General features: G+C 46.0%; 1 protein-coding gene across 7 annotated transcripts; it reads left to right on the top strand.

The window, feature by feature from the left end:
• The first annotated feature begins 39,895 nt into the window (after nucleotides 1-39,895).
• Nucleotides 39,896-136,370, top strand: LRRC3B (leucine rich repeat containing 3B). 7 transcript variants are annotated; one of them, XM_061134449.1, is made up of 2 exons: nucleotides 39,896-40,000; nucleotides 135,130-136,370. In XM_061134449.1, exon 2 carries the CDS (start codon nucleotides 135,294-135,296, stop codon nucleotides 136,071-136,073), a length of 780 nt encoding a protein of 259 aa, XP_060990432.1. In that variant the 5' UTR covers nucleotides 39,896-40,000; nucleotides 135,130-135,293; the 3' UTR covers nucleotides 136,074-136,370. The 7 variants fall into 7 exon arrangements, with proteins under 7 accessions (XP_060990432.1, XP_060990429.1, XP_060990430.1 ...); XM_061134446.1 differs by lacking the exon at nucleotides 39,896-40,000 and adding an exon at nucleotides 41,301-41,413; XM_061134447.1 differs by lacking the exon at nucleotides 39,896-40,000 and adding an exon at nucleotides 41,867-42,089.
• Nucleotides 136,371-144,179: the final 7,809 nt, after the last annotated feature.

Genomic DNA, 144,179 nt, shown 5'->3' with positions numbered 1-144,179 from the left:
AGTGTTCAAACTGAAGCATCACTTGACTCAACTATAAGAGATTTAACTTGTAAAATGAGGCCTCTTGCAGTATTTAAATTGCTTTCCTCTTTGCTCATACAACATGAATTTTCCCTTTCTTCTATAGCCAGAAGAGAGCTTGTCTAAGCAAGGATGAGGTTTAGGTTGAGTGAGGAGAGGGGATTGGAGGCAAGGTTGTCCCCTCCAGCCATTCCTTGGAGCTTCCTGCTCTTCTTAAGGTCTCCAGCCACAGTCGGATCAGGCCAGATGGGGTGTGAGCAGAGGCTCGGGAGCTAGCCCCTTGGATCCTGCACCAACCCAGGGCAGCCTGGCCTTTGTGCCCACTGGCTGACACACCCTAGACCTGGGTAACAGTGTATTTTTGCCTGGGGTGTGGGCTACAAGTGACCCTCTCAGCCTATGAGTTCTGAGGCAATGCATCAGATATGATGCTCATAAGAACCAACACAAGAACTCACTGACTATAATTTGTATAAAGTGAAACGTATTCTATGGCCTAGGATATCGGTATGATAGACCTGCTTTTCAGCATCTGCAGTATATACTCCTTTCTCTCAAAACTGAGGATTTAGCATTTAAACTTAATGAGTCAATGAACGATTGTGGAATTTCTACTGCGCTTCACACTGTACCAGGCACTTTAGTGGGCAGAACATCAGAACTAAACCCCCCGCCTTCAGAGAACACTTGTTTTGTGCACCTGTGTAAGCTCATGAAAAGATTGTGAGTTGAAAGAGCAGTGCTCTCTGGATCTTTGAGAGTGTGTTAGTCACTCAGTCATGTCCAACTCTTTGCGACCCAATGGACCATAGCCCGCCAGGCTCCACCATCCATGGAACTGTCCCGGCAAGAATACTGGAGTGAGTGCCATTTCCTCCTCCAGGGGATCTTCCTGACCCAGGGATCGAACCTGGGTCTCCTGCATTGCACACAGATTCTTTACCATCTGAGCCACCTGGGAAGCCCAGCCATGGGGTACATGTGTGTGTAAGCTCCTTTTTGTCTTAGGAGTCTATGATTTGACTGAAAAAAACAAGTTACATGCCAAAGAAGGTAATTCTGAGCCAGAAAAACATAACTTGGTGGGGGAAAAAAGTGTTCTTTAGCCAGTATCATTAAATAGTATTCTTCCATAGAGTGGACCATAACACAGCTATGTGGTTAAGCTACTCTCCTTCCAAAAGTTAAAGGAAGCAGGTCTACTGGTTGACCTACTGGGTTCTGAATAGCTACAGTTTTCAACACCTAATGGCCTTCCATTTCAGAGCTAAGAAGTATGTTAGACCTAATTAGAAATGCTCTGTGCAATCTTTTTAAGTAGGAAAGTTTCAAAATTGAATCAACAAGTAGGAAGTGTTCAAGCAGGAAATTTGTCAACAAGGACAAACTCAAAAGGAAATTGACATATTTTAAACCGAGAGAAAGAGAAACCACTGTTTTCTCAAAATAGTGAACTCCATAAGCCCCCTCTCATTCCTGGAAGGTTTGTCACTGTCTCCTGTTCCCTTTCGTTTTCCTATTCAGATAATATGTTTGGATTTCCATATAAAATGTCAAATTACATCACTAGTCCACTTCTGACAAAGTTACATGAAAATATTTTGCTCTTTCACAGAGCTTGTATTCATTTTTGCCACTATCTGCAGGGTGTGTTCAATGTAAACCATCACCAAATGAGAAGTTTTCTTTCTGATATGGCTGTGATCCTTCTCTGAAATAGGAGGTTTTATCTCAGAACTTAGTTGGCCCTATGGTTGGTCTTGAAAATGCACTGCCTGTGACCCTCTTGGGAGTATCTTATATAGACCACCTCTTAGCCAATCAATGGAACTTGATGCCTTGGTTTCTGTTGATTTAGAGTAGCCTTGCAGAAAGGAGGGCTTCCCAGGTGAGGCTCCTGGTAAATAACCCTCCTGCCAATGCAGGAAACATAAGAGACACAGGTTTGATCCCTGGGTCTGGAAGATCCCCTGGAGGAGGGCATGGCAACCCACCCCAGTATTCTTTCCTGGAGAATCCCATGGACAGAGGCGCCTGGAGGGCTACAGTTCTTGGGGTCGACCACGACTGAAGCGACTGAGCACACACACACACAGAAAAGAAAAAGATGTATTTTCTGTTTCAAAATAAAGTCCTGTGGATCTGAAACTCTGCATAATATATTCATTTCTTTGGATTAATTTTTTTGCTTCTGCGAGACAGCTAAACCTATTCAAAGCCATTTACACCATGGTGTGAGCTAGTTCATTAGCCACTTTCTGCTGTGGCTGCCAGCTGTGATTTTCATTTGGATCAGAGAGAGTAAGATGGATAGCATCACTTCTAGGACAGCAAATTGCTGTGAAGACCACCAACCCCTTGGGACGAGGGCAGGGATCCCTCTGTAGCAATTAAAGACTTGTGTCTGAAGCAGCAATGAAGTAGTACACCCTGAGGTCAGGGAAAATGCTCCTCCAGCAGCACTAAGAAACGACCTGAGGCTTTCCCCGATGGCTCCGTGGTAAAGAATCCGCATGCCAGCACAAGGGACATGAGTTTGATCCCTAGTCAAGGAAGATCCCACATGCCGTGGGAGCCACTAAGCCCGTGGATCACAACTTCCGAGCCTGCGCTCCAGAGCCTGGGGGCCGTAAGTACTGAAGCCTGTGCACCCTAGAGCCCATGCTCTGCAACAATGAGAAGCCCGTAAGCCATGACTAGAGAGTAGCCCCCGCTGGCCTCAGCTAGAGACAGCCCATGCACCGCAGTGAAGCCCCAGCACAGCCAAAAATAAATAAATAATTTTAGAAAGAAAGAAATTATTTGAGATGGAAAGGCATGCCCTTAGCTTCTCTGTCTACACCCTTTAGCTACCAGCTGGAAAAAGAGAATTGGTGGGCTCCTAAAAGCCCTGCCTGGATTCCTGGGATTCTCTGGATGAATTGTAAAGGTCCTTTCCTCCTGGGTCAGTTTCCCTCTGGCTGTTCAGTAGCCGTGAAGTGGGGAGAGAGCAGTCCAGTGATGGTGTGGGACCCTCCCGGGCAGGGTGAGGGTGAGGGGTTTGGATCATGGACTCTTCCCCGGGCTTGTGCGGGCATCATGAAGGTTAGAGAAACCTCAGCATCAGGGGAGGAGCCCAAGAGAGGAGGCCTAGACATGCTCAGAGGAGAGAAGTGGAAACACCCCCTGGAGATATCTGTCTCTGTGGTGCCATTGTTTTTCCTCTTACTCAAGTTGAACCTTTCTTTTTTAATGCTTTGATTTTTGACCCTGAGGTATGGCATGCAGAATCTTAGTTCCCCAACCAAGGATCAAATCCACACCGCCTGCATTGGAATGCGAGTCTAACCACAGGACCACCAGGGAAATTCCCAAGTTGAACCTTTGGAAGGCATTTTAGATTCTTTTTTGCAGTCAGTCTCAAATATGATCTGTGTTCCCTGAATATTTCATCAATGATGTCTCTCCTCCATGTCTCCACGGCGGGTCACAGTCAGACCTGCGTCACCCATCACCTGGGCTGTGTCACCCGTCACCTGGACTGTGTCACCTGTCACCTGGACTGTGTTACCCATCACCTGGGCTGTGTGACCCGTCACCTGGGCTCTGTCACCCGTCACCTGGGCTGTGTCACCTGTCACCTGGCCTGTGTCACCTGTCACCTGGGCAGTGTCACCTGTCACCTGGGCTGTGTGACCTGTCACCTGGGGTGTGTGACCTGGGCTGTCACCCGTCACCTGGGCAGTGTCACCTGGGCTGTGTCACCCGTCACCTGGGCTGTGGCAGTTTTCTTCTACCTGGTCTCCTGGCCAACAGTCCCAGTCCCCATCAATTTGCCCCTCACTACATAGCCAGAAAGATGTCCTCCAAGAGTAACTTTTCTTCCCCCAAACCTTTAAAAGCTCTTCCTCCCGCTCCTGAAGAGCTCCCCTAATGGGGGCACCCTTACCACTGGCAGCTCTGAGGACCCCTTTGGAGACCTGTGGTGACGGCCTCACTCGCAAGATTCCGCATCACCAGGCCCATTCCCTTTCCACCTTCACCTCCATCCTCCTAGGTGAGAAGTTTGCCGTATGTGCTCAAAGGCTTTCACACTCTTCAGAAACCTACTGGTTTCCCATTATAGCCCAGAGACAGTAGGCTCACAGTCTTTGCAGACAAACGTGTATTGCCATTACGGTTCATTTCTCCCTTTCCTTCACCATCACATTTTCTTAGTTCCTGAGCTGGATTATGTCCTCCATGTTATGAGAAAAACTGTACAAAATCTGATGGTGAGTCTGTGTCCAGGGAATCCGGAAAAGCAAACTCTCTATCTCTTTCTGTCTCCTGTCAAAAATGGGTGAGTGACACAAATGAACTTATTTAAAAGACAGAAACAGACTCACAGATTAAAAAAAAAAAAATTATAGTTACCAAAGGGGAAACGTGGTTGGGAGAGGAATAAGTTAGGAGTCTGAGATGAACAGATACACACCTACTGTATATAAGACAGATAATCAACAAGGACCTACTGTAAAACACAGGGAATCCAACTCAACATTCTGTAATAAACTATATGGGGAAAAATCTGAAAAAGAGTGGATATACATTCATGTATAACTGAATTGCTCTGCTATACACCTGAAACTAACACAACATTATACACCAACTATATTACAAAAATAATAAAGTAATATAGCTGGAAAGAGATTGAAAGTATTTGAGGGTCAAAAATATGCTGAGTAAAAAAAGAGTCAGGTGGGAAAGAATATACGTTACATGACTCCATCTATTGGTATGTTGCATGTGTGTTAGTCGCTCAGTCGTGTCCAAATCTTTCTGACCCCATGGGCTGTATCCCACCAGGCTCCTCTGTCCATGGGGATTCTCCAGGCAAGAACACTGGAGTGGGTTGCCATGGCCTCCTCCAGGGGATCTTCCTGACCCAAGGATCGAACTCGCAGCTCCTGTATCGCAGGTGGATTCTGAACCATCTGAGTCAGGAAAAGGCAACTCCAGCAACAGAAAGCAGGTCACCCTGGGTTGAGCGCGGGAACAGCACTGACCACAAACGGGTGCTTTTGGAGCTGGGGCGGGCATGGAATTTTCTAAAACTGAACTGTAGCGCCTGTGACAAGACTCCATAAGTGTAATGAACTGCAAAAGAAACATTGAATTATGCATGTAAATGAGTGAGTTTTATGATATGTAAATTATAACTCATCAAGGATCTCAGTAAAAAAACAAAAAAGCGTGTGTGTCCTAAGAGGAGTTAGCTGCCGTCAATGTATCACATGTTACCTGCAGCACTCTGAACGATGTTAAAAGAGAGAATTTTAGATAGCACGCCTCCTTCCCTGTTTCCTAGGACCACGGGGGCTGTCAGGTCCCTTTCAGGTGCTGACATCAAACACTGGCGGGTGATGAAGTCCCACAGGCTTCCCCATGGCTCAGTGGTAAAGAATCCCCCTGCAATGCAGGAGACAAGGTGGGAGCCTCGGGTTTGATCGCTGGGTGGGGAAGATCCCCGGAGAAAGGAAATGGCAACCCACTCCAGCATTCTTGCCTGGAAAATCCCACGGACAGAGGAGCCTGGCTGGCTACAGGAGTCGCAAAGAGTCAGACACAGCTTAGCCCAATAAGCAACAATGAAGTTCCACATCCGTGGCTTCCCATGAGCCCACAGCTGGCCCGTGTCCTCATGTTCCACAGGGGCTGATCTCTGAGGCCAATAGCATCTTAACGGAAAAGGTGCCGGTCACGTCTGAGAGTCAATCAGACACGCCCTAGAGCTTTCGTCTTGGCCAACTTCTCCCTCAGACGGTTCACTCAGAGGAGCCAGGTGTCAGCGGCCCCGCGGGCAGACCCACGTGTTGAGGCAGCGAAACTCCCACCCGTACCGAGTGAGTGGGCTGGGATCTTCTAATCCAGGGCAGGAGGGGGTGACCGCAGCCCCAGGACACCTCCTGACTGCAACCTCTAGGGAGACCCCATCCACCAGAACCACCCAGCTGAGTCTCCCTGGCTCCTAGCCCTGAGAAGGTGAATGAGATCATCAAGGTTTGGTATCTTAAGCTGCTGAGTTTGGGGGTAATGTTCATGCAGAAATAGTTAACTAGTACAGCTTTGCAGCTCGATTGGGGAGTCGAAAACCCGCACACGGGGGCTGGCGTGGCTCCTTGCTGGCTGTGTGACCTCTGTGGACTTTTTACCTCTCAGAGCCCCAGGTTTCTCCTTTAAAATACCAACTTTATCTCATAATTGTGACCTCATAGAGATATGGTTAAGTGGGGAAAAAGGTAAGCGGCACACTCAATACTGGGATTGCCTACTGTCAGGGACAGTTCAGGGCTCATTAATTCATAACTAACGTAAAGAAGCACCGGATATTAATTTAAATATTTTTTTTTAATTAAAAAAATTTAAAGACACGTCCTTAATCTACCTTTGGCATGAAAATAGTCTCTAGATTGGAGAAAACAGATCGACTAGCAAGAATCCAATGAGCAGTACAGATGAGAAGGACAGAAGGCCGGTAAAAATAGTGATTGTGTGGTGACCCAGAAGGGGCCCCCAGGGCCTGATTCATTTATGCAGGAACTATGAATCCCCACGGAGAGATTTTTAGCTCGCCAGCAGGACCTGGAAGGTTTCTTCCGCTTGATGGCCCCTGTCCCGGCGTGAGGTCCGGCCCAGGGAGACGTGAACAACGCCGTCTCCTTAAGGTTGTGGTGTCGGAAATTAAGGAGATTGCTCCTATTTTCCTCTCAAGCAGGCTGTGAGCAGCTCTCCCAGGCGACCAGGTGCACAGGTGTCAGAAGGCGGGTCCCTGCCTCCAGTCCGCCTTCTTGCCCTCCGCTGCTGTGACCTGGTGACGTTCAGATGCACCAGGGGCACCCGCTTGTGTCCTTGCCTCTTGCTCTCCTCTCGGGGCCCCCGGACGGGCAGTTGGTCCGGGTCCTCGCTCTCTCTCGGCTTCCCTTCTGTTTGGTGGAGTCGGCTCCCCGGCCCTGAGGCAGGAGAGAGATGGGCGCCAGTGTAGACAGTTACAACCAGCCTCCTGATTATACTCTGAAGTAGAAATAACAACAGGAACAGGAGTAAATCACTGGGCTTTGTCTCCTGTGGACACTTTAAGGTAACAGTAAGGGCTGGGACGGGCTTCCCTGGTGGCATAGAACTCACTTGCCAATGCAGGAGACATGAGACGTAGGTTGGATCCCTGGGTGGGGAAGATCCCCTGGAGGAGGGCATGGCAACCCACTCCAGTATCCTTGCCTGGAGAATCCCAGGGACAGAGGAACCCAGCGGGCTACGGTCTGTGGGGTCACACCCCAGGAGTCAGGCACGACGTAGTAACTAAACAACATCAACAACAATGGCAAGGACTCAGAGGGGCTAAGCTCTGTGTGGGTGAGAACTTAGAGGTCACGCATTTCCCATCCTTGGGGTCCGGGAGACCTCCACTACACCTGCACAGAAAGGCTCCTTGGGGGTCTGAAAGGGAGCAGATGCCAGATTATAAGTTTTGCCATTATTAACTTCCCAAAGGCCCTTGGACCGAAATCCATCTTGCTAAAGGATACATGTGCACATAGAGGAGGGACCTGAGTCAAAGAAAAAGTCAGATGGTTGGCCAGAGGGAAACAGAGACCACCCCGTATAAACGACTTAAACTTCCCCGAGGCACACCTGTCCGAGCTCACCCGTGCATCCGTCCACATTCTTTTTCTGATAAACACCTTACTTTCCTGTCTACTTGCTGCCTCCTTGGCAATTTTTTTTTTCCCCAAGGCAGACAAGAACTGGGGCTGAGACTCTAGACTCTGGCCCTCGTGGTCTAGTGGTTAGGATTTGGTTAGTTCTCCCTGCTGTGACCAGGCTTGATCCTTGGTCAAGGAACTAAGATTGTGCTTCAAGCTGCTGCTCACTGAAGTGAAGTAAAAGCTACTCAGTCGTGTGCAGACCCCATGGACTGTAGCCCGCCAGGCTCCTCTGTCCGTGGGATTCTCCAGGCAAGAATACTGGAGTGGGTCGCCATGCCCTCCTCCAGGGCATCTTCCTGACCCAGGTCTCCAGGACTGCAGGCGGATTCTTTACTATCTGAGCCTCCAGGGACGCTGCTCACTGGTGCTGCCCCCAAACCCCTCCTTCGTCCCACGTGGTCCCTGCATGGTGAGCTGTGCCCTCCTCTCTAAGATCCGAGAGTGTAATAAACGTCTCTCTCTTACAGCTCTTGAGTTATTTTGTGTCTGCACCTAACTGATTAGGAAAAGAACCCATTTTAAGTAACACAGTGATTACTTACAACACAAATGATTTATCCTCAAGAAGAATTTTCATCAGAGATGAGGATATGATTCCCCAGGGTACAGAGAGAAACTCTGAAGCCTTCTGGCAGGAGGTTTCTGGAGAGACCTGCGTGGGGTGAGAAGCCTGGTCCCGCTCTCATCCTGTGAGTCTCTTATCTCATCTCTGAACCCCAAGGACATACCCCAGGGCAGCTGAGGCCCTTCCAACCTCCTCTTCTTGCTTCAAAAGAAAGCTGAGCGGAGCAATGTGTGCCCAACACTTAGAGGAAAACTCAGGCTGAAGGCTTCACTTGGGACTTCTGCTCAAGACTCTGCCTCTTTTTTTTTTTTTTAAGTTACACTTTTTATTTTGTACCAGAGTATAACCGATTAACAATCTTGTGATCATTTCAGGTGAGCAGCAAAGGGACTCAGCCTTACATATACATGCACCCCTTCTCCCCCAGACTCCCCTCCCATCCAGCCTGCCACAAAACATTGGCAAGGCTCTGCTTCCTGATGTCCACGTGCAAAATGCAGCCCAGCAGAGCTCCTGCAGACGAAGGCTCTGCATCCAAGTGACCCTCAGGGGTCCCAGATGCCGTCTGGACCAGCTTCACCATTTGGGATTGCTACTGACACCCTGAGTCTCCCGTGCTGCTGGGGACACGCTGCCCATCACGCTATGATGCCGTGGGGGGCTACAGAGCTGGTCACAGTTCCAAAGCACTGGGGGCGCTGCCCACTTTCTCGTGGTCAGCAGGAGCTTGCTGGAAAGCACACGGCTTCCCTGTGCAGACAGTACTAGGGAGGGTCACCAGCTCCACGAGCCCCTCTCCTCTATGTGGTGATCTCAGCCCTAACAGAAGTTCAAGAGTCTTTGACGGTAGGCAGTCTTGCAGAAGGGGTCTCTCGGGCTGCCAGTTTCATGCCAGATTTTTCGGTAATTTTCTCAAGTTTCTCAAACTGGGGTTCCAGATACGCAAATGGCTTATGTAAGGGAGATCATTTTCCTCCCTTCTCTTAGGATCCCTGGCTGGGTCTGAAAACTAAACTCACAAAGACAGATTAGGATAAAGGCATACACATGAATGTCTGCATGTATATGGGAGCCTTCACAGGCAAGGAAGACCTGGAGGAATAACCAGAGCAGGAAGACAAAGAAGCAATAAATTTGTAAAGAACTGCAAGAAGGTTCAGGCTGGAAATAGTAAGCGAAGAGGGAACTAGGGGGAAAAGGGTGAGGTTTACGCGGTTTGTTTGTACAGACCCCTGTCTCAGAATGCCTGCCTCCTTTCCGGTTCAGGGGCACCTTCCACAGGGCAGATTTATCTCCTGCTTTCCGAGAAGAAGGGCAAGGGGTGGAGTCAGAGTGATATTTTGGCTTCTGCTGTTAAAAAAAAAAATTCTTCAGCTGAAGATACTAATATGCTGGAGATATAATATTTGGGGGAGTGGGTCCTGAACCCCAGGCTTCCCTAGTGGCTCAGCAGTAAAAAAATCCACCTGCAATGCAGGAGACCTGAGTTCGATCCCTGGGTTGGGAAGATCCCCTGGAGAAGGACATGGAAACCCACTCCAGCATTCTTGCCTGGAGAATTCCACAGACAGAGGAGCCTGGCGGGCTACAGTCCATGGGGTTACACGGAGTTGGACAGGACTAAAGTGACTTAGCATGCACATACATCCTGAACTGAAGTGAAATGAAGTTGCTCAGTCAAGCCCGCCTCTTTGCGACCCCATGGACTGTAGCCCACCAGGCTCCCCTGTCCGTGGGATTTTCCAGGCAAGAGTACTGGAGTGGGTTGCCATTTCCTTCTCCAACACACATCCTAGACCCCCATAAATTACAATAGCAGTTTCAGAATCAGGGCCAGCTGAGGCCACTTTTTTTTTCTGCTGATCCAGACTCTGTTTGTTGCCAAGGTGAGCTTGGTTTGTCACCAGTTAGCATTTACCAAAGTGTGTTTCTTGAAACCCCAGACTGCCTGACCACTTTGAGTTATTCCTTCAAGGTCTGAACTCTCATCTCCTAATTTTTACCCAAATGACACCTTCTCAGGGAGGTCTGTACTAGCCACTCTATCTAAAAATGGAACTGGCCCTCCAATACTTCTCTTCCCTTCTTTTCTTTTCCCCTCAGGACTTATCACCTCTAACAAATTAAATTTTTGCTTTTTGTCCATACCAGGACAAAATGTGTGGTGAAAAATTGTTTTACTTACTCCCTGTCGTCAGAGCCTAAAACGTTGTTTGGCACTTCATATGTACTCCCTGAATATTCGTTACATTAATATTGGTGGAACCTGGGTCTCCTGCAGCGTAGGCAGATTCTCTGCTCTCTGGGCCACTAGGGAAGCCAGAATTAAGAGAAGATACAAACAACATGCTTTGCAATGTTGCAATTCCCTAGCATCTTAGTATTTGCAACATCTTCTGTAGGTCTTGCCCCATCATGACCCCACCTTAGGCTGGCATAGCCAGCTCTGTTGTAACACAACCCCATTTGGGTCTGCTCACACACATGCAGGGAAGTCAGCCTACTAACATGGGGTGTGAAGAAGGAAAGTGCGGTGTTTACTACAGGAGTCAAGGAAGGAGTATGGGCGGCTTCTCGAGATCCCCTCTCCCACCCCATGGGTTTCAGGCAAGGTTTTTTACAGGCTGGAGGAGGGAGGAAAGTCACAGGGTATGTGATCAGTTCTCTGATTGGTTGATGGTGAGCTTGCAGGGCAGTGTCACAGGGGGCTAAATTATCATCAGCTTCAGGCGCCAGTGGGTCTTTGGGCTCTGTGCTCACAGTCCTCACGCAGTCAGCTTCTTCCATCTGGTGTGGGTTTTCATGTCTGTGAAACAGTGCAGGAGTGTGCATCAGACACTGTTATCCATGTCCTTCAGGGAGGAACTAACGATTCTGTGGCTGCTATATGTCTGATCTATAGTTTAAATTGTCATCAATTCCCCTGGCCCAAGTGTTATTTTTTATTACCACTTGATCACTCATTAATTCTTGAGCCAGGCTTTTGTGACTCAGCAGAGGCCTGGGTTACTGCAGCTTTTCTGCAAACAAGAGGCAGGCAGAGGATATGAAGGTCTCTCCTGGGAAGGCCCCATAGGGTCTGCCTCCATTTCACTATTATGACCCTCATTTTGTGAAAAGTCAGTCTCAGAGTGGTGAAGTGGTTTGCCGAAATTCCCACAGCTGAGAAGTGCCGTAACACCCCATGCCAGTGTACTGTGAGTCTCAAGGGCTTCTTACAGACGTGGTCAGTGATTTCGGGGAGACACAGAGAAGGATGCTGAAGCCCTTTGATGTTTTTCAAAGAAGGCTTTGATGTTTTCTTAAAGCCCAAACCTTACTCTGTCTCCCTGCTTTCTGAAGAACAATAAATTCATCAAACAGCATTTTTGCTGGTAGGATCAAGGATCAGAAACTTTAAAAGCAAAATCATTCCTTTTTTTCTTGTTAAGGAATTTCACATTTTGAAAAACATCCAGGTGGGAGCACAGACAGGGTTGGGCTACACGGTGGCGTACAGATTTCTCCTGTTCTACCCTATAGCAGCAGGGGATTGCACGGTGGAGTGATGTTGACCACCTCTGAATGAGGCTCCAGGTGACACGGCCAGCCTTGACCCTTCAGAGAACCAGGCTGAATGCATTCAGAGACCTCCAGGGGAATTTTGTTAATTATAGCAGGCAACGTGCAATAGCTACAGACAGACGTGGGTTCTGATCTCCGCCTTGTCGCTTACCATCTGTGTGACCTTTGGCAAGTTAATTAACTTCTCTGAACCTTGATTCCTTGTGTGAAAATTAGCACTGATTCTTGTGCCCAGGCTGTTTGCCTAGAATTCTGGTTCCTCTGTAACCAGGTGGGTGACCAAGCATAAGACAGCTTCTGTCTTGCTTTTCTCCTCTCCGATGTGATAGAGATAATAACACTCAGATCGTAGTGGTACCCTGAGAATAAGGTGAGCTCACACACATAAAACCCTAGGAAGAGTAAGTGAGCATTATCATCTCTCCATTACTGGATTCAGCTGTTCCCTGCTGGCATCCAATGAAATGCACACGTGGTCCTGTGCCGGTCTCCCCCAGGAGCAGATCCTGTGGCAAGAATTTGGATGTGGGCCGTGTGTGGTCTCAGGAGGCACTGGCAGGGGTCCAGAGGCTCCAGGGTGGGGAAGAGAAGGCAGTGTCCAGGTCTGCCCTGAGGTCAGGCGACCGCTGTACGCACAGGAGATGCGGGTCTGGGGAACCTTTGGGAAACTGGGCCAGATGAGCCTGAACGCGGTGTCTCTGAGGGGTGAAGGGTTCACTTGTCCACTGGCTACCACCCATGCGGTTGGGAATTGCTTCAGGAACATTCGGTCTGAGCAGGGCTGGAGCTGCCTCACTGCAGGGGTGGGTGCTGCCGTGCAGGCAGACCAGGCAAGCGCCACGCAGAGAACCTGCCTCCTAGGAAGACGCCAATAAATGTCTGAAACGCCCCTTCTGCCTCTTAAAAAAGTTTCCGCTGGGACCTCCCTGCTGGTCCAGTGATTAAGAATCTGTCTTCCAATGCAGGGGATGTGGGTTCGATCCCTGATATGGGAACTAAGATCCCACATGCCGGTGGGGGCAACGAGAGACCCCAAGTGCCCTGGAGCCTGTGCTCCAGACAAGAGAAGTCTGAGCTCCACAAAGGAGATGCAGCAAACCCAAAACTTAAAAAAAAAAAAAAGTTTCTGTGGCCAGATTCGATCCTTCAGCTCTGCAGAGCGAAAGAGACGGAGTTTGGGTGGTTTACTGGAGAGGTGATGGCAGGAAGCAAGGTTGGGGGGTGGGGGTGGGGAGAGGAGAGCTGTCTGCAGAGGCTGCGTCATCATCTCTGGGGGGCCTGGGCTGACTCCTGGGGCTCAGCCCCCCGGAGAATCTGGAGTACACAGCGTAGAACCATCTCAGCCAGGGCGGCGACGCTAGGTGTGTGTGCCTACAAAGCCCCTGTCTGTCCCGGGATGACAACCACATTCTGTCTCCAGCAGGAGGAGGAAATGTGGCCCAGGCCTCTCTCCCCCATCACATTTCGGGGCCTGGTTACTCATGGTCTAAGCACTGGTTTACCCCGGTTAGTAACTAGCTGTTGCTGTGTTGTTCCGTTGCTTCGCCGTATTCATGGACTGCAGCACGCCAGGCTCCTCTGTCCTCCACCATCTCTCGGAGGTTGCTCAAGTTCACATCCACCGAGTCCAGTTCCTTTAGGACCAGAGGTTAGTGACTTTCGCCAGCTCTCAGCCACATAGCTTCCGTTGAGTTGGGAAGCAGTTGTGAGCAAGTTCTGGGCGAGGACAGTGCCCTTGGGCCCTGACCACCCGTCCTTGGCCTCCACATCCTTGTTAAGGCCACTGTGGCCTGGATCCGTCCCTCGGTGGTCTGGAGACAGGATAGTCTGACCCTGCCTGACCTACGTGACCCAGAGCATCCTCCAGGTTACCGGGATAAACAGCCTGTCTTGAGTTGGTCTCTTCCACATGCTGTTTGCAAGTTACATCCGTGTGGCAAGCACATCCCAGAGACGGGAATTTCAGTTGCTGATGCCAAACGCATTTTCAGAAATGCTTTGGCGTTGAGTCAGGCTGGGAGTGATTTCAGTGAACGAAACATGGTGCTGACGTTTCTAGTGCCTCAGCTGCTCCAGGCTGGGTTTCCTTTGCTTCACGATGATGTAAGATGGGAGGACGCAGGACTGACGAGAGCCGGCTCCGCCAGCTCCAGCTCGGGCTGCTCCCAAGTGAGCACTCGGATGTGGGCAGGTAGCCCACTAGGTCAATTTAACACCATTACCCCCGGGGACTCGTTATTGCAAGGCGGTCCTGGTCGCAACTGGTCTGGAAAACATGGAACACCTCAAACCACAAGAGACATGCTAGGAGCCAGGACATGGATCGTATCTAGAGTTCTTCAAGGAGCTAGAAGTCTACCTGAGATGATAAACAACAACAGACAGATACTCAGCAATTCTCTGTAACATGCAATTGTGCCAGAAAAGACGTAAGTAATAAAAATGACCTCAGGATGCAGAGGAGAAAGAGGAGAGAGCCCATCACCTGATCCGACCAAGGTTCATCACCCACCTTATCATGGTGGGGCCCGAGCTGAGCCTTGAAATTTAGGTCCATGGGACTTAGGTAGGTCGAGAAGAAGCTGCGAAGGAAGCTGAGAAGGAAGTAGAAGGGCTTCTACTCAGAAAGCCCCCACCGTCACAGAGCAAAGCCTGGTCTTCTCAGTCAGGCATGCAGGGCCTCCCCTACCCGTCTGGCCAGCCCATCTTGATCTACAGTCGTACATCTGTTCAACCAGAACCTCTCAGCACTGAGTGTCCCCCCAGCATCCCCAGGGGGTTGGGTCCAGGACCTCCACAGGGTCTAAAATCCTTGGATGTTCAAGTCCCTTATAGTAAACTACACACACCCTCCCGGGCACTTTAAATCATCTCTGTACTACTTATAGCTGCCAACAATACGGTGCAAACCTCTGTGAATAGTTTCCTGTGTGTGGCAAATTCAAGTTATTCTTTTTTGGAACTTCCTGGAATTTTTTTTCTGAATGTTTTTGACATGTGCTTGGTTGAATCCACGGATGCAGAACTGGTGGATTTGAAGGGATGACTGTACTCTGCATGGGTGGTATCTTGGGCACCGCAGATACAACAGGCAACTGGATGGGGGGGTGGGGGGTGGGGCACATCTTGTACCCGGATGGCATAGCAAGTGATGGATCCGTGGACAGGTTAGCCAAGGTGACGTTTGAGATTGTGGTTAGGGGTGGTGTCTTTTGAATAGGTGTGTTGGGAAGAGTGTCTCTGAAAAAGAGTCATTGTGTTGAGTCTTTTTTATATACAATGTCACATATGTGTTTACTGGTTGACATGTGGTTGTGCTGGGTCTTCCGTGCGCTGTGGGTTCTTCTCTGGGTGCAGCGAGCTGGGGCTGCTCTTTGCTGCCACATGCGGGCTTCTAAGTGCGGTGCCTCTCTTGGTGTGGAGCCCAGGCCCGAGGCCCTCAGGCTTCAGTAGCTGGGGCTCCCGGGCCCTAGAGCAGAGGCCCAGGGGTTGTGGTACACGGGCTTAGTTGCCCCTTGGCATGTGGGATCTTCCTGAATCAGGAATCGAACCCATGTCTCCTGCACTGACAGGTAGATTCTTTACCATTGAGCCACCTGGGAAGCCCTGTATTGAGTCCTGAATGATGAGGAGGGAACCGTCCAAAGAAAGAGGGAAGAAACTGAGCCGGAAGAACAGGAAAGGTAAAGCCCAGTGTGTCGGTTGTTCAGTCCGCTCTGATTCTTTGTGATCCCAGAGACCGTAGCCCACCAGGCTCCTCTGTCCATGGAATCTTCCAGGCAAGAATACTGGAGTGGATTGCCATTCCCTTCTCGAGGGGATCTTCCTGAACCAGGGATTGAACCCAGGTCTCCTGCATTGTAGGCAGCTTCTTTTCTTCTGAGCCACCAGAGAAGTTCAATGTTGTCTACAGCCTGAAATAAAGCCCAGAGGAGGGGACAACCTTCTCCTGTTCCAGGGACATGGTCATAGGGCTGGGACAGGAGATGTGGTTAGGGCAGGTGTGTTACAGTGAAGGCAAGATGGAGGGAAGTTGTGCAGGCCAGAGAAAGGGGTTTAAGTTTATTATAAGAGCAGTGAGGGAAGAGATAGCATGATTTCTACTTTGACCAACACACAGAAAAGCATGTGAGCTGGGTGCTAATGGCAAAAGCAGAAGCAGGGAAGGTCCCCAGGAAACCTTTGCAGTGTTCCATGGGAGTGACGTGTCCTGGGCTGGATGGTGGATGTGGAGACAAATGAATGGATATGAACTTTCTTTTAAAGTACAGTGGACAGGACCCTAGACTGCTCAACCCTCACCAACCCATCAATAATCCAGGTCTCACCCCAACTCCTCACTCCCCTACACATGTTTCACCGCAACAGACAAAGCTCTCTTCCTTCAGCCACATCCAACCCCCACATGGCTCTAAAATAGACCTTTTCGTCATTACTGCCTCTCAAGGCATCTCCCATTCTGCAGGGACCAGTCAAATCTGACCTTCTCTCCAAAGACCTCCCAAATCCTCTGTTAGACATTTCCTTTTAAATACTCCTTTTGCACTTTATTCATAGCCATCCTGACAATCACTTTAAAGTGAAGGTATTAATGTAATATTTTGTTAGCTTCGGATGTACTACTCAGGCTTCACTGAGATCTCCCTTGATACTGCTTTGGGTGGGTGCTGTAGGCCCTCAAAGAGTGTTACATTGCATTGAATTAAGGTGAGTGACATGAAGAGTCCAAGTCCAGTGTTTCAGTGTGGGGAAACTCCCCAGCAAGGACGATGTCCTGATGAGGCTATAATGATGATGATGAAGATGCTATTGACAACTGTAATGATGACCTTGATCCGAACAACCATTTGCTGAGCACCTGCAATACGGACACTTGGCGAAGTGGACATTTGGCGAAGCACTTTAGGCATTTTCTTCTCATCACAATCCTATGACACAAGATGTATTCTCATTCCTGTTTTCTAGGTGAGGAAGCTGAGGGCTAGACAGTTTAAGTAAGTTACCCAAGTTCATACAGACAGGGGAGACAGTGCCTTCAATCTCAGAAATTCCTGCTCTAAGGAAGATCCCCATGACACAGAAGGTGAGATGTAGGGAGATGGGAACCGAGGCAGGAAAACTAGGTGGGAGACTCTGGTGAGAGTCCTGGCAGGAGGTGGTGAGCGGGCACGTGAGCTGTCCCCACAGTGAAGAGAGGGTGACTCCGAGGCCCAGCAACTGATGATTAATTCGATACAGCATGTGAGAGGAAGGAGCTGGAGATCCTCTCAAGGCTGTTGTTGAGGCAGTTGAGTAGCTGTTGGTGGCAACAACAGACTCTACGGAGAAAGCAAGACTTTGCAAAGAAAAATAGTTGGACATTCTATGCTGTGATGTGTTGACACTGCGACATCTGTGAGGTGTCAGTTCTGCTCTGACACTTATTTTGAAACTTGAGTTGTTTCCAGTGTTATCAATACATTAAGGAACAGTTTGAGCATAGCAGGAATTTTGTGTTTGTGCATGTGTGATTTCATCCACAAGAAGTGTTAAGTAGATGCTGAAAATGGCGCCTGGCTGGACCAAGTCATGCAGGAATATCAGAATTCACACACACACATACACACACGCTTCACACATGTACCAGCTGCCTCAGGTCACATGTGTTCTGAGCCACACCCATCACATCTAGTGCTGCACATTTCTTTCTTCTCCTTTTTTTTTTTCTGTTAAGCCTTTGACTATATATGCGGAGGCTACTCTCCAACACTTTGAATTTTCACCAATGCAGTGACAATTATTATTAATAATCATACAGTTTGGTGTAACTGCAAGTTCAGAAGTATTTCCCAACTTATCAGTGACAAAATGACCTGACATTTATTCATTAAAAATTCACTAGTAAATCTATTTATTGGTTTTCAAATCTTTTGAAAATGGGTATATATGAAATTAATTAATTAATTAGAATATAATTAAATGTAATAAACACATTCGGGACATGATTTTATCCCACCATATTATACAGTGAAGTGTTAGATATAAATAGAAGCAAGTACTGGGGCTAATGTTTTGTATCTACAATTTGTACCTAGTTAACTGGAAATTGCAACATAATACTCTGCTTCATGCCCTATTAATGCAGTAGATATCTGACTGTGATAGAGTCAGTTTCTCTGAATGTTCAGGGAAAATCACATCCAGCAAATCTGTCATTTATGAATGGGTGAGACCACCATGAGTGATAATGTTCTGTGTCCTATGTTAGTCGATCATTCATGTCTGACTCTTTACGACCCCATGGACTGTAACCCACCAGGCTCCTCTGTCCATGGAATTCTTCAGGCAAGAGTAGTGGATTGGGTAGCCATTCCCTCCTCCCGGGGGTGGGGGGTGGGGGTTGTGTGCTACACCTTTCTGAACGACCTCACAAAAACCGTCTTTCTACCACTTTACAGTAATTCACAAAGTATTATGATTCCCAGGCACATTTCTTCAGGCAAACCCCAGGTTTCGTTCAAGGTAAAGTGCTGCTATTTATTGTAGTCCTGTGAACTTCTTAACCATTTAAAATGTGTAAATCACTTCCCAAGTGGCTCAGTGGTAAAGAATCTGCCTGCCAACACAACGTGGGAGATGTGGGTGTGAGCCCTGGCATGAGAAGATCCTCTGGAGAAGGAAATGGCACCCCACTCTAGTATTCTCGTCTGGGAAATCCCATGAACAGAGGAGCCTGGTGGGCTACAGTCCATGGTCACAAAGAGATACAACTGAGCGTGCATAAGCTCTTAACTCAAGGAAGAACTGTGCCTTCAGGACTGGACTTCACAGGCAGGCCAATAAAAGGCTATCAATTCTTTGTGGCTGTTTCTCTTAGGGTATTTCTCTTCCCAAGCCACCAACTGTCTTCTTAGAAACTGACCTGACTCTCCTACTTTCCAATACCATAGACTGCTTCAGTGAAAATTCCAGCCCCATCACTTTCTGCTATTTTGGGGAAATCAGTTAACCACTCTCTGCTTCCGAATTGTCATCTGTACATTGAGGATAGATGATCAATAATCTGTTCTTAGAACAGTGTCTGATGTAAGTTTTAAGTGTTCAGAAAATGTTATTTTAAAAGCCTATTTAACTTTCCAACATACATTCCCCAGAGGATATTTAGTAAAAAGCCTTTTGAAAGGGGAGAAGTAAGAGTGACATCTTTTCCAATTAGAAGCCACTAGTTTTTTCTCTATCATTCTTAGATCTTTGACGTTAAATTGTGCTTCCCATCCTATTTGGCATTAAATGGTCCTTTGATCACTCCTTTACCCATAAGAATGCTTTTGGAAATACTTTAGTCCAGAAGGAAAATCAGAGTGGTGACCCATATGGATGGACATGCCAGATTCTCTACTTAAATCATTGCAACTGTTCTGTAGGAGGTGTACTATCATTACTTCACATACGATTAAGGCAAGGTTTAGAATCACTTGTTAACTCGCTCAAGATGCAGAGTTAGCCACTGGTCCTACCAGGACTCCAAAGGCCATCTGGGTTTCTTCAGCCTTATTGATGGTTCTCATCCAGGAGCAGTTTTGGCGTCTAGGGGACATTTGGCCACGTGAGGGGATGGAGGTGGTGTAAGGGTGCCACTAACCTCTAGTAGGCAGAGGGAAAGGATGCTGGGAAACATCCTACAATGCCCAGAACATTATCTGTCCTCCAGTTATCCATCCTCCAGTTATCTGTCCCAAATGTAAATGGTGCTAAGGTTGAGAATCCTGGGCAAGATCGTGTTGCTTTAGAAATATTTTTGTTTTGTTTAAAGAAAATAAGTGAAAAGAACAGACACCACCAAAGGGGTGAACAGACCACCTAAGCCTCCCCTCCAACCCAACCCTTGGACATACCCCTACCCTCCCGCCATGTGAGGAACCAGCTCCCCGCCTCAGGGCAGCAAGCAAGGAAACCTCTTTCTTGTTCTCACTCCCCCTGTGTGTAGCAGGGGCCCCAGTAAAGCTTTGCCTGAATTTCTTGCCTGGCCTCTGATCAATTTGTAGTGATTGGGCAAGGGCAAGGGCCCTCGCTGGTAGCAATAATATTTCTAAAGAACTTTCTGAGATGGTTTCAATTGATTATTATTCAAAGTTGCTGATGAAATGGGACTCTTTTTTAAATAAATCTTTAAGTTAGATGATTTAACATCTATCTTTATAACCTCTTCCACTGCTGAGACTTGTTAATATGGCTTTTGTGGAAGATGTGTGGAGCATTTCAAGGAGAGAAGGAGATGTTATTCAACATTGCAAATACCACGTGGACACTGCCCTACATCAGCAGAATAATCTGAGAAGAAACTCAAGGGACCCGACATGATTCTTAGGGCCACTGTGAATAACGCTGTGGTCAGCAGGGATGCTTAGAGAATGGCTCTGGGGAATTCTTTTAAAAGCTCTGATTCATGTCCCTCTGGGACTCAGGCAGACAAGAAGCAAACGCTGCTGGTGCCTCTTCCCAGTCCGCTCACAGGACGGCACATCCAGCTTCTGTGATCAGTGGCTGCTGGGGGTCACGTCTGACCCCACGGAGGTCATGTTCCATCTTGCTGAGCAGAGACCCAAGATAGACTGGTTACCGACCAGGGTCCTTGGTCTTCCCCAATCACTAGAAACTAGAGGCTAGCCAAGAAATGCAGACAAGGCGTTGCTGGGGTCTCTGCTGCAGCAAGACGGGGGAGCACAAGTAACAGGGGCCCTTGCTCACTCCCTGAGGGGGAGGGTTGGGAGGTTCCTATATGAGGCGTGGGTAAGGGTGGGTGACCGGTGGGTGAGGGTGGCTTAGGTGGCCTGCCCACCCCTTCGGTGGTATTGAGTGCAGGGGGCGTGTGCAGTACTCTGCCTTTGCTCCTGGCTCTTCACAACTGGCAGTTGTGGTTTTCTTTTTGTATCTTGTTTTTCATAATCTGGCCCAACTGCAGCAAGCTGGCAGTTACTTTTAGTCCCTTAGGGTTTCTTAGTATTTTGTTGCTGGAGGCGATGTCTGTGCAGTTGCAGGCCCTGCAGCAATGGGTCCCAGGTCCCAGCCTGGCTCTGACTGACAGAGGGCCATGAGAGGATGGTGCCCTTGCCTGAAGGAAGACCACCCTGGGGTGGCACTCCAGAGATCTCCCCCTGAAATCTGCCGGAGGCCGGACTCCAGCTCCGATTCCTGCCCCTGTCTCCTGAGTGCAGCCCCCAATACTCCACGTTCACAAAAGGACCCGCTGGGGCTCTGGGGCAATAGTACCTGGCCCCAAATCACGTGGGGTCACCAAATCCAAGGGATGAGGGGTGCGCCAGGGCGTCCTTCTCCGCAATACACTCTCCCCTCTCCACTACGGCCCTGAGGTTCCTCGGCCCTGGGGCCGGAAGCAGATGTGGGGCCGGAAGCAGGTGTGGGGCCGGAAGCAGGTGTGGGGGCCGGAAGTTGGTGTAGGCGGCCATTTGTAGCTCAGGCAGTGTGGCAGGAGAGGATGCCAGGCTTTACCTGGACAGCAAAGGCCTGTTGGAAGGCTGTCTCTCCAAACTCATACTTTTCCCTGAGAGAGCAGTTTGTCTCTTTGGCCTGAAACCAGGCCCAAGGCAATCAGAACTTTGCCAGACATCCAGGTCCTATCCAAGTTAAGGGGGAGGATTTTTTCTTACTTTTCCTATTCGGTTTCCTCATTTAGGATTATCCACACAAAATAGTCCATGAGACTGCATCCCTTAACAATACTAGTAGTCATATCTTACCTAAATAGATCTAACTGAATGTTATTCTTTTCTTCCATGATCCCTGAAGTTCTAGAGAAATAGAATAGAGAAATTGAGAAACAGCTTTGACTTATTAATACTACTCTGTTCACAAAGACAGGTTATGGTCACCAAATAATTAAAATAGCAATTAGGACTATTTTGTAATAATAATTCTGCAAACAGTCCTTGATGGATGAAGTTTTTGTTTTTTTTTTTTCTTTAAGCTATGTCGTGTTTTTAGCATACACAGCCATCAAGTCCAAAGGAAATTTATGCTTTTTTCCTCTTTATTCTTACCAACATCCGCTGGATCATCGAGAAAACAAGAGAGTTCCAGAAAAAACATCTATTTCTGCTTTATTGACCATGCCATAGCCTTTGACTGTGTGGATCACAACAAACTGTGGAAAATTCTGAAAGAGATGGGAATACCAGACCATCTGACCTGCCTCTTGAGAAACCTGTGTGCAGGTCAGGAAGCAACAGTTAGAATTGGACATGGAACAACAGACTGGTTCCAAAGAGGAAAAGGAGTACATCAAGGCTGTATATTGACACACTGTTTATTTAACTTATATGTAGAGTACATCATGAGAAATGCTGGGCTGGATGAAGCACAAGCTGGAATCAAGATTGTTGGGAGAAATATCAATAACCTCAGATATGCAGATGACACCACCCTTATGGCAGAAAGTGAAGAAGAACTAAAGAACCTCTTGAGGAAAGTGAAAGAAGAGAGTGAAAAAGTTGGCTTAAACCTCAACATTCAGAAAACTAAGGTCATGGCATCCGGTTCCATCACTTCATGGCAAATATATGGGGAAACAGTGGAAACAGTGGCTGACTTTATTTTTCTGGGCTCCAAAATCACTGCAGATGGTGATTGCAGCAATGAAATTAAAAGATGCTTACCCCTTGGAAGGAACGTTATGACGAACCTAGATAGCATATTAAAAAGCAGAGATATTACTTTGTCAATAAAGATCTGTCTAGTCAAGGCTATGGTTTTTCCAGTAGTCATGTATGGATGTGAGAGTTGGTCTATAAAGAAATCTGAGCGCTGAAGAATTGATGTTTTTGAACTGTGGTGCTGGAGAAAACTCTTGAGAGTCTCTTGGACTGCAAGGAGATCCAACCAGTCCATCCTAAGAGAGGTCAGTCCTGGGTGTTCATTGGAAGGACTGATTTTGAAACTGAAACTCTAATACTTTGGCCATCTGATGCAAAGAGCTGACTCATTTGAAAAGTTCCTGATGCTGGGAAAGATTGAGGGCAGGAGGAGTAGGGGATGACAGAGGATGAGATGGTTGGATGGCATCACCGACTCAATGGACATGAGTTTGGGTAGGCTCCAGGAGTTGGTAATGGACAGGAAGGCCTGGCGTGCTGAGGTTCAGGGGGTCGCAAAGAGTCAGACACGACCGAACGACAGAACTGAACTGATCCTTACCACACTCACATTTCTGGATGGATTTTTTTTCTAAGTGAACACATGCCACACATGTATTTATCTATTTCTCACCAGTCGGTGGGCCAGGCACTGTTCTAAGTACTGAAGATACAGAGGTGAGTAAAGCAGACAAAACCCTGCCCTCTGGGAGCCCAGTTTCTAGTGGGGAGACAGGAGACACCATAAACTGATAAATATGTATTTTACTGTGGTATAGATGTCGATAAAGGAAAAGGAGAAATATTTAGCAAAACAACATCTCACCTGAACAAAGGGGATGGTAATTTAGATAAGACTATGACACTGTTTCTCATCAGATGACAAATTAGCTGAAACATGGATGAAGGGAGAGAGGGAGGCTTATGGGTTTTGGGGGAAGAGCTTTGAGGCCAGGAATGACTGGTGCCAAACCCTTGAGATGCCAATAAGATCGGCAGATTCAAGGAGGATCAGTGGTGCTGACTGCAGCACAGGCGGCCAGATGGAGAGTGGGCTTGATAGGGAGGCCACTGTGTTTCACCAGAGATGATAAAGAGTCTGGGCAAGTCTGTTCTTTTTAAAAATTATTTCTATTTTATTATTTTTATCGAAGTATAGTTGATTTACAATGTTGTCTTATTACTGCTGCACTGCAAAGTGATTCAGTTATACATCCCCATATATTCTTTTTTATATTCTTTTCCACTATAGTTTATCATAGGATATGGCACATAGTTCTCCGTGTGGACCTTGTTTATCCATCCTATATCCATCCTTTATCTAACATCTGCTGACCCCAACCTCCCACTCCAATCAAGTCAATTCTTCATAATCCCTCCTATTAGAGAACATTCGGCTTCCTCTGTCCCCACTACTAAAGGCTAGCAGTGCCTCACTTGTCATGACTATCACAAATATGCCCACTCATTTCCAAAGGCACACTGGGATGTGGGATTAGTCCCTGTGGAGACTGAGCTTTCCAGCAAGCAAGTGACATGATCAGTCTCACATGATTAAGGTCACTGTGCATAGGAAAGATATTGAACAGCTGGAGAGTTGAAGAAGAGAAACCTTTAGGTGGTCATTGCAATGGTCCGGGTGGAAGACAGTGATGGCCAGGCTAGGAGGTATCAGTGGAGCTGGTGAGAAGCAGCATGTTTGGGAGCAGAATTTGAAAGGGAAGCTAGGAGGATATGATGATGTTGGGAGTGAAATGAGTGAGAGAGAAAAGCCATGGAAAGCATCAGGGTGGGCTGTTGCTATGACCATTCTTGTTTTGCTCATCATGTTAAAATTAATGCAGATGGCTATTTTATTCTCTTCTGAATGCTGTGTGTGTGTGTGTGTGTGTGTGTGTGTGTGTGTGTGCGCGCGCGCAAGCCTTTGCACTTGAATATCACGTCTATCCCTGGGTTCCTAATCTCAACCCTACCAGGTTGGAGAGCTGTTCTGTGAATTGTAGGCTGTTTGACAACATCCCCGGCGTTTACACACTAAATGCAAGAAGGCAGTGTGTGCATGGAGTACCTTCCTCCTAGCTTGACAATCAAAAATGTCTTCAGACACTGTGCAATTTTTCTTAGCAAAACGGCCACCAGTAGAGAATTACTGCTCTAAGCAAATTCTCACTGAGGCTGTGACCCTGGTTCTACCTCTAATGGGGTGACCTTGGGCAAGTCACCCCACCTTTTAGGGCTCTGCATGTTCATCATAAGTGTGAGTTAGACGTTAGCCCAGGTTGGAAACCATATACTATAGTGAACCAACTCTGTCTTTCTGAAAAATAAACTTCCACTGAATTTCAGATGCACAGTGTCTCAAAAATATCTTAGTAAAAACATAACATTAGTTTTTCTTCTGGGAGTGAACAAAATGCCCCCACCAATTATAGCACTGATTTTCTCAATGTAGGCCAAAATTTGAGCAGGCAAAATTTGCTAATAGGCATTTCCAGAGTCTGAAAAATCATCTGCAATTTCCTTGTTTGCAAAGGACAATTGAGGACTTGTAACCTCAGCTGTCCATATGTGGTTTCTTGTGATTCTTACTGGATAATTTGGTCCAACAAAGTTTAGCTTTCAGCTGACAATATTGAATTATGGCAGGTGCTGCTGGGGGTTCTTTTGCTACATCATGTCTATTTCTTTGCCCAATTAGAGCTCTAGGTAATGATTATATATTTTCCCTTATCCACCCTGAGATTTGTGGCTGAGAGGTGTTCATCATCAAAAGGATGGTACTCATTTGAATAAATTGAGACTGAGATGGGCTTGTGTCCCCCTCCAAGCAGTAAGGAGCTGGACCGCAGGCTGGCTCTCTTCCTCTGAGGTCTGGGCCTTGCTCAGCCCACCTGCAGGCTCTGCTCTTTCTCCAGATGTTGAGGAAGCAGGTCAGCACACAGGTTCACCGCAGGTTCTGAAGGTGTATTTGCAAAACCGTGGTTCCAACAGGAAGTCAAATCACCTTATTATATATTTGTGTATGTGTTGTAAGATGGAGGGCGGTTAGTTCGTATGTGTATGTGTGTGTGTGTGTTCTCTATTTGGATGACCTATATGCAGGGTTTCTACTTTATGAAATCTATGGATGCCTTTTATTAAATGAAAAAGAGAAATCAATTTTCTATATTTAATCCCTGCATTTGAGCTTCTCCCAGCTTGGCCACTGCCAGAAACTTTTAAGGAAAGCAGAGTCAGCTGAATGTGCCTGCCCTTTTTGGCTTTTCCTGAATTCTAGATGGCCAGGGATTTCCTTCCTGGCTGTAGTTGGTGGTCAAGGCTTGATGCTAAATGGTGGATTGATTTTTGGCATTGATTACTTTTGATTAAGCAGCATATGTACAGAGTGGTCCCAAGAGGACTGAATCTGGTGACTTTGATGGGGGTAACCTTGAGATGACTTTCATTATTCCAACGACTAAGCTCTGCAGAGATGGCAGTGATGCGGTCCAACATGAGGAAGACCCAATATTATTTGAGCATCTGGAACCCTGAAGAGTTCTGTCAGTCAGAGCTTTTCTACCTGGAAAAGTGGTTGCCTAAGAAAACCGAGTACATTATAGCCCAAGGCAGGTCATCAGCATACCTGAGAAGCCACTAGGTCTACTTGTTGGAGGCTCTAAAATTTTTTATTGGCTAGAGGAATTTCCAAGAAATGATTTCTTCCTTTATTCTTTCATTCAACAAATACTTGAACATTCACGGAGCTTAACACTAGGCAAAGACGAAGGTCAGTAGGACACAGGGCCTTCTGTGGAGGTGTTCATGAAGTTGTATGGATCAGACCGTCATGGATAGTTCTAAATGGATTACATACACGTGACAAAATAAAATGCATGCTGTGACAGAGGGATGAGCACATACGTAGAATAACAGAAAAAAAGTGCGATGGATTATGATTATGAAAGGAGCTGTATTTAGTATTTTAATTTAGATTCTTCAACCACAAGTAACAGAACACAGTTTGCAATTAAAAGTGACTTAAACTGGTGCTGGGCATCTTGTTAACATGCAGATTCTGATTCAGCATTTCTGGGGTATTGCCCAAGATTCTGCTGTTTTAACACATTCTGGATTTTGTTGATATGGTTGGTCCACTGGCCACCCTTTGACCTGAAAGAACTTTCAAAACAAGATTTTCTATTATCTCATATAACAAAAATTTGAAGGTAGTTAGGTGATGACAGGGCTGATTCAAAAGCTCAAACAACATCAGGGTGGACCCAGGCACTTTCCAACCTATTCTCAGCCTTCTGGCTTTGTCTTCAGGCTTCTCCCTCAAGGTCTCAAAGTGGCTGCTGGGATTCCAGGCATCACACACAGGCATGAAAAAGTGCATGAGAAGTAGAAGACAAATGTATCCCTCTTTTTATTCTTTTCATACAGAGAAAGGCTTTTACTCAAACAATTCTTGGCAACAAGCATCCACTTAGTTTCCATTGACTGAAATAATGTCTGATGTCATCCTTCACTGCAAAGCCTTCTGGGAAAGCAAGTATTCAGCCTCTACAGTGAGATGTAGGCTCTGTTAGAAGAATGGTGGAAAGGAGAATGATCATTTTGTTGGACAGCCAACCACATTCGTCAGTGGGGTTAGTTCTTTAGGCCAAGGGAATCTTGCAGGGCTAGGAACTCCCTGCTGAGTTGCACGGGGCAGGGAAATTGGAAACCATTTTGTCAAGGGTCACTCAGATGATGTCAGAGCCATCTTCCTCTCCAGCTGCACACCTCACCCCCTTCCATGGTCTGGATTCAGAGCCTAACATTTCTCACCCAGAGGATTCAACAGGGTCTTAAATGATCTCACTATCCCATCCGTCCATTTACCCCTCTCATCTGCTCTGCATAGAGAGTCAGAGACTTCTAGCCTGCAAATGTGACTGTGATATACCCTGTTCAAAAATTTTTAAAGGTTCCTCATATCATTCATGATAGATATTAATATCAAAATGTTAACTCCATAGTATCATACAGTCTTCAAATCTCATTATAATTTCCTCTCTACCACTTATCCTGTCTCCCTTCCCGACACTCCCCATTAAAAATCCATGTCTTCAGGGAGTTCCCTGGTGTCCTAATGGTTAGGATTCTGGGCTTTTACTGCCATGGCCTGGGCTCAATCCCTGGTCAGGGAACTGAGATCCTACAAGCTGTACAGGGTGGCCAGAAAAAAAAAAAAAAAAGTCAACATCTTCGATGTTAAAGAGAATACTAATTTTGCTAGAACCAACTCTGGGTATAAAATCATCTACTTAAGAATTTCTTTCAATATCTCTCCAGATCATGAAAAGTGATTACTGGGATTCCTCTGATTTGGAACATCGGCATTTTTCTGATCTACTCTGTATGTTAGATGCTTAATTATCAAGGTCATCTTCAAATGTGCCAGGAGGCTTTAAGGTCAGGACTCCAGGGCCTTTTCACTCCCCGAGGGAGTCGAAGTCATTTGGAGTGCATGGAGTATGCATGTGTGCTCAGGTGTGTCTTTGGACTGTCTCCTGCCAGGTTCCTCTGACCATGGGATTCTCCAGCAAGAATACTGGAGTGGGTTGCCATTTCCTCCTCCAGGGAGGATGTTTCCAACTCAGGCATCGAACCCACGTCTCCTGCATTGCAGGCAGATCCTTTATCTGCTGAGCCATCCTGAAAGCCTTGGAGCCAACATTCTTTAACACTCCCCTTAATATGTTCTCCGTTTCATGAGTAAGTGCTGCCCAAGACTGGAGGACTTTCCTACTTACTGACTTCTCACTAGGCATGGTTTTTCATTATTGATGTCTCTGCCCATCCTCTGATCACTCTTTTTATTCCGTCAGGTGTGGGTCATAGACTGCTTCCTCCCTTTCCTGTCCCTCACTGCCCTCCCCACTGCACCAAACCCAGTATGGAGCCGGTTACCTCTTTGGTGCCTAGCAAACGCTCTTTTCGTTTTCTTTTTCTTTTTTTTTCCCCCAAGTTCAAAGTTTAATTTAAAAACATACAATGGGAATTACTCTGTTTTCCTGTACATATACATTTTACTGAATTGTGTGTGTGTGTGTGTGTGATTTTATCCTGTTAAAATAATAAACAAACACACACCATGGTCATACTTTATCAACAGTGAAATAACATACTTACTAGACAGAACAAGGGAGGTCAGTTCTGAGTGTTCATTGGAAGGACTGATGTTGAAGCTGAAACTCCAGTATTTTGGCCACCTGATGCAAAGAGCTGACTTATTGGAAAAGACCCTGATGTTGGGAAAGATTGGAGGCAGGAGAAGAAGGAGATGACAGAGGATGAGATGGTTGGATGGCATCACTGACTCAATGGACATGACTTTGGGTGAACTCCAGGAGTTGGTGATGGACAGGGAGGCCTGGCGTGCTGCAGTCCATGGGGTCGCTAGGAGTCTAACACGATTGAGTGACTGAATTGAACTGAGACAGAACAAAGTTTACATAAAGAAAATAATACTGTAATTCAATAGTCATAAAACTTTTCTTTAGTAAGCTAATTTCCTAATAAAAGAAGCGGAGAGCTTTAATTTACCTTTTTACTAATCCCTGCCTTATTTGCATGGACACCTCTTATCTGTTTGATGCCAGGGACTTAAACATCTGACACATGGCTCCAGCCTTGAGATGATCATGTGTGTGCTCTCCATGACCATGCTGGTTTGATGATGGCCACCTTGAAAGAGTTTCCATGGAATACTGATAATGGGGAGAGGGGGGAGGTGGAAATAGCCCTTAGGTCTTCCACTGAGTTAGGAAAGACAATCTGGGAAGGGTGTTGGTGACAGAAAACCTACAAGCAAGGAGAACCTGGCTATAGAGGTGGCGATGCTGGGCAGGACCTCATTGAGGGGCACCAGCGGGTGGGGAATTTGACAGAACTAGGAGCAGCTAAGTGTGACCGAACCAGAAGAAGGGGGTGAGACTAATGACATAGGCAGCAGAAATGATAATGAACTTGGAGGCTGCACAGGGAAGTCAAGATTTTTATCCTGAACCACGGAAGAATTCTGAGCACATATGTCACATTTGCAGGTTCGAGGGTTGTTCCAGCTGCCGTACCAAGAAGAGAGGAATCCGGGAGTGAGCCTTTCAGCAGGAAGGTCAGGGTTCAGGCGAGAAATGACCATGTTCCGAAATCAAGCCAGCAGTGGAGGGGGCCTGATAGTGTGGTGGGGGCCATCGGAGAGCCATAGAGAGGTACACTTGGTTCAATCAGGTGATTCATATGCAAGAGAAGAATATGCCTTTCAGGCTCTTTCATTTTGAAAAGATCTCCCTCGCTGGAATTGCTGCCCGGCCTCTGGGGTACAAAGGTGTGTGCCAGGCATACCCCGCAGCCCGCAGCTGTAACTCAGGCTTGATTGCTGGTCAAACTCCCAAGCAAATGCCTCTCCTCGTTTGACTCTTAAGGAATTGAATACCATCGCTCATAGAAGCAGAACATTGGCCACGTGTGAATATTGCACTTTTCCTCCTGGGTATGATCTCTATTTTTATTGAACAACTGTCAGTAGACCATGCAGCATTGCCAACAACACACTGAAAATAGAATGAAGGCAATTACCTCAGCAAAGATTAACGCAGAAAGTAAAATTGCACTTATGTAACGCTCATCTTCCAGGCACGGAGACCGGCCCGCCTCTGGTTTCTCCGTGTCTGTCTCAGCATCGTAACCGAACGGCACCACCCCTGACCACACTGGGAAGACCAAGTGTCTCTGCCATTCCCTCTTCCTGTGTCCGCTAAGCCTTTTCTCAGAGCGGACAGCAGAATACTGGGCTGCTCCTGGGGATGTTCCCCTCAAGACGCCGCCGGCAGAGGAGAGAGAACATCAGCTAACACCATTTCAGCACTCTTCTGCTGCGTGGCGACTACCCCTCAGTGAACTTCAGGAAAATACTTGTATTTTGGAGGTCAGGTCGGAGAGGAACTTTGCAGATGACTTAGGCCAATCCTCTCAAGGTTCAGAGGAAAACACTGAAGCCTCGGGGATTAAGTGACTTGACGGTGACTTCCTGTGTCGCTTAAGTTTAGAAGAGAGACCTGAAACCCGAGCTGCGCTCCAACAAGGGCATTTCCCCTACGCCCTTGGCTTCTTGCAAAGAAGCAGCAGGGACAGTAGGAAAAGCTTCCTTGTCAAATCCCCAACACCCCCCAGTGGGTGGAGGAGACTTGAATACAAAAGAAGAAAATCAACCCCATAATTAGATACAGCACTGACTCCAGACCAACTAGCGGAAATATTGTGTTGGCTTCCACAAAAACTGCAGAAGGAAGAAAACAAAGCCTGCATAAGCATCTTGAGACCCACGTGTAGGTCTGACAGAATGATACCACTTTCCTCAAACCCAAATATGACAAAAATACCTCTTTTGGGATGCAAGAGAAACAAGAACAACTAATTCCTAAGGATGGCTACTTGTCAATGTCACCCTGCTTTTTCCCCCTAAATCTCTGACATTGCAGACTGAGCTGGCTCGTGGCATCTATTGAATTGTAGTCATTTTATAAAAATATTAACCTTGACTTCCCTGGTGGTCCAGCAGCTAAGACTCTGTGCTCTCAGTGCAGGGGGCCTGGGTTTGATCTTGGGTTAGGGAACTAGATCTCAAATAATGCAACTAAAAACCCTATGCACTGCAACTCAGACTTGGCACAGACAAATAAATAAATAAAATACTAAAGAAATATTAACCTCACCATTGGAACTCTGACCACATCCTGTCAGGCCAAACCTTATATCAGAAAATTAACAAGGGGCCATGGAGGATAATGGAAATCTTGGGAAGAAATGGGGTACCTGAGACACAATGGTGATTCTATCCTATGCACCCAGGTCTCTATTATTTCTCTGAGAGAGAGGCTATTTGCCAAATACATCGATGTCATATACACTGTCTCAGTTAACTCCTACAGCCACCGGATGAGATGACCATTAGAATAGTGTTGCTCCTTATAAGTAGAAAAGGCTTCCCTGGTGGTCAGCTGATAAAGAATCCGCCTGCAATGTAGGAGACCTGGGTTCGATCCCTGGGTGGGGAAGATGCCCTGGAGAAGGGAAAGGCTACCCACTCCAGTATTCTGGCCTGGAGAATTCCATGGACTGTGTAGTCCACGGGGTCGCAAAGAGGACACGACTGTGTGACTTTCACTTCACTTCACTTCATAAGTAGAAAAACTGAGTCAGAAAGGTTTTGAACCTTCTCAGGTTTGGACCTTCTCAAAGTTTGTGTGTATGCGTGCTCAATTGCCCAGTTGTGTCCAATTCTCTGTGACCTGATGGACTGTTGCCCGCCAGGCTCCTCTGTTCATGGGATTCTCCAGCTAGGAATACTGGAATAGGTTGCCATTTCCTCCTCTACGGGATCTTCCCAACCCAGGGATCAAACCCATGTCTCCTGTGTTGGCATGCAAATTCTTTACCACTGAGCCAACTGGGAAGCCCTCTTCTCAAACTTAGACCCACTTAAAAAATATTTTGCAATAGTTTCACCTTTATACAAGAGTTGCCAGTTTAGTACAGAGTATTCTCATAGACCTTTTACCAGCTTCCCCTAATCTTAGCATTTAGCATCACCAGGTAGTCCTAACTTTGACAGGTTTCTTGAGATGTGATTCACATACCATATAATTCACCTCCTTAAAGTGTACTTTCAATGATATATTAGCACATATGGGCAACCAGAGCTTCTCTGGTGGCCCAGACAGTAAAGAACCCGCCTGCAATGCAGGAGACCTGGGTTCGATCACTGGGTTGGGAAGATCCCCCGAAGGAGGGCATGGCAACCCACTCCTGTATTCTTGCTTGGAGAATACCCATGGACAGAGGAGCCTATGGGCTATATAGTCCATGGGGTCACAAAGAGTAGGACATGCCTGAGCGACTAAGCATAGCACACACATGGGCAACCAACACTCTAGTTAATTAGGACATTTTCAGGACCTCAAATAGAAACCCCATACTCTTTACCCACCACTTTCTCTTCCCCTTCTCCATCCTAAAGAATCCACCTGCAATGCGGGAGACCTGGGTTCGATCCCTGGGTTGGGAAGATCCCCTAGAGAAGGGAAAAGCTACCCACTCCAGTATTCTGGCCTGGAGAATTCCATGGACCGTATAGTCCGTGGGGTCACAAAGAGCTGGACACGACTGAGCGACTTTCACTTTTCCCCATCCTAACCTTAAGAAACCATCTATTTTATGTCTCCATAGCTCTCTTGGACATTGCATATGAATGTGATCCTATAATATGCCATCTTCTGTGACTGGATCCTTTCACTTACCATAAGTTTTTCAAGGTCCCTGCATGTTGTAGCATGTACTACTGCTTCATCTCTTTTAATGGCCAAATAATATTTCATTGCATGGATATAATATATTTGCTGTATTTTTCACCTGATGTATATTTGGGTTGCTTCCACCTTTTGGCTTTTATGAATCATGTGGACCTATTCTAGACAGAATCCAAATGTCCACTGTATTGCTAGCAAAGCTGATTGAAGCACATGATTTTAGATTTTTAAGGACCTAGAGGGTGTCCTCATCCATTACTCTTGAATTAAATTGACTGATCCATCCAGTTGCTAATTAAAGACCTTCCCTGGGGGACAAGACCTCAAACATGGCAGGAGGCAGGACAAATCCCCATCACCAAAAGAGAGGAGGTAAAGGGTAATGATCAGTTTCTTCCTTTAAATTCATGAGTCAGGTCATTTGCCCCTCTCCTTCAGGGACTTATTGTCCCAGAAGCAGTCTTGAGATAGAGATGAGAGCTCAGTTTCTCTGGAAAGTTTTATTAGAGGTCTGGGAAAGCGAAACAAGGAAGCCAGTAAAACTTTCCTTTTGAGCGAGTTAGTGCTGTCAGTAATTGGGGCACAGTGATGTTGAGGGCCTCTGGGGGATGGTGTGGGACAGGCCTTAGCGTCACATCGGCAGAGGAGTCATGTAGACTGTCTGCCCATCACCCAGCAGGAGTCACTGGGGGAGGGGCAGTCGGGTCCCAGCACTCCCAGGCTGCCCGCCACGGACCAGGCACAGAGCAGCAGGTGCTTGCAGTTGGGAGATGTGGGGCTGAGGATGCGGATGCCACCGGAAGTGGCGGAGGGCCAACGATGACCAGGGTCTGCGAATCTTCTGACATCCCCTCATGGAAAAGCAGGGGGAGGAAGGGGAGGGCTTCCGTCCTGATGATGAGCCTTTCCACGGAGACATTGATTAGTGACTATGGGAGGCAGGATCTCAGACCTGCGTTAACTGGTCTGTAGAATGAGGACTCATTCTGTGGTCACTACCCCCTTGATAATTAGGGCTGAAATCATATATGAAGCAATATTTCAGTCCAATATTCCTACCCTCTTTCAGTCTACCGCAGATGTTTCTGCCTATAGATAAGTAGGTTGATACATGATTGTGGGATGGTAGAGAGAGCATACGTTTCAGAGATTGATGCTCCTGGGTTCAGATCTTGACCCCAACACATATCATCTATGTGTAAACTGAGCAAACAATTTAATCTCTGGGCATGAGAGACCTCAGTATGACGTTGCCCCCCACCCCCACGCCAAAGCCGGGTAACAAATTATATCAGACATCTGATGACACTTAGCCCCATGGCTGGTTTATAAAGTTAAGTTCAACATGTGGTCATTTTTCTCATTTCTTCCTGGGAGCCAGGAAGAAATACAACAGAGAAATACATTGTCACTCAACAAATATTTATTAAATCCCTACATATGTGCAGAATTCTATTTTCATCACTTCGAAAAATGGCAAAGAATCCAAACCTCTGCCCTCATGAAGCCACCATTCTAATAAATCACAGACACTCGGATCCCATTTCTACATGTCAGGTCCTATCTTTATTACCTACAAAAATAGGGTTTCAATTTATGTTACTCACTGGGCTTTTAACGTCTCAAAACAGAAGCTTCATATCAAAGTATCCCCAACTGTTCGCTCTCCAACTTTAATCAAGTGTGTTTTGGGAAGCATTTCTCAGATCTCTCTTTGATGTTGCATTGTTTGGAATCCTTTTTGGTCCCAAGTGACAGAAACCAAATTTGAGCTCGTTGAAGCCAAGAGGCACATTTATTGAAGACAGGATGAATAAAAAGCTGTGGCTGGACCTCCGAACAGCTGGAACCAGGAACTCAATTGCTCTTCCTCTCAAACCTGTCCCTGGGTGGCAGCTTTATGTCACGCGGAAGTGTGACTGTCTCCACGTGGCAGACAGCATTCCCGCCCATGGCTTCTAGATTCACTAACCCAATCCTCGCAGTTTTCCTGTCCAACATTCTGACAATTCCAGCTTGGAACAGGGATTCCCTACTGGGTCACTGAGCTTTGTAGTCACATGACATTTCCCATGGTAATTGCATGGCGGGGGGGACTAAGAGGGCATGTCACTCACACGTGGAATCTCATTGTAAAGTGTGATACAAATGAACTGATTTACAAAACAGAAGCAAGTTTACAGATATTGAAAACTTATGGTTACCTAAGAGAAAAGGGGAAAGATGGGGGCGGGAAGGATAAATCAGGAGCTTGGGATAATCAAACACACACTCTACATAAGATATTGAATGGATAAATAAGGGTCTACTGTATAGCACAGTGAACTCTGCCCAACCTTCTGAGATAATATATATATATATATATGAGAAAAGATTCTGAAAAAGAATGGATGCATATATAACTGAATCACTTCATTGCACACCTGATACCCAACACTAGTTGGGTCTGTTGTATTGATCGTAAATCACTAGTTGTAGTAAATCAGCTACACTCCAAGACAACTTTTTTAAAAAGACGGCACTCCTAGAACTCCACAGGTGCCCACACTACCTGTCAAGACATAGAATCCCCAGCAGGCTGGTTCTGACATCACAGTCACCTCCCTGGCAGGAAGTATGTATAAACAGCAACTCTGAAAGCTGGAGAAATGAACAAACAACAAAGCTAGAAGAAGCCACAACTTATTCAGTCCACACAAGACGTCCATCAATAGAAGTGAACCAACAGTCCATTACCACTTGTAAATTTATCTAGTATGTTCAAAACAAACCCATTAAAAAGGGATTACTCACTATTTATGTGTCAGGGACGTAATAATAACATCTTTATTGCAGATATTAGTATTCTTGAGTGCTTCCAAAGTGTTGTGGAACTTGAAAACATTTTTCAGTTTCAGAGAATTAATTAGCCCCTCTGTGGAGCAACTCACGAGCAGTACTGCCATGCTGGAGATAGACTGATTGAATCAGAAAGGGGAGCGATACTGAATTATTCATCTTTGCAATAAGTGTACATCAAGCATCTACACCATGTGTGGCTCTGGGCTGAGGGCTGTGAGCACATAAATGGATTGAAATAAAGTCCTTACTCTCAATGAACTTGCAGCCTAGTTGGTGGGTGGGGGCGAGTGGGGGGGGAAGGGTAGTGAATTCATCAACAGCTGGCTCTAATCAAAACAAAGGGCCCAGATAAGAAGGATAAACATTGAGATGCTAGAGGAGGCTATGAAATAGTATGTAAGATAGGTTTGGGAAGAAAGTTAAATTGCAGAGGCTTATGAAAACCATGATCAGGAATTTGGTCTTTTACTATATGGAGCCATTATTAATGATTATGTATACATAATTACATATATATTTGTTGTTTTTCAGTCACCAAGTCATGTCTGACTCTTTGCAACCCCATGGACTGCAGCACTTCAGACTTCCCTATCCTTCACTATCTCCCAGAGTTTGCTCAAACTCATGTTCATTGAGTCGGTGATGCCATCCAACCATCTCATCCTCTGTCATCCCCTTCTCCTCCCGCCTTCAATCTTTCCCAGCATCAAGGTCTTTTCCAATGAGTCAGCTCTTTGCATCAGGTGGCCAAATTATCAGAGCTTCAGCTGTAGCCTCAGTCCTTCCAATAAATATTCAGGATTGATTTCCTTTAGGATTGACTGGCTTGATCTCCTTGCTATCTAAGGGACTCTCAAGAGTGTGTGTGTGTGTGTGTGTGTGTGTGTGTGTGTGTGTGTATATGTATATAATTACTTTGAATTCATTTAAATGGATAATCTTAAAATTATTGCTATTTTTTTTGGTGTGAAACAATAAACTCATTTCTCCCACCCATCAACCCCTACCTTTGGCAAGCACCAATCTCTTCTCTGTATCTATGAGTCTTGTTTGGTTTTGTGGATTCCACAAACATTGAACTCATACAGTGTTTGTCCTTAACTTATTTCACTTAGCATAATACTCTCAAGATACTCCATGTGGTCACAAATGGCAGGATTTTTTCTTTTTCATGGCTGAGTACTATTCCATTACACATATATACTCTACGTTTACTTTATCCTTCTATCTGTTGATTAACACAGGTTGTTTCCATATCCTGGCTATTGCAAATAATGTTGCAATGAACATGGGGGTATATATCTTTCCAAGAGAGTGATTTTTGTTTCCTTCAAATAAAACACCCAGAAGTGGGACTTCTGGGTCATATGGGAGTTCTCTTTTGAATTTTTTTGAGAAACCTCCATACTGTTTTCCATAGTGGCTGCACCAGTTTACATTCCTAGCTTGTCCTCCAATTCTTAATGAAAAATCTCCATGCATGGAAGGAAATTCGATCCACTTGCCTGAATTATTCAAATGATTATCTTTTTAAATAGCTTGCCTGGTGAGTTTCGGATCAAAATGTATAATATTGTGTGAAGACAGGATTGTTTGTAGAATGGGCAATACTTAGTTTAGATTTTCCACATTCACAGAAGATCTGATTTCTATTGACGTTCCTTTCTTTGTGAATCAGACTGCCACGAAATGAGGAAATCTGTGAGAAGCTGTGGAGAGGTACACACGGAGAGGTGAACGTGGAAGGAGAGTGAGGACCCCGCCCTCAGCTCCTGGTGACGGCTGAGAGCCTGTGGCCTTCCAGGCAGGGGGGGTGAGCCATCCCGGAGGCAGAGAAAGTGTCTGTTCTGAGTGCAGAGGCCCTGAGTTCACACAGTGCAGGCTAGGACTCAGCCTTCCTCCCTCAGCCTTGTCCAGATTTCAGATTCAGCACGAGGAAGGATTGTTATTTTAAGCCAAGAAGTTCTAGGGTGGTTCATTATCAAGAGCAGAACCAGCACTCCTTCCACAAAGAATTTGTGACAGTAACATCTTTTCGCCTTGGTTCCTTTCATTCCTTAGACACCAGAGTTTTAGACACCCCAACTCTTCAGGTTTCAGAAATTCAACTCAAGGGCTCACAGAAATGCATTTCTCTTTCTTGTTGAGAGTTTCAAAGGGAGACAATTCAAAATTCAAAGAATTTCCTTTACATGCAAAATTACTGAAATACATTCCTTTTAAAACAATTGACCCCTATTTTTAAAAAAAAGTTGCATGAAGAACACCAGTAAATATTGTTGGCCTTCACATTTCTGTAACATTTGTAATATACTCAGACAAGTTTTACAAAAGCTTTACCTCCAACCCATAGGGACCACCACTGTACATGTGAAGGTCCCAGACACTCATGGCCCTTCAATGCCAGGCATTCTTCCCCAATTCACTAATCAAAAGTTACAAATATAACTTCTCTCTCTTCTTTCTTTTTTGTGTTGGCTCTTAAGACAAGGCGGGAACAGCAACCAGTCAGCTCTTCATGTTAAGAACGCAGCATATTTTGCTGAGCTGGACTTGACTCCTCGTTGCTACAAAACAAATCCAAGTTTATATGGAAGGTGACAAACTCCATGTCCTGTCATTCATCCTTTTTATAGCCTGGGTGACACCAACAGTCGGCAAGTCTTGTTGATTATGTGAATCGACTAGAGGAGAAAGCATCCTAGTCTAGAGATTTCCTGCGTCGGCAGTTAGAAACTGTTTGTTTTAATTAAGAGAAACTAATTCCACTGCTTTTGGTTACTACATAAATTTTTAAAAAGAAACCCATAATCCCAGTATTAAGAGGGATAAACAATGCGTATCGTTTAAATTGCATGTTTATTGTCTAGAGTGCATATTACTCTACACAGGAGTCTAAATGCATATATATATGCAACAAAACATGTATTAAACTCATCTTTAACAGTTAATGATGGCCAAAAGGAAAACATATTGAGATTTTACTATGCCTTAGGCATTGCACTGTTTTTCATAAATCCTATTTAATTTAAAGCACAAAAACTCTATGAAGTAAATAACATCAATCCAATCATACAACCAAGGTATTAGAGAGGATCAGCACAGCTAGCAAGTAAAAATGTCTGACTCCAAACCGAGATCTGTCTGTTTCATATTTTAATTTTCACTATTTTCTCATCTTCTGCCATCTGATTTTTTCAACTAAAGTGGTACTATAACCATCATTCCTGACCATATTCATCTATCCACAACAGTTTAATGTCTGACTGATAATTGAAATAGTTTTTCAAACTATTTCACCATTTCTTTCTTGTGAGATACGAGTTTGGTTTTGATTTTCTACTAGTAAAAGCATCACAGCAATAAACATCCCTGTAAATAAATCTTGTTGTACATCCTCAATTATTTCCTGAGGATGAATTTCTAGAAATAGAGTCATCAGGACAATGACATGCAAATACTTTATGTTTTCAATAGTAATGCCAAATTTCCCTTCAGAAAAAAAAAAACTATACCAAATTACACACCTGCCATCCATATTTACCTGTGACTTTATCTAAACAACAAAATAAAATAAATAAACAAAACTTCAAACTACAACTTTCCAATCACAGTATCATCTTAGAAAATATCTTAGGAGTCATTTTTTTTCCCCCAATCTCCTACACATTTATGGACCCTTTTCATAGTGCAGCCCTGATCTGGGGTATCTGTCCTATAGTTGATAGAAAGTGAGGACAGAAGATAAAGGATTATTTAATAGATCCCTAAGCCACAAGGCACAAACTCTGTTGGCAATGAAATACTGCTCAAACAGTTTGAAAATGCATCCAGAATAAGACAGCCACACTGGAAAGGAGGGAATCTTGGCAGGCTTCCAACAGACCTGACCCGGGTCATGAAATGATAAAAATGGTCTGGTCCTTCTCACCTGGAATGGGTTTGCTTCAGGAGTTAGCGATGGCTATGTACTTTTCACCCTATGCAGTTGCGCAACAGTTTGGTTTTCTTTGCCTTTGGGAATTCTGCAGACAGAGGTGGGGTGGTCAGTGAGAGATTGTTTAGAAACAAGAATGAAGTACACAGTTTTATGTTTCTAGCTCACAGAGGTGTGAGTGTAACTGTCTGTGTCTTCTGTTCCACCCAAACTCTTACAGATTTCTTCCCTGGGTCCTTGTGATTCTAGAGACACTGGGATTTGGCTGCTTGAAGGAGAAATCGACCTTCCACTGGTTAAGCTTTCCTTGAGAACCCTACCGCTTAGATACAACACATTGCTGGATGTTGCAGTGGAGAAAAAAAAATTAACAATACTCACAGGTGAGTGAAGCAATAGAAATCTATAAACAAATCTATAAATATGTAAATCCTGCAAGTGACTGGCAAATACAACCGTGACAGCAAAGAGAAGGGAAGATTAATTCTGCCTGGGGTGAGAGAGAGGATGGGCTATAAAAGAAGGTGGTATCTGTAGACCCTGGGGAGGCCAGGTCCTCTGGCCCAATTTTTAATTTTTTCCTTTTGGTATAGATCTGATAAATAATTTACATCATGAAACAATACCATGATGAAAACCAGTAATTTGCTTTAATCTTACACACACTTTCTTAAGGGACTTAAAGACTCCATTTCGGCTGCACATACATGCACAGTCCTCCCCGGGAGAGGAGGGAAAAAATTAATTTTCTAACACCTTCTGCTTTGGGAAACTGATTGGACTGGCTGGGGGAGCGGGGGGAAGAGGGCTCTGAGCCCAAAACTTTGGGCTTCAGGAGCTGCAGGGGGCTTTTCCAGGGTCTGATCTTGGAGTCTTGGGTAGGGGGCGAGGGTGGTATCCCACTTAATCATCCTCGGGCAAAATAGCCGAGCGCTATACTGGGCACCCAGTGGACCATCGTCTGTCGAAAGGATTTCAAGCATCCTCCTTCCTTCAAATTTAGAGGGTCATCCACCCATATCCCCACGTTGTGCTGCTCCGGCCAGCTAAATTCGGTTCCGATCTCGAGAGTTAGGAAAAACAGAGGAGAAAGGGTCGGGCCGTAGCATGCCGAGAGTGGAGCTAAGCCAGGAGGTGTGAGCGAGGGGGCGAGGGCGGCGCGCCGAGCGAGCGCTCGCGCCCCAGCTCCGCGGCTCCTGCGGCGATCGCTCAGCCCCCGCCCCCTCGCTCCCTCGCGGACCCCCGCCCGGGAGGCGGCAGGGCAGCGCCCGCGCCGCCGAGGCTGGGCTCGGGCTGTCGCGCTCGTCCCCTGCCGCTCTTGCCGTCCCCAGCCGCCTCCTCCTCCTCCTCCCTCCTCCCCGGCCCGGCTTTGGAGGCGATTCTCCTCTAGCGACCCAGCCGATCGCTTCTGGGCGGGCGGCGCTTTGTCTGCTCCCTCCAGCGAGGCTCCGGGCCCGGCGCCGGGTCTGCAGCGGCCGCCGCTGCAGCGGGAGCCCGGCGGCGCCTCCTCGCGCCCCCGGGGGCCGCGCCCTCTCCCCGCCGAGGCGCCGGGGGACGGCGGCCCAGCCACTCACCGCCCGCGTCCCGCGCACCAACGCCGCCGCCGCCGCCGCCACCGCGGGAGAACCGGCCCACCCGGCCGGCCCGGTCCGAGGCAGGCAGCCCGGCGGGCAGTCGGGCGGGGACGGCGGCTGCTGCGGGTCTGGCAGCGCGCACGCCGCCCCGCAGACGCACCCAACGCCTCCTCCGTGCGCTGCGAGGATGGAGCAGCCGCCCCGGCCGCGGACTGGCGCAAGGTAAGGTGCAGCCGCCTGTTGCTTTTCGCCCAGCGCCGCGTTGGCCCCTCTGCCCGGGTACCTAGGCCGTCCCTCCCCGGAACCCGTAGAGAAGAACCATCACCCCATTTCTGAGCCTTGTCCAACCCCCAGGCTCCCTGGCGCAGATCCTTGGAGGGACCCCCTCCTGGCGAGTGGCGGGAGAGGTGGTGCTGGGTGGGGGCCGGGGGGGGGGTTGTCGACCCTCTTTGCTTGCCTGCCGCCGACTGCAGTGCCACAGTCTGCAAACTTTTGTGCCCCCTCACTGCGCGGCGCTCAGCCGGTGCGTGCAAGTTGCACGTCTAGTTCTCGCTTGCGCCCTTCCCCCCATCCTCCCCCCCCCGCCCCCCTCCCCGCCTCGCCGGAGGCATCTGTCTATTTCTCTGTGTTCTTGCCAGTCGACTTTTCGCTCCCTGCGGAGGGACGAGGGTCTGGGACCCGGCGGTGCTCATCCCGCCTGTAGGGGTTGAGTAGGAGCCAAGAGGGTGAAACAGAACTGGTGGGACGCGGGGGGAGGCTGCCCCCTCCCCCCCGCTCCGGGGCTCCGTCCGGCGCGGCGGGAGTCGGTCGGTTCTCCCGTGTGCCACCCCCAACTCGGTCATGAAACCCTCGGAGTGGTTTGCGGCTGTGCGCCGTGGGAAGGCAAGTGCAGATCCGGGTGGGTGAAGTAAGTGGTTTGGGGTGGGCAAAGGTGGCCGGCGGGGTGTTGGGGGGTGGGGGTGGGAGGAAGCTGAAGGTGGAGACGGATAGGGTGGAGGGGAGACCCAAAAGCTCGGTTCAAGTGGACGAGAGGCCGGCTCCCCAAGCCGTCTTCTGGGAATCCGAGTGTGGAGGGCACCGACCGGGTGTGTAAATACGGCTGGGGGAGGAGGCGGGTACGCGGGGAAAGCGCCGTGGGACCGACCCCAGCCGCCGAATGCCGGGCCCGGGGGTGGGGGGCGTGGGAAGGCCGGCTTCTGATGCCTGGACTGGGGCTATCTCCGTCTCCGGATGGAACAGACCGTGTCCGTTGGCGTCTTGGGCGGTGGCTGAGTGGTCTGGGGGCGCTTTCCCAGCTCCAGGAGGACCCCGCGTCCCCTTCCCCAGCGCCCGCGGCTGTACCTTTCCCCTTCCGCAGCCCGGCCGGCCGGCCCACGCCCACCCTCCCAGCCCGGCGCCTAGGAGTTCGGGGTGTTTCCGCAGCCGCGGGGTGGGAAGGGGATTCCGGGATTCGGGGGGAGGCTGTGTGCTGCTTGGGGAGTGTCCCCGGCGCCTGGGCGTGGAGACCCGGGTCCCAGGCGGTGGGAGGACGGCGCAGGGGCCGCGGCTGCAGCGCCAGCCCCCTCCCCCGCCTCCCGCGCCTACCCCCTGGGCGGAGCGAGCGACCCGGGGAGCCCCGAGCCCCCCGGCGGCTCCGGAGCGCTGATCCGGGAGGGGATGCGGCGAAAGGCGGGGCGCGGGGCGCGGGGGTGCGGGCCTCGGGGGAGGGGAGGCCTGGCTCCCAGATCCGGGGCCCGGGGCAGAGGGGACTCGGTCCACCTCTCAGCCCCCAGGTAGACCCTCTGGGCTGTTCCAGGCGTCTTGGCGGATGCGGGAAGGCCAGCCCCTTTCCTCCTTGGCACCCCAGCAGTCTGGTGGGGAAGGCCATTGGGAGGGGGGTCCCTAGAGTGCTGTGGAGAAGAAAAGGGAGCCCCCCTTGCCCCGCGGAGGCCGGCGGGGAACTCGCTAGGCTCTCAAAGGCCTGGCAGCTCCGGGTTTAACCCTTCCTCTCTCTGAGGAGGTGCACGCCCCTCTCAAAGTGGCGCCTTCGGCTGAGACTCCGTTCCCGGGTCGCTTCCTCCCGGCTTCAGAGAAGAGGGGTTTGAAAGTTGCCTGGGTCTGGAGCGCCCTAAACCCTCGGGTGGTCCCTGCACAACTCTTCCACGTGCAGGCGCGGAGGGGGACCCCCCGTTTCGTCCCTGCGGTTCCCCTGCAGACATCTCCGGATCCGAGCTGGGAGAAAGCAGAACTCCGCGTAGACCCCTCTGTTGGACCCCAGGCTTGGGCCAGACCCTTCTGGAAGAGACTTCGACTGGCCCGGACTCAGGGAGGGGTCCTGAGTTGGGTCATTCCCCTCCATCCAGGGTCCCCCCTGCGGCCGCGCGCGCCCTGCCTCCCGAAGGCAAGCTCCAGAGCCCCAAGCAGCTGTTGGGGGTGCCCTGGGACGAGGCTGGGGTGCAGCTTCTGAGCGCCAAGGCCACACCCCACAGGCCAGCTTTGGCCTCTTCCGAATTTCCTGGCTCTTGAGGTAGGATCCTAGAATTAAGTCCCTCGCTCAAGCTCACCATTGAGATTTTGACGCCCAGGACCTGCTTCTCTCTTATGGCCTGCTTGTGTTCTGCCCACTTGCTTTGCTTGCAGAAAGAGACGGAACGTGTCCTTTGGCAACTCTTTGAAAATCATTTGTTTGGTTCCGCTGGTCTTGCCGCGGGCAGGCTTTTTCTAGTTGCGGGAGAGTGGGGCTACCCTCCCTAGGAGAGTGGGGCTACCCTCCCTAGGTGCCTGGGCTCTAGAACCCTCAGGCTTCAGTAGCTGTGACATCGGGCTCAGTTGTTCCCTGGCATGTGGAATCCTCCCGGACCAGGGAGAGAACCGGTGTCCCCTACGTTGGCAGCCAGATTGTCAACCCCTGGACCACCAAGAAAGTCCCCTTGGCAGCTGCTGAAGGAGGACTTAACATCCGCACCAAGGTGCTTGTGCAGGTTGCTGGGGAGATCTTCTGAGGGGCCAGGTAGCAGGGACGATTGTCCCCACTGGCCTTTACCCTGTGCCAGTCTCTGATGGTTTCCTGGGCACAACCCTCCTCACAACCCAGGAGGAGAGTTATTCTGAAAACTAAGCCGTGGAGGAAGTAATCGGTTTGCTTGTTGTTGCCCAGCCTGTAAGTGGCGGGACGGGTTAGTCTTGGGTGGAGGACAGCTCGTCTGTCCCTGCTTTGAAGCCCACTTGCTCCCACAGACCCTTTGACCACAGGAGGTGGGGGAGGCCCTAGTCTTCTGCTCCAACCCGGGGCCGTGTTGGCAGCGCCAGGCTGGCCTGTGAGGCTTCTGGGGCTGACACTGATAGGTCCCTTGGGGCGCACCTCGGGAGGGTGGGATCCTGGCTCTGGAAGCAGATTTAGGCAATTGGCTGCCGGCACTGGACTTCTTTTCTGATTCTTTTGGAGAGTGTGCATGGTAAGTCATTTCAGTCATGTGTGACTCTGTGCGACCCCATGGACTGTTATAGCCCGCCAGGCTCCTCTGCCCATGGGATTCTCCAGGCAAGCATACTGGAGTGGGTGGCCATGCCCTCCTCCAGGGATCTTCTAGACCCAGGAATCGAACCCGTGTCTCTTAGGGTCTTTACCACTAGCGCCACCTGGGATGCCCCTTTGTAAAAGTGATGAGATATGTAAGGAGGATATGAGTGTGATCAGGGTCCGCTCCAGAGATACAAATTATAGACACTGGATTCTGCAAGAGTCTATTTATCGTGACTGAATCCCAGAATATCAGAGCGAGGGACTTCTCAGATCTGTCCCTCCCAGCCCAGAGGCGGGAAGGAGATTCCCTGATGAAGGTCATTTTTGTGTGTTCCTAGCACCACTAGTACTAGGACCACTGTCTTCTGACCCTTGGTTGAAGTAGCCCATGTTGATGCACACAGGCATTGCGTTCACTGCGGTGGTTTTTCAGCTTCTTAATATTAATCTGTGAAAAATGGATTAGGGAAAAACTTTATTAAAAAAGGAGAGCTCTTTGCTAATTTGGCATAAATGCCTCCATCTGCATAACCAGAAAAAAGCCACAATCGTAGAATGGTTAAACCACCACAAATATATGTGTTTTGCCAAAAACTGCAGTAGACCATTTGTAAGTCTTCTGATAAAAGACTAACTGTGCAGCCTTTTCCATAATTCTAAAGAAAATTAAAGGCATGCTCAGCCATTTTAGCCTCATCCTTCTGTCCAGTGGAATGGCTCTGTCTTCCCCCACCTGCAGGTGTTTGTGAAAATAAGAGAAAATGTGGGACCTCAGAGGGAAAAATCCTTTTGTGTCCAGTGAAGTGATTTGGTGTTATTTCTCCTGGATTTCTGACCATTGGTTTCTGATTTCTGATCCTAAACTTTAGGCTGCTGTCAACTTGAGGCAAAACCACATCTTTCTGCTGGACATACTTGGGACTCAGAAACAGACATACTTGAGGCTCAGAAACGGGGAAATTATTCTTTGCCGCGTCTCACTCACTGAGCCCCTTTAACAAAGGGGACTTTCCCTAGTAGTTTGGGCATTCCGTATGCCCCTGGGCGTTCCTGTAGGACAGAATTCCGATTCCTAAGAACATCCCCTGTCTTCTCCCCTGCAGCTACAGTATCAAGATGCTCTTCCCCTGGAGCTGAATCAACAAAAAGTAAACAGAGAGGAAATTGGGAAAGCCTGTTTCTCAGTCACACTGAGGCGGGGGAGGTAAGAGTTGCAGGCAGATGGTGGAGATTTGGTGCCTTTTATGTCCCCAGGAACAAGCTTTTCACCCCTGTTGCTGTGACAAGCCAGGATGGAGGCCTTTAGGCAGCAAGGACACCTGTGTGGGGGTGAGGCAGCGGTGCGGGGAGATGGAAGGAGGCTTGGGTGACAGAGGGCTTTGGTGTGCCCTGCGGGATGCTGGCCTTCCCGCCTCCCCTCCTGCCCACCTCCTCAGGGCTGACTGATCTTGGTTATCTCAAGGGAAGCATTCGGTTTCTAGAGAGTTCATTAGAAAAGCATGTTGTTTTTACTATAAGGAGGGAAAAGTATGTACCGATGCCCCAGTCCGCAGGGAGAGCCCTGAACCTCAAATCATCCTAGAAGGGTGATCGTCTGAAGGAAGGCTTGCTGCTTTAGCTGGATTCCCGCAGAGTTGGAGCAGAAACCACGTGGCATTGAAATCAGGCATGACAGTCTCACAGAGAAGGGGTCCCTCTCTTAGGAACCACAGGAGGAAGACTCTGTTCGCCCCTGGGCCGACATCCTGGTTTCCAGTTCCGAGCTTTATCAGGGGTGCCAGGGGCGTTCCTTGTCTCCGTGTCCCGTGAGTGTGGCCCACATCCCTTCTGCCAACTCGCGCACTCACTGCCTGCGGCCCACACAGCGCTCCTACGGGGACAATTCGTTGGGGGTATATTTATCTTAAACCATATAAGCACAAGTTTGTTGACAGAATAACAATTATTATCGAGCAACATGTGCTGGGAAAAGGTTATGAAACACATAAAACCTTTTTATTCAGAACACAGTGAATAACTAGTTTTATACAATACATAGTAAGAATTAAAATTCTCAGTTTTGGTGAGATAGCTAAAAATAAGAGAATCAAGAACCAGAGCATCTGAATTTGACCTGTTTTTATTAACAAGAGAATCCGAATAATAAGGATATGTGGGATTTGAAGGTGATGACGGGGGGAAGATAAGGAAAAGAAAATATAGCCAGGTAGAACCTGAGAAGCTATTTCTTCATTGGCTTTATTTTAAATAAAAACATAATACCTTAATCTAGATTTGAATAATCCACAGGATTTGTCTTCAGATTGTGGGTATGGTGAGCTTTATTCTACAAGTGGTTGGGAACCATAATGGCAGCTCTTAGATCTGACATACTGGTATATACCTATCTGTGCTTTGTAAAAACTTGGTGAATTAATACATCACAACATGACGTATGAAATAGCCATTTGAGGCAAGAATGAAGTCTGCAACCTTCTCAAGACCTGACAAGTTTGGACCATATTTTCCCAAAGTGAGTAAGTTAAGAGTAAGGACTGTATAATATTTAAAATTTTTTTAAAAAATCTGAATTAAGTATTGAAAAGGGCTTCCCGGGTGGTGCCAGTGTTAAAGAACCCGCCTGCCAATGCAGGAGACTTAAGAGATGCAGGTTCAATCCCTGGGTTGGGAAGATCCCCTGGAGGAGGGCATGGCAGCCCACTCCAGTATTCTTGCCTGGAGAATCCCATGGACAGAAGAGCCTGGTGGGCTACAGTCCATGGGGTCACACAGACTTGGACACAACTGAAGTGACTTAGCATGCATGCACGCATGTACTGAAAAAGAACCACTCAGATAAAGACTTTTTTCTTTTGGAGGATAAATTAACAGATATTATAAAATTTATGGTTTCAATTTCTCCTACACTCTCTGAGCTGCTTTTTATGTTAATACTTGTCCAGGGACAGGTTTTGAAAAAAGGATTTGAGACAGTGTTTGAAAAAGAATTTGTGCCTTTTAGTGGAAGTAAAATGGGAACAAATATAAAAAATAAAAAAATATAATATTGTGAGTCACTCTTAAGCATGGAGTAACACAAATTTAGATTGGTTCCTTCTTTCTTTCTTTCTTTTTTCCTGCCTTCTTTCCCTCTTCTTCTTTTCTTTAGACCATTGATAGACTTTTCAGTCTGCATATAAGTAATCAGTCCCTTGCTGGGGGAGATGGCTGTTTCAGGACACAAATTTTCCCCTGGTGGGAGGAGGGAGAAGGCACAGTCTGCTTTGTCCACAGCTAAAGCACAGAGGTCCTTAAGTCCCACTGACTTCTCCTCGAGGCTGCCCTCGATTCTGATCTAGACAAGCAGTGCTTGTGGAGGCCTGCATACAGAGGGCTCACCTGGCAGCAGTGACTAAGCAGGATCCTTTCCTTGGCTACACTGGGAAGTGATGCTCGGCGAGGAATCCTGGCCCCAGCTAGCTGACCTTCCCTAGACATCTGGTCATGAGGGATTATCAAGCAGGAATGCTTGCCATCCTTTCTACAGATTACATTTAAGCTTGGGTTGTCAGAATTATAGCATCTCCTGCCGTGGAGTGTTTCGGAGTCATTTATTTGGGTGGGCAGTCTGTTTTTTTAGTTGCTTCTCAAAAACACTTCCTATCAACATAATGAATATCCTGCTCCAATGAAAGATAGTATGCAGACCCTTGGTGCGCGAAGCCCTTGCTACAAAACCTATGAAAAAAGGATGGATGAGAGCCCGCCGGGTCAGGAGGCCCAGGAGAGAGGTCCCAGAGAAGCAGTGGAGGCGGGAGTAGGAGAAAAAGGGGGTGGGAGGAGGCAAGCATCAGGGGAAATGGACCACCCAAAGGAAGAGGGCCCAGCGATCAGCAGAGGAAGACGAACAGACACTTGGTTTAAGCCAAACCCGAAGGATAAAGAAAGGCATAAAAATAAGATGAAGAAAGCTAATGGGAATGATAGAGGCCTGGAGAAGAGGTGCACGCACTGTCAGTGCCCCTGCATAATTCCTCAAGGTCGGGATCAACTCAGGGGCAGGCTGAGACCTCACCCAGAGGGCAGGATTTCTTTCCCACGTCCTCTGTCCTTGGCGAAGGTGGCTTCTGCAACACCAGGCCAAAGCCTCTTAATCTTATTTATGCCATGGTACCTTTTGGTGGTCTGACAAGTTTAGGGACCCTAGAACGATGTGTTTCAATGTACTCCTTGCAGCATGTAAGATTATAACACAAATCTTATTGAGAGCATTTTACATGCTACATAAACCACTGTGACCTACTAGCGTCAGTGTAACAAGATCGGATGTAGACCAATAATTGGATGAGTGTGATGCCGCCTTGGGTAACTGCAGGCCTGAACCACGATAGGAAAGCATCCCATTTGTGTGTTTGGGTGACAGCGTCACTGGTACGCGTACTCCGTCTGAAGTTCGTGGCCTGCGTTTATAATAGAATGAGACGCTAAATTGTAGCTCATTGTCGGGAAGCACATTCGTGACTATTGTCACATTCAAGTTCATGGATTCCTGGAATTCTGTTGATAGACGCCTTGGAGAGGACTGTGGCTAGGGTGACCACAGATGATCGGGGTACTTTTGAGAAGGAAAGGGGGCCTAGTTGTTGCTGTACAAAGTGGGTGTGAATTGGGATGGGCCTGGACAAATGGTAACATAAGGTCCCTCCTCTGCTATCCACCACTTCCCTGGTGGCTCAGATGGTAAAGCACGTGCCTGCAATGCGGGAGACCCGGGTTCAATCCCTGGGTCGGGAAGATCCCCTGGAGAAGGAAATGGTAACCCACTCCAGTGTTCTTGCCTGGAAAATCACATGAACGGAGGAGCCTGGAGGACTACAGTCCATGGGGTCACAAAGAACCGGACACGGCTGAGCGACTTCACTTTCTTTCTTTTCTTTCTTTCAGCTGCTATCATCTCCCCAGGGGTCTCTCTCCCCAGATCAGTTTTCACTTCTCTGGCCCAAGGGATTGTCATTATCTGCCCTGTTCCCAGGGGTCATGGTGGTGGCCACTGATGGGCGTTGGGAAGTGGAGAACGAGTCTAGCTGAAAGAAGCCACATGGCAGGTCACAGCCAGGCCAGAGGAAGCCTCTGTAAGGACTGGACAATGGGCTTCCTTGGAATAGCTGCAGCCTCTGGGTCCTGGCGGGGTGGACGCTGGCCCGCATTCCAGTTCCCGATTGCTGCCTTGGCCAGCTGTCCTGACGCCTCGGCCAATTTCACCTGAAGCGAGGCTGAATTATTAGACTACGGTGCATTTCAGCTGGAAGTTTCACCTTCTGCAACAATCTTTTTTTTTTTTTCCAAAGCAGAGCTGCCACAATGGTTTTGCAAGTTTTACTTCCTGTCCCTGCCCATCCTACTTACCAGGAAATGGCCTCAGTGCAGGCAGATGGAGGGAGGCCCCATGGGAAGAGGCCAGGACCTGGAGAGTTCTTAGACTGGATCATAAGACCTCGAGTGAGGGAGGTGGACCGAGGTCACAGCGTGTTCCCTGAGCAGATGGCTCGTGTTGTCCTGTGCTGGGGGAAATGACAGCAGGATCCTGCTTCTGGAGATTGCCTTGTGTCTGTCTGTTCCAGCTGGTGAAGTGGAACCAGCTCGGTAGAAAAAATAAAGACTCTTCTAAGAAAGCCTTTGGCTCTGCAGGGGGTACACAGCATCTCAGAAACATAGTCTTTATGTGCGTGTAGAGTATTCGACCAGGAGCCGGACAGCCTGGTTCTCAGTCCAGCTTTGGACCTTACCAGCTCGGGGTCTTTGGGCTGGCTAAGACGATTGCCTTCTGCTCTCCTTCCTCGGTGACAGGGTGTTTGGAAGCCAGCTGGTTTCCAAAGCCCCTTCCAGCGCTGTGGTCTGCGGTGGCGTTGTTTCGTTTATACTCCTGAGACGGGGCTCCCTCTGTAAGATGGTTCCGGCTCACTGCTTTGCACCGCCTTCCTTGGGCAGCACAGATCCAACGTCGACAGGTGGAGACTCCCCACCACCCCGAGGGGCTGCGACTCGAGTGAGGGGATGGAGGAGAGGATGCCGGCAGGCACAGGGATGGAGTCGGGAAGGAGTGGGACGGTTGATAACTTTCCCCGAAACAGGAGTCATCGCTCAGGAGAGACAGAGGAGGAGCTCCTGAAGTGTGGACTGAGTGCGCATCTGTGTCTAACCCTTCATAACCGTGGAGTCGTGTCCCTCCCTGCTGAAAACGGCTCAGGTACTCCTGGTCACCTCTGGAAGTGGATCTTTATGATGCTTCAGTAGGTCTTTCCTCACCTGCCTGTGTCTTCAGCTGGCATTTTCCTTGGTGCATCTGCATCCCGAGGCATTAAAGCTGGCGTGCTCGTACTAGTTAGTATGGACAAGTCTTCACACCTCTCAAACTCTGCACTGGGTGGGGTCATACGGTAGCTTGACATCAGCTGTGGTGGGCCATCTACACCCCAGAAACTGACTGACGTTCTAAAGCAGAGCAGTCTTCCCGGAGAGTCTGCTATTAAAAATGACTAGTCCACACCAGAGCCCCTGCCCGCCCCCCACCCAAGATTGCAGTTCCTGCCACAAAACCGCCTCCATCTGCTGTTACCAGCTCCCAACAGCTCATCTGTCTCTCTTTCCTTCTCACTTGCTTTCCCTTCTTCTCTCCCTCCCTTCCTTCTGTCTAAGTGTCCATCCAATCCGCCTTCTCATCCAGAGGTCGCCAGACCCCATTCCGATGCCTCTTCTGCCACTTAACAGTTGGATCAGGGAATCTGGGAGGCTGTCCTAGCTTTTAACATTTAACATGCCTCAATTTTCTCTACATCAAATGGGTATGATAACCGGTCGTTGTGAGGCTGACGTGAGTTAGTATGCATAAGGCACTTCGAATAGTCTCCGATGCATGGTAAGTCTTTGATTTTAGGATTGAGCACCACATTGGGGATTGCTTACTCTGTACCCAGGACTGAATAGCACATGTATGGTCCAATAAAACAAGCACAAGAGAATGTCGAAGAGACTTAAACAAAGCCTGGTTAGCTCTTCCAGGCATGTCAGAATGGACTTTATGGAGCCAGGGGCATTTGAAGCGAATCCAAAAAAGACTGGTGATAAAAGCCCGTGTAACTGGCAAGACAGGTGGCAGCCTCTCAGGAGAAGGAGGGTCCCATGACCAGAGGCATTGAAGAGAAGAACAGCACGGAGTGTGAAGGCGTTGTGCGGCCGAGTGTGAGCCGGTGGAGGGAGTGGGGCTTTGATCACATCTGGGTTGTGGGCGAAGGGCCCCGCGGTCTCCTCTTCACCCTGCCTTCCTGTTGCCCGCAGCAGCACAGGTCTAAGCTTTGGATTTTCAAAAAAAAAAAAAAAATAGACATCTGGATTCACATGCAAAAGCTCCTGATGTTTAATGGTAGAACTAATTCAATTTAAAAAATAAGCAAAATAAACAAAGCAAAGCATATCCAGAGGTTGTATCCAATCTCCTGTAAGAGACGGGGACTCCAGACCCCCAAACTGTGTCCCCACAAGGTTGCAGTTGAACACTGGACCCAGTTTTGAATGTGGTTCTGACACTCTCATCCCTGGTGGCTCAGATGATAAAGAGACTGCCATCAATGCAGGAGACCCGGGTTCGATCCCTGGGTCGGGAACATCCCCTGGAGAAGGGAATGGCGATTCACTCCAGTTTTCACGTCTGGAAAGTTCCAGGGACAGAGGACCCTGGAGGGCTACAGTCCATGGGGTCGCAAGGAGTCTGACACGACTGAGTGGCTAACACGCTGTGTGGCTACAGGTGAGATTCCCTCAAGGTCTCGGAGCTCTAGTTTTCTGCCACGTGGCTCTGCTGTTTCTTGTCCTACCGGCCTTGCAGTGAGGAACCTTTTGGACTACGGAGATAAAAGCCCTTGCAAAGTACCAGACACGGGTTAGAATTGTGCCCAGGGCCCAGCGTGCTATGGGCAGAGCCCTGCGCCCAGAGCAGCCCAAGCCTGGTCTCATCTCATTCATCCAGAGCTTCCTGGGTATCCTCACCTGCCTTTTTAATTTTAACGATCGATGGGGGAAGAGAAATGTAGGAGTGTTTTTTCTCCTTCATTCTGTTAAAAACATTGCAAGGAGCTTGACATGCCATTTTGAAAGGCTGGATGTCACAGATCCAGCTGAGAGCTATTCATTGCTTTTGCTTGGATTCGAGATTGTGGGGAAGAGGGGGCAAGCTGCCTCCACGCCGTGTGTGGTGACTGTTCCTTCGAGGTACAGTCAGCCCTGTGAGGTGTTAGTTGGGGTCATGTCAGGATCTGCACTTAGATTTGTGCAGTTTCCCCTCTTTTGAGTCCTTTCCATTCCAGGTTGGCTTTGATCACATAGGCTTTTATGGAAATGATCATACCTTAAGAGGAGAGTAGAATTATTTCTAGCTGAGGGAGCTTGGTGGATGCTGGCTTCAGTACAGTAGAGAGGTGGACAGGCCCCCAGCCTACTTCATCACGCCTGGCGAAACGTTCTCTGTCATTGCAGCTTTGTGACAACTGGCTTCCCTGGTGGTCCCAGATGGTAAAGAATCTGCCCGCAATGCAGAAGCCCCAGGTTTGATTCCTGGGTCAGGAAAATCCCCTGGAGAAGGGAATGGCAGCCCACTCCAGTATTCTTGCCTGGAGAATTCCATGGACAGAGGAGCCTGGAGGGCTACAGTCCGTGGGGTTGCAAAGAGTCGGACACGACTGAGCGACTAACACTTTCTTTTCAGGCTGATTATAATGCCTTGAATCCTGTTGTTACTCTGATTTTGTGTTATCTGTGTTCATTTTTTGGTATTTCCTAATTGAACGTGATCAGGAGACGCTTCTAGTTGCAGGTGGGCCTTGAAGTCAGAACAGCTGTCTTTGAAAATCGCATCAGAGCTAGATTCTGGCCCCACTGCAGAACACTGCCGCCTCTGCTCCAGGAGCTGACCCGAGCCTTGGTCTGCCTCAGTCTGCTCCAAGATCTAAGCCACCTGGGCCCTCAGGACTGAGGTGTCTGATGCTACTGTGGCTCTCACCCCCGTCAGTGAGAGGTTTCCTCACCAACCTCTGCGGGAGCCAAACTGCAGAGAAGCCAAGGGCTTACTCTTTTGAGGTGGATGTGAAACACTTGCATGCTAAGTCGTTTCAGTGTGTCTGACTCTCTGTGACCCCATGGACTGCAGCCTGCCAGGCTCCTCTGTCCATGGGATTTTCCAGGCAGGAATATTGGAGTGGGTTGTCATTTCTTCCTCCAGGGTATCTTCCTCACCCAGGGGTCACACCTGCATCTCTTACATCTCCTGCATTGGCAAGCAGGTTGTTTACCACTAGCACCACCTGGGAAGCCCTATGAAACACTTCAGTACAGTCACTCAGTCGTCTCCAACTCTTTGTGACCCCATGAATTGCAGCACGCCAGTCCTCCCTGTCCATCACCAACTCCTGGAGTTTACTCAAACTCATGTCCATCGAGTTGGTGATGCCATCCAGCCATCTCATCCTCTGTCGTCCCCTTCTCCTCCTGACCCCAATCCCTCCCAGCATCAGGGTCTTTTCCAATGAGTCAGCTCTTCCCATGAGGTGGCCAAAGTATTGGAGTTTCAGCTTCAGCATCAGTCCTTCCAATGAACACCTAGGACCGATCTCCTTTAGGATGGACTGGTTGGATCTCTTTGCAGTCCAAGGGACTCTCAAGAGTCTTCTCCAACACCACAGTTCAAAAGCATCAATTTTTTGGTGCTCAGCTTTCTTCACAGTCCAACTCTCACATCCATACATGACCACTGGAAAAACCATAGCCTTGACCAGACAGACCTTTCTTGGCAAAGTAATGTCTCTGCTTTTTAATATGCTATCTAGGTTGGTTATAACTTTCCTTCCAAGGAGTAAGCATCTTTTAATTTCATGGCTTCAGTCACATCTGCAGTGATTTTGGAGCCCAACAAAATAAAGTCTGACACTGTTTCCGCTGTCTCCCTATCTATTTGCCTTGAAGTGATGGGACCCTATGCCATGATCTTAGTTTTCTGAATGTTGAGCTTTAAGCCAACTTTTTCACTCTCCTCTTTCACTTTCCTCAAGAGGCTTTTTAGTTCCTCTTCACTTTCTGCCATAAGGGTGGTGTCATCTGCATATCTGAGGTTATTGATATTTCTCCCAACAATCTTAATTCCAGCTTGTGCTTCTCAGCCCAGTATTTCTCATGATGTACTCTGCATATAAGTTAAATAAGCAGGGTGACAATATACAGCCTTGATGTACTCCTTTTCCTATTTGGAACCAGTCTGTTGTTCCATGTCCACTTCTAACTGTTGCTTCCTGACCTGCATACAGGTTTCTCAAGAGGCAGGTCAGGTGGTTTGGTATTCCCATCTCTTTCAGAATTTTCCACAGTTTATTTTGATCCACACAGTCAAGGGCTTTGGCATAGTCAATAAAGCAGAAATAGATGTTTTTCTGGAACTCTCTTGCTTTTTCGATGATCCAGTGGATGTTGGCAATTTGATCTCTGGTTCCTCTGCCTTTTCTAAAACCAGCTTGAATACCTGGAAGTTCACAGTTCACATATTGCTGAAGCCTGGCTTGGAGAATTTTGAGCATTACTTTACTAGCGTGTGAGATGAGTGCAATTGTGTGGTAGTTTGAGCATTCTTTGGCATTGCCTTTCTTAGGGATTGGAATGAAAACTGACCTTTTCCAGTCCTGTGGCCACTGCTGAGTTTTCCAAATTTGCTGGCATACACTTAGGTCTATAGAAATTACCATTACAGGTCAAATAGCATATTTACTGTGAAGGAGGTGTTGGAGCCACAACCCCTAATGTGATGTTGTTTGGAGATGGGACCTCCAGGCGGTGATTAAGGTTGTGAGAGGTCAGGAGGATGGGGCCAGACAGTGAGAGTTTCCTTCCTCTCTTTCCACGGACACACACCCAGGAAGGGCCACGCGAGGATACAGGAAGAACAGGGTCTTCTGTGACCCAAGGAGAGGGCCCTCACCAGACACTGCCCATGCTGGCACCTGACCTTGGACTTGTAGTCGCTAAAACTGGGAGAAACAAAATTCCTGCTGCACCCAGGCTATGGTATTCTGTTATGGCAGCCTGAGATGACTAATACAGGCACTTACTATAGATTAGCCTGGTACCTAGCCACCTCGTGTAACATCTCTGGGAAAAGATGTGCCTTTTTCATAGCATGATATCTGATGCTCACTGTCAGCTGGGCACTTAGTAGGCACTCAGTAACTTCTTGTCGAATGAGAGAATGAACACTAATGAATGAAGTGGGAAACATTCAGCTGATAAACAAACATTTGGAAAACAGTTCATTTGAGTATTGGAGATGGTTTTGGAGATGAAGGAAAAATAATTCTTGTAGAGAAGAAGCTGTGAGTAGTCTGAGTTTTTTCCTCGTTCACCCCATATAAGGTCTCCTGGACCGATTCTCCATAAGAAAATGCTGAGTTAAGCTGCTGACCTACCAAAATATCATTACCTTTAGTTTAGTCAAGTAACAAAGAAAAATCATTTCTTTATAGGAGAATCTTAGGACCTCAAAATTGGAAAGGACTTCCAAGGTCCTTTTTCACTTTAACTACCCAGTGGGCAGGTTGTCATAGAAGGATGTGAATTTTTTCTGACAACATGGTGGCTCTCGGGGTCTTTCTTGTTCCTCCAAGAGATTCCCTCAGACGCTAGGAGGACTTTGCTCCATGGCTTTTGCCATTTGAGAATGGAGATGCTATTTCCTCAAGATGCTCTTCATCTTTATTCATATCTGGGTGCAGATGAGTTCACAATATGTGGGTGTGGGATTTGAAGAGTCTGACATGCTTAGGTAACAGTTGGTGTGTCAGTTGTGTAATGAAGAATATGTATTGACAATGTTACATTGTGGGCTGAATCTTGGTTTTGGTGCTTTTTTTAAAAAAAAAAAAAAAGGAATAAAATTTCTAAAAGCAACAACATTGTTTTTAAGCCAGGGGTGTTTCTAAATGTTGGGACAACAGCGCTGAGAAATGTGGGCTTCCAACATGCATCACTGTCTTCTGCCCAGCCTGGTTTTACCGTGGAAGCCCCACTTAACTTTCTTTTTAATTGGAAGGTGCTGTACTGTTTCTAAATATACATTCATGTTGTACTCAACCGCTGAAGGGAAGTAGCTTCAGAAATAACAGGTAAAATTTTAATTCACTTTTCATATTGAGGGTGGAAGAGCCAGCTGGTTTCTAAGAAAAATTAATGGCATTTTACTGAATTACTAGGAAGTTACTGTTTGCTCCGCAGGCTCCAAAATCTCTCGGTCCTCATCAGCTTCCAGGGCTTTCTCGGGTGAAGCTGCACCAGCACTTCTGTAAACAGCCGCGTTCCTTTCTCTCCCTTTGCTGTGCGCTGGCAAGAATAGAGGCAGGAATACAGAGAGACTTCCTGCGACTCATTTGCGGGCGGAGAAGGCAGTGTGCGGGTGACCCTGATTGGCGCTAGGTAACACCGTGGATTCTACTAGAAGCAGGTGCCCTCAGTTAAAAGCACATGGGTATTCGGAGTCCTGTAAGGCTTGGGTAAGGGGTTTTTAACTTTTTATCCTGCTGTGTGTTATTTTGGCAGTCTAGTGAAATCTATGTATCACTTACTATTTTTTTTTACATTTTATTTTGTTTAAATAAAATTGATTAATAACTATTCATGTTAAAATGAATATTTTTATTTGTTTAAATAAAATGTAAAAAAAAAAGTTAAAATGTAGAAGGTATGTAGAATTACAAGGAACAAAAAAAATACAGAAACCCTGATTTTCACAGCACGTGCAACCTTATACATGGCCTGTTTCACTGCCCAATCTGTCACCATATTTTAAAAGTTACTTTAAATAACACACTTTAATAGTTAGCTTAACCATCAGATGTGTTTGAATTTGGCTGGTAAAGACTTGTGGCTGACTCACCTATCATATTTCGAAAAACAATGCTAACTTATAAAGAGTGACAAATTCTCGTTTTTGCAAAACTCTAACAAATAATTTAAATAGCTGATTTCTTCCCATGTATCCATGAAGGACAAGCAAGTGTAGACAGGTGAGACTATAAAGCATGTTCCATGTCTGGATCGCCAGGTGGAGAATGCGCTTTGCCCACAATGACCAAATTAGAAATTGACCAAGAGTTGCCTCTGTGTAATGAGGTGCCATGCATGTGTGCATGCTGAGTTACTTCAGTTGCGTCCGACTCTTTGTAGCCCTGTAGAGTGTTGCCCGCCAGGCTCCTCTGTCCATGGCATTCTCCAGGCGAGAAAACTGGAGTGTGTTATCATACTCTTCTCCAGGGCATCTTTCCGACCCAGGGATCTAACCCACATCTCTTAAGTCTCCTTCACTGGCAAGTGGGTTCTTTACCACTAGAGCCACCTGGGAAGCCCATGAGGTGCTATAGTCAGGAAGAATTAACTACCATAATGTTATGATGTGCGTAAATGATATTTCAGGATTTCTGAAATAATTGTGTTGTTATGAGAAAAAAATTGTGATTTTTTATTGCTGAAATCATAGGTCCTGATAATAGTAATGTAGTTTGTTGCTTGCCTTGAAATTTGAAATGAAGTGAAGTGAAAGTCACTCAGTTGTGTCCGACTTTTCATGACCCGTGGACTGTACAGTCCATGGAATTCTCCAGGCCAGAATACTGGAGTGGGTTGCCTTTCCCTTCCCTAGGGATCTTACCAACCCAGGGATAGAACCCCGGTCTCCCACATTGCAGGCAGATTATTTACCAGGTGAGCTATTAGGGAAGCCCTGAAATCTGAAGGACATGCTAAATTTCAGCTGGAAATCATTGGAGAAAAAAAAAGAAATCAGAAAAGACCTCCCATGATTGTGGATCCCTTTTATTCTAGCCACGGCTGTAATACTGAGGAGCAGTGGATGGACCCTGAGTGAAATACCCCTGTCTCAAGGTGTGAGTAAACACCTGATAACAAACAAAGGAGTTTTCGGATGGATGAGACCTAGTAGAAGGAATTTTTAAAAGAATGTCATTTTCTGTTTGGCAGTTTATTTAACAAACATGCCAGAATTTAACCTAAGGAGCGGTTGGCTTCGTAACTGGTCCCTTTGGAGAGAGATGCCATTGATTTTATTTAAAACAGTGTTGGGTCTTCTTTGAGAGCTAGTAGTATAAAATTTTGAATATTCTTATCAATGCTAGTTCTTGAACGGTTTGGGCTGGTTTGAAATAAGCCAAAGTCATTTGAAAGGAATGCTGCTGGAGGTAGAGGGTGCTCAAGGCGTGTAGACACCAGACCGGGAGTTGAAAATCCCAAGGCTTCTTTTCAGAAGGGACTTGTCAGCTACCCTGAAGGCTGCTCCATCACAGGTGGAGATGGGGTAGGGGTGAGATCCAGAAAAGATTGAGCTTCCAAAATGGGAGCATCTTTGGAGTCAGTCTGTGGTCCTCTGGAATGACAGCTTCATGCATGCATTTCTCTCTATAGAGTAACATTCCAAGATGGTTTAAAAATATTCAGTGACAACATTCGGGGTCACGGTTTACACAATCTTGACTGCACTGAAGTGTCCAGTAGGAACATAATGCTAGCTACTTACTTAATTTCAGCTTTTCAGTAGCTACACTCCATGTGTAAAGAGAGAAAGATGAAATTAGTTTTAACAATATATTTTACTTAACCCAATATCTGCAAATTATCATTTAAGTATAGAACCAATTTAAAATTTATTAAATGTTTTTCACCCCGAGTCTTTGAAATTTCATGTGTATTTTATACCCCGCAGCCCATTGCATTTTGGACACTGAATTTTCATCAGAATTACTTGACCTATATTTACATTTCATAAAATGTACTGTTGAAAATCAGATTTGCATATCCAAGTTCTTTCAAATATACCTAAACATCTTCCAGTAACTGAATGAGTATTAGTTTTTGAGTTTTAGATAAATCACAATTAAAATTCAGCCTTTAGCTTCTCGGTCTTGCCATTTCAAGTGCTGGAAGCTGGTTACTATACTAGATGGTGTAGGTCCAGATTATATGGGGCACCGTTGGAGAGGGGTCCCTAGACACAGAGCCCACTGGGAAATCTCAGTGGGAAAATTACAGAGAGAGGCCTGTCCTTCCAATTCCTTGTTCTTTCCGTGAATCCGTTCTTTTCGTCTTTTTCTTAATTCAGTATTTTTCCAAAGGCTCCTGATCTTTTTTCCAGGATCTCTCTTGTAACTAAGGGAGACTACTGGTCACCTACACCCGGGGCAACTGGTGCCTGTACCCTCTGCTTCCTGGGAGGAAGGTTCAGGGGTGGGGCGGGGGCCAGGAAGCTCACACCTCGGCCCCAGGGTCTCAAGACAGAGTCTAGTTCCTGACTCTACGCCCCGATGCCCATGTCTGTCGAGGTACTTCTGATTCTGATTCTGAGAAATTGGGCGGAGCCCAGGACGTTGCATTTTTATCAAGTCTTCCTCGCTCTCCCTACCTTTGCCCGCCAAGTGATTCAGAACAGCTTCGTCTAAGAACTGCCGACCTTAGCATCCTTCCCCCCACTGTATTCTTTTTGCTGGTGGTTCATAGGTGTATTCTGAGGACCCTCTTCCTCAGGAGCCTCTGTGTCTCCTTAAACTGAAGAGTTGTAGGCCCTGCTCCAAACCAGCTAAATCAGAATATTTGAAAGTGTGGCACTCAGAATCTGCATTTTGAACAAGCTCCCTAAGTCATCCTTATGCCTATGAAAGCTTATACAGACCCTCCTGCTTAGAAATATGGAATTCTTCAATTCCAGCTTTTCTCATTCAGCCTTCCCCCTCATGTCTGACCTTTAGAAACACATATGCCATTTTTATTCCACCTCCCCTGTGTTAGGGTTATTTTTCATGAATATGCGTTTGTTCCAAGGACTGAGGAAAGAAAAATACAGACCGTGAGATCCTGTCTGACTGTAAAGAGCTTGCAGACAAGGAGGGGAGAGACAGATCTATGGAAAACTGAGGTCTCAGAGAATTGCAGGTGGAGCGCTACATAAATGTGCTGGACGCTAGGAGGACACCAGGGAGAAAAGAGTCATACATCTGCACCTGGGCTGATGAGGATGGCTTCCAAAGGGCTTCAGAGACCTGTTACCAACCAGGGTTCTTGGCCTCCTCAATCGGTAAAAATTGATCAGCGGCCAGACAAGAAATTCAGACAAGGCTTTATGGGGGTCCCTGCTGCATGGAGGGGAGTGAAAACAAGTAACAGGTTCATTTGCTCACTCCCTGACGAGGGTGAGCCGGTTCCTTATACAGGGTGAGAGCAGGGGTGGGTCCAAGGGTCAGGCTGGAGGGGTGACTTAGGTGGTTTGACCATCCTTCGGGTGGTGTTGAGTGCAGGGGGCAATGCGCAGTACCCGGCTTTCGCTCCTGTCCCCAGCTCTTCACGAGTGGCGCTTGGGTTCTTAGTCTCTGTGTATCTTGTTGTCCATAATTTGCCCCAGCTGCTCATGCAGGCGGTTGTTTCAGTCCCTGATGGTTCCTTTGTATTTTGTTGCTGGAGGAGACGTTTGTCCAGGTGCAAGCACTGCAGCAAAGGGTCCCAGGTCCCAGGTCCCAGCCTGGCTCAGACTCAGAGTTAACTGAGGAAGGTTACCGCTGGGGGGTTTCCATCAGAGCAGGGGGGCACCCTGAAGACTTGGTATGAATTAGAAAGTGGGAAGGGGAGCAGGACCATCACAAATGACGCGGCCTCATGGATTCATTGTAGGAATCAGACCTTATGGGGTCCTGGGAGAAGCTCAGGATGCAGATGTCCACAAGGGCACAGGAAGGGAGCAGAGAAAAACCGCTGTGCAGGGCCCAGGGAGGAAGCCGGCGAGAGCTCCAGAAAGTACAGTATCTCCTGGTGACGGGCCCGAAGTTGCTCTAGGTCAGCAGGGCTCGGAGAGGGAACCGTGAGGTGAGGGAAGCAAGGGCCACCGAAGCCTGGGAGAATGAACTGGAGCCCCTGCCCATGGGAGAAGCTGGAGGAGTTGAACACACACACTCAGAACTGTGAGCCACCTCCACGCTCGGCACCAGGGGAGCCACCGCCTGGGAGCGGCCACGGGGCCGTCCAGTCTGATGCCGTGGCTCCACTTCTGCTGCCAGGGTTCACATGGATTTCTGCTGTGGCCAGTCTTCACTTGCATCTCCCAGGCTAAGGAACTCTGGAAAACATGGGAAAATGAAGCAAAGTCAACCCAACACAAAACCACTGCAGCTGGCTTAGGACACCTGGGTGGGGGTGGCTCCATGGAGGAAGGGAGTGGGCAGTGGGTGTGATGACCAGCCTCAGGCAGTTCAGTCACCCAGCTGTGTCCGCCTCTTTGCGACCCCATGAACCACAGCATGCCAGGCCTCCCTGTCCATCACCAACTCCCGGAGTCCACCCAAACCCATGTCCATCGAGTCGGTGATGCCATCCAACCATCTCATTCACTGTTGTCCCCTTCTCCTCCAGCCTTCAATCTTTCCCAGCATTAGGGTCTTTTCAGATGAGTCCCTTCTTCGCATCAGGTGGCCAAAGTATTGGAGTTCAGCTTCAGCATCAGTCCTTCCAATGAACACCCAGGACTGATCTCCTTTAGGATGGACTGATTGGATCTCCTTGCAGTCCAAGGGACTCTCAAGAGTCTTCTCCAACACCATAGTTCAAAAGCATCAATTCTTTGGTGCTCAGCTTTCTTTAGAGTTCAACTGTCACACCCATACATGACTACTGGAAAAACCATAGCTTTGACTAGACGGGCCTTTGTTGGCAAAGTAATGTCTCTGCTTTTTAAGATACTGTCTATGTTGGTCATAGCTTTTCTTCCAAGGAGCAAGTGTCTGTTAATTTCAGGCCTTAGTCACCATCTGCAGTGATTTCGGACCCCAAGAAAATAAAGTCTGTCACTGTTTCCATTGTTTCCCCATCTATTTGCCATGAAGTGATGGGACTGAAACTATGATCTTAGTTTTCAAGGCCCTGCTAAATTCGTAAGGACTTTACCTCTGGGTAGCAACGGCTTATATGTTGCAGGAGTAGCATGATAAACAAATGTTCTTTAAGAAAACAGCTCAGGTAGTGGTTGGCAAACTTTCTGGCATCAGAAACCTTTTGGACTCTCAACCCTGAAGGAGGATCTCAAAGAGGTTTTGTTTACATGGATTATGTTGTCCGTATTTACTGAATACTGTAAATTAGAAATTAAAACCGAGAAATTTTAGAAGTGGTTTCCAATGCATTAAAACTGACAACAATAAGCACATGATATATTAGCGTAAAAACAATTTTTTATTAGAAATAATTTATTTTGCAAAACAAAAATTCAGCGAGGAAAGTGGTGTCATTGTAGGTTTCTGCACACCATGTGAATATCTGATTCCCGCACCTGCTCCTGGCTCACTGCTGTGAGAGCCCGTGGCAGAGAGCCTCGGGAAAAGCCCACAATCCACTTGTGACAGATGAAGAGGAGAAAAGATGGATCATGTCTGTAGTGTCCCGTCTGTGGCATTATGGAAACAGTCTCCATCGTATCTCCAGCCCGGTGATGTCTGCAGTGGTGTGGAGACTCTCATCCCCTTTCACCCCTGGGAAGGGTCCTGGGGCCCCACGGGCCATCAGTCACTGGTGAGCGGCGGTGTGACCCGATCCTACGAGGGAGACCTTGTAACAGTGTGTAGGGAAGTGAGGGCCTGCCTCAAGGGGTATCAGCGGGGGTGAGAAGAGGGGAGGTGGGGAGAGAGGCTAAGGAGACAGATGCCACAGAATGAACCAGCTGACGTGGGGATGAAGGAGGGGAGAGGCCCTGAGGGTGTCCTGGATCAGTGGAGATCCACCAGCCGCTGGTACCCAGCCCTGAGCCAGCCAGGCCGCTAGTTCACAGGGTCATAGATGAGGGGAGACAGAAAGAGGCAGACCCAGCCCTGTTGTCTGCAGGTCTAAAGCTGCCTTCTGTAGTCTGATCGGGGCTTCCCTGGGGCTCAGTGGTAAAGAATCCCCCTACCTATGCAGCAGATGTGGTTTTGAGCCCTGGCTCGGGAAGATCCCCCTGAGAGGAAATGGCAACCCACTCCAGTATTCTTGCCTGGAAAATCCCATGGACAGAGGAGCCTGGCGGGCTACGGTCCATGGGGTCATAAGAGTCGGACATGACTTAACGAGTAAACAACAAATATTAATAGTATACTTATACACTGGCAGGAATATTAGACGGGCAGAGATCCTGAAAGTGTTCCAGGTTGGTTGTGTGTTTCAGGGAAACAGGGTTACAGGGAGAGATGGTTGTTTGGTGAGTAGCAAACACAGTGGGGAGGAGGGGAGGTTTGGAGAATGCCCTTCTCTCTGGGACACATTTGTGGTGAAAGAGTGTTCAGAAGGCATGCAGGAAGCAGGGACATGGTTCTACATAATGTGAGTATGCATGTGTGCATGTGTATATGTGTGTTGTATACATGCATATAGATGTGGTTTTATGTGTGTATATGGTGTGTGTAGGTAGTTTTACATGTAAAGAGCTATGTAGGCTTAGCATGGGAATTCCAGACGGGTGGAATGAACTGACCCAGGCATCTGAGGTTGTGGATGAAGGTTCTGATTCACCAGCAACCCCCAGTGTGGCCCTGGACAGCCCACCAAGCACGTCTGGGTCTCCGTCTGCTTGTCTGGGAAAGGTAGAGGGTGAAACGGCAAAAGTCTTGTGATCCAGTCCAGGTATTTTACAGGCCACGAAGAGTCATCTCCTGGAGGACACAGCGGCTCCATCAGTGTCAGCGTTTGCGCGCGCAGCGGTGTCCCAGCCCCGGTTTCAGCCTTGCCCACCGAGGGGCTGGGAAATGAATGAAGGGGCAGTCCACCCGGTGTCCAGGGACGGCAGCTGTGTCTCAGCAGTGGCAGGTCTTGTTGTGTTTGAATGGGACCCCCGGCTTGGCCTGGCAACCTTGGCGTCTTATTTCCTTGGTACTTGAAAGAGCTTTTTGTGCTGTGTCCACGCATGCCCACGAGTGCATGCAGAGCTGTTTGACCCCACTCTGGTCAGTATTTCCCCAACGGTCAGCATTTCTACAATGGAAGTTGTAGATGTGTTTTAGACGTGCACATTTTTTTTAAAATTTTTGGTATTTATGTATACTTCGATAGTATAGAAAAATAGAACAAGAATGGCAAAACTATTTATATCGGTATCATTTTTTAGGATAAGAAAGAGTTTAAATAAATAGACTGGATTTTTTAAGAGATGGAATAAATGCTAGTACAGGTAAAACTGGATGTATTAGTAGCAAAATTCTTGATGATACGATGAGAGTGACTAATATGTGGGGAACACTAAATTGTCTTAATGAGCCTTTTAACAAATTCAGACAAGGAGACAGTCTTATCAGGGGATCCTTGACTCTGATACTTATGTTGGAAGTGTTATTCATCATAGGTTTGGTATTTCAGCCTAAAAATTCCTTTTGGAACCTCTTTTTTTTTTTTTTTTTGGCCATCCTACGAATCCTGTCAGATCTTAGTTTCCTGACCGAGGGTTGAACCCAAGCACTCGGTAGTAAGAGCGTGGAGTCCTAACCACTGAACAGCCAGGGATTTCCTCTGGGTACCTGAGTTTTTATATCTACTTTATACTGGTCATGTTAGGTACTTAAAACATTAGACTTTAACCTGGATTTAACTAGAAGAGAAAAATCAGGCAACTTAAAATGAAAGGAAGTTTTATAAAACAACTGGCCCTGTAGTGTACAAAAATGTCTTGTACATGGCAGGTGGGAAAACATGCTAAAACACCAGCTCCCCCCAAAAAACACACCCCCCCCAAAAAAAAGCATGGCTGGGTAGCCATTCTAGAGTAGGGAGACTAAAGAGGTATGACAACTAAATATAACGTGTGATTCTTGGTTGGACCCTGAATCAAAAATGAGACGTTATAGAGAACGTTAGGACACTCGGGGAAATTTGAAAGCCAATTGCTTACTAGACAATAATAGAGTTATCAATTTTAAATCTCCTGAGTGCGATGATCATCATATAGGGGACTATTCTTGGTCTTAGGAGATTCATGCTAAAGTATTGAGGGATGAAGTACATTAATAATTAACTCCCAAACAGCTCAAGCCAAAATATACATACATTCACATATACTCACTTGCACACATAATGCCCATACACACACACACAGATACATACACGTAAAAAACACATGCAGCACACATAGATGTAGATCTGTACACATACATGCCCAGATATACACATGGACACAGAAACACAAAAACACACATATGCACATACATGCACATAGACATGTGCACACATATGCCTGTATGCACACAGATACATATGCACATAGACATTGACATGTACACATACTTGCCCATGCATAAACACACATGCATACCTTCACACATACACACTCACGTACAAGGAGAGGGAAAGCAAACGTAACAGAAAATTGTCAGTTCATCCAGAATGCCCAGGGTAGCAATTCTTGTCCTCCTTGGTAGATTTAGACTTAAATATTTTTCGAAATACAAAGTTGGAGACACTGTTAGACTTTGTGAAGTAGGGAAATCTCAGTGATAAGCTACGTCTTTCACAAAGCAGATCACACAGTAAGTGTTGAGAATTTGGATAACATTGTCTCAGTCTTATTAATGTTACCAAACCAGACGTGCATGCACTCCCCCCGACACAGTAAAGCTGGTCTATTGCATTGGGTTGTGGTGAAGGAAAGTGCAGCCTTTATTGCAGGGCACTCACAAGGAGATTGGGCAGCTCACACTCAGAAGCCCTGAATTCCCCTGATGACTCTCAGGGAAGGGGTTTTAAAGGCAGTGTGAGAGAGGGGCTGCAGGGTGGGCCGCCAGCTCAAGCATGGTTCTCAGACTAGTTGGCTTTAAGGTGAAGTTTCAAGCATCATCCACCTTCTGGTTTCAACCGAGTCTAGGGTCTACGTTCTTGTGGTCAGCAGTTTTCATCTGGAGGGAATCTGCTTCCTGTAAAAACAACTTAGGGACCTGTGTTAGACCTTTTTCTGTATCTTTCAGGGAACTGGGAGTGGTGAATTTCCCATCTGCCATGTGGTACATTTACAGTCCAAACTGTAGCCAGTTCCCTAGCCCAACAAGTATTCTTGGTTTCTACCTGTTTGCACTTCCCAATCATTAACTCTTGAGTCAGCTTTTTACTTGAAAAGACAGGGACACGGGGTCCTATACACAGTTTCAGTAAGGAGTGGACTTACATTGTGCAGAAAACTGCAGCTGCTCCACGGCTAAGATTCCTTCCTCCAAGTAACCATTAGTCATAGTCAGTCTCTGGTCAGCAGAGCCAAGGATGGTTCATGATGACAGCCCAGATTCCAGTTTGCACAGGCTTTGCTATGACAGCTGATCAAACAGCGCTGTTAATACAGAATAGCCTCTGGTATAATAAGAATTTTGTGAATTCAAAAGTCCTTCAGTAAACATTCACTGAGGGCCTGCATGCTCTGGGCATCATTCCTAGGGGCTCATGGAAGACTGTGGAATCCTGCTCCTCGTGGAGGTTGTGCTCTCGGTGGGGAAACAGAAGTATCCAGATAAGGAATGAGAGGAACTGAGTAATTTTTAAAAATTGCTAAGTCTGGGGGAGAAAAAGAAAATCACAAGGACACATGACAGAGAGTGAGGAGGCTTGTGAGACAGGATGGTGGTGCCCTGAAGGCTTCTCTGAGGTGACCCATCGCTAAGATCACTGGGAAGAATATTCCATTTTACACGTCTCCGTGATGGATTCCTCGATTCCTCATTCTCCCAGCCTTCGAGTTTGCCCCTGATGTCAAGGTCAAGGATCTTCTGAAACCTGCATGTCTGCTGTGCTGCATGGGGTCTGCCTCCCGGTTCATCTGCGCCCAGTGACTGCAGGGTGGGACCAACACCGGGTGTGCCCGGGTCCTCGTTCTTGTGTGGATGAAGGCAGATGTTCTCTGTGCACCTTTCATCTTTATGATGGACTTTTAAGAAAGTTAAATCTAAAAACCACAGAAAGCCCATCATTTGCTCACACTGACACTCGGTGATCAAAGTGAGTTATTGTCCCCGAATAATGCTGCAGGAAGCCTTCCAACCAGCAATGTTCAGTAACGGCACACTGGCACCCCTCTGAATTACTATCTGCTTTTGCTAATTCACTGTGACAGGTTTCTAAAGCAATTTGAGTTCATGTAAAAGCAGTGACAGGGAGATTATTCAAACTTGCGTAAAGGAGGGTGGGGGACAGAATTGATATCATATTCTCCTTGTAGCACCGAGCAGGATCTATTCGGTTTCATTTCATGGAGGCATTAAATCTGTTTTCTTTTTTTTTTTTTTTCAGTCATCTTTTCAGTTTCATCTGATAATTATATTCTATCTGCAGTGCTTGAATTTATCCCAGAGCATAGAACCAGTCAGCTGATTCTCCAGCCCAGAGGCCACCAAGGACAGGAAGTGAAGACGATATTCCTTAGTGTTAGAGAAATGCCGATGTTTAAAATCCAGGCCCAAATGATGTCCTCCGTGTGAAATCACTCCAGGGATAGGCCAGCAGGTAGAAAAATATCCATGTTCCTGTATGTGCCCTGTTTCCACCTGGGTGAGCTGAAACTGGCCTTCCAGATGGCCGAGTGTGGGCTGGGCAGGATGGCATGGTCTGGAGCCCTGGGCCGGGGCACAGCCTCCCCACTCACAACCGTGAACTTGGCTCAAGGCCTGGCTCAGAGTGAACGCCCAACAGACACAGGCGCTGGTCTCCTCCCCTCCCGCGTCTGGCTTCCTTACGCATGGCGGCTCACGCTCCAGCCCACCTCTCACCATCCTCCTGCTCAGCCCGGTTAGTCCGCTGGCTTTAGTCCTGTTTGCAGAAGACGCCGCCCGGCGGGTCCCTGCTTCAAAGCTGCCTAGCCTGCACTTGCTGCGGCCCCATGTCCCTCCCTCGGGTCCCCGCTGGCTCCTCCTCATGATCGGCTCTGAGCTCAAGCATCACCACTCCGAGCAGCTCCCATCCCTGGACGCTGCAACGTGGTACCCTGATGGGCTTTCTTCACGTCTTCTCTCCCTCTCCTGAGTCATCTTGACGCTTCCTTTGCTGGTTTTGATGCCCTGAACCTGGTGGGAACAGCAGCCTTGACTCCCTTGATTGCCCAGTGCCTGGTTGTGTACAGGTGGCTCGCTAAATATTAATTGCACAGAAGTTATGGGGGACTCCGCTAGAGATGGAAGAGCCTTGCAGAACCGGTCTGCAGATCAGATGGTATGAGGTTTCCTTCCTTGAAATTTGTATTTATGGATTTATTTTTGGCTGTACTGTGTCTTTGTTGCTCTGGGGGTTTTTCCCCAGTTGCAGCAAGCGGGGGGCTACTCTCTAGTTCTCCATGCGGTGGCGTCTCTTGTTGCAGAGAACAGGCTCTAGAGCGTGGGCTTCAGTACTTGGGGTTCCTGGGCTCTAGAGCTGCAGCCCCAGTGGTTGTGGCGCACAGGGGCTTAGTTGCTCCATGGCACGTGGGATCTTCCCAGACCAGGGATCAAACCCGTGTCTCCTGCATTGTCAGGCAGATTCTTAACCACTGAGCCACTGAGGAAGCCCGGGTAAGGGATTTCTGAGAGGGCTTTAGAAGCTGTAAAACTCCATGCAAATAACGTGTCGGTCAGTCTTCCCTCCCATGGGAGCACCCCGTCCCCGGTGGGGAGCACTCCTTCCCCGGTGGGAAGCGCCCAAACCAAGGCACCCTCTTCGCGTTCTCGCAGCACTTTCTGTAAAGATCCCGGCAGTTCTGACACCAGCCTTAACCCCCGATACATCTCATTAGCACTTGTTTCCAATGAAACTCGGAGGAATTTGAAGCAAGAAGAAAAAATCCTCTGGCTTGGAAATTGGTCGTCAGCAGGCCTGTTCCCAGGTGTAGCCGGAGCGCAGGGGACCACACAGAGCCTGTGCCATTTCGATCGTGGCCAGCACAGCTTCCACGCCACAGTTCGCTTCAAGAAATGGGCGTCCTGCCCCTGGTCTGGGGGGTGGAGACAGACACAGAGGGGTCAGCTCGGAGGCGAGTGCAGCCCTGGTCCCCTGCGCTCCTTCAGGACGACCGTGTGGTGGTCCTCAAGGGTGGTGCTGACCAAGAATCTCTGGGCACGAACCCCTCGGTTCAGTGTAAGCATTTTTTCTTTTTTTCCCCATCTACCTACCTTTGTGGAAAATTTTCAGCCTTTATTACTGATAACCTTTTCAGGCTTCCATCAAGATGTAGTATGCTGACTTTGAAAGAGCTGGATTTAGACTGCGGAGGGAGAAGAGGGGCTTTCAAGAATCACAATCTCTGGTTCATGGCTAGAAAGGTGTGTGTGTGGGTTTTTTTTTTTTTTCTTGGAAGTGTGACGATCATCCCGAGAGAGGCTGCTTGGCCAGATTTCAGACGGCCAGAGCCCTACCTTGCGGCCCCCTTGCTGTGGACACAGCATGCAAGGGTCCTGTGCCCTTTCCCCTCCCCACGCTGTTTTCCCAGGAAATGAACAAGGGCTCAGGTTTCTGGGGAAATAAATATCCAGTTTAGGAAAATGAAAATAAATCTTGAATTCGGGGGGGAAAAATGACTTAACCTGTGGCTCTCAGAATCAATGGTCTCCCTCTGTATTGAAATGTAAAGATTTTGGCAAACTGAGTCAGAAAAGGAAATTGCACGTTGAATCTGTTTCTCTCCCCTCTCCAGAAAACCGGGTCCTGCCCTCTTCCTAGGACGTGTTTCTTTGTCAAACTCAAAAGAGAATCTCTCATGTAAAGGCACCCGCCTACCAAAAAAGAAGTATATAGCACAAGGATTTTGAAGCTTGATGCAAAAATATATTCATTATATTCTTTTTAATTTTTAATTTGAATGACTTGAAGAATGAACAGTTGCAACACCCAGTTTTTTTTTTAAGCAAAAATTTCCCTAGCTTTATAGAGATATAAAGCTATATCTGACCTATAACACTGTGTAAGTTTAAGGTGTACAATGTAATGATTCAATATATGTACATATTATAAAATGATTATCTCAGTAAGATTAGTTAACCCATTCACCACACAGTTAAAAAATTTTTTTGAGAACTTTTAAGATCTACTCTCTTAATGACTTTTAAATAGACAATACAGTATTAACTATCGTCACCAGCTGCACATAACCTCCCCAAGATATTTTCCTCTTACAACTGGACGGTCATACCCTTTGAATACATTCACCGATTTTCCCCAGACAATGAGTAAACTTGAAGAATGCACCGTATCTGTTTTTATAAAGTTCTTATGATTGAACATTGCTTCAACTACAGCATCCTGATTCTAAGCTGTCCTACTAAATAACTGAGCATAGGAGAAGTGATTACATTTATTATCAGTATCCTACTAAGTGGAGACTTAGATATTACAGCTTACAGATTTTCTCTTATGAACATTATACCATTAGACAGACTGTTGGTGTGCATAAGAAGCCAAGAGAATCCAGGGGTATTGCAAGTCATGGCCGTGGAAACACCAAATTTCTAACATGGACTCTGACTTAAAATCAGCAAATTATCTGTAATAAATATACTGACTCTACAGACTCTCTTAAGGGCTTTGCTGGTGCCTCAGTGGTAAAGAATCTGCCTGCAATAGTGGAGACCAGGGTTCAATACTTGGACCAGGAAGATTCCCTGGAGAAGGGATAGGCTACCCACTTCAGTATTCTTGCCTGGGAAATCCTGTCAAGCTATAGTCTGTGGAGTCACAAAAGAGTCAGACACGACTTAGCTACTAAACAACAACAAAATTCTCTTAAACTTTCATTCCTCCCTTAAGTCAACTCATAAAGAAGAATAGGGCACTTTTCTCTTCTGGAAAATTTTAAGGGTTCTTGAAGGGAGCTTTAAAGAGGAGAGGTGATTCATTCCCCAGCATTTCCACCAAAAGAAAAGGAAAAAATAAATAAATAAAAGAGGAGAGGTGAATTAATTAGCATGGGAGAAATCACAAATTAATCACAGCTCTGAAATACCACTCATTCAGACCAAGGATTAAAGCATAACTCTTTTTTCAATTGAAGTTACTTATGTTTTCAGGGAAGCTTCCCAGGCGGTGCAGTGGTAAAGAATCTGCCTGCCAGAGCAGGTGATGCAAGAGACGTGGGTTCGATCCCCGGGCTGGGAAGATCCCCTGGAGGAGGAAATGGCCACCCGCTCTAGTATTCCTGCCTGGAAAATCCCATGGGCAGAGGAGCCTGGCAGGCTACAGTCCATGGGGTCACAAGGAGTCGGACAGGACCGAGGGACTGAGCGCACACACGTTTTTCAAGGAAAGAAATAGAAATAGAAGGTAGATGCTAAGTTCCTAAGCGGCCCAGGGTTTCCTATGACATCATCTAAGCCAAGACCAGTTGTCTTGGGTGGGGCCAGCCAGCAGACAGAATGTTCTTGAACACCATGCGAGTGATTCTTCTGGGGGTTTTCTTCTTTTGGAGGATGGAAAGCTTTTAGTGGTTTTTGTAGAAAAACTGAACATTTGAGCTCTAACATTCAAAGGGAATCCTTTGTTCCTCTGGCCTCTCTGTGCCGCTTCTTGGGGAACATTTATGTCAGAACATTTCATCTTCAGTTCAGAATCTGACATCCACAAACTGAAGAGAAATTTCCTAGATGACGCTTGTGGGACTGTTTTCCCCCACACCCTTGTCTTCATATTCTCCAAATTAAAAATAAATGCAAACCCTATGAGTTTTAATTTTGTAGTGTTTGATCGCTGGTCTAATATCACATGTGTGTGCATGTGTACTAACTCACTACAGTCGTGTCCGACTCTTTGTGACCTTATGGACTGTAGCCCACCACATTCCTCTATCCACGGGATTCTCCAGCAAGAATACTTGAGTGGGTAGCCATGCCCTTCTCCAGGGAATTTTCTGGATCCAGGATGGAACCCTTGTCTCAAGCATCTCCTGCCTTGGCAGGCGGGTTCCTCCACCACTAACGCCACCTGGGAAGCCCCTAAAGTCATACATTTCCATTCAGTTTGGAGGAGAATCGCTTCAGTTTGGGCCTTGATCGCTTTTCACCTTATGCATCCAAATTTGCACCTACTTCAGCCTCTTCCTCCAGCTCAGTTCTTACTTTATATTTCCACCAGATTCATGTCTCAAAAACACCACTTTGAGTTGGTTACTTACTTGCTTAAAACGGTTGGCGTCCCTTGGTTGTCCTACTCAGGGGTCAGGAAGATCCCCTGGAGGAGGGCATGGCAACCCACTCCAGTATTCTTGGGCTTTCCTGGTGGCTTAGCTGGTAAAGAATCCACCTGCAATGCAGGAGACTTGGGTTTGATCCCTGGGTTGGGAAGATCCCCTGGAGAAGGGAATGGCAACCCGCTGCAGTATTCTTGCCTGGAGACTCCCATGGACAGAGGAGACTGGCAGGCTACAGTCCCCGGGGTTTCAAAGAGTCAGACACGACTGATCGACTAAGCATCGCACAGCACAGTTGTCTATAAAGTCAACGGCCCCACGCTGCTCCCCCGGATGTATTTCAAGGTGCATCTCAGCATTCATGCCAGACCATCGTCCACACTGCTTGACTGACACACTGCTTGACTGACACACTCCACATTTTCTCTCTCCTCTTCCTCTTTTCTTATGCAAAGCCATTGCATCCTTTTCAGAGCTCGATCAAGTATGAATGCAGTTTTCCTTCACCACCACTCATTAAAGTGATCTCTCTTTTTTGGTAAACTTCTGTCTCTTGAATTTGTTTGCTCTGTGTTTCTTTTGCCTTTATAAGCTGTGTCCAAGACCATATGTCCTAAGGCCCCAGACCAAGTCTCCTAACTTGTGTGGCCCCGTTCCCGCCTGGCTTGCCAACTTACACATGATAGTATTCTTATTGCGAGATACCTGTCACCTGCTCTCAGAGATGAGCTGATGTGTTTCTAATCAACAGGAAGGCTGGGTGGCTCCCGTTTCCAAGGATCAGATGAGCTTTTCCGCTGATGAGCTTTTCCTCGGCAAATGCGTCTGACCACCTGACTTTCAGGATACGGGTGGTGCATTCCAGGTTCTGAAAGAGTCACGAAGGAAAGTGTGAAACGTATTTGGGAGAAGGGATCTGGCTAGATCTGGAAATGAGGGAGAGGCACCCATCTCGGCCCATCGGTGGCATGTCTGCAGGGTGGGGGGGTGCAGGCAGTGGGAGTAGTGGGCAGGGAGAGAGTTTAAAACTGTTGTGGATGGGCTTAAAACTGTTGTGGACTGGTTCTGTTTCTCATCATCACCAACACTAGCATTTCTAAATAATGTCAGTGATAAAATACTCTTTCCTCCGCAAAATATGCATTGCTGTGACTACCATTCAACTTTAATAATACACGTGAGCTCCAGATTAGCAGATTCTTCTTTTAAAAATTTATTTATTTGGGGCTGTGCTGGGACTTTGTTGCTGCCTGCGGACTACTCTCTAGTTGCGGTGTCTGGGCTTCTCACTGTGGTGGGTTCTCTCGTCGTGGAGCACGGGCTCTGGAGCACGCGGGCTTCAGTGATCACAGCTCCTGGGCGCTAAGGTGCGGGCCCCATGGTTTTAATGCATGGGCTGAGGTGCTCCCCTGCGTGTGAAATCGTCCCAGGATTGGGATCAAACCTGTGTCTCCTGCATTGGCAGGTGGATTCTTCACCACTGGATCACCAGGGAAGTCCCAGCACATTCTTCTTATTATGTAATAAAGGCTGTATTCTACATGGAAGTTGATTCCAAGGGAGAAGTCCCAGTTATGCAGACTGCTCATATGATTTCAGCCATCCAGTCAACAAGGACACGGTTGTTCTGGGACCCTTCTCCTGCTTCATGCACAGATCAGGTCTCCAGCACCTCTGATAGTCTTGCGTTTATTTATTACACATTTTGGCCACCTCACGGAATGCAGGGATCTGAGTTCTCTGACCAGGGACTGAACCCATGCCCCCTGTAGTGGAAGCATGGAGTCAATCACTGGACCACCAGGGAAGTCCCTATTCTCACACTGAATCTGTAGCTTTGGGATAAACCACAAGAACACAGTGATTATAAAAAGGAATAGACTTTGAGTTGCGTGAATTCTGTCGTTCCCTGAGACCATTTGTGGCTTTTATTTGTGTTGAACATTTGGCTCCTTCATGTGCGTGATTTCACCTGGTGAGGGCACATTTCATCATGATCACTGAAAATCACTTTTTCAGATAGAGGAGGGGTATGTTGAAAATGAATTACTCTGCGAGTCATATAGACTAAGAATTTCTGTGCATCAGTTGGGTCCGTCCTACTGAAGAATGGTTTCCCAGGAGGTGTCCAGAGAAGACTCCACACAGATGTCAGAGGGTTTTGTTCTATGAGATGTGAGATCTCACATCACCTGTGAGATGTGATCACTCTGTACCCTCTCATACCCCGCTCTAGAATCCTTACCCCGTGCGTTTTCTCCATATACTCATCACCTGCTGATACATTATACGTGAGTGTGTGTGTGTTCCCTTACTAGTTAGTATTTGTCATTTCTTCTAGTCTTGAGTTCCATGGGATCAATAAATTTGTTTTATTGAAACTGTATCCCAGGCACCTATCAGACAGTCCAGCCTATGGTTTTTTTTTCCAGCCTATGGTTGATGCTCAGTATGTATTGTTGAGTGCATGAATAAGTGAATGGATGAAAGAAGTGTCAGAACAAATTCCACAGAGACCTTTTATTCATTTTCTTCTCTCTCAAGCCCCTCTGAAATGGGGAGAATGAACAGGCTTTCAAATGAGTTACAAAAGTACCTTTTGCCAATCTTAAAGAATATAGTTTTCTTTTTTTCTATAAGTGAAAGTGAAAGTTGCTCAGTCCTGTCCGACTCTTTGTGATCCCATGGACTGTGTCCATGGAATTCTCCAGGCCAGAATACTGGAGTGGGTAGCCTTTTCCTTCTCCAGGGGATCTTCCCCACCCAGGGATCGAACCCAGGTCTCCCACATTGCAGGCAGATTATTTACCAGCTGAACCACCGGGGAACTCAAGAATATTGGCGTAGGTAGCCTATCCCTTCTCCAGCAAATCTTCCCAACCCTGGAATCGAACTGGGGTCTCCCGCATTGCAGGCGGATTCTTTATCAACTGAGCTATCAGGCAAGCCCTTTCTATAAATACTTCAAACAAACGTTAAAATTAATTTTTTATAGTTGCTTTACAATGTTGTGTTAAGAACGTGGTTGTCCTGAAGTAGATGGAAAATTACTCCAACTTGCCCTCCCCATCCATGGAACCTGTAAACCTAACTCAGAAGGTGCTGGTCTAAAAAAAAAAAAAAAAGACCACATACTGAGAATTTACTGTAGTTAGGCCCTTCTGTCCTCGATGGGTTCTCAGGAAGCCATCGTATAGATGAGAACAGGATGCCACCAGTGTGATCACCTCGGGAAGAGCGGCGGCCTGCAGGGCGGAGCCGGCCCTTGGCGTCCCCAGCGGCTCTCTCGGTCCCGTCTGCCTGCCCAGCATATGTTGCCGCCACGTGGTAGGTGTCACCGGCCAGCCGGCAGGTGGGGCGGAGGAGGGAAGCTGAAGGAAGAGTATGGTGGAGCCCGGCAGACTAACACAAGGCCTCAGAGAGGTTGAGAGCCAGGTCAGCTCCAGGTCCGCAAGAAAATGAGCACCGCCTCGGGGAAGGACGCAACGGAAGCCTTCGGTCCAGAGACTGCGTTGTGCTCCGGAAGGACCCCCGTTTCTAACCCCGGCGCACTAAGCCCTCCTCCGCCAAGGCGCTCATTACTGCCTGCCTCACTCTTTGAATTACTCACTCTATGAGCCCACTTTTTAAAAGGCAATCTGCAGATATTTTAGAGATAAGTCACTTTTTTCTTGGGCTCCAAAATCACTGCAGAAGGTGAAATGAAAAGATGCTTCTCCTTGGACGGAAAGCTATGACAAACCTAGACAGCATATTAAAAGCAGAGACATCACTTTGCCAACAAAGGTCCATCCATATAGTCAAAGCTATGGTTTTCCCTGTAGTCTTGTACGGATGTGAGAGTTGGACCATACAGAAGGCTGAGCGCCGAAGAACAGATGCTTTTGGACTGTGGTGTTGGAGAAGACTCTTGAGAGTCCCTTGGACTGCAAGGAGATCCAACCAGTCCATCCTAAAGGAGATCAGTCCTGGGTGTTCATTGGAAGGACGGTTGCTGAAGCTGAAGCTCCAATACTTTGGCCACCTGATGCGAAGAGCTGACTCATTGGAAAAGACCCTGATGCTGGGAAGGATTGAAGACAAAAGGAGAAAGGGACGACAGAGGAGGAGATGGTTGGATGGCATCACTGACTCGATGGACATGAGTTTGAGCGAGCTCCAGGGGATAGTGGAGCACAGAGGAGCTGGGCATGCTGCAGTCCATGGGGTCCCAAAGAGTCAGACATGACTTCGTGACTAAACAACACTTTTTTTAAATGTCATGTTTTTTTATTCAAAAGTTTAAAATTCAGTTAACAAAAGAATAACAACACTAGCGAAAGTAAAACAAAGCATCTCCCTAAATTTCATGGCCCTACAAAATATTTTCAATTTTTTCTTTGTTCTCTCCTCTCCAGTCCTGGTGCTTATGCGTGCCCATTTTTATTACGGTGTACACCTGTATCTTTAATGTGCTTCCAGATGGAGTTGTTTCCGCTACCACCAGTGTGGGCAAGACATTGCCAGGGCCAAGGAGGAGTTGAGGGGGTGACAGCATCCCCAGTAGGTTCACATTTAGGGAGGAGTCACCCCAAAACCAAAGGTTGAGCTCATGAGATAAAAGAATGGAGGAGACAGCAGAGAAGATCCTGAGAAAGAGAGAACAAAAAATGCCTAAAACACTAGATAAAAAGCATAGACCATAGTGGGGGACAGAGAATAATGAGGGGTAGAGAAAACATTAGTGGGGATTAACGAAAGGAAAATGAGGTGCGTCTCCCTAACATTTAGCTCGCCTGCAAGCCTCTGTCTGGACAGCCTCTCCAGGAAATCTGGAATGCCTGTCATTTTTCTACAGGCAGAGTAACAAGATGGCAAAAGAACTGATGGAAAATATCCTCAGAGATGGGCTTGGATACACATGTGAGTTCAGATGTGGTGGACACTGCTCTGCCATTAATAATGTTTTAGGAGAAGCTGACATTTCTCATTGACATGTCATTTCTCACTGATTTCAGAACCTGAGAGGCTGAGAGGGATGGTAAATAAAACAAAACATTTCAGAAGAACTCAGAGAGTAGAGACCTCACAGTGTCTTTTAAACAACAGTAAGATAACCTGGAGATAGACAGAAGAGCCTGGTAGGCTACAGTCCAAGGGGTCGCAAAGAGTCAGACATGACTTATCAACTGAACAACAAGATACCCTAAAACCTAGCAGAGATTCTGAGAGCCCTTGTTTGTGGTGAGTATTCTAGGCTCTTAAATCATACCTCCAATTACAGCTCATGGCCAAGTGTTAAATTTTGCTTTGAATTATAATAACATGCTCAGATGGTAAAGAATCTGCCTGCAATGTGGGAGACCTGGGTTCCATCCCTGAGTCGGAAAGATCCTCTGGAGAAGGAAATGGCAACCCACTCCAGTATTCTTGCCTGGAGAACTCCATGGATAGAGGAGGCTGGTGGGCTGCAGAGAGTCGGCCATGAGTAAGGAACTAATGCTTTCACTTTTTTCTTTCATAATAACATGCATGCTCAGTTGCTTAGTTGTGTTTGCAACCCCATGGACTGTAGCCCACCAGGCTCCTCGTGTGTTTCTCTAGGCAAGAATACTGGAGTAGGTTGCCATTTCCTCCTCCAGGGGATCTTCCTGACTCAGATCGAATCCATGTCTCCTGCACTGCAGGTGGATCTTTACACTTGAGCCACCCTGGAAGTAATGGCAGGCATTTATTTATTTATTTTTTTCACTTATTTTTATTAGTTGGAGGCTAATTACTTCACAATATTGTAGTGGTTTTTGCCATACATTGACATGAATCAGCCATGGATTTACATGTGTTCCCCATCCCGATCCCCCCTCCCACCTCCCTCTCCACCCAATCCCTCTAGGTCTTCCCAGTGCACCAGCCCTGAGCACTTGTCTCGTGCATCCAGCCCGGACTGGCAATCTGTTTCACCCTTGATAATATACATGTTTTGATGCTGTTCTCTCAGATCATCCCACCCTCGCCTTCTCTCATAGAGTCCAAAAGTCTGTTGTATACATCTGTGTCTCTTTTTCTGCCTTGCATATAGGGTTATCGTTACCATCTTTCTAAATTCCATATATATGCGTTAGTATACTGTATTGGTGTTTATCTTTCTGGCTTACTTCACTCTGTATAAGGGCTCCAGTTTCATCCATCTCATCAGAACTGATTCAAATGTATTATTTTTAATGGCTGAGTAATATTCCATGGTGTATATGTACCACAGCTTCCTTATCCATTCGTCTGCTGATGGGCATCTAGGTTGCTTCCATGTCCTGGCTATTATAAACAGTACTGCAGTGAACATTGGGGTGCACGTGTCTCTTTCAGATCTGGTTTCCTTGGTGTGTATGCCCAGAAGTGGGATTGCTGGGTCATATGGCAGTTCTATTTCCAATTTTTAAAGAAATCTCCACACTGTTCTCCATAGCGGCTGTACTAGTTTGCATTCCCACCAACAGTGTAAGAGGGTTCCCTTTTCTCCACACCCTCTCCAGCATTTATTGTTTGTAGACTTTTGGATAGCAGCCATCCTGACTGGCGTGTAATGGTACCTCATTGTGGTTTTGATTTGCATTTCTCTGATAATGAGTGATGTTGAGCATCTTTTCATGTGTTTGTTAGCCATCTGTATGTCTTCTTTGGAGAAATGTCTGTTTAGTTCTTTGGCCCATTTTTTGATTGGGTCATTTACTTTTCTGGAATTGAGCTTCAGGAGTTGCTTGTATATTTTTGAGATTAATCCTTTGTCTGTCTTTTCATTTGCTATTATTTTCTCCCAATCTGAGGGCTGTCTTTTCATCTTGCTTATAGTTTCCTTTGTTGTGCAAAAGCTTTTAAGTTTAATTAGGTCCCATTTGTTTATTTTTGCTTTTATTTCCAATATTCTGGGAGGTGGGTCATAGAGGATCTTGCTGTGATTTATGTCAGAGAGTGTTTTGCCTATGTTCTCCTCTAGGAGTTTTATAGTTTCTGGTCTTACATTTAGATCTTTAATCCATTTTGAGCTTATTTTTGCGTATGGTGTTAGAAAGTGTTCTAGTTTCATTCTTTTACAAGTGGTTGACCAGTTTTTCCAGCACCACTTGTTAAAGAGGTTGTCTTTTTTCCATTGTATATCCTTGCCTCCTTTGTCGAAGATAAGGTGTCCATAGGTACATGGGTATATCTCTGGGCTTTCTATTCTGTTCCATTGATCTATGTTTCTGTCTTTGTGCCAGTACCATACTGTCTTGATGACTGTGGCTTTGTAGTAGAGTCTGAAGTCAGGCAGGTTGATTCCTCCAGTTCCATTCTTCTTTGTCAAGATTGCTTTGGCTATTTGAGGTTTTTTGCATTTCCATACAAATTGTGAAATTATTTGTTCTAGTTCTGTGAAGAATACCGTTGGTAGCTTGATAGGGATTGCATTGAATCTATAGATTGCTTTGGGTAATGGCAGGCATTTAAACTCACTCTGAACTATGTCTTCTGGAGCACAGCGCCATAGAGTAGCCAGGCACAGCAATGCTGAAAGACACCAGACTGAGAACAATGGCTCCTCTAATTGATAGAATTTAGTTTATAGAGTTGAGTTATATCATGTGGATATTGGAGGAAAAGTTTTTAGTGTCCCTACTGGGTGGCACCAGATGGCTATTTCTTTCCACATTTAATTAACAACCTAAAATGGCCTGCGTGATATTTTTCCTAGATGTGGAAGCAGTCCAGTGCCTGGCTGAATCATTTTCATGCCTTCCTGTTCCTGGTGGTCTATTTCTAATAACCTGTGCAACTTTGTAATAGCGTCATGACTGAAAAGTCAACAGAGATTCGGGTGTCTTACCCAGCCTAGGCCCAGATGAATTCAGACACTGAAATGGATTCTTGAGGCTTTCTAGGCCATTCGATCTATGCCAAGGTGAGCAAACATAGAGACTGATCTTTCGGTAGCAGGGGCGTGGAGGAGATCCCAAGTGTCTACAGCAGAGGTTCTCAGACTTTGCTGCAGCCTGGAGTCTGCCGCACAGCTTCTATGATCCTCTGAGGCCTGGGTTGTTCCCTGCACACGGCAAACCAGAATTTCTAAGGCTGGGGCTAAGGCATTGGTCTTCCCAGGTGGCGAAGTGGTAAAGAATCCCCGTGCCAATGCAGAAGGCTCAAGAGACACGAGTTCAAACCCTGGGTCTGGAATATCCTCTGGGGTAGGACATGTAACCCTCTCCAGTGTTCTTGCCTGGAAAATCCCATAGACAAAGGAGCATGGCAGACTGTAGTCCATGGGGTCACAAGAAGAGTCAGACACAACTGAGCATGCATGCACGTAATGCAAGGTGTCCGCAATTTGAAAAATCTCCCAGGTGGTTCTGATACATGGCTATAAAATAAGGTAAGGTATAATCATGCTCATGAGATGTGCAGATTGCTCTCGGAGTCCTTCACGGAAAAGAAAAATAGCAAAGACTTCTTTGGCAGAGAGTAAGGAGGGTGCTAGGTGGACAGAACTACCTAGACAAAAGACAAAAATAAGAAAGTGGGTAGTGGCCCAGTGCAGAGTTCTTTTTGGCTAGAACGTACGTGGCGGCATAAAGGAAGAGCGGAAGAGAAAGCCAGCAAGTGTTAGAACGTGCTAGAAAGAAGGGGCTAGGTTGCCAGGCTTAGTGGAACACTGGTATCAATTTTCATAAATAGAAGTTTAACCTTAGGAACCAGTGCCATAAAAATAACACAAAGTTGTTTCTTCTTAGATACCCTCCCCTGCCAGTGATTTTTCTTTAACACCTTTAACTCTTTGCACAAGAGAAGATTTGCAAGGGGTGTTACAGACAGAGTAACGCTGAGCGCTGAGCAGAGTGGAGTGGTGGAGATGGAGGGGAGGGACAGGGGTGGACAGCTCAGGGACAGACACCAGCAGCCTTTGGCCCGTGGCCCTTGTGGCCTCTGTGTAGGGCGATGGGCATTTCGTCAGTGTTGTCCCCGAGGATGCAGTCAGAGTCTGCCGTGTGCCAGCTTGGATGCAAAAATACCTGCACGGGGTTGGCTGAGAAACATAGTTAAAATCACACCAGCGTATCTTTGAAAGTGCTTTTAGATCTGATCCTCCCTTATATTCTGCCTACAGAAAAGGCAGCTCCTGGTGGTTTGATAATCCTAGGAAGAAGGTGTTTATTCTCACTGTGAATGAACTGAACTGGCAACATATAATTTCACTAAACATACCTGGATTTAGATAATGTCATTTTAAAAAATGCAGTATTGAATAACAGGAGAATTTGAAATGTCATGGAATTTCAAAATAGTGTACTGCATGGCTATAGTTTTATAGGGGTGTATTTTATTTTGGTGATCGTTGAATGAGGTTTGAAGCAATGGAAAAATTGTGGGATCCCTATGTGTGTGTGTTTCCCTGGTAGCTCAGTTGGTAAAGAATCCGCCTGCAATGCAGGAGACCCTGGTTCGATTCCTGGGTTGGGAACATCTGCTGGAGAAGGGATAGGCTACCCACCCCAGCATTCTTGGGCTTCCCTTGTGGCTCAGTTAGTAAAGAATCCGCCTGCAATGTGGGAGACCTGGGTTTGCTCCCTGGGTTGGGAAGATTCCCTGGAGAAGGGAAAGGCTACCCACTCCAGTATTCTGGCCTGGAGAATTCCATGGACTATATAGTCCTTGGGGTCACAAAGAGTTGGACATGACTGAGCGACTTTCACTTTCACTTTATGTGGGTGTGTGTTGTTCACAAAGCACTAGGATAAATGGGAACTTTCCAAAGTAAAGCTCTGAAATTACTAGGCAAAGAAAGTAATGAAAGAAGTAAGCCTGAAGTTATAGAACAAATATTATGACCCTATCTTTAAAAGTCTGTGGCCAACGGATAAAGAAATGTAATTTTCTCTAACACTCTGATGTTCTCTTAAGGACAATGAGAGGCGTAATAATGTCTGTATTTGGGTTACATGCTGCTTTGATTATGTAGACTATTAGTGAAATCCAATCCACAGCCTCCTACGAGATCGCATGACTAAGGCATTTTGCTGATGAGTAGATCTTACTTTACAGGTTGACCTAGGATTATTAGTGAAGCCAGAAGTACTGAAGACAAATATTCTTCTGCTCTAGTCACTAACTCATCGGCCCATTTATGTCAACAGCACTTAAACCTTTATCTTTTTAATTGTCTTAACTGTCTTTCCTAGCAGTGTCCTCTTTAGAATAACAGATGGAGAGCTTCGGTCTCTACTTCTCCATTATTAAGCACCCATATCACCCCCAACTACAACATAGTTTGTGTTGTGGTGATGGAAATCTCAGCAGTGTATCACCTGAAGATGAAAAATGCCTACTGGTGACCAAATATCCTTCACGCCCTGGTGTGTGCCAAGCATGTCACCTAAGTCATGATATAGCTTAAAATTGACCATAACATTATTGCTGTTTATTATCACCATGACCATGCATGTATTATGCAGAGTACATCATGAGAAATGCACAAGTGGGAACCAAAATTGCCAGGAGAAATATCAGTAACATCGTATATGCAGATGATACAACCATTATGGCAGAAAGCGAAGAAGAACTAAAGAGCCTCTTGATGAAAGTGAAAGAGGAGAGTGAAAAAGTTGGCTTAAAGCTCAACATTCAGAAAACTAAGAGCATGGCATCCAGTCCCATCACTTCATTGCAAATAGATGGGGAAACAGTGACAGTCTTTATTTTGGGGGGCTCCAAAATCACTGCAGATGGTGACTGCAGCCATGAAATTAAAAGACGCTTGCTCCTTGGAAGAAAAGTTATGACCAACCTAGACAGCATATTAAAAAGCAGAGACATTACTTTGCCAACAAAGGTCCATCAAGTCAAGGCTATTGTTTTTCCAGTAGTCATGTTTGGATGTGAGAGTAGGACTCTCTTCGACTGAGTGCCGAAGAATTGATGCTTTTGAACTGTGGTGTTGGAGAAGACTCTTGAGAGTCTCTTGGACTGCAAGGAGATCCAACCAGTCCATCCTAAAGGAAGTCAGTCCTGAATATTCATTGGAAGGACTGATGTTGAAGCTGAAGCTCCAATACTTTCGCCACCTGATGCGAAGAACTGACTCATTTGAAAAGACCCTGATGCTGGGAAAGACTGAAGGTGGGAGGAGAAGGGGACGACAGAGGATGAGATGGTTGGATGGTATCACCAACTCGATGGGCATGAGTTTGAGTAAACTCTGGGAGTTGGTGATGGCCAGGGAGGCCTGGAGTGCTGCAGTCCATGGGGTCACAAAGAGTCGGACACGACTGAGCGACTGAACTGAAGTGAACTGATTACCATTTTACACATGAGGAAACCAAGACTCAGAGATGCTCAGGGACCAGCCAGAGTTTGCATAGCTCATAAATGATAGAGCAGGACTTCAGACTGAGGTGTGTTCACACAGCCTGGTCTCATCTGCTCCTCTGCACTGCCTCCAATGGCTCCGCCTGCTGGCCTGGCTCCCCTACTGCCCTGGGAACCACTGCGGAGATGGATTTGATGGTCTGTGCGAAGTAGAGCCGGAGACAGGGTGCTGCCCCAGGCGAGCTGGCATGCGGGACAGCTTGTGTATCACAGCCAAGAAAATCCACCAACTGACCCTCCCAAATGTGACATGACTCAGTACAATGAAAGTTTATTTCTTAACCACGTGATTGTCCAACCTGAGGGCGGTTGATGTCAGTGGTGATGAGGTGGGAAGCAGACTTTGCTCCACACAGTCATTCAGGGACCCAGGCTGACTGTGGCTCTGTTATCATCAGTATGTGGTTTCCAAGTATGTCATTGTCATCTCCATTCCAGCCCATCCAGGAGCAGAGCAGGCTTAGAGGTGTGTGCCTAGGAGACTTTGTGGTCCAAGTCTTAGAAGAGGCATGCATGTCTTGCATTCCTGTTTCATTGGCTAGAAATCATAGCATGACTATGGCTAATTGCAAGGAGCGCTGTGAAAGGTAGTCAAACTGGGTGTCCAAGAAGAAGAGGGGATAGATGTTAGAGAGTATTCATACGGGAAAACAGAGGAAAGGTCCCTAGGCTTAAAATCCAAGGACTGAGGTTTTGGTCTGATGACCCGCTGTAGGGCCACTTGACAAGTTTATTGTCTGAAAATCAGAATCACCATCACCTACTGATTTCTGCTCTGTGTGTGTGTGCATGTGCACTCAGTTGTGTCCGACTTTTTGTGACCCCAGGGACTGTCGCCCACCGGGATCCTCTGCCCACGGAATTTTCCAGGCAAGAATGCTGGAGTGAGCTTCAATTTCCTACCCCAGGGAATCTTCCCAATCCAGGGATCGAACCATGTCTCTTGTGTCTCCTGCATGGGTACATGGATTCTTTACCACCATGCCATCTGGGAAGCCCTTTCTACTCCACAGGATAATTTAAGATCAAAATTAGAATTACATAAGATATCTGTGCATGCAGTTTAGGATTAGCTTGGGAGAGTAGAAAGAATTCTAGATTAAGACATGGAGTTCAAATTCTTTGCTCTAGTTCTTTCTGGCTGTTCAAACATGTCTCCCTCATCCAGACTTTCTGAGCTGGGAAGCTTTTCTGTTAATTTAGGAGGAAAATCACTTGCCTTGTCTTCTTTATAGGGATCCAGAACATGTACAAATCAGTAACCTATGTGAAAATATCTGAAAGCCACTAATGTCAAATTTCCATTTGGGGTGTCCCTGGGAACTATTTTACCTGGAGACTTCTTTCTTTTAAAAACAATAATTAATTTCTATGTATTGTTATTATCCTTTGGTTCTGCTGGGTCTTTGTTGCCATGAGGGGTTTTCTCTAACTGTGGCTCCCAGGCTCGAGCTTGGGCTCAGTAGTTGTGGTTCATAGGCTTAGTTGCTCCTTGGCATGTGGGGTTTTCCTGGACCTGAGATGAAACCTATGTCGCCTGCATTGACGGGCAGGTTCTTTACCACTGAGCCACCAGGGGAGTCTTAGAGATTTCTTTCTGAGCCCAAACTCCCTGCTTTGTCCCTTCATCCTGGCTAAATGAAGTAGAGTATTTATGCACAAAATAATTTTTTTTTTTCAAAAAATTGTAATAGATGTCTCAGTACACATCATGAGTGACTATAAACTCCTGAGGGAACAGCCTGAGTCATCTCCATGTTTGAAATTCATACTCACTGAATTGCATTCAAGTTTCTTTCTGTTTTCTTTTTTTTTTTTTTATGTATAAACAAGTCAAATGGAAATAGTGGGGTTTTTTTCTTTTTAGAGTGTAGTTGATTTGTAATGTTGTATTAGTTTCGGGTATACGGCGAAATGATTCCATTGTATATACATGCATATCTGTTCTCTTTCAAATTCTTTTCCCATTTAGGTTATTACAGAATATTGAGTAGAATTCCCTGTGCTATACAGTAGGTCCTCATTGGTTGTCATTTTATATATATCAGTGAGAATCTAAATAACAAAATACTGAGTTGGCAAAAAAAGTTCACTTGGGTTTTTTTCCATCTTATGGGATATGAATGAACTTTTTGGCAAGCTCAATCTTAAAAATGATACAAATGAACTTATTTACAAAACAGACTCACAGACTTAGAAAACAAATTATGCTTACCAAAGGGGAGAGTTGGGGGGAGAACAGTGGATAGACGGGGAGTCTGGGATTGATACACTGACGTTTCAAGGAGACTGTCTGGCTAAAGGCAAGGAAACTATGTGGCTGGCACAGCAATGGTTAGTGACTCCGGTCCACAGCGTGGAGCTCTCCTCACTGTTTGTTCTGGCTTTGACCCGAGGGTTTATCCTAACTGATCACATTCCCACTTGCTGATTTGCAAAGTCACTTCACTGAATTGTTGGTGTTAGTCACTCAAACAGACTCACCGTTTCTTTCTTCATTCAGTTCCACAATTAGAGTGATTCATTAGGCTGTCTTCCTTTCTCTCTTATGTTTCCTGTTGTCTCCCAAAACTTCTTAATTCCAGCCAAGACGCTGATTCCCTTCCAGATTGCCTTTGAGGCCGAGTCGTGCAGAAGGGGGATCGTCTGTCTGACCTGGCTCTTCATTCATTTCTGGGCTCAGTCAGCTATGAACTGACGGGCTTGCTCTGCTAATCGCGGTGTGGGATGAGTCACTCTTCCATTTTTATGGCTCCTTGCAGGTGAGGTTGCATCTGCTTTTTCGAACTTTAATAAGTAATAAGAGACGGTAGAGAAAATCTGGGAGGAACTGGCTTGGCTTTCCTTCTAGAATGGTTGCCAGAGTGTAGCACCAACTATCCAATTCAGGCTAATCTCGACTTTTTCCACCCACTGAACAGCTCGCAGCATGTCCTTCTTTAAACAGCCCCTCCAAGAAAAGAGACACTGTAAGTGAAGCCCTTGCAGGGCGGCCCCTCTGCTTCTCAAACCTTCACCTGCACATGGGCCCCCTGGGATCTTCTTGCCACGAAGATTCTGACACGTTCGATCGGAAGTGAGACCCAGGATTTGGCATCCCAACAAGCTCCCCAGGGACACTGCTGGTCCAGTGACCATACTTGAGGAGGGGGAGGACTTGTTGAGGTGGGCCCGTTCTTACCGAGGTCTCCTTCTTCACACTCATTTTCAGATGATGGGTTTTCTGGAATAAGGAGAAATACCCGGGATGCACTTGTCAAAATAGATAAGAAATTGTAACCAGGAGGCAAGTGGGATCCTTGATGTCTTTTCAGTTGTGAATTTGCGTAAGTTGAACAGCTCCAATTCTATTTGCATTTACATTGACAATGAGCGGGAGGGTGGCAGATCCCATTCTGTTTGAGGGATGGCATGGGTGTCACTACCACCAATTAATTACCCTTGCTCTAGTAATTAAGAGCAAGGGTGTATCAGGATCACAGGAAACTGAGGATCTGGGCTGTAATCAGAGGCTAACTTGCTAATGATTTTGTACAGAACATTGGGGCTTGGGGATATCCAAATATAAATATTGGGAACATGACTTGACAAATATATTTGTATGTTTTAAAGGGGAGGTAGAATCAGTTAGCCATGCTTATGTTAATAACAGACTCATGTATGGTGCCTCCTGGATGCCAAGCACTTTACAAATATCAACTCATTTTATTCTGACAACAACCTTAGGAAGTAGGTACTGTTATTGTCTCTACTTTTATGGATAAATTGAGTTACAGGAAGGTGACATTCTCCAAAGCAGCAGTGTTCGGGTTTTGAATCTGGGTGAGCTGGCTATTGGACTTCCCTGGTGGCTTAGCTGTAAAGAATCCATCGGCCAATTTAGGAGACACGGGTTGATCCCTGGGTTGGGAAGATCCCCTGGAGGAGGGCATGGCAACCCACTCCAGTATTCTTGCCTGGAGAATTCCATGGACAGAGGAGCCTGATGGGCTACAGTCTATGGGGTCACAAAGAGTCGGACAGGACTTAGCGATTGAGCACATGCATGAGGCTGGCTATTTCTGGGCTTTTCCTGGACTCATGTACAGCAAGGACATACAAATTCAAGGTCAGATTCTGCCATTTGCACTTGCCCTTGATTAGATCTTCTGGCCTCTCTGTCCTCATGATGCCCTGGGAACCTCTCAAAATTGTTGGGAAATTGAAATAAGATAATGCACGTGAAACTTAATAAATTATATGCCACTGTACAGACAGATTCAAAAATTAGATGGATGCATTTAATTACTATTGTTGTATTTTGAATAGTATCGTGTAAATAGCCAAATTCTGTTTCTTTTGTCTCTATGTTCATATTTCTGCTGCTTCCTCAGGAAGAACTCGTTTTGCCTGAAATCCTGAAATGAAAAACAAGAACATCTTTTTGGATTTGTTTTCTTAGGTTTTCTGAAAATAGGATATTTTGTAGAGGCTAAACACCAGTAGATGGCCAATCCGCTGATTTCATCCGTTCCTATTTTGTGATATCGTGCCCTGGAGGTTCTTCTCGGCAGAGTTAGCCCATCTGAATTGAAATGATTTTCCAATTCCTCTTGCATTTTGCTATTCATTTGGTAAAGTGTCTTATGATGAAATCAATTTCATCTTAGAACTCTGTGCTCGGATGTAAACCATGATGTTTCTTATTACCTTGCCTCATCGTGGCATAGTTATCCTTCTTTGAAAGCCCTCACTTTTCTTAGAGTTTTAATATTGCATCTGCACACGTTTCTCCCCCTCTGAATTTTAGCAGGAGTTAATGTAAGATTTTCCCCCCCATCATTACATTATTACATTCCTCTTCAGCCAGAGAATTCAGGAGACTCAAGATCATGGAATTATGATAAAGGAGGATTATAGGGGTTCAGCTTGAGTTGCTGGGGCCAGGATATCTATGTCTCTGGTTCCTGGTTGCAGGTGATGGAAGTGCCTCCTAATTATTTAATTATGAAAATTATGATTAGAGATTAATTTCCTTTTCTTTTCGTCTGAAATCCAAGGAAGTAAAGCAAGGAAATGTTATTTATTTAAAATTTTTATTTTATGCTGGAGTAGAGTTGATTTACAGTGTTGTGTTGGTTTTGGGTGTACAGTAACGTGATCCAGTTGTGCATATACATACAGTCATTCCTCTTCAAATTCTTTTCCCATGTAGTTTATTACAGAATACCAAGCAGAGTTCCCCGTGCTATATAGTAAATCCTGCTTAGTTATCTATCTTAAATACAGTAGTGTGAATATGTCAGTCCCAAACTCCCAGTTTACCCCTCCCCCAGAAAGCAAGTCAGTTTTAAACCAGAACTTAATTCTTTTTCATTTAATTTAGCCAGATCAGAATCCGTTTCCTTTTCAGCAATAGATCATTGTAAGTCTTTCAGAGTAAATGTTAGAGCTGGATACAGTTATTAGCTCTCACCTAAGTCAAGTAGCAAACTCAAACCAGACCAGAGATGCAGTGAATTTTATGTGTGCAAACAGGTGACATTGTAAAGCTGATTTAATCAAAGGCAAACCGCAGAAAATGGCATCACCGTTTTCTTTTAACTGCGGCTTCTAAGAGAGGGTTCATTTAGGTTTCTGGAGTGGCTGGGATACTCCCGTAGTTGCTACGTCTGTGTCTTCCAGAACATTGCTTGCCTTCTCTGGTATTGTTCTAGAGCAAACGTGGATAAGAAAAGGATGGTCAGTGAGGACCACTTAATTCCAAGATATCTGGGTGTGTATTTCTGGTGTGAAAATGGGCAGACAGTACAGAGTAGCGGGCTCAGAGGCAGAGCTGAGGTCGGAGAATCTGCAGCTCCATTTCTTAGCTGTGTGACCCTGAGCGAGTTACTTGGTCTTGCCTCAGCACTTCTGTCTTCATCTGTCCAACTGGGATGATACCAGAGCCGACCTCAGGCCTCTGTGCTGTGCGGCCTATCATACACAGGTATTTCTTAAAAATACGTATAGTTCTTAAGAAGAGTTAATCTCGGAAAAAATCTAAATAAGAGTGAATGATATATGAACATGTATAACTGATTTTGAGCAAACTCCTGGAGATGGTGAGGGACAGGGAAGCCTGGCGTGCTGCAGTTCTTGGGATTGCAAAGAGTCCAACACGACTGAATGACTTAACAACAAATATATAACTGAACCACTTTGTTGTATACCTGAAACCAATGCAAGGTTGTAAATCAACTAAAATCAAATTTTAAGAAGTGCTTCTTACCCCAGGGAGCCTGTTCTCCCACACAAAAAAGTTAATTTTGATATAATTTTATCCTTGACCTACCATTAATCCAAGTGAAATCCCAACAGCTCCAATAAATCTTTGTAGACCTTTGAACAATTTCAAAGACACCCTGAATGGATGATTAAGTATCTTACGGTGGTTCCAGTTCCAGTTCAGTCGCTCAGTCGTGTCCGACCCACTGCGACCCCATGAATTGCAGCATGCCAGGCCTCCCTGTCCGTCACCAACTCCCGGAGTCCACCCAAACCCATGTCCGTCGAGTTGGTGATGCCATCCAGCCATCTCATCCTCTATCATCCCCTTCTCCTCCTGCTCCCAATCCTTCCCAGCATTAGGGTCTTTTCCAACAGTGGTGGTGGTCTTTTAGTCACTAAGTTACGTTCAACTCTTGTGACCCCATAGATTGTAGCCCGCCAGGCTCCTCTGTCCGTAGGATTTTCCAGGCAAGAATATGGACTGGGTTACCATTTCCTTCTCCAGGGGATCTTCTTGACCCAGGAATTGAGCCTGGGTCTCCTGCACTGCAGGCAGGCTCTTTACTGACTGAGCTACTAGGGAAGCCCAAGTGTCTTCTGAGTGTCTTTCAAATTATCCCATAGAAATGCTGACCCCAGAGCTTTGTGCATCTTTTAAATGAAATCCCCTGACTACTACAACACACACAGACACACACACACAGACACACACAGACACACACACACGCACATGCATGCATTGGCCTTTGCTGTGGGAAGGTCTTGTGCAAAGAACATGTAAAGATGTAAAGTGTCATAGCTTTGAATATGCAGCCAAAAGGGTAATTCCTCTCTGAAGACCACACTTACTAACTACAGAATAAGTGGAAGTGCCTACACTTCATCCAAAGCAGACTCCTGCTTTCAATTCGTTATTGCACAGTTATTTAAAGTAAACTGAGAAAATACTCATAGATAAGAGGAGGAAGAAATGATACTCAAAATCTCAATCCTCAGTCCCAAATACTGTTATTATAATATTTTGGTGATTTTTATGATTTTAGGTAGTTTTTGTTGTTAGTTGTGATTATGCTATACAGGTGATTTTATCTCCTCCCTTTTACATATGTACATATGTATATATATTTTTATGGATATGTGATATCACACTGAAAGGATGTGTTGTTGATTGTCTGCTCACATTTGTAGAGTAAACATTGATGCTTTCCCCATTCCTGGCTGTCACATACACTGCTGCCTTGAACCTCTGCTCGTACTGATGCTGTGGCATTTATGGCAGCGACCTGCCCCCGCCCCCCAGCCCTGCATGCGCCAAACCTGTGAAAGTTGTCAGAGTTGGAACTCATGAAGCTGAATCTGGGCCTTTGCACCCCAGTTCAGTTCAGTTCAGTCACTCAGTCATGTCTTACTCTTTGCGACCCCATGGACTGCAGCACGCCAGGCTTCCCTGTCCATCATCAACTCCTGGAGCTTGCTCAAACTCATGTCCATAGAGTCAATGATGCCATCCAACCATCTTATTCTCTGTCGCCCCCTTCTCTTCCTGCCTTCAATCTTTCCCAGCATCAGCATCTTTTCTAATGAGTCAGTTCTTTGCATCAGGTGGCGAAAGTATTGGAGCTTCAGCTTCAGCTTCAGCCTCAGTCCTTCCAATGAATATTCAGGACTAATTTCCTTTAGGATGGACTGGTTGGATCTCTTTGCCATCCAAGGGACTCTCAAGAGTCTTCTCCAACACCACAGTTTGAAAGCATCAATTCTTCAGTGCTCAGTTTTCTTTATAGTCCAACTCTCACATCCATACATGACTACTGGAAAAACCATAGCTTTGAATAGACAGATGTTCATCAGCAAAGTAATGTCTCTGCACCCCAACACCGAATTAAATCTGAGACAGAGTTTTGGATGGAGTATTGCTTTGCCAGGCAAAGAAGGCCACAGCAGGTTCATGCCCTCAAACCTGTGTCCCCAATATGGGAGGATTTGATGAGACGTTTTATAGTAATAGTTCAAAGAGGGTGTGATAAGCTTGTGTACATTCTTCTGATTGGTTGATGGTGAGTTATTCGGGAGTCAGCATCACAACCTTCTTGTTCCAACCAGTTTGGAGTCTACATGCTTGTGGGCAGCAAACAGTTAGCTTCTCCTACCTGGTACAGATTTCAGTATCTGCAACACAGCTCAGAGATATAGTTATGTCAAAGATATAGTTGCTCTCTGACATTTTGCTGGTTCTGAAAGGCTGGAAGGTCAGGAAAGTGCAGAAAGTTTGAGAATATAGAGGGGATCCTCATCCTGTTGATAGCTGTGATCCTGGCTGGGGTTACTTGTCACATCTCTGGGACCCCTCAGGAACTTCTACTAATTATCTGAGGATCTGGAGTCTCCTTTGAGAAATGCTATTGTCCTTAATGTATCTCCTGAGCATTCTCTTATCTGTCCCAGAAAACCAGTCATATTCACCTCACCGTGAAAGAAAGAAACATCTCAGGTCGTTTCGTGAAATCCTTCCTTTATCCATCTCTTGAGTTAGATAATTAAGTTCTTTCTTCTAGCTACTAAAGCTAGCCTGTTCTAACTTTTTTGAAACATCATTATTGCCAGTTTAATTTATTACTCTTGGACTCTCTACCATGCCCTACTCGTGCTCAATACTCTGGGATTTGTGGAGTTTAACACGAGAAAAATAGTCTTGTTTTCTAGGACTGATAGCCATCTGATAGGTACAGCACCAGTCATTCAAATATGTAAACCCATTAGTACTGATTAATAGCTTCTGCCTTTGAGTCCCTTTGAAGAGCCCCCATTGACCCTTTAACCTCTCCCTGGCAGTCCAGCCCCTCCTCTGAAGTTTCTCTACCATCCAGTTCTTCAACTCTATGGTAGCTATGACATTGTCCAAGCTGATTGGCTTCTGTTTGTGTCTAAAGATAAATAGGCATGTGTGTGTTTGTTAACACCACACTTTGCTTTATTCTAATTGGAATCAGAGTCTATAACTGCAAAGTTCTTGGAGAGAATGTACCTACTTTGGTAGTCATGCCATCGCTTGATTCCTACCACAGCCCGATGCTCTTAATGGGGCTGTTAATGGAAGCCTGAGGTTGATGCTAGGATGATGAAGCCAGTTGGCATCTCCATTACTTTTAGGAGAGCCTGAAATTGGTTGTTTCTGTTGCCATTTCCCTCATTTTGGATCCTGAGTAGTTGAAGTCAGATAGAGCAGAAAGGAGGAAAGGTGTGCACCCTTGTTGCTCAAGGAGGCTTTCTAAGAATGAAGAGATGGAACACTTGGGCAGATGGGGAACTGAGTTCTCACACTGGCTCTGCCGGTCTGTCCCTTTTGCTCCCAGTACCTGAGGTTCACGAGGAGGGGGCTGGATTGGATTGGACCGCAGCCCCCCCCCAGACACAGCGACATCAGTGAACGACCTCTTCCAAGCCATTTCCCCAAGTTTCTCCCTGTCGGCAGGCAGCTTCTGGCTTGATCAGGTTCTGTCTCTGACAAAGGGGCACGTTTAATGGTTAGTCTTTATGAACCACAAGGTCGGGTTAGGGCTGGGGCTGGGCTTTGCTTCTGTCCAAATAGTAATTTATGGGTTTCATTTTGCAGTTTGCTTGTTGACAGATCACACTGATTATGTTTTTGCTCCCTGAACACTACTGTTCCATTTTACCATTTCTTCTCCAAGTAAACGTCTGCATGTCTCTCCGTCTACTTTTATCAAGACTTTGAATTTTATTAATTACTTAAATACTGGAGCCTTTCATAAACTTCCCATTTAAAGTAATCATGCCTAAATTGTGTTGAACTGAAAGGACTTGCGTATTAATTGTGCCTGGTGTTCCTGTTGATTAGGCAATTCTGTACCAGCGCCAATCAGAGCTGCCTTGTGTCTTTCAGCACTGATGAAGTTTTAAATTGATGCGTTAGTTTAAAATGTTAGTCATATTTAACTTTCCCAAGGTTTGGAACAGGCTTCCCTGGTGGCTCAGACAGTAAAGAATCTGCCTACAGTACAGGAGACCTGGGTTCAGTCATTGGGTCAGGAAGATCTCCTGGAGAAGGGAAGGGCAACCCACTCCAGTATCCTTGCCTGGAGAATCCCATGAAGAGAGGAGCCTGGTGGGCTACAGTCCCTGGGGTCACAAAGAGTTGGACACAACTGCATTACTAACACACACACACAAGATTAGGCGCAACTCTCAGCGTGATTCTTTTCCTCCGGACTCTGAAGTGGCAAGATGGACATGACTATGGCTCTATGTTAATTGCATCACTCAAGCCAGAAACCTGGCTTTGTCTTCACCACACCTTCCCTCTCACTCACAACTGCATCTATTCAGTGGAAGTCTTACCAATTTCACCTGCTAAATCCTTCCTGGGTTCCACATTATCCTCAAGTTTGGGCCTTTATTATATCTTGCCTAGACTGTCACTGTAGTCATTGACTCGGTCCCCTTGCTGATAGAATTGCCTACGTAATTCAGCCAGGCGAATCCTCATGCCGAAAATCCATCATCCCGTGCCCATCACCCACAGAATGAAGGCCACACTACTTAGCGAGACCTAGAAGTCTTTCTGTGCTTTAGAACGTCCCCGTTTTTTCAAGTTCATCACCTACCCCTCTTCAGTCTGAATTTAATACCAGAGGGATGCCAAGTGATGCGGCGTTTTCTGTGTTCCTCACCTCCATGTTTTTGTCCATGACTTTGGCTGGAATATTTTGTTCGCATTCCATATCCTGACGCACTAAACCCCAACCACACTTCAGCGTTAGCTTGGCCCATTGCCTAGTGTGGGAATTTTAGGGGAAATGTTTTCCCGGCACTGTGGAGAATTTCAGCTTTGTTATATCGACAAGACTCATTCACAGGTCTGCTCCCCACCACGACTCTGCTAGCCCCCAGTGCCCTGAGGTCACAGGGAGTCCTGACCTTGTTATCCACAGATTCTAGTTAGTATCTAGATTCTAGAAACTAGAATCTAGATAATGTGACACTAGGCTGCTGGGTTATCACCAGTGAAGCTGAAGTTTTCACAGAAGGAGATAGTTTTGGCTTGGTTCTCTAGAAGCAGACTCTAAGCTGAGGATTCGGTGAGATTGATTGATTAGGAAGTGGTCCTAGGATAAACTGTGGGGGTGGGAAGGTGAGACAGGGAGGTGAAAGGAAGGAGGCTAAGTGTGTTTTCAGAGGAGTCCCGCAGAGGGTAAGTGTGGCTGATTTCTATAGGGGGTTCTGGAAACAGTGAGGTTCCCACCTGCAGTGAGGCAGGGGGAGGTGTTGAAACACTCACTGGGTCAGCATTGGCTCAGGGCTGCCTCTTCCCAAAGTACAAACTCCAAGTCACTCAGCTGTCTATCTGGAGAGGTGAGTAGGTCAGCATTGAGCGTGTGTCAGAACAGCCTAGGGGGCCTATTCAAATACAGATGCAGAACCTGCTCCTAGAGTTTCTGATTCAGCAGGTCAGGGTGGGACCCAAGTCTGCATTTCTAACAAGTTCCCTCGAGATGTTGCTGCTGCTGTCCTAACCCTAACCCTAACTGTGGTTCATAAAGACTAACCGTGCTAAAGACTAACCAACGGAGGCTGCTGGTCTATGGCTCACACCTTGAGGAGCACTGATTTAAGCAAAAGCATTTACTGATTTAAACAAAAGTCCAGGGGTCATCCTACGATAAAGGCATGGCCCTGACTAGTGTCCAAGAAAACCTGAGCCCCGCTGCTGGCCCCATTTCTAATCCAAGGCAGGTCGCAGTTTGCAGGACTGACTTAGCTGAGTATCCAACTTAAAACCAAGCTTCTCTTTGCTGTGATTGAAAATCATACTAAGCTATTTCTTCTTAACATCTTTGGCTGGCATCTTCTCTTCCTCATTCAGCTCTGCTCAAAGTATTTCCTGGAAGCACCATTGCTATGTCTTATTGACATGCTTCTCTTCCCAGCTGACCCTTTGTGCATTCTGTTATTATTATCGACCAAAATTTCAAAAAGTTGTTATTAGTCAAGAGTAGAAGTCAGTCCCAATAGTTTAGAAAAGAGAGCTGAGGCAGTAAATCATAAAAATATGTACAGCGAAAGAGATAAATAACCAGATAGCAAAATGGCTAGATGAGAAAGAAAGAACCTAGAGGGAAAAAAAAATTTGATTTGCCAGACATTCTTTGGAAATAGGGAGACTTTTTTGGCAGCTGTGGGAATTATAGTCTAAACCTTAAGATATGTTTTTATTTTGCTAAGAGTTTCCTTCCTTGGTTGATTGAAGGAGTTCACACAACTCCCAGAGGCACGTAATGTTCACAAGAGGAGCTTGTGTACTAGAAAACCTGTCTAACCGGGTGCTTTGAAATACATATGAAAGAGCTAAAAGTTTAGTGTCATAATGAAACCTGGCATCAGGCTGGAAGGCTTGCGAAGTTAATAAATCATTCAAAAATCATGAAACGGTCCTTTCACTGTACATGGTGTTCAGTGATTTAAATCAAGTTTGCAGAGACCTGCTGAGGACCTCCTCTGTGTAAAAACCATTCTGTCATCCCTGGAATGCGGCCAAAACCTCGTGGTCCAGAAGCAGGGAGACCCAAGAGGAGTCGGACGGAGCCCCATGGAGAAAAGGGGAGCTCTGTCCTGAGGGAGCCTCCTGTGGGATGCACTTCTTATGACGTGGCTCCTGAATCTAGTCATAGGTGTGGACGTTTGAAAGTCTACAGAGAGAAGCCTTCAAGAAGTGTGTGAGGAAAAGCTGACGACACATACCTCAGTCATGGTGGAGAAGGAAAGGGCAGGAAATCATAACAGCCATCTTCATTCACGAAAGCTTATGACAAGAGGGTAAATTACTCAGCCAAGACAGAAGTACGTGTCAAAGAATACCTTTTGATCCCCCCTATAGGAGGTCACTTGGAGAAGGAAATGGCGACCCACTCCAGCATGCTTGCCTGGAGAATCCCATGAACTGAGGAGCCTGGCGGGCTAGTCTATGGGGTCACAAAGAGTTGGACACGACTGAAGTGACTTAGCATGCAGCACACACACGAGATACCTGGAATAGTCAAATTCATCGGGTCAGAAAGTACTTTGGTAGATGCTGGGGCCAAGGGTCGGGGGTTGGGGAGTGGAGTGGGGAGTTAGCATTTAATGGGGACCAAGTTTCCATTGAGAAAGATGACAAATTCGGGAGATGGGAGAGTGAGAGATACAAAACCATGTGAGTGTCCTTAGTGCCCCGAACTGTAGAGCTCAGGATGATGAAAAGAGTATGTTTTATATGATGTGACTTTTACCACAATAAAAAACATCAAAACAATTTAAAAAGAAGTGCACATCAAAGAACATATCTGATAAGTTCAGCTCGGTAATGAAATAAGTTGTTCATCTTGCATCAGTTAAATTCACTTACTTTACAACTCATCCAATATTCTCCCACTGAGGGAAACAAATGAAGTTCCTTCCATGGGATTGGGGGGAGGGGGCGGTGAGGACCGACAGGCTTTGTCTCAGGGAGGTTGTTGGGTGATTGTCCCCTGGGCTGGGAGGAAGTTAAGTGGTTCTGAGTCTTATCACGAGCCAGGAGTGGAGCTAAGAAAAATGTTCAAGTCGGTATGCATGTGTGCATAATTTCATGTACTGCTGGACAGATAATGGACTATTAATCCCATCTGGTCATGTGTGTGTGCGTGTAGGTGTGCTCAATCGTGTCTAACTCTTTGTGACCCCATAGACTATAGCCCAGCAGGCTCCTCTGTCCATGTGATTTCTCAGGTAAGGATCCTGGAGTGGGTTGCCATTTCCTTCTCCAGGGGATCTTCCCGACCCAGGGATCGAACCCTGGTCGCCTGCAGTGGTAGGTGGATTCTTTAAAACTGAGCCCCCTGGGAAGCCCCATTTAGTCATAGTAAACCGTATACTTCAATGGCACATGAGAAAGATAACTATTTCCATTTTGGAAATAACACCTCAAACTAACTTAACACGAAAAGTTTGGTTTGAGGGAGCACAAGACTGTCTTGGGAGCATATGCTCTTTTACTAAAACAGACCCAGTTTAAAAAAGAAAAAAAAAAACCCCAAAAGGACTTATAACAAAAGTGATGGTGGGATTTTAAGGGCTTACTTGAGAGGAAGCACATGAACACTCACTGGATTCCTTCTGCAAGCTTTTACACCGATTATTTCAACTGATCCTTCTGACTACTTAGCAATATATAATGAAATATTTTAATCTAAAAATTTTAATTTTTTTTCGACATATACAAAGCTGTAGAGGTAGAACAGAGAGTTTCTGTATAGCGTCGTCCAGTTTCCCCTCTTGCTCATATCTGACGTCAGTTTGTCTGTCACAATTAGAAATATTGGTGCATCGCTGTCAACCATATTCCAGACTTTATTTGGGGGCTGCCTGTTTTCCACTCCTGTGCTTTTCTTTTTCAGAGTCTAATCTGGGATCCAGCTTACCTTTCACCATCCTGCCTCCTCCTCTCTGATCTGGGGCAATATCTCAGTTCTTCCTTCCTTTTCGTGACCTTGACAGTTTTGAGGATTACGATGAGCTATATCATCAGGTGAAAATTATACAGAGTGAAGTAAGTCAGAAAGAGAAAAGTATCATATATTAGCGCATATATGTGGACTCTGGAAAAATAATACAGATGAACCTATTTGCAGAGCAGGAATAAAGACACAGACATAGAGAACAGACTTGTGGACATGGAGTGGGGGGAACTGGAAGGGAGATGAACTGAGAGAGTAGCGCTGACACGTATACACTGCCGTGTGTAAAACAGCGAGTGGGGACTTGCCGTATGGCCCAGGAGCTCAGCTCAGGGCTCTGTGATGGCCTAGAGGGGCGGCAGGGGCAGTGGGGGGCTAAAGAGAGAGGGGATATATGTACATTTATGGATGACTCACCTGTTGTGCAGCAGAAACCAACACAGCATTGTAGAGCAATTCAGTTCAGTTCAGTTCAGTCGCTCAGTCGTGTCCAACTCTTTGCGACCCCATGTATCGTAGCACGCCAGGCCTCCCTGTCCATTACCAACTCCCGGAGTTAACTCAAACTCATGTCCATCGAGTCGGTGATGCCATCCAGCCATCTCATCCTCTGACTTCCCCTTCTCCTCCTGCCCCCAATCTCTCCCAGCATCAGGGTCGTTTCCAATGAGTCAACTCTTCGCATGAGGTGGCCAGAGTATTGGAGTTTCAGCTTCAGCATCAGTCCTTCCAATGAACACCCAGGACTGATCTCCTTTAGGATGGACTGGTTGGATCTCTTTGCAGTCCAAGGGACTCTCAAGAGTCTTCTCCAACACCACAGTTCAGAAGCATCAATTTTTTGGTGCTCAGCTTTCTTCATAGCCCAACTCTCACATCCATACATGACCACTGGAAAAACCATAGCCTTGATGAGACGGACCTTTGTTGGCAAAGTAATGTCTCTGCTTTTTAATATGCTATCTAGGTTGGTCATAACTTTCCTTCCAAGGAGTAAGCGTCTTTTAATTTCATGGCTGCAATCACCATCTACATTGATTTTGGAGCCCCCCAAAATAAAATATGACACTGTTTCCACTGTCTCCCCATCTATTCCCCATGAAGTTATGGGACCAGATGCCATGATCTTAGTTTTCTGAATGTTGAGCTTTAAGCCAACTTTTTCACTCTCCTCTTTCAGTTTCATCAAGAGGCTTTTAAGTTCCTCTTCACTCTCTGCCATAAGGGTGGTGTCATCTGCATATCTGACAGTATTGATATTTCTCCCGGCAATCTTGATTCCAGCTTGTGCTTCTTCCAGCCCGTGTTTCTCATGATGTACTCTGCATATAAGTTAAATAAGCAGGAGGACAATATACAGCCTTGACGTACTCCTTTTCCTCTTTGGAACCAGTCTGTTGTTCCATGTCCAGTTCTAACTGTTGCTTCCTGACCTGCATATAGGTTTCTTAAGAGGTATTTTTAAAATACGACTGTAACATTTTCATCAAAGATAAGAATTTCAGCTGAAAAGAGGTATCATTGTGGTGGAGAGAAAATGACAAGGTAATTGTTCTTGCCGGAAACTGTTTTTATGGAATATGTTGTCATGGGAGAATGAATATTTAGTTTTCCGTAATTTCCGATGACACTTTGCAGGAATGGGCCTCCAGGACAGACTGGGAGCAAATATTAGGGACATTTTCCAAGAATCTGAAGTCTTTTTTTTTTTTTTTTTAACAAAAATGTATTGGAGTATAGTTGACTTACAATGTCCTATTAGTTTCAGGTGTACGGCAAAGTGAATCAGTTATATTCGAAGTGAAAGTCGCTCAGTCGTGTCCGACTCTTTGCGACCCCATGGACTACACAGTCCATGGAATTCTGCTGGCCAGAATACTGGAGTGGATACCCTTTCCCTTCTCCGGGGGATCTTCCCAATCCAGGGATGGAACCCAGGTCTCCCGAATTGCAGGCGGATTCTTTCCCATCTGAGCCACCAGTTATACATATGCATGTATTAGTCTCTATGCCTTTTTAGATCCTTTTCCCTTATACATCATTGGAGAGTACTCACTAGAGTTCCCTGTGCCGCCCAGGAGGTCCTTATTGTTATCTGTTTGGCACACAGTCGTGTGTATACGTCAATCCCAATCTCCCGGTTTTCCTTCCCCCACTCTTCCCTTGGTTAACCCTAACTTTGTTTTCTATACCCATGTCTCTATTTCTGTTTTAAGTTTGCAGACAAATGCAGGGGCCTTCCTGATGAAGTGGCATGGAGACCTTTTGTTAGGTTTCTTTTTGTTTGTTTGTTTGTTTTTACTACAACAGGGATGAATAATTTTTGCCGAGAATATGGAAAATACAGAAAAGCAAATAAACCTCCCTAAGCTGTTCTAGTCGGCAGTGAATACTGTTCATTTCAGTGTGTGATACTCTGGTTCTTTATCAATGCATATAGGCTGCAAACTTTTGCAGGATAACACGCTGAAATGCCTTCCAGTGTCTATTTTTAGACCTTGGAGTCTTTAGCAGAAGAGAAAGGGTTCAGTAGTTCCCATCTGGCGGCTGAAGAACCCCAGGGAACCATGGATTACTTACAAGGGTCTTCAAATCTACGTGTTTATCAAACATTGTCTGTTGACTGAACAACTTACTATGTCACACACACACACATTTCACCTTTGGGTAAACATACAAATATGCTCTTCATTGAGATTAATACATGCAAATGTATTCAAAAGCCCTACTGAATTTAGAGTAGCTTTCTGCCATTAGTTACTTTTTTCAGTCAATGAATATTAAATAAGTTCAGCTCTTTAATGGAAGGTCCACAGCTGTGCTGATGTTCAGAGGGCTCTCGCACTTATGAAGGTGAAAACAAAAATGTGATGAGGAGATGAGTGACTGGCAGAAGCCTTGCTGTTTCTACCACATCACTCTTCAGCCCACGTCGGTCACACGTGTCCAGAACACCTCTTTTGCTTTTGGTTTTACAATTTATCTCCTTTCATAAAAAGTGAGCAAATCACATCATTGAGTGATCCTTCTTCCAACTCTGGATTAACCTTTAACTGACTTAGCTAAATCCAGAAAATGAAAGACTTGATTATCAAAACAAAAATATCATGTCAACATGCTAGTATTTGTAAAGTATGGAGATGGTGAATTTTACCTTTTTACCCCATGGCGACCCCAAGAGTCCTATAGCTGAACCCCAACCTTTTCTACTTGCTTGAAACTTTTTAAAATTTAGTCTCTTTGTAAAATCTGTCCTATTGGAAGAGAGCAAACCAGTGACTTGGAAAATATTTAAAAGAGGTTTCTTATTCACCATTCTAAAGAAAAAACTATTTCACACTTCATTACTTTTCTTGCCCCAGAGTTGAATCTTACTTAAAGTCATATGGTTGCTGATGAAAGATGATTTCTTGGCTTTTCCATAAGCAGGATGAGTTCAAAGATACCCCTTCCCAGCCAATTATCTTAGCTTGTTTTAGTTTGCTTTGGTTCAGTCTGTTACTTTGGGGTGGAAACTGGCTCCCAGGTGAAAGATCAAACCCTTCTCTTCCGTGCCAGGAGATTCCAACTTTAAGCCGTTCTTTGAGCGTAATAAAATTCCCTTTCCCCCCTACACACCCTGATTGGCTTTCTCTTTGTAAGTGACTTGACTTACTCTTCCCATCCCTCCCTGTGCCTGATGGAGTTTGCTAACAGTTTAATGCCTCATTCTGATCATTTCTCTCCATCCCACTTATTTTTATCCTGTGTGCTGTTCACTACTTTCATCCCAGGAGCCGTGAGGGTGGTTTAGCAAAGGATGGACACTTCCTATTAGGATGCTCAACTCTGAGGAGAAGATATCCCATCACTTTCCCTTTCAGGGATGAGACACAGGGAAGCAGTTTCCTAGAATGTGGAGACGCAGGCATGTGTTTCCCAAAATAGCTAACAGGGCTTAGTTTTGATGCCCATCCCCTCCTTCCTATTTGCCAGAAGGAGATGGTGGGCCATAGGAGGCAATGTTCTCTGAGTGATTATTCTGAAGGTGTGAATTCTTCTTCACTCTGACACTAGATCCTTGGGCCAGTTGTTTTTTGTTTCTCAACTTTTTAACCTATGAAGTGGAGTTGAGGCTATTCCCAGGTTGTTAGGGTCATGGAGTATCACATATGCTATGAAAATATCAGGAATTATTACTGCATCAAAGACTTTATGAACAAGTTGAAGGCAGAAGCCATTTATTTCTTTTATTTTTTGAGTGGTTTTTTGAATTTTTTATTTTATGTTGGACAATAGTTGATTGACAATGCTGTTAGTTTCAGGCATGCCACAGAATGGTTCAGTTATACATAAATATGTATAACTGAATTTTCAAATTCTTTTGAAAATTATAATTTTCAAGTTCTTTTCCCACTGAGGTTATTATAGAATATTGAGCAGAGTTCTCTGTTATACAGTAGGTCCTTGGTTATCTACAGTAGTGTCTACATGTCAATCCCAAACTTCCAATTTATCCCTCCCCTCCATGTTTCCCCTTTGGTAAGCATAAGTTTATTTTCTAAGGCTGTGAGTCTGTTTCTGTTTGGTAAATAAGGTCATTCATATTTCTTTTTTTTTTTTTAAGATTCACATATAAACATGTCATATGCTTGTATCATGTGATACAAGCATCATACCATATGATATTTGTCTTTCTCTGACAGTTTACTTAGTGGGATCATCTCCACGTCCAGCCATGTTCCTGCACATGGTATCATTTCACTCCTTTTTACAGGTGAGTAATACTCCATGGTATACCTGAACCACATCTTCTTTGCCCAATTCATCATGGACATTTAGGCTGCTTCCATGTCTTGGCTTTTGTAAACAGTGCTGCAGCGAACATTGGGGTGATGTAGCCTTTTGAACCATAGTTTTCTCCAGATATACCCGCCGGGAATGGGATTGCTGGATCATATGGTGCCCTGTTCTTAGTTTTTTCTTTTATGTTCTTAGTTTCTTTACTGTAGAAGGAGGTCATGAGTCCAGGTATGGATTCCCCGTCCTACTAGCTAACTCTGCTTCCTTGGGCAAGTTATTTGACCTCTGTGTCTCAGTTTCTCCAAGCATAAAATAGAGATTATCCTAGTAACTGTTTCATCAGGGGAGTGGGAAGCAACATCTCCACGAAGAGTTCGGTGTTGGGAGCGCAGCAGGCCGCACGTGGGATGCAGTGAGGCGACGGTGCTGCGTGGGAGGCGGGCCGGCGAAACTCACTGCACAACAGTTCCGCTCACCCAGGCTCACAGCACTTGGGCGTCCACTTCTAGCCTCAGCATCTGTCAATGTTTCCATGTGAAATAGACCTTACCGACCACTCCTGAGCTGTCCAGACAAAGGTCTGTTGTAGTGCTGAGCCATCTTTTTGTACAAATGTCAAGTAAAAAAAAAACAAAAAACAATCAGTGTTCATAGGTTGCCTTCATTTCTTCGTAGAAATCATAACTTTAAAAAAAAACAACAGCCCATGAAGTGTCTAAAACCGAGCTTATGCCTTCTTTTATTGCTCTTAGGCCAAGGCTTTCATTTCAAGCAGTGCCTGCAGTGCTGTGTCTTTAGTGGTACCCGGTATGAGATGAAAGACCACCTAAGTGGAAGGGGGTATTGCTGGAATTTGTAGATGGGGAGAAAAACTTGGCCCTGGAGTTGAGCCACAATGCAATGAAAATGCCCTTCTGTTAAGGTTTTCTCAGCTTCCGGGGGCGGTTTTGAGGGGCAGGCTTAGGAAACGGGGCTGCCCCCTGAGGTGGAGTGGATGCACCAACCTACTCGTGAGTATTTGCCGGGCAGGATGTAACTCAGCAACGAAGAACCCAGGGGTCCCAGCCCCCTGGTGATGGGGCAGACGCCAGAAGCAGTGCCTCTCTCTCCTTCCTGGCTTGTGTCTCTCTGGCTGCTCTTCCTTCTGTGGGGTCACAGGCCTGTGAGGTCCCAGTCACCTTTTCATTGAGAATGTCCCCATCCCTGCTTCAGTCCTGGGACAACATCCTTCTCAACCTTCCCAGTGAAGAGTCACCCAGCCTGACACTGGTCCAGTCAACCTAGACCAAGTCCTACCCATGGTTCCTCCAGACTACTCATTAGAGAGAATATGCACCAGTACAATCCAAGATGGATTCAGAGTAGTTCATATTGGCTCCAGTGTTGATGTCCCATGACTTGCCTTGAGATCCTTGGGAACACCCTGGGATTTCCCAGCAGAAAGAACAAGAATCCTCCTCTCATCATTCTCTAGATTGGATGTGTGTTTTCTGTGTCCTGCGTGGGATGCCTTCCTTAAGGACTGCTTACCCACCTGATTTCAGACGTGAAGTCTGGACGAGATCTGCTAGCTGTAAGTGCATTTTCTAAATGCAGCCGCTTGACTTGGGGAATGACACTCACCCTTCTCCACTTTGCTGTTTTGAATTCCTTGTTTGTGGGTTGTACACTGCGTTAGAGAGCTAGACAGGCTGCAGGAGACCCCGTCTCATCTCCTGGCCTAGTGTAGATGGTGTGTGTGTGTGTGTGTGTGTGTGTGTGTGTGTGCATGCACATGCATGCGCGCGTGATCCGTCACTTCAGTCGTATCCAAAGCTTTGTGACCCTATGGGCGTAGCCCACCAGGCTCCTCTGTCCATAACAAGTAATAATAAATAACAAACCAAAAGATCTGCTGATGAGAAGGTTTTGAACTAAGTTTACTCTGTGATTAGAGAGAAAGGCATTTAAGCCACTTGAATTTTTTAGAGCGAGCATACTCTGCATTTTACAGGAGAAGGTATGTTGAGTTAGACTTTGGATTAATGGAGCAACACCATCAGAAATGTGGCTGTGAGGTTTACCATCTCCCAAGGTTAATAGAGATTTCTCTGAGTCAGTGTGGAAACTGTCTCCAATTCAGCAGGTTAATTACTCACATTTGGTCAATATATTTTGTCATGCTGTCACGCGCCAAGAGCAAACAAACTAACAGATGAATGAAAACTCTTAAGATGAAATTAAACGGACGAAAATAAAATGTAAGCTCTTGACTAATGTAGCCAGATGAACAGAAGAAAAGTAAAATATGGGATTATGCAAATTACAGCACTTGGCTTCTATTTCTGTTTTCTCATAAGAAAGAATGAAGGATGCGCTTTAAAATTTCCAAATGAATCATATTTTAAAACAAGCTTTCTCAGAGAATAAAAGCGCTCTATCAGGTACCTCAGAAATTACTGCTGTGAAGGTCCAGGTTCACTGTGGAAGCAAACCCATGTTCTCTCTTACCCATAACACCTCCCACAGAGTTTGACATTCAGGTGATGTCTGTAAATAAATATTTTTAGATAAGTAAGTGGATTTATAAATACATACCTGACATCACAACCCGCAAGTCCCACGAGTACTTCAAACTGAGAACATATAAAAATGAGCTCAAATCCGCCCCTTTCTTATCTGCTCCTTCCATATTTTCTTTCTCACTGAAGAGTCACCAGGTTTGACCTGAGTGTCAGCATGGACTAAGGCCTCTCCATTGGCCCTTCTGACTGTTTATCCAATAGCATGTGCTTAACTATAATATCGAATGTATTCAAAGTCGTTTATATCAACCGTTTTGTTGATGTTCCACTACTTGACTAGAAATAGCTGGAAATACCCTCAGGTACCTACCATAAATAAGCAGAAAGGACAGGAATCCTTCTCTTTAATGGTGTTTCATGGGTATTTTCCATGCACTGTAGGAGAATGTCTTTTCTCCAAGGTTCTTCCCTGACTTTTATTGCAGATAAGTAGATGTCCATATAGGTTGGTGGGTACCATTTGGGTAAATTTTTTTTTTTTTTAATAAATGGAGACTTGCAGATATAGTGTGGAGAAAAAGCCAGTGATGCTCACTGTCAGGTCTGCAGTGTGACGCTGTGGTCCAGAACTTGCAGCTGAACTACCCACCACCACCTCCCTGGCACTCCAGAGAGAGACAGCTTAGGGGCATGAAAGCAATTAATCCTCCACTTTTCTGTTTTCCCAGAATATTCCAAGCCAGGTGAAGAAGTGAGTGTTGCTTCCGTATTTGCCAAACAGAAATAAAACTGGAGGTTTGATAACAATGTGGATAAAAGTGAGGTTAATTGGAATGACTGTGTTTTTCTTACATTGTTGAATAAATATGTATGTGTGTGTGTATATATATATATATGTACACAATCAGATGTACCAAGATCGACAAACTTGTGTCAATGAATAAAAATGTACAAAGCTTGCAGAAAAGTTATTTTAATTTTTCTGCATGTAAATTCAAAAATATAATTTAAAAGAGTGATGTAAAATGTTTTCACGGTTGTTTCCTAGAGAAGACTTAACTCTTAATCACAAATGTTTCCTACCCTATTTGTATGGTGGACACGTCACTTCTATTAGGATAAAACAGTGGTAGCTGGCAGAACCAGATGTGACAACCCTGTGTTAGTCCTCCTCCTGTTTCATTTTGAAATTGTGCACGGCCGTGAACACGGGGCTGGAAGCCTGGTTTTGGAGGGTGGGGTTCTAGACTGAATGGCAGGCACCGCCCTCGATAGACATGGTTGCCGTTCAGAATCACAGAATAAAGTCGGAGCCCGGTGAGGTGTCAGAGGTGGACTAGGAATGCCACCAGCCTGGGAGTCAGAGAACACTGCTGCTCACCCTCCTTCCATCACTGATTAGTCATAGAGATGAGTCGTCAGCCTCCTCGCCTGCAACATGGAGACATGGACCACATCCCCTTTACTCACAGGGATGTTGAACAATCCAAGAAGATAATGTGAGGGAAGCGCTTTGAAAGCCGCATGGGACTACACAAAAATAAAGCATTAATCATACAAGGAGGCCATGTTTTCCTCTGGGGAAGTGGGAACGTGTGTGGGTTGTTATGGAAAATATTTACCCACCCGTGCCGTGTGCTGCAGAGACTGCGTTCCCCTTGTCGTCCACACGGGGCGAAGCTGAGGGAGGCTCTGCCAGGCTGGTGGCTGTCTTGGAGGTCAGGGCAGGTTCCTCCGCCTCCTCTGGAGGGACTGGCGGTCTTGTGTGTGCAGAGGGGTAGCTTGCATGAGTCAAAGTACATTGGCCAGTTGGTTGAGGGACCCTGGGAGAACGCTTGGGCCAACGCCATGGATCCTTGAAGGCTATTCAGGGTGTTACCAAGACCATAATTCCATAACTTCAAAGAAACACACCGTACACTTGAAGCATATTCTCGTTGTTAGCCAACACTGACTGCCAGCATGATGAGCAGCCAATTAGCATTTTAAAATTGGTTTAGGTACATATGAAAGCTCCAGAGTGGCCTTCCTGATGAAACTCAGATCATCCGGCGAAGCAGTGGGGTTGCTGGCTAGTGCTGGCAGCTGAGGAATCAGACTTTGCCCCTGGGATCCTGGAGACCCTCGTGGTAATGACAAGGGTGATGCTGGTTCCTGACTGTTCCTCTGGAAGAAGGGTTGGGAAAGCACCACAGTTGGAGGATGTAAAATTATAGATTCCTAAAGCCAGAGATCAAAATGACTTTGGAGGTCATCTAATACCCAGATTACATTCTGCTGAAGCTCGGCATGAAAACCTTTGAGAGTTACGAGGAAAGAAGAGCTTTCTGGGAGGAAGGGTATTTAATTTCTTAAATTCTAACTATGAGGGAAAAAATGTATATTTTTCTGATCTCCCATTAGAAACTAAGTAAAAACTAGACTTCCTCTTCCATAAATATTTGGGTGGACTTTCTGTTGAAAACATCTTATGTTTTCATAAGACTTATAAGTTATATAAGTTATATATAAGTTATAACTTATAAAAGTTATAAGTTGTTATAACAACTTATAACAAGTCCAGATAGATTTGATGAGAAAGGATTGGAATGAGTATGGGCTAGCATAAGAGTCTTTGCCTTGAGCAGCCAGAACATGGACAACCAGAACCTTTCATTGACATATTCATTCAGTTATTCATTCGGCCCTCAAGATTTGAACAGGAAGACACGAAGTCCTCAAGGATGGACATTCTGTGATAGATATTGTAGGCGTTTGTAGGAGAGCTGACAGCAGGTGGTGGCCTTCTTGCAATCACAACAGCCAGAGTGATTTTTCTAATGTATAAATCAGATCATCTTGCTTCTCTGCTTACAATCCTCCAGGGGCTTGTCATGCTTAAATAAACTCAAGCCCCCACCATGTTCTTTGAGGACCTCCCTAAACATTTCTCCACCATTCTGCCCTGCCATGTGTCTTCAGCCACACTGGGCTTCTCACTGTTCCTCAAAGAAGTGTCTCAAGGTTTTGACACATGCCTTTCCTTCTGCCTGGAACACTGTTCCCCCCACTAGCTTTATAAATCATTTTTCTGCTCAAAAGATACCTCCTTGGGTAGGCTTCTACCAACTAAGCATCATCACACCCCAGGACACTTCTTTTATTCTGCTTTATTATTTTATGGAAGAAAGGTCAAATATGCTTAAATAGCCCATTCATTTTTCATGGAAAGGCATTTTATTTTAAATATAGCAATGTATACAGGTCAGTCCCAAACTCCTAATCTCTCCCTTGCCCCACTCTTCACCACTGGTAACCATGAGTTTGTTCTCTAAGTCTGTGCGTCTGTTTCTGTTTTGTAAATAAGTTCATTTGAATCATTTTTAAAGATTCTGCATATAAGTGATATCATACGATGTTTATCTTTCTCTGTCTGATTTACTTCACTTAGAATAAGCATCATCTCCAGGTCTATCCACGTTGCTGTAAATGGCATTATTTCATTCTTTTCAATGGCTGAATAGTATTCCATTGCATACATGTACCACATCTTCTTTATCCGTTCCTCTGTCTGTTCCTCTGCTGATGGGCGTTTATGTTGCTTCCATGTCTTGGTGATTGTAAACAGCGCTGCAGTAAACACTGGGGCCCTTGTATCCTTTCAGACTATGTTTTTCTCTGAATATACACCCAAGAGTGGGATTGCTGGATCACGTGGTAGTTCTATTTTTAGCTTTTCTTGAAACCTCCATACTGTTCCCCACAGTGGCTGCACCAATTTAGATTCCCACCAACAGTGTAGGAAGGTTCCCTTTTCTCCACACCCTCCACAGCATTTACTGTTGGTAGATTTTTTTTATGATGGCCATTCTGACTGATGTGAACTGATACCTCATCGTAGTTTTTAAGTGGCCCATTTCTTTTTAATTGAGAAAGGAATGCACAGAGCTTAAGTGTTAACTGAAATCTGTGGGAGAACCTCAGGACATTTCCATAAGAATGTGAATCTCCTGGTTCTTGCCATGTCAAGATTTTTTTCTTCTTATACATATCCAAAGGTATCAATAAATTGTGATTATTGTCCCAGAGTTTCAAGAGCTTTCTCAGTAAATATATTCTCAGAGGGAGGAAAAAATGGCATGCACACATGCTCTTTTTATTAAAGTTTCTGTGTTTAGGAATCCTACTAAATTGCATTTTGACATATTTGTCTCCTTAATCTATTTAGGGATTGACTATTTCTTTATTTTACAAATGAAGTTCTGATGGTATTTCTTCTGGATGAGGTCTAATGCCACTGGCAGAGAGTGTAAATTTCCCAATGAGCTTGAGAACTAGGACTTGACATTTTATCCATTTGCTGGAAGGCTATGCCAGAAATGTCACACATAGAGTACTTCTGTAGTTTCCTGAAGCCTCTCTGTCACCCCAGCTCACAAATGTGCAGTTTCTACTCCTCAAGCCAGAGTTGTTCAAGCAATTGATGTTTTACACCTTCAAAAAGAATCCTACCAAAAGCCCGTGGGCAATATGCAAACATTGTTTGGGCTTTGCGTCTGCCAGAGGAAACTATAGCCGGCTTCTCCCTCTTGGTCTCCAAGACTTTTAATTTCATTGTGATCAAAAGAATCAAAGGATCTTCCAGCCCACAGAGAGAACCTGTTTTGGCATCTCTTAAAACATAGATTTCCAAATATTTCAGACAGTATCCTAATCCAGAAAGAGAACTTTATCTTTCCTATTTCATTATTAATCATAGAGTTTTCTTTTGGAAACTAAAACCCAAAGGTAACATTAGACAGAGAAGAGAAAAACTGTTGTTTTGTTCTTTCCAAAATGTGTTTTTGTCACTTACATGCTGCACCAGATAATTTAAATACTGTGGTCTGGATCAGTTCAGTTCAGTCATTCAGTCGTGTCTGACTCTGCGACCCCATGGACAGCAGCACGCCAGGCCTCCCTGTCCATCATCAACTCCTGGAGCTTGCTCAGACTCATGTCCATCGAGTCAGTGATGCCAGCCATCCATCTCATCCTCTGTTGTCCCCTTCCCCTCCTGTTTTAAAAAAAATAGCTTTTAAGGGAGTGAAAAAGAAGTAGGCAACGATTGGAGAGTGAGATTTAATATAAAGTTTCTCTTCTCATTGCCGTTTACTTGTTCTTTTGTGTTTATGGAAGTTCTTTTCCACAGGTAACCTGAGATGACAGCAACTTGTGTAAACAAACTTAATTATAGGTGTTGATTTTATGGTTAAAAAAACATGTAATATTGAATATGTAGTTGTAACAGGGAAAGCGTTTTGAAAACAAAGGCTGAATTAAACATATTTATGGGAACATACAGGGCTTCCCAGGTGGTGCTAGTGGTAAAGAACCCACCTGCCAGTGCAGGAGATGCAAGCGACTCTGGTTTGATCCCTGGGTTGGGAAGATCCCCTGGAGGAGGGCACGGCAACCCACTCCAGTATTCTTGCTGGAGAATCCCATGGACAGAGGAGCCTGGTGGGCTACAGTTCATAGGGTCGCAAGGAGTCTGACATGACTGAAGCGACTCTGCATGCACGCGTGCACGGTAGGAACATACAGTTGGCACGTGAAACCTCCCTTCCCCACAGTCTCATAGGCAAGAATAAAGCTAAGCCCCATTAGTTCCACCAGCAAGAGATGGTATTCCGTAATGCTGATGGACTCAAGATTTTGCATTGGCAGACTTAGGTCAGTCTGTGCCACGGACTGAAGCGAGTTTTCCTGAGCTCTCGTACTTTCACCTGTGAAAGGGAAGACCGTGGTTCACACCTTTCTGGGTAGCTCTGAGGGTGGGATAGGATGATGCGATATGTACAGAGCATCTGGTCCAAGGGAAGGGCTACGTAACTCTCAGCCACCACAATTATAGTCATCTTTCTCATCACTAGATTATCATGAATGTCAATCACTGCCTGGTGCAAGGGTAACAACCAGATGGCTGACGAACCTGCTATAAACAAAAGTATTTCTGAAGTGGGCCAAGGCTCTTGAATTGAAAATGTAAACAAAATGATTCATTTAATAACCCAGTCGATGCAAGGTGTTTACCAGACTGAGCAGTGTTTAACCAGACCCATTTGACACCATAGCCAAGTTACGCCATTAACCCGCAATGAGACTGCAGTAACCAAGTCTCACTCGGGACTTGGCAAGAGCTGGGTTTGAGTTTTTGGCTTTTTTGCCCTGCTGGGTCTTCACTGCTGCGCATGGGCGTTTTCGTCGTTGCAGACAGCGGGAGCTACGCCTGGCTGCATTGCCCAGGCTTCCCATTGCGGGGGCTCCTCTTGTCTAGGGCGGAGGCTTCAGTAGTTGCAACACACGGGCTCCCACGTGGGATCTTAGTTCTCCGACCGGGGACTGAACCCATGTCCCCTGCATGGGCAGGCGGATCCCTAGCCCCTGGACCACCAGGGAAGCCCATTGGCAAGAGTTTTGTAGTCACTCCTTCTTCTTTACCCAAGACATATATTTCATGCTCATTTTGTTTCTCACGTGCTGCCTAGAATTTAGACCCCTCTGGACGTTAACTGTGTCTGGTCATCGCCCCCCTTTCCCTCGCAGACCCTCTTTCTCCTTTGCTCTCCCCTCCCCAGGAGCACACGCGTGTCACCTGCAGGAGAGGACGTCTTTGGTTGCTCTCTCATCATCCGCTTGACTGCGTGACTACATTTCATTTTGCTTCTGTTCCTGGTGGGAAGAGCTATTTACTTTCCCCCAGGAAGCCCTGTCGTTGAGATGGGAAAATACTCTTCTTGGCCGAGCGCCTCCAGAAAGACCGTCCCCAGCCTGGAGAAAAACCAGACGCTCCCTTTGGTGGGGCGTTGTTTGCTCCCTGGGCCCCTGCAACACCCCAACTTGGGGTGATCATACCAGGAGCGTCACTGTCCCCCTTGGGTGGGTCTACTCCTTCCCACTGCAGTTGCACGTGGTGTCCACCCACAGAACATCAGCGTCAAAAGATTATTATTTTTCCTCCTTCTATGTCAATTATTTCCTATTTCACTTTGCCTTTGTGCTTACCCCAAACGATGCAAGATCTCAGGTTACCTAATTGGCACGCTGTGTTTCTCTACACGAGCATTCTGCCGCATGCATTAAAAATGGCAGACTAAAACAATTCCGGTTGCATTTTATATATATATATACACACACACAGATATATATATATATATACACACACACACCATACCAGTTAAGCCTGGACAGGCAATTCTGAGATCTTTTATATTCTAGTCATGCTGAGTTCCAAGGCGTGCTGAGGAGTCAGCTGCCCCTTTGGAGAATGGGGGGAGGTTCAGAAAGGTCAAGATCTGGGAGAGGGAAACTCATGAGGTTTCCCTCGACCCATACATGAAGGGGACAGCAGGTCAGGTCGCACCTATAATAGGGGCATGGCAAACACTGGCTTTCCACATCAGGGGGCCAAAGTTTTGGAGCTTCAGGATCAGGCCTTCCAATGAATATTCAGTACTGATTTCCTTTAGAAGTGACTGGTTAGATCTCCTCACAGTCCAAGGGACTCGCTGGAAAGATTCCTGGTTGCTTCTACCACCCTGTCCAGCCCAGTGGTCATCAGTTCTTCTGGGCCAAGAGAGAAGTCACTCAGGATTCCTTTGGTGCTTCTGCTGCTGTTTAGCCTCTAAGTCGTGTCCGACTCTTTTGTGGCCCCATGGACCATAGCCCAGGCTACAGTCTGTCTGTGGGACAGACCAGGCTCCTCTGTCCATGGGATTCTCCAGGCAAGAATACTGGAGTGGGTTGCCACTTCCTTCTCCAGGGGTCTTCCCGAACCCAGGGAACGAACCCACATCTCCTGTCTGACAGGCAGTTTCTTTCCCACTTTCCTGCTTATTTTACAGAGCTGGGATGCTCTGTAAAATGCTTTTCCTGAAATACCTGCAAACAGAATTCCTGAGGAATAAACCTGTTCTTACCTTCAGGACAGCTTGCCAGACACGTCTCGGCGCGGGCTTTTTGGGGTCTCAGTCGTGGTGAAGTCTGACGGAGGCTGGTCCTCCGACCACACGGCCCCAACCTCTCAGTGTTTCAGGCTCCTTCTAGCTGGCGCGTCTCATCCCACTTCTGCTGGTGAATCAGCCAGGTTAGACAGTTTGCCTCACTTATTCAGTAGGATCATGGATGAGCAATTCCTTTGGAAGCCTCCCTCTTCCCACCCTTTAAAAAATAAAGTTTTGATACATGTATACCTGTGGCTGATTTATGTTGAGGTTTAACAGAAAACAACAGATTTCTGTAAAGCAGTTATCCTTCAATTAAAAAATAGAAAATTTCCAGCCCTCTCTGTGAAGCTTTGCATTTTGTGATAGTGGCCAAGGAGCCAAAGGTGAAAGCAGATTGCATGGAACTGGTCAGTCGAGCTGGTTGCCATGGCATCAAGTCAGAGAGTCAACCTACACGGCATTTAAAGGACCAGCCAAGGTCAGAAATTGGGCCTTGCTGGTGGAAAATCTTGATGTTGTCTTGGCCTTGAGCTTGACATGAGCTGTGTCTCTGTTTACACTTCTGTGTCTCTTTTCTGACAATTTCCAGTCCTTTGCTCCATCTTTCTTACTGACCTTCTGTAAACATATTTAATAGTCCAGAGTGAACTTGATAGTCCTGTGGAATTCAGAACCCAGATTTTGCCCAGTCGGCATCAATCCATTCCACCCACACACACTGGAATATTTGCAGTAGCTCCAGCGTTCCCTCTGGCATTCTTGACTTTGCTGGGGTTCGTGTGTGTGTGTGTGTGGTGTTCGCTTCCTAAAACGATCTCGCTCTTCAATTGCTGCTTGTCAGAGGGCTTCCCATCTCACTACTGTGTGTCCACGGACAAATCATGAAACCTCTCTGAACCTTAGTTTCTTTATCTGTGGAATGGTGAAGATGGGCTTGGTAATGCTGCAGTAATAAGTGATCCCCAGATCTCAGTGGCTTCAAAGTACAAAAGTTGGGGAGTTGCCTGGCAGTCCAGTAGGCTCAAGCCCCGGTTAATTCTCATTCCTGCTGTGCGTCCAGTGTGTTAGTGACGGGATCTGCCTTTTCTGAGTTGCTTACAGACCCAGGAAGACGGAGGAGGAGATTAAAAGGGTCCTTAAAACTGACCTAAGTTCTGCTCAGAATTCATCAGCCAAAGTGATCACGTGGCTACAGCTAAATTTAAAGTGGATGGGTGGGGGAGGGGAGGGAAGTACAGCCCTCCCCCTTCGCCAAGGAGCACTGAAGATTTTCTGAGGCACCGTAATGACAACCACACCTCCGTCAAGGCACCTGCTAAACCCGAGGCTCTCAGACAGACGTAGGTGGTGTCACTGTACTTCCTCTTTGCAGGGCCGGCTGCAGGGTCGTGGTGAGGGAGACAGAGCTCGCGCACACACACACCCCCAGATATTAAGAGAGAGGGAAGAAGGGAGAGAAAGACGTGACCTGCAGGGTTTCTGCACCAGTTCAAATCCTCCCTTAGCTAGTTACTAACTCTGTGACCTTCGGCAGATTAATGAACATCTCTGGGTCTCGATTTCTTCACCTGGAAAATGGGGATGCAATTGGCAGTTGTAAATTCCTCCAGAGGTATTTATGCATTTTAAATGTGAGTAATGATAAGATTATCAAATGTAGTAAATGATGCCACAGATGTATTTGCTTACTGCATGAATTAAACAACTGGTTTTTTTCTTCTAATATTAAGATGTGGTAGACTTTATAAATATATTTGTGTGTGTGTGTGTGTATTGTTTGTGTGTTTATGAAAGTCACTCAATAATGTCTGACTCTATGTGACCCCATGGACTATACAGTCCATGGAATTCTCCAGGCCAGAATACTGAAGTGGGTAGCCTTTCCCTTCTCCAGGGGATCTTCCCAACCCAGGGATCAAACCCAAGTCTTCCGCAGTGCAGTCGGATTCTTTACCAGATGAGTCACAAGGGAAGCCCGTGTGTGTGTGTGTGTGTGTGTGTGTGTGTATTTGCATGTATATTGGTGAATGTTTGTGTGTATTCTTCTTATTTTTTAAAATAGCTACATACTATCCTATTTTTTGCCGTATGGTAATTGCAGTTTGATTGCTTAACGCCTCCTATGGTAGAATTCAAGGAGACCTTGGTTTCATGAGTCTCCATTCATCGAGCTGTTTCCCACTTTATTGCCCTCAGACCTGGGGTCTAAAGGCTCTGTCTGATGCCATTCGGTGGCAAGGATAATTTAGTCCAGTCTCTATGTTATGACACCTTTTTCTGGTGGCAAACATTCTCTTCAGATTGTGTTGCCAAAAGCTCCCCCAAGTAGAAAGCATCCGCTTCTTAGATTTAGCCCCAGATGGTCACTTGCCCACTAGTGGACTCAGCTGTGGTATAGGAGTCATCCAAACCCCACCCCTTACCTCCCCAGCGGAGCCCCACTCTGGATCCCTTCGCTGCCCGCCTCCTGCAAGCTTGGGCCTGATCTGGGTGCCATAATGTTTGCTGAGTGATGCGCTTCTGGCTTCTTGATGTTCCCTATTCCTTAGGGTCCCTTCCGCTGCTTCTCTTAATGTTCAGTTTGAAGCCCAGTCTTGTTATCTTATTCCCGCTCAGCTCACACACAGCCTTTTTGTCTCTTGCATCTCCCACCTCCTCAGCTTACGTTTCTTCTTGGATGAGTTTCATAGCTTCTCTTGTATATACCAATATCATAACCAAGAGTGAATCTTTAGCTCAGAAAAAAAAAAAGATCAACTGTACACCCCAGGCAGGATGATCCCTTGTCAAGCTTTCAGGGGAGAAGACCGGGAATGGGACTCTGCAAACAAGAGGTTTATTCAGAAGTAGTACACTTGGGATCGGCATTGGTGGATGGGACGGGATGGACGCTGTGCTGCAGAGCCTTGAGATGGCCTCAGCCCACCCCATGGCAGCTCAGAGCTGTCCCAAAATGGTCCAGTATGGCCAGGACTTTCTCCCCTTCCCTGGTCAGTCATTGGATGTAGCTTCTTCCTGGGAGGCAAAGTGATTCTGCTTTGGAGAAAGTCCCTGAAAGGGGTTCTCCCCGCCAGCATCCCCGTAGCTGGAACAAGCCCTGCCTATTACATAAGCTCTGCCTTGCAGGGCCTTGTGGGTGGCACATTGCAGAGTCCGCTCCAGAGCAGGACAAGACACTGGGAACCAGGGTCCAGTCCCTTCCCCTCACATGAACTCGGAGAGACGAGGACACGCCCACCACTCCAGCTTCCCGCCCTCTCCTGCAGCCCACCTGTGTCAATGATGGTGGGGTCAGAGATACTCCTGTGTTTGTTCTCCTTTCCTTCTTCTTTCAGGTTTTCATACCGTCCCTCCTTGTGTCTGTTTTTTGCCGTCCTCGGCATACTCTTTGCAGAATACTTTCTTTTTGTTGCTATGACAATCAGGGCATCTTCTGCATGATAATTGCTGTCAGTATGGTCTTTGCATCCCTTTCCCTCTGCTTCTGAGGGAATAAGATGAGTCCAAACATGAGCTTGTTTAATAAAACTCGGGCTACTCTGTGTGACATCCTTTCCCTTTCCTTTGAAGAAGTTGCTGCCGGAGTGAGCTTCCCCCCACCTCTTTGCTTCTGTCCCACAGCTCATTTGCATCCAGCCCCCTCAATATTGCCTGGCAGCAAGGGGCACAGGAATAACTCAGAGACTCGGAACCCACAGAAGAGCAGCCGCCGCCTCCCCACTGTACGCTCGCGAGCTGAACTGCGAACAAGTGGCAGGATTGATTCATTTGAATTTCATCTCCCTTCATTTCCTCCACCTTCCTTCTGGTCCTGGTGATAATGAGCGGTGAAAATGACCCGGGACCCAGGAGGCGGATGAAAGAGAGAGAGAGAGAACCCAGGGGTTGGAAGAATCCAGAGTCTGACTCATCAGACATTAGCCCGAGGCTCCTCCACCTCCCGAAGCAGCTGCAGCAGCGTTGCCTGTGGCCAAGGGGCAGAGCCTCCAAACAAGGAGACATCCCCACGGTGGCCTCAAGGAACGCTGTCTGTGAGCGCTTCCTTTGTTGACATTATAAACATGCCTTTCTGAAGCTTCCGCCTTGGTCATCTCAGAAAAAGGCTCAGGAACCTCACGTGTGCCTGGGAAGACTTAACATGGAAGTTTTATGATAAATTAAGAGAAAAGAGACCTTTATGAACATGTCCACAGCCAGACACCCAGGCGACTACCCTTCTCAGGTCAGCAGATAACAGATGAGCTCCCCTGTGGAAGATAACAGACATACATTTAATGTGTTTTATTTTTTTTTATTGAAGCATAGTAGACTTACAACGTGTTAACTTCTGCTGTACAGTAAAGTGATTCAGTTATTCTTTTCCATTATGGTGTATCCTAGGATATTGCATATAGTTCTCGGTGCTATATATTAGGACCTTGTTGTTTATCCATTCTCTATATGTAACAGCTAACATGTGCTAACCCCAACCTCCCACTCCATGCCTCCTCCAACTCCCTTCCCCCTCGGCGACCACCAGACTGTTCTCTGTGTCCATGATTCTGTTTCTGTTCCACAGATAGTTTCCTTTGTGTCCTACTTTAGAGTCTACATATAAGTGATATGATATGATTGTCTTTCTCTATCTGACTTATTTCACTTAATATGATCATCTCTAGGTTCATCCATGTTGCTGCAAATGACATTATTTCATTCTTTTTGATGGCTGATTAGTATTCCACTGTATATACATACCACATATTCTGGTATCCATTCTTCTACCGATGGACATTTGGGTCATTTCCACAGACATATCTTGTAAATAAAGGGCCAGAGAGGGAGGGGTACTTGCTGTTTCTTTGTTCAGGTGGAAAGTCCCGCCTCGTCAGGGCATATTTGCCGGCACCAGAAGAGAATAATGATCTTTTCCAAACCATCCCCATCATCCCTGCTTAGAGCAGACTTTCAACCACTCTCTCCTAGTTCTGCCTACAGAAAGGCAAGCACGGTCCCAATCATAGATAATTGTTAATCAGTTGGAACAGACCTACCTGGATGCCCAAAGAGATGAGAGTCTACTACCTGGATAATAGAAGAGTCAGCTCTTCATGTGGTCAAGGCCTCGGCTTCCCCATCACGAGATGAGTGCCATCTGCTTCCTCCACTGAAGAGCCCTCGGTGTTGGATCCTGCCAGGACGGCCTCGCCTCCAGAGAGCTCCCTGCAGGGAGCACCAGGAGGCCTTATAGACTCATAGACGCTCCCTCTCCCTGAGGGTCGATGATGGGCTGAGACAGAGGACAGGCAGAGAGGGAAATGCTGCACAATTAAAGTGAAAAGTCCACTTGGTGCAGGTTCAGTCTGTCTCTGCCGCTTGTAGTGTTGCTGTTGAGTCGCTAAGTCGTGTCTGACTCTTTTGGGACCTCTTGGACTGTAGCCCACCAGGCTCCTCTGCCCATGGGATTTTCGAGGCAAGAACACTGGAGTGGGTTGCCATTTCCTTCTCCAAGGGATCTTCCTGACCCAGGGGTCAAACCCAAATCTCCTGCATTGGCAGGTGGATTCTTTACCACCCAGCCACCAGAGAGGCCCCTCTCTGCTTCTAAAAGTGAAGTGAAGTTGCTCAGTTGTGTCTGACTCTTTTCAACCCCATGGACTGCAGCCTGCCAGGCTCCTTCCTCCATGGGATTTTCCAGGCAAGGAAACTGGCGTGGGTTCCCCATATAAATATTTTACCTTCATGTTTTGACTGTGTGTTTCTGCATCTCATAGGCCAGGCCAATGTCACTGGCTTGATGACACAGCGTCTGAGAGACTGGGACCCATCTCAGTGTGTTAAACACGGTGAGCCCACCTGGCCATGCCCGGGCATCATCCTACTGATCCTGCTAGATGTTGGTTTTCTTGAACTGAATGCTGCCTTCTTCATTTTCTCAATGTGAAAGGCTCCCTGCATTGATCTGGGTCCTGACTGCGTGAGAGGCAGGTCACGATTAGTGGTGCTCTCTCTTCTTGGTTTCTCGGCTACCATCTAGATGAAAGAGAGGGGGCACGCCTGCACCCTGTCAAGCTCTTTGGCTCTTGAGAAACGTCTGCTTTGTTTTCAGCCATTCAGCCCTGCATTGAGCAAAAAGGTCCTGAGCACCTCCTGGGTCCCTGACCCCGAGTCAGCCCTGGGGCTGCTCACGACCACCCTGTCCACCCCTCCTACCTGTTACTTTAGGAACTGCTGAGGTGGAAAGAAGTGCGTGGGATATGGGTCGTGGCGGGGCAGCAGGGAGAATGATGTCCTCATACTTAAGTGTCCCTACATCAGGGAGCCGGGAGCCCAGCCCAGACCCATGTTTCTCCCATTCTCACATCCTGAGATGACGCAAAATACCAAGGTGGTGTAAAAATAACGCACTTTCTCCTGACCAGTGGTTACTGGAGCTGACTGTGTATAAGACTTGCTTTAATACATAGGCAACTTGGTCACAGGCGAAAGGGGCGGCTCTAGAAGATAAAATGGTTAGACAGCGTCATCGACTCAATGGGCATGAGTTTGAGCAAACTCTGGGAGATGGTGAAGGACAGAGGGGTCTGGTGTGCTGCAGTTCATGGGGTCACAGTCACACAGGACTGAGCGACTGAACAATAATTTGTTCACAGCTTCTGAAACTGTCCAGTGGGCAATCAAACTTGTGACTACTTCTTAATATTCTGATGATTTATGTTTTAAAAACTGAGCAAGCCTTCAGAGGAGACAGAAATGGGAATTTGTTATCTTTTTCTGGGAGTGGCTCTCTCCGCTGCCTGACTTTCTTATCTTCACCTGGACCGATTCTTACTGTTTTTTACTTATCTTACCTGGCTGGTTTCTTCCCCAAGAGAGAGTACATGCTGGGATGGAGAATACACATTCAGTTTTATTTCAATTGGCACCTTATGGCTGAGCGAGGCGTTGAGGAAGTCTTACTGCATCCTGCAGACAATTAAGTGAGTTTGGAAAGTTTTATTTGATTGGTTGTTGACAAAAGCTAAGTCCCTGGATACCTGTTAATTTTTCCGGGTGATTCCCAGAGGAAAGTCAAGCCAGCACAGGGCCCCACAGTTCCCTATGGACTTTCAGTGAACTACGTAGTATGGAAACCTCAGTTCTGATTTCCTTTTTTTGTTTTGTTGAGTTTCCTTACGTAAAAGGAAGTTTGGGGTAAGAAGCCTATGTTTCACTGAGAAGATAAAGAACTCGGGTGGAGAACAGGAAGAGGTGAGAACAACTCTAGACTAGACCCAAGCCATTAATCTAAAAGCACAGCCTCCTTCACCCAAGGGCATAATTTCATGAACAGGAGACTGCCTGTCTGAGGATCCTTCGGCTTGAAATAAATTGTCATCAGTAGTATCCAAGCAAGCTTTCTGTGTGGCTTTATAATTCTGCAGATATTGCTTGTCTTTCCATCTTATCTTCTTCTCTAAGGAAGACTTAAGTATGGTTTTTTAAAAAATGTATATTAGCATATTTGTTTATTAGCATACTTAATTAGTCCATATTAGCATGCTAGCATATTTATTTATTTAATTTTTTAAAAATGGGAGTGTAGTATCACTTACAATGTTGTGTCAATTTCCGGGGCACAGCAAAGTGATTCAGCTATTCATATACATGTATCCATTCTTTTTCAGACACCTTTCCCATATAGCTTATTACAGAGTATTGAGCAGTGTTCCCTGTGCTATACAGTGGAGGACACAGCGTTTTGACAAACATGTATCACAGGATAAACTCAGTGAGGAAAAGTTTGATCTTACATGATCCCCCATGTAATTTCACCGAGAAGATGAAATTTGACAGTGTACGTTAGGGTCCTTAGTGGAATGAAGAATCAGCCTGAAATTGAAGGCAAATCACATGAGTGTTCAGGATAATTCATCCACTGCTTGTTTCCTGCTAGCAGGTTGGAGGGGTAGCAGTTCCACTTGGTTTGACACACAGGCATTCTGGAAAGGAAAAATCGTGAGATTCTAGAAGGAAGGGTAATTTGGATGCAAATGAAATCAGGGTCCAGATGTCAGCCTCAGGTTATCAGCCTGGATTACTCGGCAACACTTTGTGTGAAGTCACAGGTCTGGGCAGGCATGCTGGTGGGTGAGTGGCCGAAATGAAATTGGAAAAAAGCTTCCCTCAGGGTTCTACCTTTAGGTCTCTGCAATGGAGAGCAGGTTTCATTTGATGGACACCTTTTGCAGACAAAACCACAGGTGAGGACCTCAGAGTAACTGCATGCTGGCCATAGCGCATGAATTAATAAAATACTGTTTATTTCAGTTCTGTTTCATCACAGTTGCTAAGACGTGACCTTTAAATTCTTCCCTGAGATTGGGATTGACATATATACATTACTGTGTATAAAATAGATAACTAATGAGAACCTATTGCATAGCACCGGGGGGAGAAAGGAGGCATGCTCTGTTTGTAGGACATATATTAAGTTAACTTAAACATGCATTCCAATATACATTAGGTACAGACAGGTACTATTTGTTTCCACTTATACGAGGTACCTAGAATAGTCAAATTCAGAGTCAGAATGTACATTGGTAGATTCCAGGGACTGGGTGGGGAGTTGCTGTTTAATGAGGACAGAGTTTCAGTTTAGAAAGGTGAAAAATTCAGGAGATGGATGATGGGGAGAATTGCACAACCATGTGAATGTACCTAGTGCCACTGAACTGTACGGTTAAATATAGTTAAAATCGTGTGTTTTATATTGTGTGACTTTTACCACAATAAAAATATTAGAAAAATAAAAATGATAGATTGAAAGATTATGTAATAACGTGGGAAACTATTGGTAAAGTGAAAAATTCAGCCAATGGTATGCATATAGTATGAGTTTCATATCTGTATGTGACACTCTTAATATATGTTTTTTAAGTTCTTCAAAACTTATTTGGAAATAATTTCAAATGTTTAAAAAGTTGCAAAAATAAAGGTAGTACAAGGAACACTCAGAAAAACATTCTTCACTGAATCTCTAGAAACTTGGTTTTCCCTGTAGTTGTCTCTTTGATATTTGTCTCTGTTTGGATGATGGCTTCCGAAGCCCTGTCTCCAAGAGTATGCGTCAAACAGAAATCGCTCAACAAACAGAAATAACTAACATTTACTGGCTTAGTGCCACATACTGTTTCAAGTGCTGCACCTAAATGATCTCTTTTAATCCTCACTACAAATGGAAGAGGGTTTCCCAGGTGGCTCGGTGGTAAAAAAAATCTGCCTGTCATTGTGGGAGATCCGGGTTCGACCCCTGGGTTGGGAAGATCCTCTGGAGAAGGGCCTGGTAACCCACTGCAGTATTCTTGCCTGGAGAATCCCATGGACAGAGGATCCTGGCGGGCTATAGGCCATGGGGTCACAGAGTCGGATATGACTGAAGACTTAGCACACACCCACAAATAGAAGAAGTATAGCTTCTGCTGTGATCTTTGTTTATACAGGAGGAGACTGAGGCAAGCCAAGGTCATGGATGGAGCTGGGACTCAGTGTCAGACACAGTCTGACCCCCGAGCACCTGCTCTTGGCTGCACAGACGGAGCTCTGACCCCACTCTGGACGCTGAGCCATAGGCACCAGGGATATGGAAGCAAACAGTATTTAAAATGTATTATCCAGATTTGATCTTGGTCTTGAATGAATGTCTTTCATCTACATATTGGCTTTCCTGATCTACTTGGGGGATGCCATAGCAGTTTGGAACATTATTGACGCTCATGGTCAGTAGATAGAGTTAAATGGTTTGGTTTCTACTGATAATGTAACTGCTAATGCCCTTCAGCATTGAGCCATTACAACCTTCTTGAATGAGGTTTCTATCAGACTTTAAGAAGCATTTTTTCTAATAGCTGTTGGTGTGAATCTGTTAAGTATCAATCAGGCCTTGTGGTTATTAACATAAATATATTAACTTTTTAAACTGTTAAATGGTTATGTGTATCAGCTAGCTTTTTTGAAGTAATAGTGTCCCCAAACCTGGTGGCATTGTGTACAAGTTCATGAGTAACTGGGTGGTCCTCTGCTAAGGTGGGCTCACTCATGAGTCTGTGGTCACCTGCGGCTCTGATAGTTGGCTCTGATGCTCTGGTTTGGGTTTTCCACATGTCAGGAGTGTGGCTGGGTCTAGGCTGGGACAGTAGGCCTTCCCTTCATAGGATCACTCACTACCCAGCGTGCTGGCCATGGTGGCTGGGGAGATTCCAAGAGCAAAGGCAAGAGCACGTGCCGACTCTTGAAAAGGCTGAGGTTTAGAATAGGCAAAATATAACTTCTGCTTCATCTGCAATCAAAGCAAATCCTAAGGCCACTTCTTTTTTTATCCCCAGGAGCTCAGATTTATTCATTTTAAATAATAAAAATACAACTTTCCAAGAATTGGATGCAATTATAAGAAATTACTCTGAAAATTCAGTTTCCCTAATTTAAAAAGTTCCAATTTAATTACAGCTTCCAGTAGAAATATGCATAAAGTTGTCACTTTGTGTCAGTAAGTTGCATGAGAAAGAGGATATAAATTTTGAGAAGGCAAATGAAATGTACCATTTATAACAACTTTTCTTAAAACCATAGTCTAAATATTCTAGTTCTCATATTCACATTTCTTAAAATCCAATCCTGTTGAGATATGGGTTAATAAGAGTTGTAACTGTATATGTTTAATAGCTATTTGCCACTCCATTATCCTTGCCTGGAGAATCCCATGGACAGAGGAGGCTGGCAGGCTACAGCCAATAGGGTCACAAAGAGTCGGACACAACTAAAGTGACTTAGCACACATGCAAGTGATTGAATGTCAAAGTTAGAAGCTTCTGTTCAGTTCAGTTCAGTTCAGTTCAATCGCTAAGTCGTGTCCGACTCTTTGCAACCCCATGAATCGCAGCACGCCAGGCCTCCCTGTCCATCACCAACTCCCAGAGTTTACTCAAACTCATTGAGTAATGATGCCATTGAGTCGGTGATGCCATCCAGCCATCTCATCCTCTGTCGTCCCCTTCTCCTCCTGCCCCCAATCCCTCCCAGCATCAGGGTCTTTTCCAATGAGTCAACTCTTCGCATGAGGTGGCCAAAGTATTGGAGTTTCAGCTTCAGCATCAGTCCTTCCAATGAACACCCAGGACTGATCTTCTTTAGGATGGACTGGTTGGATCTCCTTGCAGTCCAAGGGACTCTCAAGGGTCTTCTCCAACACCACAGTTCAAAAGCATCAATTTTTCGGTGCTCAGCTTTCTTCATAGCCCAACTCTCACATCCATACATGACCACTGGAAAAACCATAGCCTTGATGAGACGGACCTTTGTTGGCAAAGTAATGTCTCTGCTTTTTAATATGCTATCTAGGTTGGTCATAACTTTCCTTCCAAGGAGCAAGCGTCTTTAGAAGCTTAGATAGGGCTAACTCCAAAGCCTTCTCCTGGAGTTACCACTCTCTAAGGTTTTCAAGGGTCTTCCCAGCTGACACTAGTGGTAAGTAACCCGCCTGCTGATGCAGGAGATGCAGGTTCCATCCTTGCGTTGGGAAGCTCTCCTGGAGAAGGAAATGTCTACCCACTGCAGTATGCTTACCTGGGGAATCTCATGGACAGAGGAGCCTCACAGGCTACAGTCCATGGGGTCACACAGAGTCGGACACAGCTGAGCACACATGCACAAGGTCTTCAGAGCCCTTAAGGATCATGTTATTAATGATTCTTTCAAAAATAAAAGTGGTGCCTGAGGCAGGATGAGGAAATCGGAGAGCCTAAAATTGAAACATAGTAATATCCCATTTGTTGCAATTTATTTATGGGCATGTAACTTTTAATTGAGATATTTCCTTCATTAAACAAACTGATCCTTTGTGATAACTATAGATTAGTCATTTTTTCATCTCTACCTGCAATGAATGTTATTAATAGTTGGTGGTGATTATTTCTGTATGGTAATATTATTTGGCCTGAGAAGGATCAAGTGGCAAATTGAATTCTTATTTGCAAAGCATGTCACCTCGTTTTCCTTCAGAATATTTGGATGAAGTAAGAGGAGAAATAGTAGAGATAATATTAAATGTTCTTTAGTTAGATCTGAATTTACCAAGTATCATATTCCGTGGGTGGTTATTCTATAAAAATTACAGGGCACCAGAGGCCTTTGGCAGGGGGGCCAAGTATGTTTGGATAATTCTGAGTTAATAGGTTCCTTTGCTGTCATTTCTCAGAACCTTAAATAGGCTGATGACCATTATAACTCTCAAAGAGGGCGTTTCTCAGACTTCCGTGACTGCAACTTGCAGACAGTATTCCACAGAACGCTTGGAAAATCTGAACTTGACTATGATGCCTTTGAAGGTGTGTTCAGGGTCAGTAACATTTTGTCAGGCATCTGCTATGCTGCTGCTGCTGCTAAGTCACTTCAGTCATGTCTGACTCTGTGCGACCCCATAGACGCAGCCCACCAGGCTCCTCCGTCCCTGGGATTCTCCAGGCAAGAGCACTGGAGTGGGGTGCCATTGCCTTCTCCGGCATCTGCTATGAGAGTGGCACAATTACACCCATACATGAAGCCTGTGAAATAGGTGTTATTCTTATTTATGGCTGAGAAACCTTAGCCTCCAAACAGTTGCTTCGTTTTCCCAAGATCCCCCAGCTGGTACCCAAACTGAGAGTTGACCCTGGTTTTATCTAACCTCAGGCTTATGGTGTGCTGTACCCTTATCTAAGAAAGTTTAAGCGACTTTTTAGGGTGACTCAGCTGCTCAGAAGAGACACCATGTCTTGCATACTTTTGTACTTTCTGTAACTCCTAACAGAAAATAGCTTGTCAATCAGTACCTACAGACCAACCCCTTTTTTCTTACCTAGTTAATTGTGTTCATGGCAAAAATTGTAATAGTAGAGAAGATTATAAGATAAAAAGTCAAAATTCTCCATACCATCTGCTCTGAAACCATGCTTTAAAGATAAGACTATTATCCATTTTTTATATGTTCTTCCATAACGTTTTAATTACACAAATGTGTGTGTGTGTGTCTCTGTGTGTGTCTGTCTGTGTAGATTGTTCTCTTTTGTTTTTCATAGAGGGGATCATATATATACATTTTCACTTAATATTTATTTGACATCTTTTATTAAATGTAATTATATATAATGGTATATTAGTTTCAAGTATACAACGTTGATTCAATATTTGTATATATTGCAAAAAAATTGCTACAATAAGTCTAGTTAACTTCCATCATCACTTATAGTTACATTTAGTTGATTTGCAGTATTATATTAGTTTCAGGTGTACACTGTAATGATTCTGTGCTTTTATAGATTATATTCCATTTAAAGTTATAAAACATTGGCTGCATTCCCTGTGCTGTGCATTTCATCCTTGCATCTTGTTTTTTAATACTTAGTAGTTTGTTACGTCTTAATCCTCTTTCCCTGTTTTCCTCTTTTCCCACGCCTCTTTCCTGTTAACCTCTAGTTTGTCTTCTGTTTCTGTGACACTGTTTCTGTTTTATTGTACACATTTGCTTGTTTCTACATATTTTGGATTCCACATATAGGTGAAAATATACAGTATTTGCCTTTCTCTGACTTACTTCACTAAGCATAATATCTTCCAGGTCCATCTATGTTGTTGGAAAAGGCAAGATTTCATTTTTTTTATGACTGATAGTATTTCATTATCTACACATATGCCACATTTTCTTTATCCATTCTTTATTCAAGTGTTAATGGACATTTAGGTTGTTTGCATATCTTGGCTATTGTAAATAAGGTGGCAAACACTGAGGTACTGTGTCTATTGAAATTAGTGTTCTCATTTCCTTGAGTTTAGATCTGAATCCTGTACTTTCCCCACCAAGTCATTGACTATGATAAGTTTTTTTTTTTTTTTTTAGTGGTTACAGTCATCCATCCCAGTCAGGAATGCAACTGAATTCGGCATAGATAATGCTTTCTAAAAGCAGTTTTCAAGTTGCCTCTGGACCTTGGCGTGTCTTTGGGAGCCTACATTTGTATAGACTGTGTGTTAAGAGTTTGCAAAGCTCTCGCTGTTGTCAATGCCTTAGGCACTTAGTGGGAAATAATGAGAACAGAGAAGCAGAAAGAATCTGAGACGGATGGGTCCCCACTCAGCCTTCCTATAACCTTGCAGCATGATGAATAATGAGTACAGATGTCAGGGAAGACATAACCTTATCTTTATTCTTTATTTAGCACCCAGAGAGAGAGAGATGCTGGGTTCAAAAAACAAAGTGTTGTTTATTTGTTAGTGCTGAATGGAAACAAACAAACAAACAAACAATCTAAAAGTTTCCAGCTAAGCTTTGTTCTGGGACCTTACTGAGGACTATAGCCCGAGAGAGAGAGCCTCTCAGTAGCTCCAAGGAATTGCTCTGGAGAGGAAATGGAGGGGCCAGGATATACAGTAAGTCCCTTGCAAGTGAATGAGTTCCTTTCCAAGAGCGTGTTCCTAGGTCCAGTTTGTTCATGAGTCCATCAAAGTTAGCCTACGTACCCGACTAACACAATCAACTATATAGTACTATTCTGTAATGGGCTTATAATACTTTTTGCACAAATAATACATAAAAAAATTTAAAAAATAAGCATTTCTAATCTTACAGGACAGCACCTTGTAAAGTACCCTAGTACCAGCTACATCACCACTGCTTTTTCACTTGCTTCGTAACATTCTGGACTTGAAATAAAGATACTACACTAATGTATTATATACAGTAAAGTACACAAAAGCCCAACCACTTACAGAGGGTCCACACATATAACAATGTACACCAGACATGTGTTTGGACGTTAGACTGAGCGACAACTTAGTTGACAGAAAATTTGAGCAAATAAAGAAATCAGTATGTAATTTCCTAACCACTGGATCACCAGAGAAGTCCCCTATTATGCCAGAATTTTAGACAAAGAATTTAAATGCACAGAAAGGTTTGACCAAGGTCACAAATACATGATAGCCTGTATTTAAACTTAGATAATTAAGTTACACCAAAGCAGAGCTATATTTTTGTCTAAGTTGGGGCGCTTCGGGGAGTTAAAAGAAAAGGGAAAGCAAACTGGTCATGTCTAGGTTATACAGTCCCCTGTTTTTTTGTTTGTTTGTTTTTTGGTTTTTTTTAGGTCTTTATTTTATATTGGGGTTTAGCTGATTAACAATACTGTGGTAGTTCCATGTGAGCAGCAAAGAGACTCAGCCATCCATGTACCTGCATCCACTCTCCCCCAAGCTCCCCTCCCATCCAGGCTGCCGTATTGGGGTACTGCCAATTAGCAATACTATGACAGCTGCAGATGAACAGTGGAGGGACTCAGCCATCCACATACCTGTGTCCACTCTCCCCCAAGCTCCCCTCCCATCCAGGCTGCCGCATGACATTGAGCAGAGTTCCCTGTCTATACAGCAGGTCCTTGTTGGTTCTCCGCCTTAACTACAGCATGTACTTTCCATCCCACACTCCCTAATTACCCCTTCCCCCATCCTTTTCCCCAGCAACCATAAGTTCCTTCTCTGTCTGTGAGTCTGTTTCTGTTTGGTAAATAAGTTCACTTGTATCATTTCTTTTCAGATTCCACACATAAGGGATGTCTCCTTCTCTGACTTAACTCCACCCAGTATGTCAATCTTTAAGTCCATCCATATTGCTGCAAGTGGCATTATCTCATTCTTTTTAATGGCTGGTTAATATACCGTTATAGGGGCTTCCCTGGTAGCTCAGTCAGTAGAGAATCCACCTGCAATGCAGAAGCCCCAGGTTCAATCCCTAGGTCAGGTAGACCCCTTGGAGACAGAAATGGTGAACCATTCCAGTATCCTTGCCTGGAAAATCCCATGGACAGAGGAGCCTGGCAGGGTGCAGTCCATAGGGTCAAAGAGCTGGACACGACTGAGCAGCTAACACTAAAAACACTAATATTCCATTTTATGTATGTGCCACATCCTTATCTATTCCTCTGTCGATGGACACTTAGGTTGCTTCCATGCAAGACAGAGTGTTTAATCAGCCACTGAAAGAACTGCCTTCTTACTAGGCTGCTGATTCCTTTTTTCCTTTTCTTTCTGGAAGCAGTATTTGAGGATTGCCACCCGATTCCAGCATTAATCACTGTAGCTCAGAAACTTGTGTGACAGAGGACTTCCCTGACTGTCCAGTGGTTAAGACTGCACTCCCACTGCAGGGGGCACAGGTTCGAGCCCTGGTCGGGGGAGTTCTGCAAGCCCAGAGGTGCGGCCAGAGGGGAGAAAGGAGACTTGTATGACAGGGACATGGGAGCAAGGCTCGGGTCTAGGGGTAAAACGGTCCTCTTTGGGGGCGCAGCTCAGACCTGACAGCACACCCAGAAATCCTGTAGCTTCCTCGTGGCCCCAGACATATTGGAAGGGAGTGAGGGGGTGAGGATAGGGCAGAAGTAATGAGTTGAGAAATGCGAAGGGAAATTTAGGAGGTAGAAGCAATGCTGTTTCATCTGGGCTGTCCCCTTGCTGGGTCGTCTTCCTTCTCGAGAGGGCAGGTGGGGTGCCGCTGTGCCCTGTCACCCCACCAAGGTGACCCCAGGGCTCCTTTATGTTCCACTTGCTCATTCTGAGGTTAGCAAGGAGGCATTTCCCTTCCTCTCCCCGCTGCAGAAGGATGGCTTGTTAGCTACTCTGAGTTTGTGGTTAGACCTCTCTGGGTCAGAACAGGAGGGCATTTAGGCGCCTCCTTAGCTCTGCCCTCTGGTGGGGAAGCCCTGGTGTCTGCAGAATGCCTGGTTTTTACTCTGAGAGACGCAGCTCCCCACGGCTTCCCTTCCCGGGAATCACTGTTTAGCTAACCAGTACTTGCAGGCGATGCCAAGCTGATAATCCCTTTGGAAAACAGTCAGTCAGCACGACAGAGCAGAGAGACAGTTCTTCTGTCCTCCCTGCTGGAGGTAACCTTGATGTGGTGTCTTTGGACGTCTCTACATTCTGCGTCTGTTGTCACTTCAAAGTCCTGGGTGAGGGTGACGGCTCTAGAGGCTGTTGCAGCAACACGATTTAGCCAACCCCGGAAGATTCCATCCCCTTTTTGTGAATCACAGAGAGAAAATGAAATAGTTTTGAGTCCAACCTCTTTGAATGCAAGGAATATGCAGGATTTAGACTTCCAACAGGCATTCCATCCTGTGTGTAGGTGGACCATTTAGGGCATGAAGGATTTCATCTCAAGACAAACCGCACTCTGATATTGAGAAGATTTGTCCTAACCATCTCTTGTCTGTGACTGTGACCATTGGACTGACCATTCTAGAGAAATAATGACTAAGTTTAGAGATGTGTGCTGAGAAAAAGTTCTATTCTTCAAGGAGGAATCTACACTTGTGATTTTGCCACTAACAGAGGCTACTGTTTTGACATGTAAAACCAACAGACATTTGACGAGCCGATGTTTATGTGTCAAAATAATGAAAATAATTACCGTAGGGAAGAAAAAGCACAGCTAGATTGCTGAATATTTCAGATTCATTCATACAATGATAGATATTTATGTAGCACTATGCTAGGAGTTGGAAATGCTTCTGGAATAATAGTAATAATAACTATAGCTAACAAGTGTTGAGCACTTGCTCCCTACTATGCATTGTGCTAAATGCTTGGCGTGGATTATCTAATACAATTCTCATGTCAACATTGTCATCAGATGCTTTTATAATCTCTATGAGGAGAAGGGGAGTGAGATTTGGAGAGGTTGATAACTTGCCCATGAGCACAGTGCTCATAAGGATGAAATCTGAAATATGAACTCAGTGCACTGTTTACTTCTTAATTGCTTGTTATTATGTCTACATGAGACGGAAACAAGTCCCAGCCCTCACAGGGCTTAGAGTCGAAATTGTTATTGTTTAGTTACTGAAGTCGTGTCTGGCTCTTTTGCAGTCACATGGACTGTAACCCAGGCAAGAATATTGGAGCAGGTTGCCATTTCCTTCTCCAAGAGATCTTCCTGAGCCGGGGATCAAAACCGAGTCTCCTGCCTTGGCAGGCGGGTTCTTTACTGCCACCTGGGAAGCCCATGGTCTGAATTAGAGAACACTTTTTTCCAGATGGACTCAGTCTCTGGAGAGATGTGAGTGTCCTCCAGAGGAGGCTTTGCACCGTTTCACAGGATTTAGGCAGGTGGAGGTGGCACAGATTCAACTGGTGGAAGTTGCTTGAGGACAGGAAACTCTCATTTCTGTGTTCACGCTCATTTCTCCAGCTCCTCTCCTCCGTCCAGCAGCCTGTGCCTTATCCTCTCCCACCCCCTCCTTCTCTGATGTTGCCTCCAGTACCTTCCTTCTATGTCTTTTCTCCCCCATCTAAGCAATTACTACAGTCCCCAAATGCCCCGCGATGAAGGTTTGCAGGAAGGAAAACAGGGAGGGAGGTGGACCTACACTGCAGAGGAAACGAGCTGTTGACGGATGGCTTAGTCAGCCCCGGGGTTCAGCTCCAGCCTCTCTGGCATTTGCGGGACTCGAGATTCCAAAAGCACATTCATTTCATTCTGCTGTTGCTAATCTGATTTTTTTTTCCATGATGAACAACCCAGTTCGTTATGTTTTCAGCTCACATTAATCTTCTTTTCTGTGAGTTTGGTAACATTTGGAGTCATTTTCCTCTCTATTTATCCATCTGGGATCTTTAGAAAAGACAAGTTTGCAGAGTCTTTTGTTGCTCACGGCTGTAAGAGGGATGAACCTTCTCCTGGTTCCTTAGATCCTGAGAGAGAATCCTCTGAAGTCAGGCACGGGTTCCCTCCACAGGGCAGGGAGCCCCCTCCCTGGGGCTCATGGGGTCCTCCACGTGGGACTGAGCCGCCGCGTAACAGCATCAGATGCCGCAGCAGTCCCTGGATTTTGTTTGTCCCCATGGAGCAGATGGAATCGGGAAAGAGCTGTAGGGGTAGTGAGAGGAACTGTGAGACTCACCAGTCAGAACAAAGGCTTTGGCTTGACCGCCGTCTGTACCACTTATGAGCTCCGTGACCGTGGGTAAGGTATAGAGTCTGCCTGAGGGCCACTTCCCCCGTCTGCGAGAGTGCCTGTCCTCTTTACACGGGAGAGCGGTTTCAAGTGTAAACTTATTCACATCTCTATTTTGGCGTAAGTTCATAACCTTGCTCATATCACTAAAGCTTTGCAATTTCTTAGGCCTTTTTCCAACCACAGCTCAACAGGAAATATATGTATATATATGTATATATGTATATAAATATATGTGAAAGGTGAAAGGCACTCAGTCATGTCCGACTCTTTGCAACCCCATGGACTATACAGTCTACGGAATTCTCTAGGCCAGAATACTGGAGCGGATAGCCTTTCCCTTCTCCAGGGGATATGTACATATATTATATACATATATATATATAATGCTTCCCCAGTAGCTCAGCAGTGAAGAATCTGCCTGCCAGTGCAGGAGACCTGGGTTCAATCCCTGGGTCAGAGAGATCCCCTGGAGAAGGAAATGGCAACCCACTCTTGTATTCTTCCCGGAAAAATCCCATGGACAGAGCAGCCTGGTGGGCTACAGTCCATGGGATCGCAAAGAGTTGGACATGACTGAGGGACAAAGCAAATAAATATGATTTTATATATATAAATGCTCATATATATATATCCACAAACACACAAGAAAAGAATAGGGTATTGAGGAAGACTTACAGGCTAGTATTTCTTTTGGGGGGGGACGTTACATTTTTGTTTTATTTCAGAACATTTCCCTAGAATAGATTACTTGAAAGAAAATTACAATATCAAAAGATATATATACACACACACACACACACACACACATATATATGTAAAATTTAATGTTCTCAATAGATATTGCCAAATTTCTTTCCAAAACATATTCTCAAAATATGTGTTAATGAGGATGCCGTATTATTCTGTTCTTATGAGCATACAGATGGTATTTTTAAAAATTATATTGATAGAAGAAAAATATTCATAGCTCATTTTACAGTTGCATTTCTTTGGCTGCTAATTATGTCGGTCCCCACCTCCCACCCCCAGCTTTACTGACATAATTTTATATAGCACTGTATAAGTTTAAGGTGCACGGCTTAATGATTTGACTTACATATAAGAGGCTAGTATTTCTTAAAACTCTTTTTATACTAAAAAAAAAGACTTGGAGCTGTGTGTCATATTCAAAGATCTATTGGAGACGGGCTACATTGTTTAGAAAACAAAGAGAATCCTTTGGAAATTCAGGTAAGGACATCCTTCCGGGTGGGGTGTAGTCCCCGGAGGTCCCGAGGGAGGCAGCTCCTTTGGCGATTCCAGGCTTAAGGTCCCTGGAAACACTGTGCTGGGAAGGTTGGGATGTACCCATTCATCCCATTCATAATTCAAGTGAGGGGTTTCTTTAGGGAAAATACTCCAAATTGGACAGCCATTCAAAAGCCACGAAAGCCGTTGTTATCTACCATCATCAACTATACAGTATCAGGGTGATTTCTCGTTGCCGCCCACGGGAAGGGCTCGGTCACATTGATGCCTCTTGCAGGAGAAGGGAGAGGGGTGACTCTGTCTGGGTGCTGTAGACTTTAGGAAGGGCGCAGGATGGGGTCAAGGCCAATGGACAGGAGAGGAATCTGGACCGTCTGCTCAGGTTCCGCACCAGGAACCAAGGCGACGTCACTTGGAAATGTCGTTTGTTGACCTTCCGCTCCCCCAGCACCTGGGATTTGAGCAGAGACTCCGATTACGCAGATAACTCCCAGTGGTGCTGATGGAAATTACCTGCCTAACAAGCTCTCCTGCCCACATAAAATGCCAGATGCCTGTTTCATTGCGATGCACCCCCCCACCCCACCCCCCGCGTTTGCAAAAGAGCTCATTGCATCTGCTTTCTTCCCTTTAGGTGCCCACGCAAGGACCAGCATGATGAAGAGATGCGTGTGTGAGTAGCAACCCTTTGGACCAGGCCGGAAGGAGACCAACAGTGTGGGCAGGGCCGGGACCGTGAGCACACGTGCGTGTTGGAGTAGATGAGGCTTGGGCTTGTGATTATGCTGACATTCCAGCATGAATCTGGTGGACCTGTGGTTAACGCGCTCCCTCTCCATGTGTCTCCTCCTCCAAAGTTTTGTTCTTATGATACTGTGCTTCCATTCCGCCAGTATGTGTCCCAAGGGCTGTCTCTGTTCTTCCTCTGGGGGTCTAAATGTCACCTGTAGCAATGCAAATCTCAAGGAAATACCTAGAGATCTTCCGCCTGAAACGGTCCTCTTGTACCTGGACTCCAATCAGATCACATCCATCCCCAATGAGATTTTTAAGGACCTCCATCAGCTAAGAGTCCTCAACCTGTCCAAAAATGGCATCGAGTTTATCGACGAGCACGCCTTCAAGGGAGTCGCGGAAACTCTGCAGACTCTGGACTTGTCTGACAACCGGATCCAGAGCGTGCACAAAAACGCCTTCAATAACCTGAAGGCCAGGGCCAGGATTGCCAACAACCCCTGGCACTGTGACTGTACGCTCCAGCAGGTCCTGCGCAGTATGGTCTCCAACCACGAGACGGCCCACAGCGTGATCTGCAAGACCTCCGTGCTGGACGAGCACGCGGGGAGGCCGTTCCTCAACGCTGCCAATGACGCCGACCTTTGTAACCTCCCCAAAAAAACGACTGATTACGCCATGCTGGTCACCATGTTCGGCTGGTTCACCATGGTGATCTCCTACGTGGTGTACTACGTGAGGCAGAATCAGGAGGACGCGCGGAGACACCTCGAATACTTGAAGTCCCTGCCGAGCAGGCAGAAGAAAGCCGACGAACCCGACGACGTCAGCACCGTGGTGTAGTGTCCGAGCTGCCTGGCATCAGACGGGAAACCCGTTTGGGATTGCAGTAGAATAAGCTGGTTTACTTCTCTCATCCATTGTAAACATTTGAAACTTTGTATCTCCGTCTCCTTTGAATTATGCCACTGTCGAACTTTGAACAAACATGACAACCTAACAACTCATTTTCGTTTTAGGCGATCCACCCCTGAATTGTACCCCTGGCGGTATATTCCTGAGTCGGCTACTTCTCTGAACCTCAGTTAGATCCATCTCACTATTTAATAATGAAATTTATTTTTTTAATTTGAAACCAAATAAAAGCCTAACTTTGAATCATGAAAAAGAGAGTGACTTATTGGTCCAGAAAACTCTACGGTCATTCCATTGCTTTAAAGAGAAAAACAGACAACCCGTGTGAACCTAAAGAGCGATCCCAAGGAGAGATGTGTTATTAAGTTCTACTGTACACTGGGGAGCCATGGCTGAGTTATCAGCCAAGTAAAGTGTCTGTCAGACTTCAAAAGAGGCAGGCTTAGCAAACCCGGGTGATAGTACATAGCATGACATCCTGCAGAGCCTTACGTTCTGATGCTTCTAAATGTTTGGTACCTAAAAGTCAGTGTGTTTAGCTAAACACACCCATGTCTACTCTCTGCTAGACACATGGGAAGGAAAAAGCCCACACATATTCTGTCCTCAAGAGTACCTTGTGGTGAACAGAGGTCTCTGACCAGCATAGAAATGCCTGTGCCAAAAATGAAGGTCCTAGTAACCATGTAAACATCAACTTGCAAGCCTGGTGCAAAGCATTTGCCTCCCGTTACTATGGTTCTAGGGCTTCCCTGGTGGCTTAGAGGTGAAGAATCCACCTGTAATACAGGAGACCCAGGAGATGAGGGTTTGATCCCTGGGTGGGGAAGATCCCCCGGAGGAGGGCATGGCGACCCACTTCAGTACTCTTGCCTGGAGAATCCCATGGACAGAGGAGCCCGGCAGGTTACAGTCCAGGGGGTTGCAAAGAGTTGGACACGGCTGAGCAGAGGAGCATGCATGTACACTATACCTCTAAACCCTTACTCCTAGAGGAGAAAGTGACAGCCACCCCATCTGCAGAGGAGGAAGCTGTGTGTGAGACAGCCCCAGTGTCCTGCCAAGGAGAAAGTATCAGAGCTTGAGCCAAGCCTCCCTGTCCCCAGAGACTGAGGTCTTCTCATTATGTTCTGACTGGGTTGGTTGATAGAGGTACAACTTAGTGTTAAGAAAAAAATGCACCTGTGTTAAGCATCCACTTCCACACATTTGACAGACACACACACCTCTGCATCAAGACGTTGTGTCCCTGATACTGTTCAGAGATAGGAGAAACCTCGTCTGGTTCTTAGAGGAGGGAATTGTGTATCTACGGTTTCAGCTGCAGTGAAACGTCAGAGACCTGGGTGAGATCTCGGATGGTGTGGCAGGTGAGGAAGCAGAGGGAAGACTGGGGGTAAGTGTGTAGGGGGGTGGGCGGGATGAAAGGGTCTGCGTAGGGGGAAGCGAGAGACCGACTGAGGTCACATCACGAGGACTGGACCCAGACTCTGGAATAAAAGCAACTAATAGTGTTTATGGGACCCTTCCTGCACACCAGCCACTTGCTCTGGGCTGTCCTGGTTAATCCTCCCATAGCCCTGGGATGTAGTCTTTTGTCAATGAGGAGTCAGAGACGTGGGAGCTTAACTAATTAATTCAGGATCCCAGAGCCTGTCGGTATTGCAGATGTTGACACCCGGTCACCTGTGGACCTCACAGCCGTCCTGCTGTATGCTTTGCAGTCGTGGACCTGACTACTTCAAGTTGCTGGCTCCCGAGGCCTAGAGGTTTACAGACTCCCAAGCAATGGTTTAATTAAGAAAGAACAGCAAAAATAGCCCTTTGTGGGTTTAAGTAGGAAGGAGGGATCCTTTGCTGTTTTGACTCACATGGCCTTCTCCAACTCATATGAGAGTATTTGGGGGCCTTCAAGAATCACATCTCTGCGCATGGAAAGCCCTATGGGTCCTGTCCTGTCCATATAGCTCCTGAGATGTGAAATTCAGGGTATGGGACCTAGAAGGCCTGCCTCCCAGAGAGAAGGAAGCCAGATTGTCTGCCTGTCTGTGCTAACTGGATTCGAATGCCTTTCAGCAGCACTGGGGCTTTGCTGAAGACTTAACACCCCCTGGAGGACAACCTTATAATATATCTCTGTAAGTATTACCACGGAAAGATGCCTAACTGAATACACTACCTTCCCCTGAAGAATAAGATCATTGCTAAGATCACCTTTTAAAATACCCAATTAATTCGTTGTATTTATTTGTGTGTGTGTCACATTCATTTTAGAGAAGCTTTCACAAGTCACGTAATCCATTTCAGGTTGCTTTTTCCAGATAATCTTTTGTTCCTGTCATTGTTCCTATTGGTGATGTTCAGTTGCTAAGTCATGTCCGACTCTTTGCAACCCCATAGACTGCAGCATGCCAGGCTCCTCTGTCCTCCATTGTCTCTCAGGATTTGCTCAAATTCATGTCCATTGAGCCAGTGATGCCATCTAACCATCTCATTCTCTGTTGCCCCTTCTTTTGCCTTCAATCTTTCCAGCGCCAGAGTCTTTTCCAATGAGTTGGCTCTTCACCTCAGGTGGCCAAAGTATTGGAGCTTCAGCATCAGTCCTTCCGATGAATATTCAGGGTTGATTTCCTTTCGGATGGGCTGGTTTGATCTCCTTGAAGTCCAAGGGACTCTCAAGAGTCTCCTCCAGCACCACAGTTTGAAAGCATCAATTATAAAAGAATATAAAGAACTGCCATAAGTGGTGTAAAGAATTGATAAAATTTAATCATTAGGTTCTTACAAATAGGAGCCTGTTTTCCTACTGAGCAATTACATTAATCTAGTGAAATCACCTCACCAGGCAAAATGTCTGCAGAGTCTTGACATGCAGTCCTGGTCTCGTCCAGATGTGGCCAAGTTTGATCTCCACATTTTAGTATGTAATTCTCCTTGTACATGGAATTAAGAGAGAATCCTAGGTGAATCCCGTTCGCTGCCTGTACATTTCCAGTAAACATTGTAAGTGCAAGTGCTTTAAAAAAAAAATCACCTTTTAAAATTGTCATGGGTTGGAGGATATAAGCCATTGGAGGAGAAAATTAATTCTTTTTTTTTTCAAACAATAACAGGCTCCTGGGCTCCTTTGGAGCCAGAATGGAAAAGAAATACCCTTCCCATCAGCTTATAGGGATGTTTGACCCACTGGCCCGACAGGGCATGATGCCAGGGAGTGGAAAGAGCTGCCTGAAGCTCACAACTGGCTGTCCAGAAAAAGGCCCCAGTGCACACTCAGGGTTGAGCCCAGCAAGCTCCATAATTTCTGAACCCTCACACACGTTTACGTGTATGGAGAGCGACCTATTTTAGGGCTGGACAGTTTGGGAAATGAGCTGTTATCTGAGGCACATCCCACCTTCCCTTCTGAATGTTCTACCTAAACAACTTCTTTGCTCAGTCACTCTTCTAACCTTCACCTTTATTGATTTAATTTTTTAATTCTTATTTCATACTGGGGTGTAGCTGATTGACTGAGTTGTGTTAGTTTCTGGTGTACCGCGGAGTGACTCAGTTATACATATATAAGCATCCGTCATTTTTCAAATTCTGTCCCCATAGGGGTCATTCGAGAATCCTGAGTAGAGTTCCCTATGCTATCCAGTAGGTTCTCATTAGTTATGTTTTATACTTAGTAGTGTTATATAGGTCAACCCCAGTCTCCTAATTTGTCCGTCCTTAACCACAACCTTTTCAATGAGAAAAACACCTGAGAACTTGAGTCATTTGCAAAGCGCTTATCTCTGAAGCAAGGCAAATCATAAAACATGCCAATGCGACTGGAACATTTTTAAGAAAGGGATAGAAAGTTATGTAACAGAAGGTTTAACTTTCAGGCTCACGTCGGCAAATTGTAAGGCTCTGATATACAAAGTGTGCTATGTACACTTTGTTCTTTTCGGTGTCCTTCCCTGACTGCCCACAGTAACTCTTGCTCTGACATCCTCCAGCGGAAGGCCGTCCGGGGTAGGTTTTCTTATTGACTCACACTGAGTCCTCTCATCTGTCTGGCACAGTTGGCAAGTGGAAAATTCTCCTTAATTAAATGTTCAGGCTACTAGAGATACGTGAACTCAGAGAATGTCAGGAATGGAAATGCCCGAGAGCGGAGCTCGCTTATTGATTCTCAGGTGTTGAAATCCTTGCAGGCTTGGGGACTCGCACTCACATCTCCATATAACCAGGTGTCCCTAATAGAACACCAGTAACCTTCTGATAAACTGGCCCCCATCTTCAGAGAAACAGAGCAACATAAACATCACCCCCCGTGAAAGCATCCGTGGCTCTAGGCAAGTTTCTCTGAGGACTCGGAAGGCACTTAAGTTTCCTGCACTGCCACAGAGTGGTAATCAAGAATACCTGTATTCAAAAAAGCTTCTTGTTCCCTCAACATGTGACGAGGGGACCCATTTCCCCTTCACAAATGGGCTCTGGATAGCGTGCTCTGTGCTGTGTGTGACCTGGCTTCCCGGTGGAGAGACGGAGACAGTGATGTCAATGCACCTTCCTGGGTCGGGAGAGGTGATCGGTACTTGTTTCTTCGAGGGGCAGCATAAACACAGGGTGGTCAAGGACCACCCTGCAGGCAAGAGGCGGGTGGACACCTCTATAGGATGTTCTGCTCTGGCCACCCACTCCAATATTCTCTCCTGGAGAGTTCCATGGACAGAGGAGCCTGGTCGGCTCTAGTCCACAGGGTTGCAAAGAGTCAGACACGACTGAGCAGCTAACACACACACACACACACACTGGTCTGTTTTCAGAGCTCTTGTCAGCCTGGCAACCCAAAGTGGCACCAATGATGGATCAAGCCGGCTGGATCGGACCCAAAGTGACCTAGAGGCAAACTCATTCATTGCACATTTGCAAAGGCCTTCCCTGACCCTTTGCAGAATTCAAGCAAATGAGTCAGAGTCTAGGGAAACGGGAGACCTGAGTTCTATATCTCACATTGGCCCAAATTCATTTTATGGATGGTCCCAAAGGCACCAAATGAATTAGTGGGTCACAGAGGCCCAGCAGGGGCCACTCCTCAAGGTCCAAGACCTTCTCCTTCCAACCCAGGGAAACTATGATCTTGAGGACAGAAGACCTGAAGGAGTCCTCATGGGGCCACTTAGAGCCCTGTGTTTCATAGGTTTCATGGCTGAGCAACAATGAAAGGAAATCTATTGTCTTCATGACTCTAACGTCTTCAGCTTGAAAAGGACCAGAAGCTAGTGTGAATCACTTAAGAAGTGTGTGTGTGTATCTACGTGCACACTGGGGTAACATGGAGAGCTGGGTCCCAAAAGCACCAGGAGACAAGATCATGGGAATAATGAAAACAAAATCTGTCAGTCATTTGGTCTAGAGAGAGCACAGGTTTGGGTTTTCCAGGGAAATGATTAGATGTATTTTCAAGACTGTCCCCAAGTTCACTGAAAAAACATTTACACTTGTCACTAATGGCAACTGAGCCGATCAAGTTTGTGAACTGTGCTCTTTCTTTGGCTGACAGATCTGCACTTTGCTCACTATTTTCAAAAAAGAATCGGCTCATTTGCTATATTTGCCTGTGGCCATATGAGTGTTCAACTGATGAGAAGTTTCCAGATATGACCTTGAAAACTAAGCCTGAAATGAATACATCGTGGGTTTCTCTGGGGTTGAGACCAAAAATCTATTTCTTTTTATATTTTATTTATTGTTTTTCTCTCAGAGGAGTGTTTGCAAAATGAAAGGCAATCTAAAGTCTGGTTGTTGGTCTAAAGAAGAACAAGCCAGCTATTGAGCTAATGACATCGCTTGTTGAATAGATGCTAAAATAAAGTGGCTCGTGCCTCATCGCTCAGTCATGTCCAACTCTTTTCAACCCCATGGACTGTAACCCTCCAGGCTCCTCTGTCCATGGGAATTTTTTCCAGGCAAGAATATTGCAGTGGGTTGCCATTTCCTCCTCCATGGAAAATATCTCATAGATAACCAACAAGGACTTACTGCATAGCACAGGAAACTCTACTCAGAGGTCTGTGATGACCTATTTGGGAAAGAATCTGAAAATTAATGGTGGATGCACATGTATAACTGATTCACTTTGCTGTATCTGAAACTAACACAGCACTGTGAACCAACCATGTTGTTGTTTAGTCCCTAAGTCATGCCTGACTCTTTTGTGACCCCATGGACTCTAGCCCACCAGGCTCCTTTGTCCATGGGATCTCCCAGGCAAGAATACTGGAGTGGGTCGCCATTTCCTTCTCCAGGGGATCTTCCCAACCCAGGGATCGAATCTTCATGCCCTGCAAGTCTCCAGCATTGCAGGTGGATCCCTCAACACTGAACCACCAGGGAAGCCCAACTATACTAAACCTACTATAACCAAGTATATATAAACCAACTATGCCCATATAAAATTAAAAAAATAAAGCAGCTCATAGGGAGGAGAATGGTGCTAATTTATACAAATCCAGCTTCCTTAGGGTTGTCCCCATCTCTTCTGGAGGAGAGATACAGGGAAGACATTAGTCTGCTCTCAGAGTTTTTCATCCTCACTGACAGTCATCCTGATTCTCTGACTCTCTGGGGAGCAAGCCGCAGTGACAAGAAGAGAATGACATGTGAAGGAAATCTCGGGAAAGTGCTGTCTGGAAGCGAAGCTTTGGGGGGGGACAAACAGGACTGACGGAAACTGACATTGACAAAGACTTTCATCTTCATATTAAAACATAGGCTGAGGAATCCCTGTGTACAAGTCACAGATAAAGAAACTTACATAAAATAGAAGACCCTCCCAGCAAACAATTTCACCTTTCCCCCACTACAGTTATCATGTACTTGGCATAGGAAGCGGTTCTGTTGGCATCTTACTTCTCACAGCAGCCCTGCCGAGAAGATATCATTGTTCCTCTGATACCAAGGAGGAGACTGAGGATCAGAGCAACCCAGGCTCCCTCAGCTGATGTCCCATAGAGAGCCCAGGTCTCTCCACCTGCAAAGCCACATGTTTATTTATCCTGTACCCTTTCATTCTGTGAGGTTGCACATTAAGGCTCATGGGAATAAATGGAGTAGAATAGGGCAAGATATTTTTTCTTAGGCACAAGGGAGAAATGACGTTCAAAAGGAAAGAAGCAAGCATTTTCATTCAGCCAGCTAGCAGAGCCTGTGCCCGGGCACCGCGTCAAGTCAACCCCACTGCACACCCATCTCTCTGTGCCCAGTCCTGATGTCCCGTGAACACAGAAAATAAACCCTGCTCCTGGCAGGACACATGTGTGTGTGGCTCTCAGTCCTGGGAATGATGATGATGCTTGGTTCCCCAGTTCCTGCTGGGGGGATGCTGAGGGTGGTGCTCAAGACGCTGCCTTGTAGAGTCATGTCTCCGTGAGTCCTGCCATCACCCTCTACGCCGGGCAGGTTCCCCTGGCAGCTCCTGCAGACACTCACCAGAGGGTTTTCTCTGGCTTCCCCAGCACACTTGGCACTTACACCGAAGGTTGGGGTGCCAGGGAGCTGCCACCTGCGAGTCACCTGTAAGCAAGGGCTCCTGGGGACTTGGTGGGGAAACACCAGGCCCCTCACTCACTGGCAAGTGGGACCCACCCCGGGTCCTCAGAGTCTGTGCTTAGCAAGACTTTGCTGCCACAAAGAGGGAACCACTCCCCCCTCCTGCAGAGTGAGTGTCATACAAGCCCAAAGTAAAGTTCTTTGGCCTCCTATGCCAGGAAATTAGGAGAAAAAAATCCATGCTTCCAATTTAGCGACTGTATATGATCTTATAATGCATCTAGCGGCAGTTTAATTTTCTTTACTTTTGACCTGCTGTTACATATAGGTTGTTGATTACTCTGGTTTTCATTTATTCTATTTGCCTGATTCTAAGAATCTCCTTAAGACCCCTCCTACCCTTGCTATAATTAAACAGGGAAGGCTTTTATGTTTATGTGCTGCCTGTCACGTTTCCCTAAAATGAAACGTATAGATTGTTGTAGACTCATTCCTGTTTTTAAAATT

This window comes from Dama dama, chromosome 32 (assembly GCF_033118175.1).
Source record: "Dama dama isolate Ldn47 chromosome 32, ASM3311817v1, whole genome shotgun sequence".
Lineage (NCBI taxonomy): Eukaryota > Metazoa > Chordata > Mammalia > Artiodactyla > Cervidae > Dama > Dama dama.
The sequence above is the reverse complement of the archived record's forward strand: the minus strand, read 5'-3'. Positions and strand labels throughout refer to the sequence as shown.

Coding starts and splice junctions, on each gene's coding strand:
- LRRC3B (XM_061134449.1), top strand. CDS start 135,294: ATGAATCTGGTGGACCTGTGGTTAACGCGCTCCCTCTCCATGTGTCTC.